The sequence below is a fragment of the Ixodes scapularis genome, unplaced genomic scaffold (genome assembly GCF_016920785.2).
Source record: "Ixodes scapularis isolate PalLabHiFi unplaced genomic scaffold, ASM1692078v2 PGA_scaffold13__105_contigs__length_92229423, whole genome shotgun sequence".
Lineage (NCBI taxonomy): Eukaryota > Metazoa > Arthropoda > Arachnida > Ixodida > Ixodidae > Ixodes > Ixodes scapularis.
The window spans coordinates 3,552,711-3,696,889 of NW_024609839.1; the positions used below are offsets into that span (position 1 = coordinate 3,552,711).

Below are 144,179 nucleotides of genomic sequence, written 5' to 3' on the forward strand. Positions count from 1 at the left end.
AGCTCACACTTAAAGGCCGACGTACGTAATTGTTTTCTGCAGGGCAGAAAACCGGTTTCCAGTTTCCTTCTCTCCCTCACCTCTTCATATAGCAGCGGGTCTACAGGTGTTAATATGATTGTGTCCATATTTGTCCCGTTTGTAGGGAGTACATACACTTATCTTGACGAGTGTTATAATGATGTTCAGGTTTAATTCAGGATGATGGGTAACTTTGTGCGAGAAGTTTTCTGTCGTGGTAAACGTAGATCGAAAGTTTATATGTTCATACTTCTTGAAAGCTCGAACTTTTATGTTGCCCGAAAAGGGGAGATGTATTAGCGTTATAGTCGAAATTGTTTCTCAGGCGAACAGCTTTCTTTTTTGCAGTGGGTGTAGCCATGATAAACTTGCTTTCGCTATCTGATCCCAGGCAAAAAGGCAATAATATACCTCGGTGTATACGAGATAATCGTAAACTTGATACTTTAGTCCCGGTAATAAAGGTTCTACAGAGTAAGGCATGCCTACGGATATAGAAATTTCTGTTTGTATTGTGCTCACACGGTGCGTCTAGTTTATCTGTTTTGCAGCGGCAGCTGTCACTAGAGTAACTGCGTAGGCGCCACCTGCGGAGCAGAGTATCAAATGAAATCAAATCATTTCTTTGCATCTGCAAGGAGAGTCGCCGGAGCTACGGACAAAAAGCCAATCTTTGCTTGCTTGACGAGGTCCGGGCCACGAGTGCTTGGCTGATGGTGAAAGAAATGCCCGAAAAAATATCTGAGTTACAGACATGCAGGAAATACGTTAGCTAAATGGTTAACATAACTTAATACATATTATACATAAAGTAGATATAGTGATTTACAATCGAAACAATAAATTTCAAGGTTATTCATGGAGTATTTATTGAGTAATGTGGGTAGGTTATAATAAAGTGACTAAGCCATAATTGTTGACTAATGCGACACCCTCCATTTCCTCCGAGCAGCCGGTGCGGATGGTGTTTACATTTCTGGTGAAATTGAATTTATGACTAAAAAAGAATCGGTTCTGGTGATTAAAAACAAAATGACCTACTCGGGAGGTATTCATAAAATTGAGATATATTGACAATTTTGCATTCTTGAAATAATGATTCAGTGTGGAGTAAACACTGAACGTTTCCAAGAAAGCAAACACTCTCTTTTGAAGCAATAGTATTTTATTTAGATTTGATTTTGTCGTCGTACTCTAAATAAGATCACAATACGTTATTTGAGATTTAAATAACGCGTGCTATATTTGTAATTTTATATTTTCGGAAATAATGAAACGACACCGGCCATTATTACCGACGATATTGCATAATTTGCAGGTAATAGGTTTTGTACGTTAATCCCAAGGTAAATTATCTGAAAATGTAACACCCAACGTTTTACTACTTTTCACTAGTTCAACTGGCTTAGAATTAAAATGGAGAGTTTTGTTCAGAGCTGCATGTTTATTGGTTGACCTAAATAATATTGCTTCGGTTTTTGTTTCATTAATATTTAGCCCTTTTGACTTTGACCACACAGCGAATCTGAAAAGCATTTATATAAATATTAAAGAGTAAGGGCCCCAATATGGCCACCTTGTGGGACACCATATCTGATCGGCATCAAATATTTTAAATGTCCATCAGTGCACACACACTGCATACCATCTTCTAGATATGAACTCAAAAGTGAAAATGAGCATCCACGAATTCCGTAGTGACATAAGTTGTCAACAAGTATTTTTTGATTAATACAATCGAAAGCTTTGCTAAAATCTATCAATATTCCTAATGTCAAAAGATTGTTTTCAATGTTATGTACAATAATTTCCTTTTGTAAGAGGAGTGCAGACTCCGTCGACTTTCCCTCTCTAAAACCGAACTGAGTCTCAGAAAGTACTGAGTGCTTTACAAAAAAAAAAAAAAAAAAAAAAAAAAAAAAAACTATATCAACGACACAAAATAATCTTCTCGAGCACTTTGGAAAGAATAGGCAGGACCGATATAGGTTTATAATTAGATTTATAATTATTTTTACCACCATTATACAGTACTGACGCTTTTTCACGTTTCGTTTTCCTAGGGAGATCTCCGCATGACAAGCATAGATTGAAGATGTGTACAAGATATGGCGTAATAATATCAAGAATATATTTAATCGGTTTATATTAGAGGCCATCAATATCACACGTTTTACTATTGTTTAAGCCCATAAATGTTTTAGACACAATCACAATGGTGCTCCCAGGGTGGCCATGTTGGATCCAAGGCCGCACTGCGGGTAGCGACCGTCGCTTCTTCAGGAGATTCGGAGGCGCGGATGGCGTGGCTGTGAGGCGGCGTGCTGGGGGCGTGCGGAGCAGAGAAGCTACAGTGCGGCGACACGCCGCGCTTCCGCCGTCATCTCGTCATTTGTCTCCCGTTTTTTTTCTCTCAACCATCGGTAGAACCATAGCCTCTTCTATACTGACAAAGCCTCGCAGATCGTCACGTGACGTGGTCGCCGAAAGTGAAACGGTACATATGTTTAACGAAAGTGAAACGGTAGAGGGCTGTACTTAGCATCCGGCTGGCGCACAAACTCTGTTTAAAATCGCGTCATTTTGAAAATTTCAAGCGCAGATGCGCAGATTTTAGTATGGCAGTTATCGTGTAATACTATGCTAGATAAAAAGACAAACAGGGTCCTATTGCGCTGTTACCTGTGTGCAAATAAAAAAACGTAATAGGGAAAACTGCGTAAGATTGGCCGGTCTCTTCGGCGATAAGTAAATCCGGTTGTGTACATTTTTTACTATGCAAAGTTTGTGCTCGCGTAGGCCTTTAGCGACCATGAGTGGTAGTCTGAAATAATAAATAAAAACGCGCTCTCCTGCCGCAATACACGCAGTAGTTGAGGGTAGTACTGCCGGCTGACTCAACTGCTATTTAAGTAACGAAAAAAAAAAAGATATGCTAGTTGATCATATACCGAAATAGAACAAAAAGAGAGGTACAGGTTGATTTTGGAGTAGCCATAACTATTCTAAAAACGCGAACCACTTCACAACGGCAGCTACGAGCGAGAGTTCGATGTTCCGTACAGCCCGCCGGTACAGCCTAAAGATGAAAAATGGCAACCTCCCGGTTTGTCGTCTGCTAGCGGAGTCGGGCGCGTGCTCTCTCTCTCGTTTTGCCCCGCCGAACCCGCTGAATTTTCCGGATGTATGGAGAGGGCGCTGCTGTCGAACAAAATGGTGCCGCCCAGAAAGAGCTCTGGAGCAAAAACAACTTGATTTTTTTGTTAGTTTTTGTTCTCGCTTTGATTTCCTTGCGATCAGACCTTACTTTTTCCAGTTTTTGTTTCTTTCCCGTTACAATTTGATTGCAATAGGGTGTTTGTATTGACGTCATGATGTCCACCGTTTTTGTTGATGTAAGCCGTCTGGCGCGGCGTGCCCGAGGCAAGCATTCCAAAGACGCATTCGACACCATCGAGTGGGTAATGCAGACGGCCTATGAATTTTATAGTGCGGACACCTAACAACGAAATAGCGGATTGGCATCACGTGAAAACACCCTGCAGGACGTTGCGTAACTGACGAAACAAGTGAAAGGTGGAAAGGAAACTCATGATCCGATTTGCTCATGAGAGCATTGACTTTCGCTCGTATTCAGCCAGATGCCAATCTTTCTTGCTTGCGATTTTCTTTATTTTGGAAAAAAAAAACACATACATATAGGAAGCCTCAAATGGTAGAGAGACGGCAAATAATTTAAAAAAATCGGAATTATTTTTGCGGGAAGGTTTCAATTAAAGCGACGGTGACAGGGTAAATATGCTTGCCAAGGTTTTCATTCGCACATGACATGTGAGAACCCAATTGCGCAGAACACAACTTACAGCTCGAAATTTGTTTGCTTTCCGCCCGAAAACCGCCGATTAGGAAATGGCTAATTTGAGTCGCGCTCACTCTCTTCTCCATGGTCAAGTGCCGTAATTTATGGTTTAGACAGACACACCAAATACAATCAAATTAGTGGGTCATCAAAAACATACTTCAATGTTTAAAAAAAATGATACCAATTGTTTGTGACTTCTAGAAACCTTGGAAACACGTTGATTGAAACAAAACATTTGCACATAAAACCAGAGAGGGAGAGGGAGAGAGAAGAGAAGCATTTATTTGAAAACTCGAGGTCATCACTCTTGCGGTCGAGGGGATGATGTCCTCATTCCAGGACTCTGCAGGCCATGGCTGCTGGTCGAACTTGCTGGACAAGCGTTTTTTGGCCGAAGCACTCTGTGCATTCTCTCCGTAATTCTGAACATGGCGTCGTAATGCGGGGGTCACGGTGTGGACGGCTGAACGAGGTGGACTAAGCGATGGCGGCGGTGGACGGGCTTGCGACCTCAACTTCAGAACTATTGTTCGCGGTACTGGCGAGTCTGTCTGGCTTTGAAAGAGAAATCGCTTACCGATCGAAACGAATAGGATTTATTTCATGCGACGACATTCCCGACCACCAAGCTGATTCGCACAAAGACATCGTGGAGTCGTCGCCCCTTCTCCTGGCTGAGGGAAACGCTGGTCTTACGAGCACAAATTATTTAGAGTTTAAAACACGCGCAAACGTCAAGCGCCACTTGCTTGACTTTTAAGTTTTTCGTGCGACGTGCGTTTTTTTCTCTCGCCTGCTTTGCAGCGACAGAAAAACCAAAAAAGGAGGAAAAAGGGTAGAAAAAAATACGCGGTCGTGTGCATTCACATGACTTCTGGCAAATATGCCCTCTCTACATTTCATAATAATTGAAAACGAGCGTGTTGGTGAATAGGTAAGAATACTTGAAATGATTAAACATCGAGGACAGGGACTTGAAGCAGGACTTTTTTTTCACTAAGCAACAATTTCATTCTTTGAAGTATTTGTACCTGCATTTCTGCTTTCTCTCTAGTTCACTTTCGGTTATGGTTTCGCGCAGTTTTTTTTTTTTTTTTTAACTTTATTAAAGCTATAACTGACGCTGTAGCAAAATATTGATTGGGTAGTTCTCCTACAGCATATTAAATCGCCCAACCAAAAATATTTTGCAGTGTCAGTTTCATTTTAAATCATCGTAGTTAAACTGGCCTAATATAAACCAGCTTGAGTTTTATTCTCCAGCCGGGTGTTAGGTATGTCATTACTATAAATAAGAACAGCAAAGGTTCCAGTATTGCACCTTGAGGAACGCCATATTTTATAAAAACGGCAAATGATTTTTGCCATTATAGACTGTGTATTGCATGCTAGATGTAAAATAAGTTGTTAAAAGTTTATGTGAAGTTCCTCATACACCATATGCTCTAATTTTTGAAAAAAGTATTCCATGTTTGATGGAATCTAAGTCTTTATGATGATCAAAAGACAAACTAATTGTGAAGAGCTTGTTGTCAATATTGTGAATTACATCTTGTCAGGATGATGAACATGTGCGAGTTCAGGCATAATAGGCATAATGGGCATAACTCTCGAATAACATCTGCGCAAAACAAGGGCTTTTTAGTTTATATTGGATGATCGTTCAGGAATACCAGTTTGATTTCAACGCCTGAGAATCCAATCGCTCTGGTGCTAATTCTCGGCTTGGGGACGCAGCAAGCAACACTTTTGTGTCTTGAACCCATCTGCAATATTGCCACGAGTGTCAGCGACGGAAAAAACCACCATCGAGACCGTCAGGACTTCTTCAGCCTATTGCGCCACCATCCGCCCCATTCCAGCAAATCGGAATGGACTTACTTGGCCCATTTCCACCATCGACGCAAGGGAACCGATGGATAATCGTCGCAACCGATTATCTCACACGGTACGCCAAGACAAAAGCGCTTCCATCAGGAACGGCTGTTGAAGTCGCCAAGTTTTTTTATCGAGTCCATTGTCCTCCGGCACGGCGCCCCCGAAGTCTTGATCTCAGACCGTGGATCCTCGTTCATGGCCCAGCTGACACAGGAAGTCCTTCGTCTCAGCCACACCAGCCATCGTCGCACCACGGCGTACCACCCGCAGACCAACGGGCTGACGGAAAGACTCAACAAGATTATCGCCTACATAGTATCCATGTACGTCGACGTGGAGCACAAGACATGGGACGAGGTGTTTCCTTTTTTTATTTTTGTGCAGAATCTCGCCCCATTAAACGTTCAGTTGAGGCGAACTTGTGCCCAAAAATAAAAAAAAAGGAAACAAAAGATAACTGCAGAGCGTCGCGGGCGTCGATGTCGGCGAAACCGCATGATCGAGCGCTGGGGCGAGACTGACCCCGCTCGCCTTGCGGAGTCCCTTATGTACCCTCCTCCGTTTCTGGATAATTCGGCGTAGGAATTTCGGCGCGTGGAATATTCGGAACTAGACCAGACGACAATGTTCTCGAACTTACGAGAAGGCCAAATTGAAAGAATGAATAAAATGAGAGTCCGCCGACTGGAATCGAACCTACACCTACCGCGCGAAAGTTCAGCGCGGTAACCACTCGGCCACGCAAGCGGTTGCTCGCCGACGCGCGTGGCAATATTATGTTCTTGTTTTCGCAAGAAGGAACAGCTCTAAGGACGTCGATGTGGGCATCTTCGAGCGGGACGTGCACGAGAGCGCCAATATACTTCTGGCGATCTCAGGAGCTTGCTAAACGCTATGTATGGGCTAGTTGGTTGATGACCATCGTGGTTTAAAATTGTGCGACAAGGACTAGGTAAAGACGAGACAAACCCCTAAACGCACAGTAGAGTACCTAAGAGAGAGAGAGAGAGGTCATTTACATTGTTGCCAGCAGACAAAAAAGGCGGAATTGTAGTGTGGAAAGTTTCAGAGTCTAATCATTCTGTCCTTGGAAAGCTGTGGCGACTTGCCGTTGGTCAATGTTAGAAAGGATATTAAAGGGCTATGTTAAAGCTTGAATCTGTAACAGATATTGGGAGCGATGGATGCAGAATAAAAATACCTGTGTTTAGATATGTTATTTTCGGCAAAAACATATAAATTAGTTTGCCCGTAACGGGTAATAGGGTCCGAAAATGAAACTTAACTGGCAGAAGTCCCTAGCGCAGTGTTTTTACAAGAAAACATGAACTTACTTAACAATGACGACCCGTTTATGGTCAGGCACTCGAAAGATGTCATAAACGTTTTAAGTGAAAATTCAAATAGGGGCCTTTAAGCATTTTCCGTCGTCATAAAAGTTCCGTACTATTCTATTCCCGAGAACGAACTAATGCACAGCGTTAATAGAGAGTTTTAGTAGGTCGTTCCGATATCCCCGATAGCCCCGATAACGATACTATGCATGCGCAAGGGAGGCGGTGGCGGAGTATCGGGATATCGTTATCGGAGTCATGGGAACGATCTACTAAAACTTTCTAATGAAGGCACTGAAAAAAGAGGGACGGTAGCATTAAAAAACGAAAGGTGTATCCCCACAGAGAGCGTTTTAGAATTACTTCAGGTCTATCTCAACTCGATTTTCGCGGATTGGGACAACGACATTTTTATTCAAAGACAAAGAGTATGCATTGGCTCCTGCATCACCCCAATGGCGAGTGACACTTTTTTAGCCAATGTTGCCAGGCTAATTGCGGATTGTCTACAAGACACCAACATAGTAAAATGTTTTTAGGTTTGTAGATGAATTTTAAGTGTTCAAATAGTGCGAGAAATTATAAGTTGGATCCGAATTCACTCGCACTTTGGCCATTTCTAAAGACTGACTTGCATCCTTGCAACTGACGCACGAATTGATTGTCGACAATTTCAAAATATTTTTAGACCTATAGTCCGCTGCAACTCAAGAAGGAAAGGGGAAAACCTCATTCTCTCCATAGCGTTGCGTCTGCTTCTTCTTCCCCGGCCCGTCTTACCCACGCCATACCTTCATGAGTTGGAACGGACTGTAGGTCTGTATTTGTCAGCCGGACATGCATGCTGGGCCTTTGATCCCAGAAGTAACAAGCCGAGCCTCTTGCTCAGCTGTGCGCATTAAAAGATTATGAAAAGAGGAATTGTGAATTCATGCTTTCTTTTCGCATATTGTAAATCGTGTCACCACCGCAGGTCGCACAGCTTCTTAAAACAAATAGGCAGACTTGCGAATGCCGGCTATCCACAGAAGCTTTTAACTTCAGTGGCCGAACAATTTCGAAGAAACTTGAAAAAAAAAAAAACGTCCAAGTAACGAATGCCCCAGAACCCTAGCAAAAAAAGTGTCTGTCATTGTGTTGTTGCACAAGATTTTCCACAATTTAAAAAGAATAGAAAAAAGAGCAGAACTTAAAGTTGTTTCTTCTGCTCCAGAGCTTTTCTCTGTCCCGTGAAGGAAAGTGAATAAAATCGGTGAAGAGAGGGAACAGCGCACAAACAAGCACCGTCTGCTTTTTTAAACTCTCAAGAATGCAGTGTATTGTATTCCTCTGTCGTTTGTCAGGTTCTACATCGGACAGACTGGACGGTGTATTAAGGACCGATTAAAGGAACGTCAGTATAATGTAATAAAACAAATCTCCGGTCATCTGGGAATTCATTGTCGTTACTGTGGATGTACTGCCGAGCACCAAAAAAGGAAAATACTAAAAAATTAACGGTGACAAACTCGGGATATAATAGAAGCTTACAAAACAAACACTCAAAGAAAATGTGTCATCATGCACTGCCTTCTGTCTGTCTGATAAAGAAATTTGTTTCCTGACTGGTGCATGGTAGGGATCGACTATGACACAGGACCGTATACACACGTTTGTAGGAAACACTCCTGCGTGCTGCCATTTTGAGCGATGCTAGCGCCGCGTAACGTTTCCACCATGTTGCAGTGCGTCAGGGGCACGCCTTTTGGGTGCGCGATGAGAAGATGGCGGTGTCTGGTGTATCGCCGACGGCCAACGTTAGCGACACACTTACTGTCTCGGAACGCAAGAGGAGGTATTACCGCATAATCGTAGAACGGAAAATCTTTAAAGGGGTACTCCGGCCGTTTGTTGAGCTACCTAAACAAATTGCATTTTCTGACTACCCGGACTTCAGTCGTCATCGTATGCTATTTATTTTCTCGAAATTCAAAACAGCAATTGAGAAAACCGTAAATTAAGATGACGCGGAAACCAGCATTCAAATTTTCGCGCGCTCTTCAGTGGTGTGACGTCACACATGGTACAGACTTTCAGGTCGTGCATGTAGTCTTAAACAGAGTATGTCGAGTGTTTTTTGCGTGCTTCTCAGTGAATCAGTTACCAAACAGTCTTTTCCCACCATCAAACGTCTTGTAATCAGTTGCGGAAATGGCTTACTGCCCACTTTGTACCATTTTGTGTCGTCACACTTCAATGTTGCCAGTAGGGGCTCCCGGATTGAGAAACACGATGAAAACGAAATTCGAAAATTCAATAACTTCGCGAATTCTTTTTTTCTTTTCACACAATACTCGGGGAACTCATAGAGCCGTGTCTATCGGTGCGTTGAGCTCATTTTGAGGCAAATCAGCGACCATGAAAAAATCGCCGGAGTCCCGCTTTAAAAGGGCGTGGAAATGAAATGTTTGACATTTTATTTCTTTGTCTAGATGCGGTTCTTGTTTTCCGACCGCCCGAAAACACTAACCTGGTCGAGTGGTTCAGGACTGCACGCAGAGAAGTCAATAAAACTAATTTAAAACGAATCAACAGATTTCAAAATTGCGTCTGGTGGTGGTCTGTGAAGCACCGTCGTAATGCCGTCACGTCATGAGTTCCTAAGAAGCAGCGGCAGTTAGCGGAATTATAACATTCTCGTGGAGTTACTTAGTACTGAATGTGACTTGGCGGAGAACACTCATAAGCTGAGACTGCAACCCAAACCACAAGCTCGAGCTAGCACGCCCTCCTGGCTTTGAGACATGTATTTCTAGGGGAAGCGCTCGATCGTTCTGGGCGGAACAAAGCTTCAAAGCAGCGACCTGAAGTTGTCGTGGTTGTGGCATTGGCTGCAGTCTCAGCTCCCAGGTGCTTCTGCAACGTGCATTCCACATCGTCGAGATCGCCGTTCTCTGCAAACGTTAGGTAGGAGCTTGATCTGAGGATGCGGGGACCTCTGTCAGTTCAACTAGCGATACTAAATAAGCTTAACGACACTTGCCCATATTTTGGCTTAAACTCGAGGTTGTCAGTTATCTGGAGCTTTATCTGAAATCACAGGAAACGCTTTGCCGCCCACCACAAATGTTTAAACAGTTCGCGACAAAGCAAAACAATATTAAATGAGCTCCCTAACACCGAAACTAATGCTGAGGAATTCGCATTTTTGAATCATGACGATCGGCAGTTGCGTCTGCTTTGCACATATCAATGCTGAATGCTGGGCTAGTTGGTATTGGTCTTGGGTAGCCAAAGGCGTGGTAGCGCTTTTTAGACAAGGACAAAAGAAAGAAAGACAAGACAGACACGAACAGAAGAAAGAACAGACAGACACGAGCTCGTGCCTGTCTTGTCTTTCTTTCTTTTGTCCTCGTCTAAAAAGCGCTACCATGCTTTTGGCAACCCAAGATGCTTTGCACAAGCACCAAAATGGCGGCGCCCACACCATTGTCGGGGAACAGAGCGCCGATGCTCTAAGCGCAGCTCATTTAGTGACTCTGAGGACAACTATACGCCATTGCTGCGTACTGACAGATATTTCTACTTATTGGTTCCCACGAGTCACAACCTCTGTGGTGTGAAATTAACACGGCGAAGCGAATGCTCGCGGCACATAAAATACTGGCGTGGCCGCAAATGATGTTACGGGCAAGCAATATACAGGCCATAGGGCGTACAGTCCTCGGATATTATCATTAGGCGAGATTTTGTCGCGTTGACGCCACCAAGCGGCCGTGCAAGAACTATTGACGTCTCGAGCGCGATACGCATTGCGCTTCTCGCTGGCCCACTTTAAAGCGAGGAGTAGCAAGGTCGCGGGCTCAAGTCAATTCGTTTCGTGCCCCTTTAAGAGTTGTAGCTCGATCGCAGCCTCTGTTCCAGCACGTCGTGGAAACCAGAGCCGCCGCAATCACAGCAGACACGGACAGCGCCTGTCCGTGTCTGTGTCTTCTAATTGTCCCCGTCTTTAGCGCTACTTATAATTTCGTAATGTATAACCCACTAGCCCATCACATGATCCTTGTATAATCGTTAATGCAATGGCCTTGCGGCTTCTGCCGCATTCTGATGAGCGCTCTGAGAAGTATTTTATTTAATTGTTTATGCTATTTCGCAGTCGAAGACAACCACCTGTATGTTTTATAACTATTTTTTCTTTCTTTCTGCGCCAAGTGTTGTATGCTCCAGCAAGAGACGCATGGCAACACTGTACAACAAGCAGCGAACGTCCTGGCCGGAGAGCGGTTCCGGCTTACCTCGGCGAACGGTTCGAGGTTAAGCCGGGATTCCACTTGCAAGGGTGTATATCCTAAGTTATAAGGTGCTGTGAGTGCGTGTCTTTTTGTGCCTTTTTTTTTCACACTGCTCATTTGGCTGTTGGTCATGCGTATATATACAGGGAGTGGTGGAAATAAACTTTCAGTTGATAGCACTGTCGTCGGTCTCGCCTTTATTTTGTCTTTGTCCTGTCGCGCTGTTTTAAGCCAAGATGTTGTGAAACGCATGGGCGCTGTTTCCTTTGGAAATCCGCTTTATCTCTGCGTTGGTCTTTCTGCTGTGCCAATCAAGGTTTTGGACTTCTTTCTAAGTGTTGAATAGCTACTCCCTTAGCCAGTGTTTTTAATTTGTTAGCTCGCCACGACATCTTGAAGGCTGTTAACATCTGTACGTAGGTGTTTTATTTCGTGAAGTGACGCCTTAAATTCACCTAGCAGTTACACAGGCGTCGACATTTAAACGAGGGGATCGTATTTTCGCTTGCACTTCTTGTTTGAAATCTCTTATGGCCTATAAAATTTCAGCTATTTCTTTACTACTGGAGACACTCAATATCACAAGCACACCTTTTGTCGGCAGGAGCAGCACGCAATGTCTGGAAGTGTGACAGGAGAAACAATAACTAAAAAGCTTAAACGGAGGTTATATGACGCGTCAGTGTGCCGATTGCTGGTAAGAGGTGGCTGGCCTTCTAACTTTGTTTAATGCATTCTGCACTTCCAAGGCCGACTTTGCTACTGCATATATTCCTATCGAGTTGGTTTTTGAAGAAGTTCGAATCACCCACTCTGATTTATTTCGGGAGGCATGCGACGTCGCCACATTATCACCTCCGCGTTTGGCGGATTTCAAGGTCGGCGACAGACATTCAGCGTTGGTCTCTTTAGCTAGTAGTAATAAGAAAGACTATTTCACTTTTTTGCATTATAAAAAGCTGCGATGAAAGGGTTTAGGTTATAGTAGCGGGGGACAAGGGCCTTCATTCTTATTTGCTGTCCCCGTAGGTGCAACGGCGTCAGAGGATAAATGTGCGGTAGTTTCAGGCTTCGTCTTGGCTCTGGGCTGGGTGATGGAGAGCTGAGGGCCTTGAAGCCACGTACCGACAGGGGGAGCTGCAGGGTCAAGGAGGTACTCGAACAGAGATCGCCAGAGCTCGATAGCAGTCGCTTTGGGGGATGAAGGGTCCAGGCAGGCCCAGGCATGCAGTGAGGTAGGACTGAAACCCTGCTGGATGGTAGCTAGGGCGCAAGTCCGTTGCTCCGAGTATAGCGGGCAATCCCAGAGCTGCTGCTCCAGATCAGCGTTTTTCTCGCACAATCCGCATGTACCAAAAAGGGCGTGGCAGCAGCACCACTCTCCCTCTCGTGGTGGCTGCTGCTGTGTTGACGGAGCCGCTGTAGCAGATAAGGGACGAGGATGGTCCCGGTCTGAATATGGCGGGGTGTGACAAGCTGCCGGCGAGAATAGAGGAGAGAGGGAGACAAAGGTGCAAGGAGGCTATTGGCGGTAGCCAAAATGTAGGCTCTGCGATAGTGCCGTGCCTTCAATATGTGTTCCCCTGGGTCGGGTGGTAGTGCGCAGGACTCTAATTATTCGCAAGGAAGGCAGATTGTATCTTGGAACCTTGCTCTGGCCTGCAAGGATAATAAAAGCGCGCGTGCAAAGAGGTGAGCTTTCTCGATCCTGGGTATTCCGGAATGTCCGAGTACCCAGTGTATTGTGAGGTCGCGCCCGAAAGCCCGTAAGCTTTGCACGGCGAGTTTGAACCGGAGAACTGCCTAACATCCGCACAAGTCCGATGTGCAGCTTGAGAATCTGTAAAAAGGTGGAAATCCGTGTTGGCGTTGCTGTTGTTGGAGGAATCGTTGGTATGTCGAACTCAATACTAGAGTGCATTTCTGCTTGTGTTATGTGGACGGGTTCCATTGTGGCGGGAAGGAGTCGCCACTGAGTTCATGTAGTGGTGTCAACCCAAGCCGTGGCAAAATCTCTTCTCTCTTGCAGACAGCTGCGTCCGTGTAAACGATGCGGATATAGTCTTCCAGGCAGGCGGTTTCGGTGCACTTGATATGTTTCTTGACGAATGTTCGTCTTGTTTATACTTGCTCGGGGGCATATACTGCGGCGGCGGTGTAGGATCGGTGAACATGATGGGCTGTCAGGGCGGCGATAGTTGTGCGGGGGCTGGAAGCTTGGTAATTTCATGTCCACGCATTCCTAGTGTGTGCCTTCCCGCGTGGCTGAATCCAAGGCAGACCTCTTCTGTGTAAATGTCTCTCTCGAGGAGCTTTGTGAGGTCATTAATTCCACTGCAAATTTTCAGAGCTGCTAGTGGTGTGTAACGAGAGATCCCAATGATTATTCGCCTTGCCTCGTGGTTGAGACCTCTAGGGCCTGAGGATGCGTCCAGGTGACGGGGGTTATGGGAAACGATAAATACTCTAGCGTAAATAAAGGACGAGACAAACTGGCGAAGTTCCCGGTCTTCTACCCTACCCCCCCCCCCCCCCCCCCCCCCCGGTACGGTTTGAAATTCTGCGCAGGACGTGTAAAATGTGTTTAGTGGTTGCGGCACTACGGTTGTACCAGGAGTTTGCTGTGCCGTTTTCGTCGATGAGCATCCCGAGCGGTCGCATGGAGTCCTAGAGAGCGGTGGGCTGCTCTCCGCTTGATAAGCTGATGCTTTCTTTGTCGGCTTCCTTGGCTTCGGTATCTCTGCTTCCATGAACCACGAAGGACTCCGTTGTGTCCGGTGTCGTAGCCAAACCCACTTCGATTAAGTATGCATGTATGGTATCAAGCGCCGCTTGGAGGGCTTTTTCCTGTTTGTCCAAGCATCCCGTGTGGGTCCACACGGAGACATCGTATTTGTATATGGTGTGTTCGATGTTCGGAATCCCTTCCGGTATTTGGGACATTGATATGTTAAACAACGGGGTGGCTATCACAGATCTCTGGGGGATCCCGACTTCGTTATGGTGAGTGTTGCTGGTTTTTTGCCCGATTTGGACTTAAAATGATATATTCTTTAGGAAGGCAACAGTGAAGTTGTCGATCTTTCCTTTCTGTCCGAGATCGCGAGCTTTGGCTATGACCGCGTCATGAGGAACACCGTCAAAGGCTCTTCCGATATCCACTCCCACCACGATCCTGGAGTGTGGGAAAGCGGTTTCCATGACAGTTTCTTTGAGACGAAGAAGGATGTCCTAAGTTGACAAACCAGAACGGAAGCCATAGTAGTAAGAGAGATGAGCTGTTTGTATTTAATAGCCTTGTTATAGTTTGTTTGGTATATTCTGTTCAGTTTCTGCAAAGTCAGCGATAACGATGCTTGTTATTTGTGTTCCTTAGATGACTTGTTTTTATATTGTATGTTGATTACAGTATGTATTCTCGTTTTTTACATTCACAATGCTTTTTCGATCATTATATATATGGTCCTTATTGTTGCATATGTGTTAAGTATATTGTCTCAGTTCTGTAAAAGTTTTATCACGTTTATTATTTTGTCAGATTGAATGCCCTTCCATGTTATTATTATATCTGGACTGTAAGAGACCGGTGCCACGTCAGGCCTTTTTAGCCTTTTTAGCGGCGCGAGGGCTTTCAAGGCGTCTGACTAAACAGGCCGACCATAGAGCATTTAAGGCTCCTGCTCTGAAGAGTATGCCGGTCGTTGTCCAGCTATAATGGTGTTCCCGCTCTTTTCAGTCGACATAACTTGGACGCAGCCACGTGCCGCGGCTTGCAGATGTCCGAATTCTTAATATCCACGCAGGATATCTGGTCCCAGGGTCCAGTAATTGGGCTTTAAACGTAAACTTTAAAAGAAGAAAAGATCGTTGTTATTCTGAGTGTGTTTTTGCCACTTACAAAGGGGATTGGACAAAAATTTGATAGGCAACATCAAGTTATTTGTTGTTGTTGTTTGGCTTGAGTATCCAAGCTGTAGGGAATAAGTGAGTTCGGACCGGTTTAACAAAGTAATCATCTGGAAGCTGTAATAAAATCTCAAAAATTTACGCCCTCTAACGGTAGATCTGAAAATAGTGCACAGTGGCGTGCGTAAAAACACTCATAGTTTCTGATTTAAGTGGGGTGAGACGAAGCGAAAGCCTGCTGCACCAGTTCTTGCCTATGAAAGTACTTAATATGCAGACCCAAGCCACCCTAAGGCTCACCCATAAATCCGCCCCTGGAGCACCCCAATGTTTGCGGAGCTTGGTTTTTAAGAACACAAATCCAATCCTAACGATATGTTTGGGTCTAACCTATGAGCCGCATTCAAATATTGTCATTTGGGAAATGGCCAACAAACCTTGCTGCTAAGAGTGCGATCTCAAAGCTACCTCATAAAGCTTTGCGAAAGAGGGATTGAAAGAAAACGCTCGCTTTTATCTTTGAAATTACACCGCAGCAAAGACGTTTCTTGGTCAGCGGCTTTACGTGCGAGCATACCTGGGTACCACTAGTGAGGGGAACAGATATTCCAAATTATTATCGTTGCATCCCCCCTTTAACTTTGTAATGCGGAAGTAGTACTGGTACCTTCAACAGTAAAACCTGTGGACAGTTACATTTGATTATGTTGGAAACTTTGTCAACTTTTAAAACGCGTTCCCTTTTCTTTATGCGGACCCCAAGTAGTTTACTCTTGTGAATTAGCCAAAAACAGTGAAGTTAAAGGACATAAAAATAATGAGTGTGGTAGGGTTACGCAGAGTGCAAGCTTAGGGACTTTTCGCAGATCGGTATGCTGAGAATTTAGAGCAGTGCAGTCACGTACTCAGTCTGCGCTCGAAGTGGCCGCACGAGCTCCCGCTAGCGAAGGTGAACGATCTATGAAGGGTCACTCTCCACATCAGCTTCGCGAGCTCCCGCTAGCGAAGGTGAACGATCTATGAAGGGTCACTCTCCACATCAGCTTCGCGAGCTCCCGCTAGCGAAGGTGAACGATCTATGAAGGGTCACTCTCCACATCAGCTTCGCGAGCTCCCGCTAGCGAAGGTGAACGATCTATGAAGGGTCACTCTCCACATCAGCTTCGCGAGCTCCCGCTAGCGAAGGTGAACGATCTATGAAGGGTCACTCTCCACATCAGCTTCGCGAGCTCCCGCTAGCGAAGGTGAACGATCTATGAAGGGTCACTCTCCACATCAGCTTCGCGAGCTCCCGCTAGCGAAGGTGAACGATCTATGAAGGGTCACTCTCCACATCAGCTTCGCGAGCTCCCGCTAGCGAAGGTGAACGATCTATGAAGGGTCACTCTCCACATCAGCTTCGCGAGCTCCCGCTAGCGAAGGTGAACGATCTATGAAGGGTCACTCTCCACATCAGCTTCGCGAGCTCCCGCTAGCGAAGGTGAACGATCTATGAAGGGTCACTCTCCACATCAGCTTCGCGAGCTCCCGCTAGCGAAGGTGAACGATCTATGAAGGGTCACTCTCCACATCAGCTTCGCGAGCTCCCGCTAGCGAAGGTGAACGATCTATGAAGGGTCACTTTCCACATCAGCTTCGCGAGCTCCCGCTAGCGAAGGTGAACGATCTATGAAGGGTCACTCTCCACATCAGCTTCGCGAGCTCCCGCTAGCGAAGGTGAACGATCTATGAAGGGTCACTCTCCACATCAGCTTCGCGAGCTCCCGCTAGCGAAGGTGAACGATCTATGAAGGGTCACTCTCCACATCAGCTTCGCGAGCTCCCGCTAGCGAAGGTGAACGATCTATGAAGGGTCACTCTCCACATCAGCTTCGCGAGCTCCCGCTAGCGAAGGTGAACGATCTATGAAGGGTCACTCTCCACATCAGCTTCGCGAGCTCCCGCTAGCGAAGGTGAACGATCTATGAAGGGTCACTCTCCACATCAGCTTCGCGAGCTTCCGCTAGCGAAGGTGAACGATCTATGAAGGGTCACTCTCCACATCAGCTTCGCGAGCTCCCGCTAGCGAAGGTGAACGATCTATGAAGGGTCACTCTCCACATCAGCTTCGCGAGCTCCCGCTAGCGAAGGTGAACGATCTACGAAGGGTCACTCTTCACATCAATCGTAGTTGAAATGTGCTTAAATAGAATTGGCATTAAAGTTTGCCGTGTGTCAAGACAATCTCCTACCGAGAGGTCAGTTTTTAGTGAAACACATTTCCGGCTAAGTTCAATAAATGTTTCCGTGTGCTACGGAACAATAGATGCAGTTGCCACACGCTAAAATAAAATGCGCTTTTCATCGACTGTTTCGCCCCAAACTTCATACTCCTGCCGTACGGCAAAGTTCAAGGGGCGATGCAACAATTTATTTTACTTTCAGTAGATACCACTTAGAATTATTCCTTGACATTCTTAACTTATGAAACACGCTTTCGTTTTTTTCTCCACGCCCTGACAGTCGCAAAACAAATTTATCCCGTAAATGATGACGTCACAACATGGTTCCGTGCTCGAAACAACCCATTGCTTGGGCTGTTGTTATGCACAAATTCATGGGTGCTCGACGGCAGGTTAGAACTTGTCTGATAATACGGTGAATAATCTTTGTAATCATTATATCTTCTCAATATCTAATTATCAAGACTTTGTCCTCTTAGTGACATATGGGGCCCGTCAAAGTTTGTAATAAACCTTTACAGCCGGTTTGGCCTTGATAGCAGATGGTACAATGGCATCGTGGGATCAGTGGTTCTTTCTTATGGAGCTGGCAGTTGTTTTGAAATAGTTTGGTGATGAACGACTAAACCTCTTTTCTCGGGATCATGCTTCCGTGAGATTTCAGAAGCTATCACCGCCCATGTACAGCATTGATCAACCCTTCAGGTGCGCAAGCACGCGAACGCCTGCCCGTAGGGGCGAGAAGGGTGAAACGTAATGCTGATATAAGTTACGACGACGACGCGGTGTGTATCATTGTCGAAGTGCAGGTCAGCACGCGTTTAAAAAAGTTATGAATGTAAAGAAGAGGCCTCAGTACTTGATAAAAAGAGCTCCGTAACAGACTAAAGGCCCGTTCACACTCTTGCGACCGAGTACGACTGAGAGAGACGAGATCTCTTAAAACTTCTTAAATTTTTTAGAATGAGGGAACACACTTAAAGCCCCTGTATACAGAAAAGTAGCGACATCCTTTGAAGAATGCCGCTTGCTATCTTGGAGCGATCCAGGTGGCGCTACCGTCGACGCGCGAGCGCGAAAGAGCAAAAGATAACAATAAAAGTGTGCATGAGGAACGAGAAGGGAGAAGGAATGCCTATTCTGTCGGAGTGCAGTGCATGCTATGAGCTCATGCCGCCAATCAAATAACGCCGACTGTGCAACGTCACGGGTTTCATTGCCTTTCTTCGAGCACATTCTTCGCGGCTGGCAGACCGTGACAGTGCGCTTTTAGCCTGTGTCCATGTATTTCCGTGTCTTCAAGCCTTTGACTGCGCTCTGACTCAAGTATAGGAAGGCCGTCTGCTATCTTGGAGCGTTCCAGGCGGCGCTACAGTCGACGCACGGGTGCGAAAAAGCAAAACATAAAGATAAAAGGTGTGCACGTCAAAGGAGGAGGGGGAAGATGTCGCTACCTTTCTTATTCAGGGGCCTTAAACACACTGGCATTGTGGCGCCATCTATGCGGTGACCCTGGAACTGCATTTCACAAGAGCGAAGGTTTTGCGGGATTTCCGAGGTCAAATGTGCGTAATACCCATAGAAAGGCTCGTTTATAACATTGACAAAAGTTTTTCGAGCCAAGAAAGAAAGGATAATGCGCGAGAAATAAAAAAAAAATATGCCGAAACGCCGAGTTTACACTGCTTCCCAATAGATGGCGCCAGTGTGTTCTCTGGTTTAAGAAGTTTTAAGGAACCCAGGTTTAAGAGGTCGCAAGTGTGTGAACGGACCTTTATACTTGATGTTTCCATCCAGTTCTTTCGCTATTTGTGGTCTTGTTGGAAATGAAAGAATCTAAGAGTTTTTATCACTGTCGTAGTTACAAGCAGGTATGAAACCCAGTCTCATATTGGAACCCCGCACCGTAAATATTTCTGAGCTTAATTTTGTTTATGGACGATTGGAGAGGGGGAAAATTGCAGGTTTGTCGATCAGTTGCCCACGAAGACCAGCAAAAGTGGCCTGCTGGAAGCAGCGTCACCTTGCACTGCAAGGCTAGATAGAAGAAAATTCTATTGAGTATCGGCAGATTGAGCGTTCCTCTCTGTAGAGGTATTGTTTAGCCGTAAAGGAAAACATGACCGGTTTCAATGTTTGAATATTTTTGCCCGCTTTATTTTATTTAGAACTAAATTTCCGATTAATTACCTAGTCTTTGCCGCTAGGGTGCTTCCGCTATCTTATCGTAATAGTGACATATGAGGCATGAAGCGCGTGACCGCCCTCAGCCACTAGGAAAGCAAGAGACCTCCTCACCTCCCCTTTTTGCCCATCATAATAAACCTAAGTTACGAAAGCACATTCGGTTAGTTGTCTGAGGACTTGGTGGTTAGAAAAATTTAAGATGCACTGCTAATCCAAACAAATGAAGCTGATGAAGCTACATGACTCCTCGAAACTTGTAGCTTGTAACCGTTATCGTGATCAAAGTAGGGTTGGGGAACTAAAACATGATACGTTGTGTCCATTTTACAGGGACTATGATTACTAACACCAATAAATACTCATACACATATATCAAATTTATCGACCAGACTCAGTACGTGAAGCAATCAGTTATCAGTAAACCGTGCGCGCATTTTGTGCTTGCCGAGCTAAAAAAGGCAACAAATTACGATGATGATGATAGAGGCTTCAGCGCCGCTCCCGACGATTTGCTGAACGTAAGGAATCGGCAGTTTGTCGGTCTCCCACCAGCTAGCGCAACAATGCATCAAAACATTTTTTTAGGTTATCTAGTCCCTATAGAATTGAATAAATGGGGTGCCAAACACAAAGGAAGTTTAATATAGAGTAAAGGCTCGTTCACGCAGTTGCGTCGACTGCGTTGCGCCGCGTTACGTCGTCCGGCACAAAGCCTTCCCATTGGCTCGTCGTAAGGGTCGCCATAGCAACAGCTCGATGCAAGCATTCTTGACGTTATCAAACACAACTGTGTGAGCGAGTCTTAATGCAAGCCTGTTTATTACAAACCGATTTATTAGGTGCCATTAATTCTATACTTTCATAAAGCAGATGCGTCTAAAACAATAAGGTATGATAGGCTGCTAAAGTATTAATCTAAAGCGGCAAGTCCACTTTAGATGAATACGTTCTCAAAAGTATTTATGTATATTTTTGCGTGTCTTCGTGATTTAACACCTTACCAAAAATTTTACTGTAGTTTAATTACCTGTTAAGCAATCTTAGAACTCCCATCTTTTGTCTAGAACATAAAATATTGCTATGTTTGGAGCAGAGTATTTAACCAACATCACGCCTGCTTTTGAACATTTTCATGAATATAAACAATTCCAATAACTGCAGGCTTAATTCATTAATACAATCGAATAGTATAATCAGGAAAATATTCGGGCTAAACATTTGTGACATAATCTTACTATTTAAGGAGCTGTACAAGAAGAACATTCAAAAAGAAGAAAAAGAAAAGAAAGAACATACATAAAAAAAGCCCTCGAGCACTATTCCTATTACATATCTTTTTAACAAGACACCATAATCAAAATACTTTTAGCTTTATAAGCATTTTCAGAAGTTGGAAAGTAGCCGAGTAAACGAGAGTTCGAGCCTCCCTATAGGGAGTATTCACTGGCGGCCATAGCTGTGTGCGCGACTGCTGGGCGAGTGCTGATGGCTAGCTTCCAGGGTTCGTTTGCAACGTGCATTTCACACCGTCAAAATGGCCGGTCTTAGCAGCCAATAAATGGGGGCTCGTTCTGAGCATGCGCTCTAAACAGCACCCACAAATATGGCGCCCAGTGAATACTCCTTATTGGTTACGCTATAGACGCTTTGCAGCAGCTGTGCATGGGTGGCGCCGTAACCGACCATCAGTTTTTTTTCTTTCCTCTTATTACATTTACTTCACCTCATCATTAGCACAGCAGGGCAGGTTATTGCCATTTCAGGTTCTGCTGTGTCGTTCTCCGCAGCACTGACCTTTGCGGAGGCTGGTCAACGCCCGCTTTAGTTGCTCGGCATCTGGGAAAGATAATTGAAGGTCAGCAAATGGCCGCTGGAATTTGGCGCGTGTGGAAAGCGGCCATAGTTCTTCACAAACAACAAAAACATGACCTAAGTTTGTGGAATTTTCGCTCACCGCTTGTCAGGAGAAAGGGGCCGAGTTATGGTTGAGATTTGACATTTCGAGCCTGAACTTCTACGGAGTGCACTGCCATGGCTGAACTGTCGTGTTTCTTCACGCGCCTCGTGCCCCGTGCCTTGCGCCGCGATCGCATCCTGCACGCCCGCCGCAACTTTGACTAAGTTATCCATACATGTCCAAATCCCCACATCTTCCCGCCTCTCGCCCCCCCCCCCCCCCAACCCCCCTTTTGTAGATTTCTCATGTTTAATCAAATCAACAGCTAGTCTTCATTACTGAAGCTGTTATCAAACTCTGCATTGGAAAATCACGGTCTTCTAAACACGATTTCCGCGTCACTGCGAAGACCTACCTCACTCAATAGGAAAATAAACTAGCATTTTAAAATCCATCGAATTAATTATCTCAGAACCACCGCCAACCATTTGTAGAGAGATATAAAACCCCATAAGTAACACTATCCTAGCCGAAGTGATAATCGGGTCTTAAAATATCCTAGAATTACAAAAAGAAGAAAAAAGAACAAAACATTTTCATGCTTTTTCACCGGTCTCTCTCTGTGACTAAGCATCGTTAATAGCGCTATTTACTTTTAAAAGTATTCCACCTTGCGCCAAGACTAGCTCGCGTGAAAATAGAAAACGATCGGAAGAGCAGTCATACTTCTGGGTTAAAATAAACAGTAATTATAAAGCTTGCAAAATGAACAGGTTTTCGCTGTACGTGACTATCTCCATCTTCATGTCCTCCAGCTGCTCTTGGCATTATCGAGACTCTTCGGTGTTCGCGTCCACCTCGACATTTTTCTTGACTGTGCTGCCCATGGCGTCCTGCTGTGGCATCGTTCTTCATATCAAGAGGACTTCATGCAGGACTATAGCAGAGGCTGCTGGTGCCACCTATACGACTTGATTTGTTGCTAGGGTGATCGTTTTAGCTCGAAGCATTGCAAACATCATGAATTTCCTCATCCGGTTAGCCCCAGTCTTCAAGGCCCGCATTCTCCACAGCTAATCTAACTTTTAAAAGACTTACAGCGGACCACATAAAGGACCAGGAAAAGACTGAGAATTACCAGATGATGGCGCACCTCGATGGTTCTGTCTTTAATCTGGGCAAAGCGTCACGGTGACATCTTTTTTTATGAATGCAAGGCACATGAAGCATCTATCCGTTTTCAGAGTCCACAACCTTGATAATATCTTGTCACGCAACGTGAGGGGGTGGACTCTCTTTAGAATTCAGGAGACCCTTTTCAAGAACCAGCCTATCTCCCTGTCTAAAGTCGAACCGATTCTACCTAAAACAATTCTACCGCAAGACGGATACGCCTGCCGCATTGCGGCAAACTATCGTCGAACTTTAGCGTGTTTGCCGCATGGGGCGGGTCGGGGATCCACTCACGATGATGTCATAGGCAGGCCTTGTCTTTTGGGTTGTAGTAGTCAAACCAGACGCTCTAATGGCGGCATCTACACAGCTTCTCTACACTGGAAAATGCGAAGGTTTTCTAAAAGCAAAGAGCTGAAAGCGAGAAATTAATTGACCGATTTCACCAGGCAGTTTGACTTCACTACCGCTACCGCAATGCATCGAGGGAGCTTTAGGCTTTCTGCACGTCCGAAAGACCCGCTGGAGCTCTGCGCGTGTGGAGCACGAGACTACAGGGTACTAGAATACTTGGGTCGTGTTGGGACCGGAGGGGCTCGCCTGAAGCGCGTGGTATTGATCGCGACAGGTGTCGACACCGGCGCGTTATCCAGAAGGTGTGCGCATGCGCGGCTGCACGCGCGAAAATATGAATTTTTTTTCCCTTTGGTGGAGTGCACATAGGATTTCTGATAGAGCTACGACCTGCCAGCGGTCATACCGCGGCATCAATTACGCTGCGGCACGATCGTTAGCAACATGATGCTTCAATGTATTGGACGGTGCAAGCTACATTACCCTTCCTTTACATAAAAGCAGTTGCGACTTCAAAGAAGCGGATTGCAAGTTGTTTCAGCGTAGAATTAGCTGCGACTTTCGGTTTGTCGGATGGTGAGCATTTTAAAAGAAATGCCCATTTCCTTGGTCGCAAAGCCCGAACATTAGATATTTGAAAGGGATACCTAAAACTCGGAAGCAGTTTTTTGTTGCCTATCTTACTTTATAATGGGACGAAACGGAACATACTAAAGTCCTAGATTGTTTTAGTATGTTTTTAATATCCCAGGTTACCTTCTCTGTCTTCTTTTCTGCCCATCTTCTTTTTCTTGACCTTAAACAGCTCGCCCCACTTCTCACTTATTTTTGTGTTTATTTATACGTCGAACCACCCAAGCGACGGTCGCAAAGGGGTGAGAATTTTTTATTTCTTCATGGCTGCCACGACCATCCGAGGACCACACGACGTTAACTTGTATGAAATGGCTTATAAGTAGGGTTCGGAGTTTTCGGTTTAAACCGATAAAAGTACGCCGAATTCATTTTCGGAAATTCGGTTTTAACCGGAAAAGGTCAGTTTTTAACTTCGGCAGTTTCGATTTAAACCGATAAAAACCGATAAAATTTCGTCGAATCCATTTTTTTAAATTTAGTTTTACCGGAAAAGGTCACTTTGACCGTCCAGTCGTACCGCAGAGCCGCGGCGAGCGTGTTTTCAAACTCGTTGTGAGGAAGTCTGACTGGATGCAAGCTCTGCATGTTGTGTCGTGCTTCAAAACGTCGCACCGTGTCTCTTTCGGGGATTTTGGCTCAGGCAGCGCGTCATCTCCTCAGCGTGCCAGCGTCCAGTGTTAGCGTTGAGAGGGTGTTCTCGAAGCTCAGGGTCATATATTAACAGGAAAGAAATAGTGTGGATCAAGAAGGAGAACCTGGGAAAGTACATGTTTGTGTGTACTATAATGAGATCACGCATTCCTGATGTACAGAAAGTGAGGTTCCATGTTTTTGGGGCATAGGCTTCATATCTGACTTGTTTGTACTTCTGCGTTTTTTTCTTGTTTCTTTTACAGTTGCACACATTTGCCAAATGAAGTGTCCATTTCTTTTTCAATGTATCTGTGCCGTTATACCTTGAGAGATCACAAATATCAGGGCTACGTACAAGGATCATCTGATCCGGTGTCCGTTGGTGTTTATTTTATATTCACCGAAAAAAGCCGATAAATTTTTTGCGGGCATAAATATACGCCGAAAAAAACCGAAAATTGAATTTTAAAATAAACACCGAAAAAAGTACGCCGAATTTTGAAAAAATAGAAACCGAAAACGCAGAACCCTACTTATAAGCCGTGACAATTTTTATCACACGTTTTAACATTCAACTGAGACAACGTGGGCTGAACAAGTAATGCTTCATAAGATTCAAAGAAATCAGGCAACTATTTCACATCATTTTGAGCAGAATACATGAGCACACGTAGATCAGGCAAGAAAAGAGTTGTAATAGTTCACAGCACGGCATTGAAATAATGGTTACAATGTGCAGCCCATCCATGGTTACAATATGCAGCGCATTATCCTCTTGAGTGTAAATCATCTGAAACCTACACGCTCACAACAATATATTTAACCGACAGTTTGCTTTCTAACAACCAGGTAAGTCTCGCCTGAGCTGGGTATTCGAAGGGAAAGACCCATGGTTTCACAGGGGGCGTATCTGGTTCACGCAGACATACAGGGTGTTTTTGTTTTATTCTTTACATAACTTTACATATTTTACAAAAAAAAAAAGGATTTTCTCAGATATGTGGATGCCGTCTTTCGTTATATCTGTAGGGGTCGGTGGACAATAAATGTGTGAATAACCGTTGCAATCTTTAATAATTAACCAAAATCGGTGAGTTAACTTGTTTATTGTCGGCTTAATTGGCCATGGTGCAATAGCAGTCTTAAAAGGAGTTATTATTAAAGGCAAACACAATTTCGGCAATTCGCGAAAAGGCAACGAGGTTCGCGATATTTATCGAAAAAGTTTGCCTTTCTTCGCTTGATTCACAAACCACGTTATGAAAATAATACGTAGAATAGCAACATAGTCGTCTTGATCTGTGGCGCCGGCGTGTCCACCGAAGATACGTTTTCGAGTAAGTGACGAGGGGACAGAGACAACTGTGTCATTCTTCTACACATCAATATCAGAACAACATATTCGCGCTTTCAGCGCGCGGTTTTTTAATTAAGCAAAGAAAGGCAAAATTTTTGCGATGAATATCTCAGGACAGGACGATCGGGTTGGTAGAGATAATTAAGCTTGAGGAGGAAAACGGGAAGGGACGGACAAACACAACAAAAACGAGCGCCTTCTTGCTTTCGCTCAAAGCTCGTTGTTTGTTCGCGAACTTTCTAAATTGAGTTGGCCTTTAATAATGGCTCCCTTCAAAGCTGCAATTGCAACACGGCCCATTAAACCGTTCATTAACCCTTTGCCCACCGCAAAAAAAAAAAAAGAAAAATATTAAAATACCGTTTTTTTGTTTTTTCTTTTATTACTCTGTTTTACCTTGTGTTGTACCGCAGGAAAGGCTACAAGCGCGAGCTCCTTGCTCTGGGGCACATCTCGGAGGCACAAGCTCTCGTGCGGTAAGAGTAGCTCCCAACGCTATGAGCCCGCGCTTCTAGCCTTCGCTGCGGTACTATAAAAGGTGAAACGGTGTGTATAAAATGCGGTACCGACACGTGCACTGCTCAAAGTAAAGAAAAAAAAAAAGGTGGGCTGCGCGAGTTTTTCTGGATAACTTGATACAAAAAAAAAAATGGGTTGTGAGTGTGTTTATACAGCCTAAAACTTGGTCTGCCTCACAGGGGCGACGAGTCTCCCAGCTGTAGATGAGCAATTTAGCCAGTGCAGTACAACCGCTAGCCTGGGGTCTTTAACGTGCATCACGCAGTAGTGATACACGACCGCACGCCGGTACGATGCTCATCCAGATCGAAATAACTTGATACAGCGGCGCCACGAACTGTCAATACAAGCGCCCTCACGAGCTCCCGTTGCCGAGCCGCTCCAGTCTCAACGCTACCCAAGTATTCTAGTACACTGTAACTAGCGTGCCTCAATGCCCTTCTCTTTAGGGTGATGCCATCGTTTGTAGTACCCGATGCCGACAGCACGCGCTCACAGGGAAAATACAAAGAAATCGCAGGAAACAAAATGTCGCCGTAACACAGTCAGCGCCACAAGCGCGTGCAGGGACACGCTCTTTCACGCGCTTCAGAACAAAAAATAAAAATAAGCGTTCGAAACAAAATGGCCAGATGTCATCACCCCAAGCAAAGCGCACATGAAGGCACCCTAACTGTAACGAGACGGTACGAGCCCTCGCATGCACGGTCGTCATGCCTCCTGTCAAAAAATGTTTTGGCGGTGTCACGCATGCACCGAACACTTAGTAAGATGGGTCTATTTTAGCAAGTTTGTCGTTGACGCCGCCTTCGAATTCATGAAATCGAGGGTGCATGATATCAGAGAGGTTGTTCTCTTTTCGCGACCATTGCGCCGTATTCACACTGGCGGTTGAACCGCGTTCGCAAAGCGGCTGCGAACGCGGTTGCTCAAAGATGCAATACGATTGCACGTTTGTTCCATGATGAAAGTGAGCGGATCCGCTTCGCGGTTGCGATTCGAGCGCCAGAGTGAATGCACTGTTAGAGCTGTAGTATTGGAGCTGATTAGATTGCCTTTCGATTCCTAATATATATAAACGATATTGTTAACGGGCCGCTTGTATCATGAGCCTACGATATTGTATGCTCATGATACTAACGTGTTCTTTTCATGAGATCGTCTACAAGAGCTTCAAGTAACTGCAAAGAGCTTGTTTGTAGAACTATATGTATGGTTAGAGTCTACTCAGCTAGTGTTAAGCACAAAGAAAAAAATATGTTATATTCAGATCAAAGAACAAACCGCTGGAGTAAAAACCACATATTCAATTTTTAAATTAGACATCAGATTTTACTACGGCACACAGATTCTTGGAGTATGGTTTGAGGAATTTTTAAGTTAGACAAAGCATGTAAATAACCTAAGATGTAACATCTCACGTTCAATTGGAATGCTGCGCAAACTAAGGGGAAACCGAAACTGGCTCAAGCTACAGTTGTACTACGCTCTTGTCAATTCTCGCTTACAATATTCTCTATCAGTGTGGGGCCGAACCACAAAAACACGCACTGAAAAAAATATTCCTTTTACAAAAGAAGGCTGCAAGAATTATTGAAAATTTAGGGTACATCGAAAAAAGCACCCTCATTCAAAAATGAAGGTTATTACAAATAAAATATGTCCTCTCACACAAATTGCCGATCCTCATTTTTGATCAGATAAAGCACGATGCGACATAGTTCTTTGATACTTATCTTTATAAACCTGCGGAATATAATTTCAGGCGCACCGCTTTTACAAAACCAAACGTTAAAACTAACTGTGGAACTCAAAAACCAGATTACCGATTTCCTAATTTACTAAATAAACACCCAAACAATGTACGAGAAGCACAGCAGTGTAGAAAAAAGCCACAAGTCCAGGAAAAAAGTAAAACATGTTTTCCTTGAAGCTAATCGCTTACCTTAGATTATTGTTAAAAAATGTAACTTTTACGTTTGCACATGGCAAATAAAATGACTTCAATATGTCTTTTTTTTTCCATGGTGTTAGGAAGTGTTATGATATGTTGATGCCAGACGGGTGTTGGATGATATTGTGGATAAGGACAATGTCAATGTAAATAAATGCAGTTTTCTCTTGTCTTTGTTTCACAATTTGCTTGTTTTGTTTGTTTCAATTTCTTGGATTTTATTGTGGCGCATTGCTTATGTTCATTTGTTTATATGAATACTATTGATCTTAATAGTTCACAGATGTCTAGGTTTATTTTAATTTTGTTCCTTAATTATTGGGGCGGGGGAGGGGGGGGGGGACACACATCAGAAGGCTTTTTGCCTTTTGTTGCTGCAGCCACCCAGACACATGTGTAACACATGTGTGCCTGAACTAAACTGTTCTATTCTATAATGTCTTTGACTTTTGAATAGGGTCAATTACTTGTGCAGAGAAAAAATAACAAAAAGTGAAAAAAATTTCCACAGAAGATGTTTTTAAAAGGTAAATCAACTGAAATACAATTGTTTTCCTAAAGACGAAAGCTCCCCGGTCAATCTCTTTCCCTCAGCCTACATCAACAAAAAAAATCATAGCGCAACTTTCGTTTTTGTTGCAGGTGCTCATTCGAATCATCCACGTGATGTCCTTCCTCCTGCTATAAATAGGAGGAGAGATAAAGAGAGAGGAGCATTTGTTACGACCTATGAGAATATTTTTACCGTCGACAAAGATCTCAAGATGTTCGTAGTATCCCTCTTCATGCCTGTTGTGGCGGGGAACGTCTTTATGGAAAGCAGTATTCGGCGTGTTCCGGAAATAACCGAAAGACAGCACACGCCGACGAAAACCTACATGATATTTGACCCCTGCAACACGAACAAACGTGAGACCACTTTTTCCATCCATCCACGTAGACCGAACAATGTTTCGGGGATATCATTATGTTCGTTAATAGCGACATATCGGGTGCAATGTACAGTGGGCCAATTTTTTAATAATATGACGCGAGCGTCGACCGCCGGGACGGCCAGCGCTGTGCCGCGGTGGGATGCGGCGACACGCGAGAGATTATGCGCGTGCGCACAAAGCCCTTTCCTGTACGAGCGTCGTCTGCTAGGCTGTTCCTTTGACCACACACAGACCCTGTTGATTATCTGCTGGCACAGTTAAAGGGGCGATGCAACAATTTTTGTACTTTGCGCAAATACCGCTTAAAACGGATCCCTGATAATAATGACCGTTTATCACCCCACACAATGCAAGTTCCAGAAAAAGAAATTAAAGAAAAACGAGCACCGGTTCACCCCCTCAACTCGCAGGCAGAACAAGCAGGAAGGAGACTGGCCGGAGTCAGGACTTTCGCAGACGCTGTCAGGAAGACCCGGACGTGCTCTAAGCGGACGCGGCCTCGTACTCTACTCCCATCTCGGGCAGGTGCATCGCGGTGTGCCGCCCGAACGGTGAGAGGCGAACAGCTGCCTCTTTGCTCGGATCACTGTCCGTCGCAGAAGCGGAGGAAGCGGCAATGGCCTTAGCTATAATTAGCACCCAACATACAAGGAGATGCGATCCAAACGAAATGGTTACCATACTCACCGACTCTCAGGCTGATTGCAGGGCCTGGGCAGGAGGACTCGTTTCTGAATGGAGTAGAAGAATCCTAGCCCACCGAACCCACGAAGAACTCCCTTTGATTCACATACTGTGGACACCCGGCCACACTCTTCTTCAGGGTAATGAGAGTGCAAACTCTCTCGCTCAAGGACAGTCCTTCCGAGCAGCCCGGCATGGGGAAGAGGAGTTGGTCGAGAGCAACTCGACTAGACCCGTCTGCAACCGTCAACAGTCAGACGACGAAACCGAAGAACGCCCCACACAAAGTCCGCAACTCGGAACCTCTTATCAGGTTACAGAATATTACCGATCTGGGCGAAGGACATATCCACCTCCACATAAAGACTTAAGCAGACGCGAAGCTACCGAATGGAGGCGCATACAAACACAGACTTTTCCAAATCTACACCATATTCATCTCTTCTTTCCTGGCAGCTATCGAGGCACATGCCCGGGCTGGAATTCCCCGACCCCCACACTCTATCACTCTACCTGGCCTTGTCCGACTCCACTCGGAGAAGAGATTCAACCCCTACCAAATCCTTCCACATCCTCCTGGGAGACTGCCCTACTCGGCTCGGGCCCTGAGCAACAGCGAGAGCTGATCGCTCGGGCCAGAAAACTAGTAGTAGCCTGCGGGGCCCTGGACGTGGGGACCATTACACTATATACCGCAGCCAATGCAACAAGCCATCAAAACCAATCCAGTGATTTCACCCTGCCGTGTGACAATCTGCTTCCACGCGCAGTTCTACCCAACGGGAAGGCCACGAGTTAACGATGGACTGGCCAAGATAACTCGTAGCGACGGCTGCTGACAACGCAACGTAAAACGGAGTATAGACAGGGTTTTCGCTTGATGTTCGGTATTATCAACTGCGTTGTTGCTCTCGTCATCTAGCCTATGTAGCCGGGTAGTCACACTTTTTTTTGACCAGCGGGCGTGCGCACTTTTTTATGGCACCTCGAGTGCCTATAGAAACACGGGAACGTGTTATGAGAGTGTCGATGGGCAGCATGACGCAAAGGGGTATCGCAATAACAGTCCGGGTTACACAGGGTAACGTCAATAGGATTTTGAACGCATTTCAAGAGGAAGGCGTTCATCGGCGATGCACTTCGACATTGCGAGCGCCCTGCTCTCCCTTGCTACGGAGCGGGGGCTGAGTGCGATCAACGGAATAGCCTAGCAGACCACGCTCGCACTCGAAAGGGCTTCGTGCGAACGCGCTTAATTTCTCCCGCATAGCCGCAAGCCTCCGCGACACGACACTGGTCGGCCCGGCGGTCGACGCTCGCTTGATATTAGAGAGTTTTAGTAGACCGTTTTCGCTTTCTCGCTCCGCTCTATGGAAAGCGGGGTCGCCATCGCGCACGCGTGACCTGCTCTGGGATTTGAGCGTGAAGCGTCAGCTCCGCTTTCCTCGCCATTTTAGTAAGCGCGTTCCACTCTCAGTAAAGCTCGCCACTTGAAAGCATGCTTGGGAGCGCGCACGACCGTTATGAACCTCGCTGCACTAAGATGGCTGCCCAGACTTTGTTTGAAACGGCGTCCTCAAGAAAAAAAATTGCGGTGGCTTAGTTCGGCTATGCCAGGATATACGTAGCGTGAGCTTATGCGCACAAAATGAGAGGTGCTACCAAGCGGCTCCGGTGCAGCGTCAGACTTGGCTACTGCGCAACGGAGGCTCACAGCTGGGCACGCGGCGCCGCCAGTGCGTCTGCCGCGGCTACGAAGCCACTCCTCTGGAATGTGCAGACCGGCCAGGCACGCGGTGGCAGCGGAGCGCGCAGCGGCGGCGGCTCCGGCGCGCCAGCTGTGCGTCGTGTGACGTCACTGCTGCTCGCGCATGCGCAGCACGGAGCACGGCTCATTATGCGAGCCACGCGAAAGTGCTCAACGTCGGAGAGTGTAGCTCACGCTACAAAACGTTTCACGGTGTTCGAGAAAAGGTGACATACTGAGCCTCCGGCTCAGCAACACTTCCTTTGATTTGATTGCTCTCAAAACTCTGACTGACTGACTGGTGTTCGAGAGCCTCTGGCTGCTTCGGGAAACCGCTGGTCACAATCTTTTTACGGACCCTGACCGGTGGAAACAGATGCTGCCTTGTCTAAGTTAGCGGGCTTGACTTGTTTAATCCGAGCAGTCGGCAAACGAGCAGATATTTTGTTAGGTTATTTTAGGCAGCAAGACAGTGCAAATTAGCTAAAGTGATTGCTCCATTTATATCCCTACTCTTCTGTTGTCCCAATGAAATTAGTTTTTTCTTCTTCGTTTTCTTCGGTTTGCGATAGGGGTACCTTGGTGTTTATGTGGACTGCGGAACACCGTTAGCGGAAACAACCAAAATATCCTGTTCTTATTTTTCACCTTAAATTCGAGGGATTGGCATCACCTATGGGTGTCGAATAAAGCGCTCGTTAGGGGCACTAATTTGAGCAAAACACTTTTAGCTCCCTCAATAACTGTCAAAGAAATAAACTGCAAATAAAAGCGATTTTGTCGTGTTCGTATTAAGAGTGGAGCGCAGTGTACGTATGTGCCTTGGGAAATGACATAAAACCACTTTGCTTCTTTTTCGTCTTTTTTTTTTCAATTGTTTTTTGAAAGTACATTTTTCGGCTCGAGCTCCTGCCTAGTTTCAGCCTCACTTGTGCTACTTTGTTTTCTAGAGGTGCAATAGAAGGCTACGCCCCCCAATGCAGGTCTACATTTACACTACTGAAGCCAACAGTAACATTGTAATTTGATTACATTCAATATTCACATTCACACCTGAGAAGTAAAATGGCAGATATTAGTAAATGTTCTTTTATGCAAATATTTCTAGATGCCTTTCAGCCTATAGTTGGACAAGTATTTCGCTAAGCACAAAATATTTGATGTCATTCACTGGGATCATTTTATGCATTCCGATATTGAGCCCCCCCCCCCCCCCCCCCCCCAAGAAAAAAAAAAGAAATATGTTAGACCATCTGCATCACGCCCATGGTCTTCGTAGGGTTTGTCCAGCTGAAAAATTTTGCCGACTCACTGTCTGGTACTTCACGACGAGCACCCTAATGTGACCAGAAAAGTATGGCTTCTGATTCTTTGATGGATGGCATATGGGCGTGCTGTGCGGTCAACGAAACCTCAACCGTTTCCAGGGGTTCTCCCTTGTCTTTGACGGCCTAATAAAAAGAACAAAAAGGCACTCTTACAACACGGCAGCATTTAAACACTACCAAAACATGTGATATGAGACTTTACTCATATAAGATAAAGCTATTTCCATGGTAGGGTTGTAAAAAATGTGTATCGTAAATTAAAAAAAAAAAAAATTTAGTTGTTCCTTAATTCCGCTAAGCTGTCAAACTGTGCATGCGAGGTCCGCTACGCCGGACTTCGAAACGAAACTTCTGAAAAGCCTTTTAATCTACTGTTATTGCTGTGAAGTCCAGCGTCGTGTTTGCTAATGCTTGCATTGTTTATGCCTGTCTGGTTTTCATCAGACAAAATCTTGACGTGGAATATTTTTTCAACCGTTCTTGGTAACTTTTTTCAAAACACCGCCGGGTAACATATTCGGCCGCCATTATTTGGGCATCGCTTTTAGTGCGAGACGCATGACTAGAACCAAGTTCACATCCAGCATCGACGCAGCATTTCCGTCTAATACATTCAGACTCGCATCCGTGACAAACAATGACGCAGCTCTCTTGGTCCCTTGACGCTTGGCCAAAAGAAGGCGTCCTCGAAGAATAGTGGCAGCACTTTTAGAAAGGCTGTATTCAAGTCCATTATTTTCTAAACTTACCAAGGAAATCCAAGGCGAACATTTTCAGACGCAAGTTAAACAATTTAAACATTTGGTGCAAATGTGAATAAATAAACTTGAGAGGAACGGTTTGTTTGGTGCGGCTTGCGAGCGCTATGCTTGTGGGTAACTTTCAGTGGCATTTTCGACAGGAGGGCGCGTGCACAGGTGTAATTGGCGTTCAAGCACGCGTTCCCGTACATCTGACTGCATAGCCATAGAAGGATCACAAAAACGCGACGACTTTACCCAAAGCCCCTTCATGTTTCAAAAGTAGTGCAATGTCCGTCCATGCTCGAGGGACGTGCAACGTGCAGCCCTTGGGGAGATCATGGCGGTACAGCGCAAGACTGAGCTAGATTTCAGACACCATTAACTTCCTGGAAGTGGCGCGCGGCACGTTCCTCTAGCATTTCTACAACAAAAAGTTATAGCCCCTCTATCCTGGGAAAAGTGGCGCCATCCATTGTTGTAGAAATACTCGAGGCACGTGGCGCGCGCCACTAAAGCTTTCGCTTTACTTGTTGATTCGGCCTCGTTCAGGCTAAGGTCATGGTGAAAAACATCGACGCGTTTTGAGTAACAGCCATCTTGAGATCTAAGCGATCACGCTAAGGACGCTGAGGGCAGTCCGCTCTGCAACTTCTGAAGCGGAGCGCACGCTCACTCCGCTAACTAATCGCTCCAACTCAGAGCGGGCCACGCATGGGCGGTGCGGACGATGCTTCTTGCAGAGCGGAAAGTAGAGCATAGAGGGCTCATAAAAGTGGCCTACTAAAACTCACCAATTACAAACGCGCTCTGTCGTGACTTGTCCTGACACTGCCCATGAATATATTGTTGTTTCCTCGTGCCGAAACAAAAGTAAAGACGTAAATTAATGGCGTATCAAAAAGAGTGACTTTTTACCAGACAGTTCAGCTGTGCTATAAACAATGGAAACGCGAAATTTACTCAAATTATGCAGGGTCTCTCCTGTGAGAACAGCTCCAGTTTTGCGAGGGCCAACCACTTATGTTTGTTCGTGTAAGCGAGCAGGTGGCCGAAGCTCTCGTTGATGTGACCCACGGTGAGGTTCACAATACTGGAGAACACCGACGAGTTCCGTCCAAACGCTCATTCAAGTTAGAACAGACGGTTGAAATAGGCCACTCGACAAAGAACCATGCAAAGCTCTTGCGAGATCGGCAGCACCCTGCGCTGATCTGTCGGGTGCTGGGATTTGGAGGCCCACTTGCAGAGTAGCCAGGTCCTTCTGGAAGCGGGATTGCTTCCTAAATGATTTGCCTTCTACGTTGGCAATGTCCAGCAGACCGCGTTCGGAAGGGAAGCTTCGGCACTTCTTGGTATGAGTATTACAAATCACAGACTCGATGTCTCGCCAGCTTAATTTCGTTAGTAGAAGTCTCCCTTCATGTGGACAGCAGGGGATTCATCGTGCAGGTGCCTTGCTAGCCTTGTGGAACACTGTATAACTCGTACTCGCAATGCGCTAACTTCGTCCTGTTCCTTCCGTTTTCTATTTCGAATACGTAACTCCGTTTCATTTTTAATTAGAGTGTAGCAGAAGCTACGAGAGCGAGTGCCGGCCTTTCAGCGTCCTTGACCAGCAAGCGCGCTCGTGCAGTGCAAGTACCGTGTAGAGCAGCATGCTTAGGGTGCCTTCATATGCGCGCTTTGTTTAGGGTGGAGACATCTGGCCATTGTCCCACACTTTTATTTTTATATTTTGTTCAGAAGCGCGGGAAAGAGCGTGTCCCTGAACGCGTTTTTGGCGCTGACTGTGCTGTGGCAACATTTTGTTTTCGTCGATTTCTTTGTATGTTACCCGTGAGCGCGTGCTGTCGGCATCAAGTACTACAAAGGGTAGCATCACCCTTAATAGAAGGACATTGAGGCACCCTAAACATGCTCATGCTTATACCTTCGGGTTCACTCGCACACAAGGTGGAACTATTATATTTATATTTTATAGCTCATTATTCTTCGGGTGTGTGCCTACTCTTTTGTGTTTATTATTAGCAACTTTTAGCGATGGTGGTACCGCGGTGTGAGAATCGCGCTCCCTAGCTCCTGGATGATTGGCCTCATATAAAATAGACTTCCGTACACCTTCCTGGCGTAAAACAATAACGTAAGGCTATAATTCTGCTCGTCTATAGCAAAACAAGAATTACATACGCGTCGCAGACCCAGCCTTGTCCCGCTGTTCTATGACAATCATCCAGATGACAGCCATTTTGACAGACACCAGTGCGCCCCCTATAGGTCGTGAAAGATGCGAATTTTCGCCTTCGTTTTTACTACCTCTACAAGTACGCTCCCTCTCATTCTCTTGGTGTTAATATTTTGTTGTTTCTGTGTTACAAGAACGTCAACTTGTGGGGCTACGCAAGCGAAGTTTTTTAACGCTCTCGAAACGTTTTTACGCTGAAAAAAAACGGTCCACTAAAACGCGTTTTAAGACCTCCCCTTTCAATTTCGCCGAAGCAGGCCGCGCATGCGCAGTTTGACAACCTCTGAGCGGAGCGGAAACTAGAAACGATCTACTAAAACCCTCTATTATTAAAACATTGGGCCACTGTACACGGGGCAACACCATGGAGTTTTCGTAGACCGTTTCAGTACTTCCGCTACGCTCTCCCGAACGGAGACGCCACTACAGCGCATGCGCGGAGCCATCCTTTCCTTTCAGAGTCCCGGACTTCGTAGCGGGTGTCGGGGAACTTTGCGGGCCAGCGGAAACGATCCACGAAAACTCCCTAGTGTTAGCGCGAACGCGAAATCTACAATTAATTTTCTTTAGTTGTATTTCTAAAGGTTACTGTCGAGCACGAAATTTAACGGGCTAGGTTACATTCCAAAGTGAGCACTTTCCGCCATCCCAGCAGTTTTTTATTACAGCCTCTAGATTTTAAGAGAAGTGGGAGAAAAAAAACGGGGATTGCTTTTAGTGCTACGCGCATTGTGCCTTGATATAACGGGTGTTTGCGAGAGATCCGAACCCAACTTTTCGCACCGCAAAAGTAAACTAGACATCTCGGGGAGCTCAAACTCATTCAGAATGTAGCCCCAGCCGTTGGAGCAACATGCCAAAGTTTCAGCACCAACCGTTATCTCATTTAAAAGTTACAAGTGATGTTTCCAAATTTCGATGAAAAGATGGGCCCATTTTCGCCCACTTTCGGTTTCTGGCGCCGTAGAGCTCCATGTATTCGAGAGCTCCGTGGGTCGCCATTTTCCTAGTGAAATTTTCATAAAATCGCTTATGATTTATGAATAATATAAGAGTTGATGCTGAAACTTTGGCATCTTGCTCGAACGGCTACGGCTACGTTCTGAAGGAGGTTGAGCTCTCCGCAAAGTCTAGTTTGTTTTTGCGGTGCGGAAATTCGTTGTGATTGCCTGAAGCTGAGCAAAGTCAAAGTCAAATTGGACGTTTGAATGATTTATACAGCGTAAGGTTGGTCTGCCAGTAGGGGCGACACTGGTTTACACTGTAGATGAGCAATTTAGCCAGTGCAGTACAACCGCTAGCCTGGGGTCTTTAACGTGCACCACGCAGTAGTGATACACGACCGCACGCCGGTACGATGCTCATCCAGATCGAAACGGGCAGGGGTGGGGCTCGAACCCAGGATCCCTGGGTTCTGCAGCGCGAGCTTTCGCTCCACGCGCGTCGAGCTGGGTGTGCGCTTCAGCCCACTCGGCCACCGATCCCCCAGTGAAGCTGAGCAGGTTGGTTATTCATGCTTATGAGATATGCCAGCTGAACGAAGGAAGAAATATACAAGACAGGAGAGAGACGCAAGGAACATACACATGCACTCCGCTGGACTAACAACCATTTACTGAATAACGTCCCCTTCGTCGACTTTCATTTAACGGATAACTTTTTTTTCGTCGACTTTAATTATTGCCTGGATGAAATAATCTCCATCGTATTCATCGCTTCAGTTTAAAAAACCTTGCTTCCCCAGAGGTAACGCCTTCTGTGGGCTCATTCAGGCTATTTTACACACGGGACTTGATTGACTGAGTGGGGGTTGATGGCGCATCAGCAACTAAGGCTATATTGCCCCAAGCTTAGACTATTGTAATTCGGGTTTAAGAAGAGGAAAGAACTATAGTAGCGAAATATATGATAAAACCATGAGCATGAGTGTGTATAAATGTAAACAATATGACAATGAATTTAGGATAGAAAGTAAAATCACAGTCGGTGTAGGAGGCCGATATCAGTGAGGAAATTAAAAAAACACAACTGTATGGAATTACACACGGGACGTTTCCTGCAAATACTTCTTTTCTTTTGTGGAGGCAGTGCTTGCACACTCGCCCTTCTTCTCCTCGATAGCTAGGGACACTTGAATTTCCCTTGCGATTTTTTTTTTTGTATCTAGCCATGATGGTGATGTTTCAGAAAAAGGGAGCACATTGGCATTGACGACAATGCGCTGGAAGATGGCCCGCTGCTGCATATGTGCGCACGGAGGCGGCGTGTTCTCTGGTGGGGTCACTGACACAGCGCCCAGTTTGTCCGATGTAACATTTCCCACATGACAGCGGAATGTTGTAAACAACAGCGCTTTCACATGGGGCGTGTTGAGTCCCGTGAGCGGTGCCGCACGTGGTCTTTTTGTTGTTGCAGGCCTCACTGATAACCTTCCGGCACATGGCATATGACTTGTTGGGAGCTGAGAAAATGACTTGTATTCCATGCTGGCCAGCGATCTTTTTCAGGCGATTTGCAACCCCGTGGAGTAGGGCAACACCACTAGAGGTGTTGCCCATGTGAAAGCGCTGTTGTTCCGCCCCCAACATTCCGCTGTCATGTGGGGAATGTTAAACCGGACAAACTGGGCGCTGTGTCAATGACCGCACCAGAGAACACGCCGCCTCCGTACGCACAATACAGCAGCAGCGGGCCATTTTCTGGCGCATTGTCGCCAATGCCAAGGTGCTCCCGTTTTCTCAAACATCACCATCATGGCTAGACACAAAAACCAGATCGCAAGGGAAATTCTATACTCTGTTTCACCTTATCTTGTACACACAGCGAAGGCTGAAAGCGCGAGCTCATAGCGTCGACAGCTGCCCTTACTGCACGAGAGCTTGTGCCGCCGAGATCCGCCCCAGAGCAAGGAGCTCGCGCTTACAGCCTTTCCTGGGGTACAAAACAAACAAACACATTTGTTGTTAGTTGTTTATACAGCAGGAGTTTAGTCTGCCAGAACATGGCGACGTTGTTACCCACTGTAGATAAGCACTTTAACCAGTGCAGTACGACTGCCTGCCAGGGGTCTTTAACGTGCGCCACGCAGTAGTGATACACGACCGCACCCCGGTACGATGCTTATCCGGATCGAAACGGGCAGAGGTGGGGATTGAGCCCAGGACCTCTCGGTTCTGCAGCGCGAGCTTTCGCTCCAGGTGCTCCGAGCTGATGTGTGCTAGACCACTCGGCCACCGATCCCACACCCCTCGGGTACAACAAAAGGTGAAACATAGTATAGCCATCGAGGAGGACGAGTGCGTAAGCACTGCCTTCATTGTACTACATACAAAAGAAAAGAAGTATTTGCAGGAAGCGCCCCCTGTGTAAAATAGCCTGAATGAGCCCACAGAAGACGTTACCTCTGGGGAAGCAAGGTTTTTCTAAACTGAAGTGATGAATATAATGAATATTTCATTTAGGCAATAATCAAAGTCGACAAAGGAAAAGAAGTTATCCATTAAATGAAAGTCAGCGAAAGAAAAGTCGTTATTCAGTAAATGGTTGTGTCCAGAGGAGTGCATGTGTATGCACCTTGTGTCTCTCTCTCTGTCATGTATATTCCTTCCTTCATTCAGCTGGCATGTCTCACAAGCGGACATCTGGGTGCGTGTTTTTCACAAACACCCGGTACATACTATATAATGTTCGATATCCTTTTTAGATATATTTCATGCTCGCTATTCTCCTTGTACATCCATGTAATTGTGCTTTCTTCTAAAACAAACGAGAGCATAGCGCGGGGTCGCTAGAATCAGCGACAACATTCCGCTGTCAGGGGGCGTCGCGGCGCTGGGCCACCGTGACACCCCCCCCCCCCCCCCCCCCACCCCATTTACTGCCCAGCTGCACCCCCTGACCGCTGCACAAGGGGCTGCTCGTCTCCCCCCCCCCCCCCCTCTTCAGTGACGCCACTGAGCGCACTAGATTAGCCCTCCCAGCTAAAAACATTTTTTTTAAGAAACACAAGAATACAAAGAAAAAGACGGACTGATTGATGCATCTTCGGGTTCCCTCCGCACAATGAATTTGTTAGAGAGTGACTAGACACGCCTCGAACATTTCAATCCTCCGATCTTTGGGATTCTGAAGTCAGAGCTCGTCGAGGTCGGTAATGCTGATCCGCTGCTCCACGGGAATGATTCCACACCTGCCAACGAACACTCCAGTGCGACCAAGAATGTTTTCCCAAGATGCCCTCAGAGGCGTCGGAACAATTCGAAAGATAACGGGGGGGGGGGGGGGGGGGGGCGTAGCCAGAGGGGAGGTTTATTGCGTTTGAGACCCTTTCCCCCTCAACCCGGAAACCAGCCGACTTTATAATTACACATGCATCTTTACTCCCTTTCTCCCCCTCCGCATACCAAGTCAAGACATCACAGTCCCCTCCGCACCCCTGTCCCCCCCTGCACCCCCCAACCCCACCCCTCCAATGGGAAAGGGGGTGTCATCTCAGACCAATTGAAGAGCTCGAAATTTCATGGCGGACGTCTCTCGCGGAGATCGGTCTCAAGTGCGCATGCGGGGCATTGACCAAAAAACGACCCAAAAACCACGTGACCCCCGTCGCGCAGTGAAACCCTCTCTGTACTACAGGCTCTGTGTTATCTCGTTACATGGGAACTCAACGCGGTCCAGCACACTCAAATGCGAGTGTGTGAAAGAGCCTTTACCCATTCAACAATAACATGTCGTGACCGAGCTCGAGACCTCGACAACCTACTCAGCCTGCGTTAAACACGCACACACACAAAAACCATAGGCTTAACAAAATCATAACACCAAATGTACTCTTAAATTTTGTAGAGCGCAGCTCTTAGGCGCCCGTTTCCGGCTTGAGCGGCGTCGCCGTCATCGTAACCGCGCGGTGCATTATGCGTAAATTTCCCCGCTAAATCTAACGGAAAGATTTTCCCGCTAAAGCTAGCGGAAAAATTTCCCCGCTAAATCTAGCGGAAAAATTTCCCCGCAAAATCTAGCGGAAAAATTTCCCTGCTAAATCTAGCGGAAAAATTTCCCCGCTAAATCTAGCGGGAAAATTTCTCTGGGGGTCACGTGACCCACAGGTAACGTGACCCCCCCCCCCCGCCCCCCGAGGTCGCGTGGGGGGGTCACGGGCCCTCGGGGGGTGTCACGTGACCCCCACGTGGACCCCCCTACCCCGAGGTCACGTGACCCCACACGTGACCCCCCCCCCCCCCCCCGAGAACAGGGGACCTTCAGTACCCTTTCCTCCTCCCCCTCAAGAGCTGCACTCTAATTCGGCGTTACAGGGCGTTAAGTTGTAAACGGCTTTCATTTTTAGAGTGCAGCTCTTAGGCGCCCGTGTCCGGCTTGAGCGGTGTCGCCGTCGGCGTAACTAAGGTCACCCCAAGGCCACGTGACCCCCAAGGTCACCCCAAGGTCACGCGACCCCTACCAAGGTCATCCACGGTCACGTGACCCCAGGTCACCCCAAGGTCACGCGACCCCGAGGTCACCTCAAGGTCACGTGACCCCAAGATGACCCCACGTGACCCCTCAAGGTCACCCCCCACGTCACGTGACCCCTCCCAAAGTCACGTGACCCCCCGAGGTCACACGACCCCTTTCAAGGTCACCTCAAGGTCACGTAACCCCCAAGGTGACCCCCCAAGGTCACGTTACCCCCCAGGTCACGTGGCCCCTCCCCGAGGTCACGTGACCCCCCTCCCTTCCCCCCCGAAGTCACGCGACACCCCCCGAGGTCACGTGACCCCCTCCCTCCTAGGTCAGGTGACCCCCCGGAGAATATTAAAGAATGAGGGGAGGAGTACCCTTCCTTCATCCTCCTCAAGAGCTGAGCTCCAATTCGGGGTTACAGGGAGTTGTAAACGGCTTTCACTTTTTTAATACTACCGTAAACAAGAGTTTATAGACAAGCAGCCCCTGAGGTCTTTATAGTTTATAGACAACTCATCTATGACCGTTTTTTATTGACAGTATAACTTACTTGCATTTAAATTTTCTGTCGTCATATTACTAGTATCTGAAATGAGTTTCATACAGGGGGTTTAGATTTAACTCCAAGAAACAAAACAAAGATCAGTGAAGTTTAAACGAGTGTCGTCTTCACTATTTATCAGGCACGGCCAGCACCTCCTAATAAGAAAGCTTAAGTGCTTTCCTGCGTCAGTAAAGGAGGCCACTTTAGGCCAGAGGTTGGACACGAGTACGGCGTCAGCAGTCATCTGGAACTCGTGTCCAATCAATGAGAACCCGACTGTAAGCCGAACGGTGACGCCGTAGTCGTGTCCGATTTCTGGCCTCTGGTGGCCTTCTTTGCTGACCCAGGAAAGCACTTAGGCTTTCTTATCTAGGAGGTGTTGTCACGGCGCACATTAGATGAGAGGATAATCGTCATGGTAAGTTGAGTGAATAGCTCAAATATGTTAGTTATATATTTGTGTTATTGGTTTGGTCATGTTGCGACTGCTGTATGGACGAGAATACAATTAGAGGTGAAACCAATTTAAAAAAATGCCAAAACGTTAATGCAGTTTCAATATTATTTAATTCATAGTTACGTTTTTACGCTGATTTAAAAATTGTGTGCAAATTTCGCACAATAAAAAAAAAATCCCGCAGTCATTTTAGACACATCGTCGCTTTTGTCGTCTGCGCACCCACACTAAGGACATGCCGCCGATATCATGGCGACATCATTGAAACGACTGCGTCACTCTTTCAAGCGCCGTTGTGGGCAGGACTTGCCGAGCGCTTTTGGCGCGCATGTTTTAAATCGTATTAGTGCACGTGAAACTTTATTGATTATCATAGTGGAGAGCATTACTTTTTTTCAGCTTTTTGTTGGATTGCCCTCTAATATTAATTGATGCCAATAATGCAGTTATAACCTGACCCGTAATAGCAAAAAATAAAAGGTTAATTAACATAGTTTAGTTCATTAGCTAACTTCCACCATGAGTATATGTTCACCTAGGCTAATAGGTCAATGGTAACGACAGCACTCGTTTAACTGTCACCCACTGTCACCTCCTGACTCTGTTCCAAGTCTCACCCAAATGGATCCGAATTACTACGGCGGGTCATGTCACGTGACAACACAGACTAAAAAAAAGCTGGTCGTGATCCTGACGGCGTCTCAGCAGCGGGGGTGTATGTGGCAGACGCCTGTTCTGCTGCTGGTGACAGACCACGGAAGCTTCGGCAGCCACGAGTTGGGACGCCGCGAAGACAGTGACACTCGCGTATGTTTGTACTTTTCGCCAGCATTTAAAAGGCCAACCGCAAGGATCGCGACCTCCGACAGCATAGCACTCCCGCTTCTCTGGAGCCATGTATTGCCATTCCAGGTCCATTTTCGATGTATGGGCAGGATAGGACGCGAAACACATCAGGCACCGTAGTAATATAGCGGGGTGCCCAGTCCAACCTGGGTCTGTGAGCTCTAATCTTGTTTTAGCGTCCAAGCAGTCACCGTAATGTACTGGTCCCATGCAGACCAGTTTACTATATTGACTGCTTGGATGCAGGGTGTGACGGAAGAGTCCCGAACATCTGTTATCGCCCAAGAGTCAATGTAAGAGAACATTCCGGAGATATATAATTCCCCCAGCATCTGCTGTACGTGTTGTGACCCTCGGATGTACGGCACGTAAAATTATCCAAGAAGCGAAGACAAAGTTTACGTTGGTTGAACAGTTCGTGATTGCAGAACGCAGAGAAGGCAGACGGAAAGCAAGACATGGTTTGGTTTGGAAAGCGTTTAATACCAAATAGAGGGTTGGGGTAAGAAAGAGTGCGCCGGTGACTCCGAGGGCTGGGCGCTGGCATGAGGATTAAAGGAGCGGTGCAACAATTTTTCTACTTTGCGCAAATACCGCTTAAAACGGATCCCTAACGTTAATGACCTATGAAACACGGATTCGTTCTTCACCCCACGCAATAGAAGTCCCAGAAAAATATTTAAGAAAAACGAGCAGCGTTCACCCCCTCAACTCGCAGCCAGAACAAGCGGCCACGTGATCTGGAGCCGATTATATGCCGCCAGTGTTGATCATAGCCACGCGCTGGGGTTGGCAAAGCGCAGGACACGCGCTGAGTTCCAGACATTGTTATGGCTCGGCTGTTGTCGTCGTTGCAGCGATTGGACACGGGTCACAACCCGAATGCTTCTCGAGCTAGCAATTGTCACGAGCCCAAGTCGAGTGCCCACGCAATGCTCGGGTCCAATCTATGAACCGCTTTCAAATATCGTCACTTGGGTGTACTGCGATCCCCGAGTTACGTCATCAAATTTTGCAAAGGAGAGATTGAATGAAAATGATCGCTTTTGCCCTTGAAATTACACCGCAACAAAGAAGTTTCTTGACCAATTGCCTTGCGTGTGAGTATCCTTGAGTCCCAGGTGTGCCAGTAAGCTCGTGTAGATTGAAAAACATTCCAATTGAATATCGTTGCATCGCTCCTTTAAGGAGTTAGGCAAGTATATGTGGATGTCCTGCTTGGCCTCGAAAACAATGTCTGGGAGGCTTCGTAACACCCGTCTTTTGTCTTGTTCCTGTCCGGGAGGGTGACCCAACCTTTAAGTGTAGCGATGTCTTGGTATCGATGTTTATTCCTTGCTTCCTCGAGTGCAGGGCGGTCCCACAGTATGTGGGCCATGTCGTGCTTCAGGCCCGTGTCGCACCTCTTGCAATGGTCGGATTTCTACCTTTTTCCCCATGTCGCAATTCTGGCCGGGTCTATTGTCGCTTTAGCCCTTATTCTTAGTAGAAGTACTCTCGCCCTTCGACCGAAATCCTTCCTGGGAAGGGGATCAGGGTCTGCAGGGATTTTAGTTTTGTTCTGTATTTTTCCCTTATTCGGATCCTGGCTTCTCTGGGATCGTACTCGCCGCGTAGTCGAATGGGGTCGGTACTGGGTCGCAAGCCGTGAATTACCCGTGGTCGTGTCGTACTGGAAGCAGCTCTACTTGCCCGGATTTAAAAAACACGGGACGGGGAATTCGATCTGCTCCTTCATTTCCTGGGATTCCGGCATGGGCCCATCCAGTTCTTGCTTGTACACCTCTATTTGCAAGTTGCGAGACAATATGCTTGATATGGCGGATAAGTCTGCAAGGACTGTTTCGGGTTCTGCACTCCTTGACGGCATCCTGTGAATCCGAGAATACCCAAAAATTCCCTGGTATGCTTTCAGAGTTAATGATGTATTTACAGGCGCCAAGTGAACAGCACGAAGTAGCATGTAGTTCTTCTTGCTTTGTAGAGGACTTGGCTGGGATATTTTGGTGATGATTTCTGTTTAAAGCAGGGAAATCGACTGCGACCGACTTTCAGGGTATCGGTCTCTCGACGCTTGCCATGTCCGTTTAGGCAGCAACAGTGTGGTTCCGGTCCTAGCTTTCAACTAGCTTGATGTGCGCCTTGGCTCGTCTTGCAACTTGCTCGGCGTCTCCCTCGCGGGGTAAGGGCTTGCTGTAGGTGACCTCCGTCAGGTCTTCCCGAGAAGGAAGACTAGCGGAGAGTTTGGAAGGTAATCAGTAGTCTTTCTTAGAAGTTCAACGATGGCCCTGCCTTGGGTTGTGAACTCAAGCCTTTCGTCCTGGTCATCCATGCGAGCCTTGACAACGTCGTACAGATCATTGATGCCGGCTAAAGTCCAGAGCTCACCTCGGGGGGTAAACTTCGGCAGACCCGTGATCTCCCGTCTTGGCTGGTTCTTAAGGGTTTCCAGTCTTTGCCACTGTCCCTTCCTGAGCCAGAAGTGCCTGGCGCCATAGCACACTCGCGATACTACAAGGGCCGTGTACATCCCTTCGGCAATGGCTACTGTTGCACCTCCTCGGGCACTGCATATTCGCCTAATGACATGAAGTGCAGAGCTGCAGTGTTTGATGGTGTATTCTAGTTAAGCGTAGGCAGATGCGTTCTCCTCGATCGTGATTCCCAATATATTGATCGGGGGAGATGGCTGGATTTTTTTCCGCGCAAGTATGAGGTTCATCTGCTCAGCGATCCTATTGTCTTGAAGTGCTTTCGATGCTATGACGATGTAGTTGGTCTTTTCTGGTGAAGCATTTATCCCCGACCCGGGCCAGATGAGCTTCAATCACGTCCAGTACGTTTTGTAAAGATTCTTGCTGCGCAGCTATGCTCATGTGATTCTTCGACAGGATGGTAACGTCGTCGGCATACACCGTGAATCCTAAATCTTTTATCTTGACGAGTTCGTGCCGCAGGGTGGCCATGACTATGTTGAATAAGGTCGGCGAGAGTGCAGAACCTTGGGGACTCCGATCCGGTTCACTCGCGTGTTAACCCTCTCGAAAAGGCCACAAACCATTGTGTATGTTCTCCCTTCTAAGAAACTTTTGATGAAATTCAAGGTTATGCTTGTTAGTCCCGGTGTCCTTGCTTCTCAATTGATCGATTCATGGGGTAAAGAGTCGAATGCTTTTGATGTCGAGCAACGATTGCGTCTGAGTGTTTGAGCTTGCTTTCTTTGCTTCGGATGATGCCGGCCGAAATGAGAATCAGGCTTTTCTGTGTGCCTAGGCTGGGGCGAAAGCCCTTCTGTGCAGGGTGGAAGGCGCTGGTAGACTCCAGAAACCATTTCATGCAAGTGAGTACCATCCTTTCCATGGTTTGGCAAACGCAGGAAGTCATCGACATGGGTCTGTAATTGCCGATATTTCCCTTGGCATTTCCTGGTTTGGGAATGGGAATTACGGAGGAATTTCCTTTAGCCTCCACCATAGCCCTCGTGATATCATGGCGAGCTGCAGGGATCTTCCGACTGTTGCGGTACTTTTGTACCGACTGAAGCCGCTTAGCCCAGATCTTGCGAAGATTAAGGTCGGGTCTAGGGCCGTCTTCTTCCACGCTGCATTCTATAATGGTTCCCTGGAGCACGCTGTGCAGGAGATCTTCAAAGCCGGAGTCTACGAAGTCATCTCCTGTAGGAATTTTTCTGAATTTATCCCAGTGCACGATATTTATCATCTTTATCGTGCCGTCCTTCAATTAACGACTTGGCGGGAACTTGATTGCTATCGTGAAGTGGCCATTACACAAGTTGTCCGGGAGGCATTTCCATTTGCGATGATGCGTGAACGTGTTCGAAGTTAAAGTCATGTCGGGCGAGGTGTCCTTTTGCCCGGCTCTCGCTGCCATCCTGGTCTTCGCGCCTTGCTTATTAACGAGATGAAGTCGAAATGTCTGCATTCCGCCCAGCAGATCGTCCCTCTTTGCGTCTGGTAATTGTAGCCCCAAGCAGTGTGTTGAAGATTAAAATCTCCGCCGTACAGCTTCTGGTCTCTCGGGTACAAATGGTGTAGGTGAGCGATCCACCCGTGGTCGACCTTCTTGATGCCCGGCCTGTAGTAGACCGATACGAATATGATGTTGTGGTGCTTATGGACCGAGGTTCGCACCGCGATGACTTCTTGATTTTCAGTGCAAAACTGCCTGGGTTCAATTTGGTGCTGAGGCCAAACGCTGCGCATGTAGGCCACTGCATAACTTGGTTTGGAGGGGGATGACAGGTCTGTCTGTCTTGTCACTGGGGTGATCGTAGGGCGTGGGTAGCATATATACTGCCAAACTTTGAATTGTATGGAGTGAGCTTCTTGAAGTAAAAGAACGTCAGGGTGCTCGTCGGGTACGTCCAGTAGTTTTAGTCGTAGCTCAGCTGCTCGCTGGCCGAGACTCCGGCAGTTCCACTTGAGAACTCTTATCATGCTAATGTGGGGACAGGCTGCAGAGTGATCTGGCCTGAGTCCAGATCGACTAGTGTTTCTTGTCTTCCTCTTGCTGTGCCTTGAGCGCCGCGTGGACGTTGTCCAGCTCAGCCTTCGGGAAGTTGAACTTGCTGCGTAGTTCTTGAATTTTGGCCGTCAAGTTGGATGGCGGTGAGGGCATTGTGCCTTGCATCGCTTTGTTGATCCACAAGGAGCCGCTTGGGGAGATCGGGACTCTGTTTGCCCTGACTTCGGCTTCGGCTTGTTGTTGCTGGGGCTGCTTCTGGTGCTGCCGCTGTTGAAGCAGTTGCTGTTGTTCCTGGAGCATGCGCTGCTCTCGGTAGCTATAAACTTCCTCTCTCATCTTCTTGTTGATTCCTTGCCCCGTCGGACATTGGCGGTTCGTCCAAAGATGGCCCTTCTTCTTGCACCTTTGGCAGAAAGGGGTAATGTCGGCTCGCAGGTTCCTGCGTAGGGCTGGTCGGGGCTGGGTTTTGAGTTCCGCAGCGCGGGCACACAGAATCGTTGGGGCAGATCTCGGCCTTGTGGCCGGTGCGGTGGCAGTTGCTGGATGTAACCGCTTTTGGCTTGAAGGGGGACAGTCGCATGAACCTCTTCCCGTAGACCACGCATCATAATAGCTTCCCACCGTCAAAGGTTAGGATTGCAGTATATGATTTTCCGAGCCGGCGAGCCGCAACTACGTGAATCTTCTCGAATTCAATCTCGATATTCAGCGTGTCATCTTGATGGTCCTCTTGGAGGGGGTAGACATCATAGATAACACCCTTGCTGTAGGTAGGGCCATAGGTTCTAAACACCTGGACGGGATTTTCTGTTCCTTGATGGTGACCACCCTAAACTTTTCAAGTCATTCGGTCGATTCTTTCGAGTCCACGCGGACCGAGATCGTGTTGGCCTTTTCGATGAGGTGCATAGAGAATGCAGTGGCTATTTCTGTGCCTTGCAGATGTATCTCCAGTTTTGGTAGGAGCGTCTTGACTGAGACTCTAGATCGCGCCAGGCGGATCTTGTACTCGTACTGCCACTTCTTCGGAGTTTTGGGTCGCGGAGGTGCTTGAAGCTGAGCTGAACCTCGGTGGAGACACTTCCTTTTCCTCTTGCTCATGATTGTCTTCCACTCGTCTTCTTTCTCTTCGGTAGGGTTCGCCAGAGCGCCACTCCCCGACTCTGCGTTCTTGAAGAGTGACGTTCTGCTTTCCGCAGCCACCACGGCGGCGCTAGAATCGCACTTCGTTTCTCTGTGCTTTTCCGGGAGATCTGTCACCATCTTGGCTTCGATTTTTTTTTTAAGTGCCTTTTACGCGGCTCGGCCCGCTTTTTTTTTTTATTTTTTTTTTTTGGGGGGGGGGGGGGGGATGGGGCACGGAATTATGCGAGTCTCCGAGGATATTTTTCAGAATTTCAATGAGATGTTATTTTGATATACTCGAGAGGATCGGCCTTTAAAACTTGCTCATCGGGGCCTGGCTGGTTTAGAGATGGTTGTGTTGACTCACTAAAAACAAAGTATTCTGGTACTTGAAACGTCGGGGGCTTGAGAATAGTGGCCATACCCACCGTTTGACTCGTCGGAATCTCCGCGGCAGTGGCGGTGAGCCCATCTTGACAACCGGCGTTCATGTCCATCTCTTTATATTGCCATGGGTTTGTCTAAAAAACGCTGGAAGTGCCGCTCACCTCATTCGGGTTCCCCGGGGTTGCCTCCCTCCCCCCCCCCCCCCCCCCGACAATCCACGTTGAGTTTAGAACTGGATTAGGCAGTCATAAACGTTCCTTGGGGCCGAGCATATCGGGAACGCCAAAAATACGTCCGTTCTCGTCGGCTGCTTTTTCTTCTTATCAAAGCAAGACAGAGTAAGTGATAACATTCTTTTCTCTTCGCTTTATTTTTTTTTGTGTGTGTTGTGAGCTTTTAATGAGAGGAAAGAATGAATAGTGCCGCCACCAGGATATGCAAAGCGTTCAGGTCTGGCACGGGCGTACGTCCGAACAGCCCCAGAATTCTCTTCGTTGCAAGGTCTCCTGGGTTCCCCTGGAAAGCTATATTGCGGCAGTGGCCGATAATAACCGGAAAGAAAGAATCACGACGCGAGTCAACATGAGCTCTTCTCTGCGGTGCTGACTGACTTCGCTGGACGACATATTTGTGTGCCATGTTAGGAGGGCATGCTGAGAACGAGCTCACAATAATAGGCTGCTAAGAACGGCAGTCTTGATGATGCAGAATTCAAGTTGCAAAAGAACTGCGGAAGCTCACCGTCAGCACGCGCTCAGCAGTCGCGCATACAACTATGGCCGCCAATGAATACCCCCTACGATCCGTTCACCCTTAAGCTTTTACTGCGGCCAATGGTAAAAGCACGAGAGCTCAAGGTCGCTGCTTTGAAGCGCTGTTCTGCAGATAGAGCTCTCGCGCTAGAAGTCCATGTCTCAAAGGATATCCTTCTCTATACTGACAAAGCCTGGCAGATAGCCACGAGAAGCGGCCGCGGAAATTGAAAAGGTAGGGCAGCAGACAGCGGATGAGAGGAAAGCCACGTGACAGGCGCCTCGCTGCGGCGAGACGCCCAAACCAGACTTGTACGTAATCCGTTACAAGTAACGAAATTACTTGTAATCCCTTATATTTGTCAGTAATTTAGTAACGGAATAATTACATATTTTCTAGAGTAATTTTAAAGTAATTCCCTTACATTTTTGACGTAACGGATTCCTTGTAATCCGTTACATTTTTTTTGTCAGAACCAACCCCCCCTCCCCTTCTAAATAAAGTGCTTCTTTTTTTTTTCATTTTTGTAAAGTCGAGCGCAGTTTCACTATCACGCGAATTGACCAGCGCAAGGGAGGCTTGGCAGTTCAGTTCCGCAAAGCCTTTTTTTTTTTTTCAACATCAAGCCCCTGAACCTATTTTTTTAGACCCTAACAACAATGTCGAAAAATCAAAATAAACATTTCTACATAAAAAAAAGGGGGGGGGGGGGGAGGGAGGGCGGAGGGGGCCAGGTATTTCCGCTTTTTTTTAGTCCCTCTGTTTTTTCTTTGCGATCGAAGACGGGGAGGGGAGGACACCAAGTGATTGTGCGCCTCTTCGAGAAGCTCGAGGTGGTAAATGCACTGAAAAGAATTAACAATGTCCTTCTACGACCATTTTCATAATGTCACAACACGAGACAACGCTCCGTCTACCCTACCCTTTCTGTGAGTCAGCTTTTTGCGAGAACTTAGAAAATGGTAATAGTCATCCCTTCTTCCTGTTTTGCCCCAGCAGGGCCCATCTTATCTCAAGCAGATATTTTTACAAAAAAAACATTATGGTGGCTGACGTAGACTTGATATTCTGGGCTTGAGGAGAGAGTGAAATTCGTGAGTGGGGCCATAGCGCGGCTTACTTCTACCCTTTGCTGCCCTTGGCATCAGCGGACGTCGATCTGGAGAACACCGGAGTGAACTGCAGTCGGTTCGTGCCCCGTGCGTTTTTGAACGGCGCCAAGAAAGGTACACACGGCAAACGTGCGTTTACAATTCCTTATTTTAACCGACGTTCTAATTAATTGTTGTTATGAGTGTCCTTTTTCTTTTATTACTTATATTTATATACTGGAAACATTCTTTTATTCACCAACGTCTCAAGTTAGGCTCGAACTGTTCAGAACCAAAGGAGAAGAATATCGAGCCAAACATTATTTATTATTTAGTTATCACCTTACTGTTACAACTATGTTTTGCTATTGATGACTTCCACAGCTTCGCGATTTAGACAATGGAGAATTTAGATCGGTCCGATGACTCCGATAACGATATCCGATACTTCGCCACCGTCTTTGCGTATGCATCATATCGTTATCGCGGGTATCGGAGGTATCGGAAGGATCTACTAAATCTCTCGAATAGCAGGCAACGCCTGCAACGACGAAGCTTTGCTCTACATTCGAGGTAAGTAGTACTTCCCTTGCTTCGCTGAAAAAGCTCAATGCAAAGCATGAAGCATTCGTGAGGAACAATATAACACTCCCATCCAGTGCCTCAGCTCAAATGGTGTTCAGCGTAGCAGTCGACATATTGAGTAAGAAATAACGCAAAATGCCTGACGAGACTTTCGAGGGCCAGCTGTTGCTCAAAATACTCAAGGTCATTAAATGGAACAGGTGGCAAGAATAAGAACTTGAATAACCCTCTTCGCTTTGTTTCTTACTTGAGGACAATAATGTTGAAAGTAACGCCACGAAAGTAACGGATTACATTTTGGGGTAACGGTCAGTTACTTTCATGGAAGGGTAATTGTAATTGTAATAAATTACAATGTAGCCTTGAGTAATTGTATATGTAATTCGTTACTATTTTTCAGTAACGTGTACAAGTCTGGCCCAAACACACTTCTCCCGAGCGATGGAATGTCCGCTCGTGCTCCTCGCTTTCCTCGAGCTGCCGCTTCTTTTCTCGCCGGGTTTGAAAACCATGTTTCGGGGCCTCGCCGCTGTAAAACGTGTGCGCTGACGTCCAAGTTTCCCGAAAAATCGGGAAAGCGACAGAATAGCACACGACAAAATAGCACGCGACAAAACAGCAAACAGCAAGGTCAAAACAGTGCGGCATCAAAAGTGCGCAGCGACAGAACAGGACGCGTCAAAACAGTACGCGACTCAACAGCACGGCGTCAGAACAAAACGGCGTTCAAACAGCACAGTGACAGAAGAGCACTTGCCAAATTAGCACAGCGTCAAAACAGCCTGCTGGTTTTCGGTGTCGTTATATTTTGCTACCTATAATATAATAACTTCCCACCCCATGCCAATGGAGTTCAATCCCTTGCCGTTTTCTTGCTATTGATTCTTAATTATGTGACGGTGAAAGTGCTAGATTTAATCTTTATTGTTTAAATAACAGAAGGTGTGACATATTTTTCCATGTTTCGCTGATTGCAGATGCTGCCCTCTATTGCCTAATGCAAAAAAAAAAAAAATAACGTATTGATGTAAAGTACTTTTTTACACTGCAACTCTTTTATACTACGGAGATAAAAAGAAGACACTGTTTTTTTTGTATATTTGACCCCGCTACAGAAAAACGTCAATGTTTTTTATTTGTTATTTATTTTCTTTTTGCCGTCAGTCTAGCACCCATTGCTCTCGCGAACAGTCTGTGAGCGAACATTGATAAGCAGAAAACAGGAGGAAACAAACCGCGAGCAGGATGACCTCTTAAAATGCCAGCAAAGCATACCCTAACGTTGAGTGCCTTTCTGTCTGAACGCAACCGACTTGAAGAAGGTGTGACCAGTGCCATGGCTATTATATGTGGGCTCTCTTTGTTTTCATTCACTCATTTCAGTATCCCGTGTTCGTTTATAGTGAACTCCCCATTTAGGGATTATGAATTGTAGTTAAAGGAACACTGACAGGGTATTTAAGGTGGCGAAGGTTTTTATTTGTTATTTTTACATGACATATAAAACCTCAATTACACAAAACACAATTTGCGGCTCGAAAGTAATTATCTTTCCACCCGAAAACCGCCGATCGAGAAGTGGCCGGTTTGATTCCCGCTCACTCTCTTCTTCGTGGACACGTGCCGTTTTCTATGGTTTAGACACAACCACCAAAGATAATCAAATTTATGGCTCATTCAAGGCACTCACTCAATACAAAGAGTTGACAAAAATATGATGCCCATTTTTTTCGTAGCTTCTAAAAGACTGTAAACAAGTTGATTGAAAAAAAAAAGTTGCACATCCACGTGCCTTTCGGTAACTTTCTCCTCTATATATCTTCTTCCTCCCAATCCAGTTTCGGTTTTGGTTTTGAGCAGTTGCGCATTTTGACTTCATTAAAAATATATGTGACGCTGTAGAAAAATATTGATTCTGTAGTTTTCTGACACTATATTAATCCCCTGGCAAACTTTTAAAAAACGTTGGGGAGTGGTAGTGTCCCCTCAAACGATGGGTCTAATGGGCGCCACAGGACGTGATATTCAGCAATGCCACTATAGCTAAAGCGACCTTTTTTTTGTCCCATAAATGTTGTGTAACTTGTATCAGTGATTTCCTGCTCCTTATAGCTGGACTGCATAGAATAGCCCTACGATTTTGTTTTGTCGTTTTGTGCTGTCGCGTGCAAATAAATCATTCTGGTAAACAAGATTTTCACAACTGTATAATTGTGTTTGTCATACACGTCGATAAAAATTACGCAACGCGGATGTATCTTCAAGTGTTTGTACTCTACTCCATATACTTTACAGTGTACGTAACTTGAGTAGTAGTTTAAATACTTTATGAAGCAGGTATTTTGTAACTTAAATACTGTTATTGAGTATTTTGTACAACTTTGTTTCAAGGGTTTAGTCTGTGTGTACGCGCGCGTTTGTTTCCTATGCGAAATAATATACAAGACCCGCGTTTTTTATGTTTGCAATTTTAGCAAAGTTCTCCTGCGTCGCTTACTTCGCATGTCTGACATTTTGTGATAAATTAACAACCGATGTACCGCACCGCTGGCCGAACCACTGGCGGATTTTTACGAAGTCCCTCTCCTTGAAACTTTGATAAGTAATGTCTGCTTTACGCACCTTTCTTTTTCAGCTGGAAATCGAACGGTAAGCTGTTCCCAGATAAAAATGAGGGAACGCAGCAGCACGAAAACAAAATATACAATTTATCCTCGCGACAAACCAGTAGACGTGGAATGTGACATGGAGACCGATGGCGGCGGATGGACAGTAAGTATCTCCTCATAGAGGAGAGAATACAAATTGCACTTTTAAAGATATCTTTGCCCTTTTTATTTTGATGAACAGGCAAGATCGTTCAAAAGGGGCAGTGCAACAATTTTAAGGGGTGTCAGTAGTTGATTGTGTTAATGCACCACAACTAAGAGCACGTGAATTGGAGGCTCCAGCTGCAGAACCCCGGGATCCTTGATTCAGCCTCCACGTCAGCCCGTTCAAACTGGATCATTATCATATATCTTTACGAGTTCGTGTATTGCTATGCACTGCGTGGCTCACCCTAAAAACCGCAGGTTAGCATTCGTACTCCACTGGAAACATTTCTCATCTACGGCGTGCAACAATTTTGCCATACTCTGGCAGACTAACCAAATACTGTTCAAACGTCGTAACGACGAATGAGCACGTTTCGCAATTATCTGCTGAGTTTAAAGCTTGAATTTGAGTAAATGTGCCAAAAACCTTTCTTCGCCATCAACATTCACTAAATGGAGCTTAATAATAATAATAATAATAGCTTTATTTCCATCATTCTTGATAGGGGAGCCCTGTTGTGCTATCGTAAACCCGACGTCAACAAAAACATCCTCTTTTTTCTGCTTTCGTAACGAACCCATAAAAGCGCGTGTTTACACCTCTCCTCGTCAGAAGTTGACTCCCGGCCGCCAACATCTTCGAGGCCGACAGATTGTGTTGTTCGAACACTACCAAACCGGAGCTTTGAAAGTGTTTTAATTCGACGCGGAAACCTCCAGACCACCAGAGAACGAAAATTAACTTTGAGCGGGTTGGTAAAGATGATTTGAAAAGCACGAAACAATAAAACATGTGGGCACGAGGACAGACAGTACAGTTATAGTGACCTGTAGTTCACCGTAGTAGAGTTGTTTCAACTAGCATCCGACATTTAATGATGCCACCGAAGCCACTTTCAATGCCTCAGCCGTTTTTTCCCTCAACCCAAAATCCCTCGGAAGAAGGAAAAAAAAAACACTTTCGGAATGAAGAAGAAACCCGGGAAAAAGAAGAGAGAGAAGAAATATAATTCCGAGGACACCTCAGCTTTCTTATGAGTTGGGAATGCGAAAGCATAAATGTTATCTTTCGTTCCCTCAGTTCATATGCAGAGTACTGGCGTGGTCGGCCACGTTTCGCAACTGCCGAGGTTGCGGTCGCTGGCGAAATATATATATATATATTTCGTCAAATACGTCTCTCATAAACACCCTCGCAAGTGGTGGAGGTGCAGACGATTCCCAACCTCTCGGTTCCTGTGCTATCGCGATCGGCCCTGGAGCTTCGCAGCGGACGTTCAACGCACAACGCAATGCCGGACGAGGCGGACCACCCGCTCCACTGCTTATCAAGAACCGCTAGCGAGATCCACCAGTTTTCAATGGAGCACCAGAGGCCGATGTCAACGACTGGCTAAGAAGTTACGACAGGGCTAGCCTACATAACAGGTGGGACGATACTCTCAAGCTCGCGAATGTTTTTTTTTTTTCATGAAGGATACCGCACTCCAGTGGTTTGATAATCACGAAGAAGAAATAAATTCCTAGGACAGATTCCCATTCGGCTTCGCGGAAATATTTGGCAAACCCGAACGCCGCAAACAACAAGCGAAAGATAAACTTGCCCGAAGGTATCAAACTACAACCGAGTCCTCCACGTCCTGCATTGAGGACGTCCCTCACCTGTGTCGGTGCGTCGACACTAACACTACCGAAGAAGACAAAATCCGGCATTTGTTCAAAGGGCTACCACACCAGCTATTCTCAATCGTAGCTCCAAAATCCCCTCCAACTGTTCAGCGCCTCATTACAGAGTGCAAGAAGTACGAGGAGTTGCAGAGCGCCCGCATAACAAAGGCACCCTTCGAACGCCTGCCCGAAGTGTCCCCACAGACCACAACGGCGTCCGACCTCCCACAATTAATTCGGCAAATCATCCGCCAGGAACTTGTGGCGTACTTCGGCACACCACGACCGTCAGATGTCGCCCCAAACCAACGGAGCGACACCGAATTTATGCGGAAGGTAGTACAGGACGAAGTACGAGCTGCTCTCCAACCACTCGCTTCGCCTACCCCTACGTACGTGCCAGCACCACCAGCACTCACACCCTGCTGCCCAATGCTGTGTGACACGCAACCCCGCTACCAGACGTCCTTCCTACACCGCCCTCAACCCCCCCGACGAATTTAAGGACAACAGCGACGCACCGATATTTGGAGAACAGACGACCAGCGCCCGGTGTGCTTCTATTGTCACACAGCTGGTCACATCGCCCGTTACTGCCGTCGACGAATTAATAATAACGCCTATTATCATGCACCTGGCAATCCGTCTCTCTATTCGAGAGATTTTGACGACAGCCGCTCCTCCGACGCACGCCGCTCTGCAATCGATTCACAAACACCTCAAGACCCCCGCGGCCGATCACCCTCGCCGTACCCCAGACGCCGCCGATCAGTGTCACCCTTCAACCACGCAGCCGCAGCGTCGACGCCGTCGTCAAACTAAGGAGGGCAGCCTGTGGTGCCACCGGTGGTCAGGCTGCACTGCCAGAAGTTGCCGAAAATCCTCCTTTTATTGGACGGACGGCACTCAACGTTCATATTGCAGGACAAACATGCGCCGCCTTGGTCAACACAGGAGCCGCCAAATCATGCATATCAGACAATGTCTGCCGCCGCTTACGTAAGGTAATTACTCCAGCCAACGGACACCTATTGCGCATGGGTAACGGCAAATTGGTGCAACCTCTCGGATCTGCATCAGTGTCCATTCTCATTGCAGACTTATCCTATATTGTGGTATTCCTCGTCGTTTCCAACTGCGTCGCTGACGTTATTTTAGGCTGGGATTTTTCGACGTCCACAGACGCCTTCATAAACTGCGCTAGAGGCGAACTAGACCTGAGCTGCATCGACCCCGTCGCTGATCACTCCCATTCGAAAAACATGACCCTTCGCACAACGACGACCTTCTTTTGCCACCACTATTTGCCGTTGCCGTAGCGCTCACAGCCGACCCGTCGTTTATAGGCACCTCTGGACTAGTGGAACCTGTTGAATCACTATTTGCGAAGGAAAGTATTGTCGCCCCATACTCCATCGTGTCCCTAGTAGAAGGCAGCGTTTGTCTTTGTCTCACCAACGCATCTACGGAGTCGCAAATACTTCCCCGGAACACTCCTGTCGCCAATATGACCATGTATCAGGAACACCACATTGCCACTCTTTCGGAACTTTTGTACCCCCCTACTTGTCTACCCGGTTCTGCACGCGAAATGAGTGACAACTTTACAAGGATGGTGGACGCTAGTTTGCCTCCCGAGGACCAACATCATTTAGTCACCCTGCTTAAAGCTTATTCTGATATATTTGACTTCAGCAGCGAAGCCCTTGCTCAAACATCCGTTGTCCATCATCACATTCACACTGGAGAGGCACGCCCACTGAAAAGCAGACCATACCGAATTTCACCCACAGAGCGCAAAGTGATCCAACAGCACGTCACCGAAATGTTGGAGAAGAAAGTCATCCAGCCTTCCTTTAGCCCTTGGTCGTCACCCGTCGTCCTCGTAAAAAAGAAGGATAGCTCCTGGAGCTTCTGCGTAGACTACCGCCGTCTGAATAAAGTAACCAGGAAAGATGTCTACCCGCTGCCCAGGATCCACGACACCCTAGAAGCATTCCAAGGGTCATCCTTCTTTTCATCGATGGATCTCCGGACTGACTACTGGCAAATACCGGTCGCTGATGCTGACAAACCTAAAACAGCGTTCGTCACACCTGACGGCCTCGACCATTTCAACGTAATGCCGTTGGGTCTGTGCAATGTCCCAGCGACCTTCGAAAGGATGATTATAAAAAAAATCGTGAGGGTGCAGGCGAGCTGGTGAATATTAATCATGTTGAATTAACCTGAGAGTGGGGTAGAGAAGAAACATCAAAACGTAGAAGGGACAGAAAACAGACAGGACGACGTCTCAAACTCAGCTAACTCATTTCTTTAGTCCACCTCCTTATGTAGTCTCAATCTCAAGGTCATCTCTACCAACACAAAAGGACAAAGTTATACAGATCAAGCGTCACAGCCTTCATCACACAATGCAAGAACGTTGACAACATTTACAGGTCGACGCGATAAGGCAACATCCACCCACCCTGAACTTGAACAAAAGGATCTCTTCCCCTATTATTCTATACACAGTTCATACTTCTGAATCGTAACATGCCCTCTTTACAAAAAAAGGGGAAAAAAAGGAACACTGAAACGATAGTAGGGCCAATACACGTGGAGATCCACAAAAAAAAAGTTTGTACGGTTTTTTGGAAAATCACAAGCACTTAAAACAACCTAAATAACAAAAAAAAATGTTTACACTTTTAGAAAGCTTTTTGAGTTCTTCCAAACTGTAGCGAAGCCTGACTTATGCAGTTGCCTAGTGACTTTGTCCGCACGGTCTCCCTTACTACTCTCTTTACATCGTTCCTCTCTTTGCGTATTATTTCCGTCTCCGACCAGAGCGCCGTGCAGTTGTTACATTCATGAATATGTTTGGCTATTTCCGAGTTTTCTGCATTGTTCTTTACATTTCTTTTATGTTAGTTTAATATTTCATTTATGCAGCGTGACTTCGGTCCTACAAACTTGAATCCACACTCTAATGGTATCTCATACTCAACCCCAGTCTTGAAACATACGGGTTTTTCCCGATGAGCCTTTTTGCAGTCGCTCACACCTGATTGAAATGGCGTCAGTTTACTTAATCTGAAATCCGAACTAAAGACAGTGTCTACTCCAAACTGCCTCGCACATGCCTCCAGGTTGTGAGAGATGTCATAAAAATAAGGGATTACAGCAAAGCGGTTCCTTGGTTTCTGTTCAGTATCTCTCCTGCCTTTAATAAACAATTCTAATTGCCGTTGCTTTTCCATTGCCTTTCTAGTGATTCAGTGATAAGATAAACACATGACCTATCTAACGCGTTCCTGACCAATGACTTTACAATCCCCGCCTTTACGGTCTTCGAATGACAACTCATTCTTGGCAAAACTGGTTTCGATTTTTCTTCCGGTTTTTCCTCAGTAAACTTAAATTCTGGAGCCGTTGACCTTATCACACCTTCTATGGTTTCTGTTATACCTTCCTTAAACGTGCATATTAAGATGTCATCTACATATATTCTTCCTATTGCCGTACCCGGAGACAACTCCTGGAGGTTATCGTGCACTGCGCGATCCAAAGGGTTTAATCATGGGAGGCGTTGTTCAGTGTTATCGATGGACACTAAGAACTTGTATTATTCCTTAGAAAATACCCGGTTAATTCAGAGAGTCAGGGAGGCATTGGAGTTGAATCTTGTTAAATTCCAATCGGGCTCAGGTATATCGGTAGAAAGTTCCTTAACAATTTTGGAGTTTTATCTGAAGTCAACGGTAGTGGAGTGCGAAGGAAGAAAGTATATACAAAAAGAGGTGTTTCTATAGGGTCATCAGTCGCACCGATTTTAGCAGAAGTTCATTTAAACTCTTTGGATCGCGCAGTGCACGATGATCTACAGGAGTTGTCCCCGGGTACGGCAATAGGAAGAAGATATGTAGATGACATCTTAATATGCGTGTTTAGGGAAGGTCTAACAGAAACCATAGAATTTGTGATAAGGTCAACGGCTCCAGAATTTAAGTTTACTTTGGAAAAATCGGAAGATAATGTTCTGCAGTTTTCTCGATTTACGTATTCACGTAAATCGAGGGTTATGTTGGGAATATGGTAAAGAAAAATCGAAACCAGTTTTGGCAAGAATGAGTTGTCATTCGAAGACCGTAAAGGCGGGGATTGTAAAGTCATTGGTCAGGAACGCGTTAGAAAGGTCATGTGTCCATCATGTCACTGAATCAGTAGAAGGGCAATGAAAAAGGTTGATAATTGTAGGTTATGACGACAGTTTTATAAAACGGCAATTAAAATTGTTTATTAAAGGCAGGAGAGACACTGAACAGAAACCAAGGAACCGCTTTGGTGTAATCCCTTATTTTTGTGACATTTCTCACAACCTGAAGTCAAGTGCGAGGCAGTTTGGAGTAGACACTGTCTTTAGTTCGGATTTCAGATTAAGTAAACTGACGCCATTTCAATCAGGTGTGAGCGAGTGCAAAAGGCTCATCGGAAAAATCCGTATGTTGCGAGACTGGGGTTGCGTATGAGACACCATTAGAGTGTGGATTTAAGTATGTAGGACCGACGTCACGCTGCATAAATGACAGATTAAACGAACATGAAAGAAATGTAAAGAACAAAGCACAAAACTCAGAAATAGCAAAACTTATTAATGAATGTAACAACTGCACGGCGCTCTGGTCGGAGACAGAAATAATACGCAAAGAGAGGAACGATGTAAAGAGAGTAGTAAGGGAGACCGTGCGGATAAACTCTCTAGGCAACTGCATAAGTCAGGCTTGGCTACGGTTTGGAAGCAACTCAAAAAGCTTTCTAAAAGTGTAATTTTTTTTTTATTATTTAGGTTGTTTTAAGTGCTTGTGATTTTCCAAAAAACCGTACAACCTTTTTTTTTGTGGGTCTCCACGTGTATTGGCCCTACTATCGTTTCCCAACAGCACAAGAAGGAGGTCAATGAGCTCTTGGAGAGCCAGCACAACACAGTGGTGTACGTCGATGGAGCAACAAAAGGGAAGGAGTATGCCGCAGGAGCAGTCTTCAACAGAGGCGAGGGGGCAACTCCCTTTGAAATTGCCACTAGCTGCGGACGAGGCACGGAGGTCACACCGGACACGGTAGAAGAAGCGGCTCTTCTGTTCACGTTGGGAGTATACGGGCACCTCCCCGGTAAGACGAGAAACCTCGTCATCTATACGGACTTCCAGGAGGCGGTACGAAATATGTACAAGATCAAGGCAACCGCAAGCCCGACGGTACACGTCTTTTTCGACACGGCGCTCAGCCTATATCGGGAGCACGGCACAAGAATCAGTGTACGATGGGTCCCGGGACACCAGGAGATCTTAGGAAACGACATGGCTCACGCAGCGGCACAGTGCGGGATGAGAAGAATTTTTTAGTTGCCATCCCAACAGGCGTCCAACTGCGAAGAGTCACTCGAACAGCCAGAAGATTCGGCATGCTACGACGCCGTCGAAGAGCTTCGTAGAAGTCGCAAGATGCGAAAGATTCAGCTAGCTGAAAAGTGGCAACCCGAGGACTACCCGCTTCCGGCGAAAACCTTCAAGCGAAAGGAAACGGTTCAACTTCGGCGCATCCGTACCGAAGGCGCGGTCACGCCAAGGCTCAAGTACCACATCAACCTCTCGCAATTACAACGGACGCAGCCGTACGCGGTCCCTCCGGACCCGCGATGTCACAGATGCAAGGATCCAGAAGCCATTCCCAGGCTCGACCATCTCCTATGAGAATGCCAAGCTCTAGCCTTGTGCAGAGTGGAAGCCATCGAGACGCTACCTGAGGAAGAAAGACCCAAGAGACTCGTGGATTGGACGGACCAGCAGGGCGAAGCCCAACGCCGGACGAGGATTCTCCAGTCGCTTCTGGACTTCGTAGCCAAGGCAGATCTGGGGGACTCCATATGAAAACACCCCTCATGACCCATCGCACAGTCATCCCTCATCACCCATAATCACGCAAGAACGAGGCTGCCAGATTCGATGATCACTGCGGCGCGGATAATCTTTTTATTCGTAGTCCTTGGTTTTCAATAAACGTTTTCTACCTACCTACCTACTATCGTTTCAGTGTTTTTGTTTTTTTTTCCTTTTTTTTGTGAAGAGGGCGTGTTATGATTCAGAAGTATGAGCTGTGTATAGAATGATAGGGGAAGAGATTCTTTTGTTCAAGCTTGGGGGTGGGTGGATGTTGCCTTATCGCGTCGATCTGTAAATGTAGTCAACGTTCTTGCATTGTGTGATGAAGGCTGTGGCGCTTGATCTGTATAACTTTGTCCTTTTGTGTTGGTGGAGATGACCTTGAGATTGAGACTACATAAGGAGGTGGACTAAATAAATGAGTTAGCTGAGTTTCAGACGTCGTCCTGTCTGTTTTCTGTCCCTTCTACGTTTTGATGTTTCTTCTCTACTCCAGTCTCAGGTTAATTCAACATGAAAGGATGATGGATACATTTCTCCGCGGCCTCACTTGGGATATATGTCTATGCTTCCTCGACGACGTAGTCGTTTTCTCAACCACACTTGATCAACATTCACACCGGCTGAGGCAAGTTCCTGGTTGTTTTCGCTCCGCACACTTATAATTAAACTCAAAGAAATGCACGTTCGCTGCTCGACAACTGAAAGTGCTCGGCCATGTAGCCAGTGCCAGTGGCATCAGCCCGGACCGCGACAAACTCAGAGCCGTTTCTGAATTTCCTGTTCCGCAACTTCAAAAAGACGTCCGTGCTTTTCTTGAACTGTGCACTTACTTCCGAAAGTTCATCCCTGGCTTTCCTCACGTCGCTAAACCTCTCAATCAACTCCTTCGCAATAACGACGCATTCAAATGGGGCCCACTTCAACGCCAATATTTTGAGTCCCTTAAATCGGCCTTGACGAACAGTCCCATTCTTGGCCGCTTTACTGAAGGAGCCAAAACCGAAATACGTACAGACGCCCGTGGACATGGTATCGGTGCCGTCTTGGCTCAAAAATTTTCAAACAGCCAACATGCTATCGCCTACGCGAGTAGCAATCCTACCCAATGTGAACGGAATTACACTATAACTGAACGCGAATGTTTGGCTGTTGTATGGGCTGTGTCAAAATTTCGCCCCTATATCTACGGCATTCAGTTCCATATAGTAACCGGCCACCACGCACTCTGCTGGCTCGCCAGTCTGAAAGACCCCCCAGGACGCCTTGGGCGATGGTCCCTCAAACTGCAAGTTTATACGCTCACCGTCCTCTATAAATCTGGAAAAAAATACCTCGATGCCGATGGCTTCGAGGTATTGTCTCGACGCCCGCTACCGTTGTCGCTCCTCAGCAAGACACAAGAAACTCGCTCACGACAGCACCTTTGACACCAGTTGACATTTCTGCAGATCAAGCGTCTGATCCTTACCTAAAACCGATAATTGATTACCGTGTTGGGGTAACCCCACATGCCTCACAGAGCACAGCACGCGCAGCGCGTTTATTTGCCCTTCACAACGGCACCCTATGCAGACGAAATTACGAACCGGAAGGACGTCCTTGGCTTTTTGTCATTCCACGAGAGCTTCAAAAAGATGTTATTCGTGCAAATCATGACGACCCAACGGCCGGACATCTAGGCTTCTCCAAAACGTACTTTCGAATCTGAACCAACTACCTCTGGACCAGAATGTACCGTGCCATCAACAAATATGTTCGTTCTTGTCACCAATGCCAAACCAAGAAGAGTCCAACGACAAAACCATTTGGTACACTGCACTCCATCTCCCCACCACATCATCCCTTTCAGAAAGTCGGAATTGAATTCTTGGGCCCATTTCCCGTCTCCACTAATAACAAGTTGAACCAGGGTTGCCAGGTGGTTTCTAGCTCAATCCGCCAAATGCCAGACGATGTAGCCTAAAACTAGCCAAATGCAAGAGATATATGTAGCCCAAAAGTAGCCATATTCTGCAGAAGCCAAAATATCGTGCGCTGGAATCTGCGAGCTCAATTCGAAAGCACTGCGTCTGTATATCTGGGGTTTAGGAGCAGCTCGCAAGATCTACGACATCTTGAAATGTATTGAACGCTTTATTTAAAGCACAACAGTACAAAAACAATTTCTACGCGCGTTTTTGCAGTCACATAGTTATGAAGCACTCGCTCGCGCCTCATATATGATTTCCGTCTTAAAACGGGCAAAAACTTCTTTAGGAGAGTTGATGTCCTACAGCACTCGTTCTTTCCATGGAAAGCAAACTTTACATAGAGGACGTTTTGAAGAGTTGGAAGGGACATGTTCTTTCTTAGGCCTGATTTCGTGAGGGATACGTGACAGAATACTTTCTCCACGGCGGCATTCGACATGGGCAGTGTTGGGAGCGCGATGGCAAGCTCGGATAGCAACGGAAACAGAGCTGCTCCTGCGCATCGATCTTGGCCTTGTTCGGAATATACATTGTCCAAAATCTGTTGTATTTTGTTATGGCTCATTGTGCTTTAAGAAGCTTTCACGTTTCGCGGAAAGGCCTCCTTTGTTATATCCTGTCCGCGTACTCTACACAACAACGCGTCCACTAAGTCACCACGACACCAAAGTATCCGCCGGAGTATAGCAGACGCTCCCGCCGGCGACCGGCGCCGCATGTGCGTCGCCGTCAATATTTTGTGCGGCGGTAATCTGGCCAATCAGAGTACGCCGCTCTGCGGCAGATCTGGAAGGGCCAGGTTTTGGAAATACGCATCCGGCGTAGCACGCGTTATCAGGCGACAACATGTTTTGAGTTGCCCTTAGTACAATTTTTCCTCGGACGAGGTGCCTCTTGTAGGAGGATTGTGGGAAACTCGAGAAAATAAGAGACGCCAGTAGGTAGCTGAAAGAACTTCGGAGCATAAAATAAGCCACAATTAATACAAAAGCGATGTCGTCGGAGCTGAATCTAGGTCACGGTAGCTCACGACCACGAATCTCCACGCAGAAAATCCCTAAAAGCGGGAATATAGAATGGGTGGACTGTCGCTTCGTGTTAACGCTGAAGCATTTTTTGTACATCTACTCTATACCAAGGGGAGAAAAAAGCGGGTTTGCGTTAGGATTTAAAATAGCCCAAAAATAGCCACATAGCCATCCGCCAAATTTCGACGCCAAATGCATGACAAAGTAGCCCAATTTGGCTATTAATAGCCCAACCTGGCAACCCTGATTAACAACCGGTGGAGCTATCGACTGCATGACCCGCTATGCAGAAACCAAATCTGTTCCTGAGGCCACCGCAAGAGAACTTGCGAACTTTTTCCTCACCTCCATACTACTACGCCATGCCGCTCCGCAGTCCATTACCAGCGACCGTGGCACCCCCTTCATCGCAAACCTTCTGCACGAGGTCCTCAGGCTCGTCAGTACGATTCATCATGTGACGCTTATCATCCGCAGGCTAACGGCCTCACCGAGCGGCTGAATCGCACACTAGCTAACATGATGTCCATGTACATTGCCGACGACCACACCAACTGGGATGAAATCCTTCCTTACGTCACCTACGCCTACAATACCGCACGTCAAACAACTGCAGGATTTTCTCCCTACTATCTCCTCTATGCTCAAGACCCTCACACTACTCTCGACACTGCTTTGCCCTATATTCACTCACCTCTGGACCGCTTCGCCTCTGAGATCATTTGTCGAGCCGAAGACGCCCGTCGACTCGCCCGGCTCCAAACTCCGCAATCGCAACAGCTACGACAACTTCGTCACGCGGATACCCACATACCAGTGTGTTATAATATTGGCGACCTTGTGTTACTCAAGACACTAATTCGCCAGTCTGGAAAATGTGAAAAACTCCTACCTAAATTCACCGGTCCACATCGCGTCCATACGTCGTCTTTCCGACATAAACTACGAGCTGGTTCCAATATCTCCGCCCTGCGACCACCGCTTCAGACCACAAGACATCGCTCACGTCTCCTGCATCAAGCCTTACTCGCGCCAACCCTAACCATTCTACAGTACCGGATGACCGGCACTACCACCACCGGGGGGAACTGTTACGAAGACGACGACGCACATCTTTGGGAAATAGGGGCGCGCGTTGCATGTTTTCGCCACGCGAGCTGAGAGCAATTCGCCTGTTCCGCCATTGATCGCCTCTGATCTTCCCACATCGCACCATCAAATACGTCTCTCATAAACACCCTCACAATATATATATATAATATATATATATATATATATATATATATATATATATATATATATATATATATATATATATATATATATATATATATATGATAAGTCAGAGATCCGCGCTTGTTGCTATGCTAGGAGTTTATTGTATGTATTACGACAGTTTGCCGAGAGTCTCGGCTTCATCACGACATGAGCCTCTCGGCGAAACTGTCGCAATAAATGCAATGAACTCCTAGCATACCAACTCCGCAAGTGCGGATCTCTGACTTATTAAATGTTCCCGTTCTATTGTTCTCAAACTACTCTGCCTCACCTATATATATATATATATATATATATTTATATTCACAAAATATTTGCCCTTATAGGAGATGGTCGTCCAAGGTCACCAAAAAAGTGATCTGCAGATATGTTTCGAGCCTGGTAGACTCTTCGCCAGTCAAAACGAGAACACTTCGTTTTCCTTTTCTTTCAATCAAAGAAAAAATGGCCGAAAAGAAGAATTGGAAAAAGCTAACCGTTTAGCGGGTATCTACTCAACTAATTTCTCGCTTCACAGTTTAATATATACCGATAAAAAAGCAGCGAATAGTATTGAAGTGATGAAATATACCATTATTAACGTCATTATTATCACAGAACCAGTTTTTGGGACATGTGGTTGGACATAAGCCAACTATACCTGGTGTCATGTTGAGCCAATGAGAGGCCAAATGTTAAGCGTTTGCTCGTGTCACATTAAACGTTGAAGCGAGAAAAAGAAAACAACAGTGCGGCACCGGTTAGAAGATCTCAATTAAATGTCCATAATAAAAGACGGCAATGGCCCTTTCGAACTGTGAATGCCCTTCGGTTCTACAGCATTAAATTTATAAATAAATTCAGATTCTTTATTTTTTTATCTCTGGTGGTTCGAAAGCCCCCTTGGAGTATAATAAAATTAAAATCCGAACGTCCGTTATGTCCTGCGGAGTTTAAGTGACGAGAAACTGGTCCGGCAACGTGTTTACGTATGTCACTTTTTTGTAAATTCATACATTTTCTTATGGTTGTTTTAGTTTCTCCTATGTACTGATTTGGGCATTTGATGCATTGAATCAAATTAATAACATTTTCCGAATTACAGTGAAAGGTATCATTTATGTTCCAGTTAAAGTTATTTGCTGTGCTACGAATAGAATTAGCTATAATTATATCAACACATAAACCGCATTGGATATTATTGCATTTTATGTAACCAAGAGGGACCAGGCTACGTCCGATGGAGTTTCGGGACTGTCTAAAAAAATCCAATAAATTACGTGGTCTCTTAAACGCTATACCAGGTGGTCGAGGGATAACAGCCTTTAAAGCAGTGTCCATGTGTAAACGAATCATGTTTCGTCTAAGAATATTTCTTTTATGTTTGGAAGTTTCAGTGGTAAGGTAAGATTAGTCGTAATTCATAGTTATTTCTTTTCGGTCGCTCTACTAAACACGCGTTTCGAGAGATTGTTCCACTTTTTGATATTGAATTATTTATTAAAGGTAAGGGGTATTTACGGTTAATGAAATCCTCTCCTAGTGTTATAGCGTTTATATCAATATCCTCATCATCTGAACATAAGCGTCTTAATCCTAGCATTTGGCTCTATGGTATACCTTTTTTGTTTTGTATTGGATGACAGCTTTTATAATGCATAAATTGTCGTCTATTTGTAGGTTTTCGATATAAGGTTGTTTTCAAACCATTTTCAGTAAGTCTTATCTTAATATCTAGAAACTCTATTTCTGTATCGGGGTATTTATATGTAAATTTAATATGTGGATTAAAATTGTTGGCAAAATTAATAAATTCAAAGAGTTTATCTTTCCCATTATTCCAAATGATAAATATGTCGTCGGGGACACGTTTATAAAAAAGGGGTTTATGCGGAAAGGAGTTAAATAGCCGCCCCTCTAAAGACATCATATATATATATTTGCATAGGAGGGACAGAAACGTGATCCCATCGCTGGGCCATGTATTTGTAGATAGTTGAGTAATGCGGATTCTTGGCCGAATTTGTACTGAAGCTTGGGGAACATAATAGCGCTTCACGACAGGGACGAAGAGTAGGAACGAGACAACACAATGCGCTAACTTCAACTGGTTTAATCGTCAGAAAATCAAGGGTATCAATACTCTGCATCATCGCGCCATTCAGCCAATCCCATGCCACGCCACTGATCGCAAGAAATGTGTTTCTTTGTCGCCCAAATCGACCGACACCACGCTGACACATCGATCCCCGTAGTTTTTTATCAGGTCTGCCTCTATAAAGAAGCACAGATCTTGCGATCAGTGGCGTAGCATGGGATTGGCTGAATGGCGCCATGATGCAGAGTATTTATACCCTTGATTTTCTGACGATTAAACCAGTTGAAGTTAGCGCATTGTGTTGTCTCGTTCCTACTCTTCGTCCCTGTCGTGAAGCGCTATTCTGTTCCCCAAGCTTCAGTACAAACTCGCCCAAGAATCCGCATTACTCAACTATGTACAAATACATGGCGCAGCGATGGGATCACGTTTCTGTCCCTCCTATGCAAATATATATATATGATGTCTTTAGAGGGGCGGCTATTTAACTCCTTTCCGCATAAACCCCTTTTTTATAAACGTGTCCCCGACGACATATTTATCATTTGGAATAATGGGAAAGATAAACTCTTTGAATTTATTAATTTTGCCAACAATTTTAATCCACATATTAAATTTACATATAAATACCCCGATACAGAAATAGAGTTTCTAGACATTAAGATAAGGCTTACTGAAAATGGTTTGAAAACAACCTTATATCGAAAACCTACAAATAGACGACAATTTATGCATTATAAAAGCTATCATCCAACACAAAACAAAAAAGGTATACCATAGAGCCAAATGCTACGATTAAGACGCTTATGTTCAGATGATGAGGATTATGATATAAACGCTATAACACTAGGAGAGGATTTCACTAACCGTAAATACCCCTTACCTTTAATAAATAATCCAATATCAAAAAGTGGAACATTCTCTCGAAACGCGTGTTTAGTAGAGCGACCGAAAAGAAATAACTATGAATTACGACTAATCTTACCTTACCACTAAAACTTCCAAACATAAAAAAAAATATTCTTAGAGGAAACATGATTCTTTTACTCATCGACACTGCTTTAAAGGCTGTTATCCCTCGACCACCTGGTATAGCGTTTAAGAAACCACGTAATTTATTGGATTTTTTTAGACAGTCCCGAAACTCTATCGGACGTAGCCTGGTCCCTCTTGGTTGCATAAAATGCAATAATAACCAATGCAGTTTATGTGTTGATATAATTATAGCTAACTCTATTCGTAGCACAGCAAATAACTTTAACTGAAAAATAAATGATACCTTTTACTGTAATTCGGAAAATGTTATTCATTTGATTCAATGCAACAAATGCCCAATTCAATACATAGGAGAAACTAAAACAACCATAAGAAAACGCATGAATTTACATAGAAGTCATATACGTAAACACATTGCCGGACCAGTTTCTCGTCACTTAAACTCCGCAGGACAGACCGGACTTTCGGATTTTAATTTTATTATACTCCAGAGGGGTTTTCGAACCACCAAGGATCGAAAAAATAAAGAATCGGAATTTATTTACAAATTTAATACTTTAGAACCGAAGGGCCTCAACAGTTCGAAAGGGTCATTGCCGTCTTTTTTTATGGACATTTAATTGAGATCTTCTAATCGGTGCCGCACTGTATTTTTTTTCTAGCTTCGTCGTTTAATCTGACACGAGCAAACGCTTAACATTGGGCCTCTCATTGGCTTCACATGACACCAGGTATAGTTGGCTTACATCCAACCACATGTCCCAAAAACTGGTTTTGTGATAATAACGGCGTTAATGATATTATATTTCATCACTTCAATGCTATTCGATGCTTTTTTATTGGTATATAGTAAACTTTTAAGAGAGAAATTAGTTGAGTAGATACCCACTAAACGGTAAGCATTTGTCCAATTACTCCTTCTTTTCGGGCATTTTTCTTTGATTGAAAGAAAAGGAAAAGGAAGTGTTCTCGTTTTGACTGACGAAGTCTACCAGGCTCGAAACATATCTGCAGATCACTTTTTTGGCGACCTTCGGCGACCATCTCCTATAAGGGCAAATATTAAAACCAGCGCAAGGGCACGGACAAGAACAAGAAGGTAGACAAACAGCGCCTTGTTTGTCTACCTTTTTAGTTCTTGTCCGTGTCCTTGCGCTGTTTTATCTTTAATCAGGAAATACCAATTAGCCCAAAGTTCTACTTTATAAGGGCAAATATTTTGTGAACAAATTTCGCTCGAGTGCCTTCTTTTTATCCCAGGTGCTGTTCCTATATATATATATGAACTGATGACGTTGCATTTCAAAGCGTTGTCGGAGTTTCAAAGCATTTAGTGAGTACACGTTACAGCCTGAGTCAGGGCTTCTTCAGTCTTGAAGAGGTCCTCACTAAGGCCGAAACGTCGAGTCGCTAAATGCTTTAAAACACGAATAACTCTTCGAAGTGCGACTTCATCCGATTATATTCTTCGGCATCATATTCTATACTTCCTTTATACATAGAGAGAGAGAGAGATCTTGACAAAGAGATCTTGTTATTGTGAATGTCCTGTTGTTTGATATCTAAGACTACTTCAAATCGTTAACTATTAAATGGATGTCTAGCATTTCTGTAAAACAAATTATTGGGGAAACCAAAAAAAAAAAACGATTTTTAGGAAGGTGTAACTGGTAACCGAACCCGTAGAAATTAAAACCGTAAAGAACCGAAACAAACCCGATATCACCAGGAAACGGTAACCATAACCGTAACCGAAACGTTACATTTTTCGGTTTGAGTCCCTGACAGCAGGGTCAGGTGGCCGGTCGGGCAGCGTTTAGCGAGGCTGGCGTGGGGCGTGTTCGTGTGACTAGTTCTTCTTGTTATGGGCTGTGTTTGAATCGATACCCTATTGTGTGTATACTAGCTCTGATGAAGAGATAGGGACTCGCAATGTTGTCAAATACTGTGAAGAAAAAGACTGACCGGTGGTGTTTTGTGCCGAGGTGCAACGTGGGTTAAAACACGTGCAAAGAAAAACACTCCTTGTTTCGGATGCCGAGCGATGCCTTTCTGTTCGCAGAACGGAATCGTTTGATTAAAAAAAAACTCACTGCGCTACGCGATTGTATTTTTATTTCTGAATGGAAAAAGCAAGACTGGTGCAGAAAAAAATAGAGATCTAAGAGGGACATGTGACTTCTGTTACATGTCATTAACAACAAATTTCTTTCAGTGGGGTCAGGCTTCAATATGACAGCACATGAAGTTGATTCCTTTATCCTATCAGCATTGGTGTTTATATTCATATGATGTATGTTCACTAGATAAAATAAATTTAGGCATTACCTGGGCTATGAGCTCACGCTGATAATGCAGAAGTCAAGAAAAGTTCGGTTTCATTAAACTATGGTACACAAAACATATGTATTGATACCAGTAGAAAAGCTAGGCATTTAAAGGTCTGCAAAATGTACAACTGCCAAACAAAAAATCATCCAATATCATAATGTAGATAGACAATTATTCTTCTATAAAAGCAAATCAAAAAAGAAATTAAAGAAGCCAGACTTTGTAAGGAATTGGCCGCTCCAAATCGGCATTTGCACTTGGAATATAGGCTTCTGCCGCTCGCGCGGGTCAATTTCTTTTTCAGAGGGGTGTGAGAGAGGGTGTAACTTGTTTCAAAGAACCGACCAATGGAAAAACAAACGAAGAATACGCCCATTTTCATCCGGAATCAAGCACCTCTCCCCATTGAAAAATCTCATTTGTATTTATTTATTTTATTTATCATTTATTAATACTACTGTCTCCTATTTCAGGAGACGTGGTAGGAGTGGTTTACAGCATATGGGTACACAAAAACAATAATAAAAAAACACCAGGTAACAAGCACAATTATATTCGTTCTAGCTGATCCAAAAACACACAAACAGCGTTGTACAAAGGCAATATTCATCGCAAAAAAATTAATAAATGAGCATCAGATACAAGGATCACAAAAATCTCGGAGTTTATTAAAGAAGGAGGACTCTGGTGATGCTGTTATTATATCGCCTGGCAGGGAGTTCCAGTCGTGAACAGTCCTTGGGAAAAAAGAGTACTTAAATGCATTAATCCGACAGTTGAATTCTTTGAGCGTTTTGCAATGACAACTTCGCATGGGATAATCTTGAGGTGCGAATGAAATATATTTAGAGATATCGATTTTGAACCGGCTGTTTAATAAATCAAATAGACACTTTATTCTCGTAAACATGCGTCTATGCTTTAGGAAGTTCACCCCAGAGAGGACGTACAGTTCAGAGACGGGATATTTTCGCTGAAATTTATTATGAATGAAGCGTAAACTTTTTCTTTGAACATTTTCGAGGACGTTTATGTTGGTACTTGTGAACGGATCCCAAACCACCGAAGCGTATTCTAGGATGGGTAATATGAAAGTGTTATAGGCTGTCAATTTAACGTCGGAAGAGGCATGTTTTAAATTTCGTCTTAAGTACCATATCTTGGATAGTGCTTTGCGCGCAGTAGACATGATATGAGTGTTCCAGCGTAGGTCATTCGATATAATGACACCCAAGCATTTATAAGAAGTAACTTCGGCTAGTGAAGTACTATTAATGGAATAATCAAAAGAAAGATGACTTAATTTATGAGTTATATGCATTCGAACACACTTATTGACATTCAATGACATCTGCCACGAGTCGCACCAGTGCGCCATCTTGGACAAGCAGGTGTTTAGTAGAATCTGGTCACTTATTTAATTGACTTCTGTAAATAAAACCACATCGTCTGCAAGCAGTCGAACACGTACTGGAATATTAGCGGCTAAATCGTTTATAAAAATTGAGAACAGTAATGGCCCCAGGACCGACCCTTGCGGAACACCCGATAAAACAGGGACTAATGATGATTCACTCGAGTTGATCTGTACATACTGCTTTCTGTCCTGTAAATATTAATTGGGTTGTGTGTGTGTTTATACAGCCTAGAACTTGGTCTGCCTCACAGGGGCGACGAGTCTCCCAGCTGTAGATGAGAAATTTAGGCAGTGCGGTACAGCCGCTAGCCTGGGGTCTTTAACGTGCATCACGCAGTAGTGATACACGACCGCACGCCGGTACGATGCTCATCCAGATCGAAACGGGCAGGGGTGGGGCTCGAACCCAGGATCCCTGGGTTCTGCAGCGCGAGCTTTCGCTCCACGTGCTCCGAGCTGGTGTGCGCTAGACCACTCGGCTTCTGTCCTGTAAGTAGTTCTGGAGCCAGCGAAAGATACCTTCGTTTTGAACAATTGATTTGAGTTTAAGGAGAAGTTCACTATGTGATACTCTATCAAAAGCTTTAGAAAGATCTAGGAATATGACGTCAATTTGTTTGGATCGATTCAGGATATTTGCGAAATCATGGACTGTGTCAAGTAACTGAGTCGTAGTAGAAAGGCCATGACGGAAACCATGTTGATTTGAAAAGAAAAAAGCATTTTTTTTCTAAGTAACTCGCGAGGTGTTTAAAAACAATATGTTCTAGCAGTTTCGAACAACGTGAGAAACATTTGTGTCCAATAAACAGATGTCAATCAAACAAGATATGTAAGAACCATATAAGAATTATATAAGGTATATACGAACATATGAAAACCATATGAGAAACTTTGAAGAAGTTTTTTATAAGTTTCTTATGTTGATCTTGTATGTCGTTATATACATTATATAGTTATTATAGGGTCCTTTTATGTTCTTATATATCTTGTGTGATTCATACGTGTTTATTGGACACAAGAAATTTCGCATACAAATGGATTTTTCACTAGGGCTGCTGTGACCGCCAGGCCTCTGTCAGTCGTCGGATGACCGCGCTCTGCCCCACAGCACCCTCACCGGCCTGCTTGCACATTGCGACACACTCACGGCCGCTGAACGGCACACCTCCCCATTCTAGTACACCATAGCCTCCTCTATACTGACAAAGCCTGGCAGATTCCCACGAGAAGCGGCCGCCGAAATGGAAAAGGTGGAGCAGCAGACAATTGGTGAGAGGAGAGCCGCGTGACTGGCGCCCGCTGCTGCGCGACGCCGAACACACACTTCTCCAGAGCAAACAAGTATGTTTCGGGTCCTCGCCGCTGCAAAAGCTGTGCGCTGACGTCCAGATTTCCCAAGAAATGACTCTGATGCTCTGTGCTACACCAGATCCTCGCGCTCCAAATTTGCGACTGGGCACTCTTTGGCTCCGTCGTCGAACTGCCGCGGTTTGTGAGTATAACCGCTCATTCACGCTGGAAGCCAATCCGCGCTCGCAAAGCAGTTGCGAACGCGGTGCTATAAAGATCCAGTGCAATTGCACGCGCACTCGATGGCATCAAGAGCGCGTGCAATTGTACTGGATCTTTATACAACCGCGTTCGCAACCGCATTGCGAACGCCGATCCGCTTCCAGTGTGAATGAGCGGTAACGGAGGCTATGAGTAGACCCTGCCTGAGGCAAGGTTCTGCCAACCTCCACGGTCGTTTCTTCCCAAACTTTTATCAAACAATTCCCTGGTTTTCCCAAGATGTTCAGGAAATGTGTTAATTTGCTTGAATGCTGAGATTATCGTTACGGAGCACCTTAAGAATAGAGTTATGTAGTTGGGTGGCCATTTAAAGGTTAAATTTGCTTCGTTAAAACCTTTTTACATAATTAAACTGCGTTACTTTGGCCTTGGGCGGTCCCCTAAATTCGCTCTTGTTCCGACTGGAGATTACCTCTGGTCCCTATAACATGCAAAGAAGCCTTTTTCCCGCTGCACTCGGCCGGCACGAGGAGGAAAAAGGGAAGGAACGTGTCTCTACAACCCACTGAGACCCAATTAAAGTCAATCCCTAGATTCGAACAAATTTCTCTTTGTCCCTAGAATATAATGCAACTCCCTAGATATAGGGAAAATCCTTAAGGTTTTCAGCACTGGCTCTGTCTCTACATGTCTTATTCTTTCGGGTTTTTCAAATTGCCGCAGAACGAAGGCGTGTTCGGGAACATAACCGGAAACTCTACGGTCTCCTTCTGCACTACACTGCGCAGGTGACAGGCAAGGCGGTGTAAAAGTTCAGAAGACGGCTACAATTTGTGTTATTTTTGATACAAAGGAGAGCTCATCTACTAAAATATTTACCAGTTCCTTCACTAGGAGTGAAAAAACTCCCGCAATTATTAGACCCAAGTCTCATAATCACCGTAACTCATGATTTACCAGACCTCTGCCCCTCTTCAAAAAGGCATTGCTTATTTTTTACTTCAAAAGATATGCATATATTACTTTGTTAAAAATTTAAATGTTTATTATATCAAACAATCTAAACACAACTCAAATTAAGCAAATATGGACTTCTAATAGATCGGTTTAGCCCACCAAGTAAGTACCCTATAACAATATGGCAAACTTCTCAGATCATTTTAGAAAGAACTTATTCCGAATTGAAACGTGATAAATAAGTTCAATTCGGGTAAGAAATCCACAGATTCTGAAATATTCTATTTTTAACAAAATATTTTCAAAATTGACTTTAACCGAAGAAGTGGAGACATAGCTATATTCCCTGTAAGTATTATAGACGGCAATCATACGGTAGTAGTCAATACTAATTAGAACCCTAGAACGTATACTTTTTAAGGCTATGCCCGACATTATTTTTTTTTTTGCATTAGGTTATATGAACCATTTTTGCAATACTTGAACTTGCAATCACCATAATATGCCGCCGTAATATTAGTCCAGAGGATGTTATAAGTGACTCGCAGCGTGCAACAAGAAGAAGCACATGCTTATTTTAAAACTTTTATATTCTTCAAGAATAAGTTGAACATCCCGCAGTCTCGCCTATGAGCGTTTTGTGCTTATGGCATGTTATACTTTCCCTATTTATAAAATTAAAACAAAGTGCTCGCATATTGTACGAATAGCCACGAAGGGGAATATAGTATTTTTCATAAAATACTGCTGCCAGAAAGTCATATAAACCCTAGTAAATTAATCTGATATGAATAAACATTTCTCTGTCAATTTAACGCATAGGATCAAATAAGATCATATAAAAGCATGAAAGAACTTTATAAGATCATATAAGGAAAATAGAATATTATCTAAGAAGTTAAAAGTAACTTCTTATCAGTTTGGTATAACTTCTTATATTATCTTATATTGCTTTTATGTACTCTCATAAGGTTCTCGTATGCTTTTCGCATCGATAACAACGACATGAAAAGATCAGTGAGAGAGACCATTAGGATAAAGACGTCTGCCGAATGCATCAGTCAAACATCCGTCCACTTAAGTTCAGACGCCGAAAATATTTTGCGGCTGACTGGTTTGAGGGAACCGGGATGACATCGGGGTGTCGCGGTGCGTGTGTGTTGACAGGAGATTTGTCGGCGGCTTTGTGACTGGTTTGGGAGCACCGGAGTGACCTCGGGATGTCGCTGTGTATGAGCGTTAACACAAGATTTGTCGGCAAATTCGAGTTGGCGACGTCTGAGCTTATTTTTGACTGGAATGTACGGGGGCCTGGGAAAAGGAAGAGTGAAGGGGTAAGGGGTTTCGGGAAGAGAAAAGAAAAAAGAGGGGGACAAAGGGTGGCGAGTGACATGTATGTTTGTCCTATGAAATAAAGTTTGTAGCTGCGTTTGAGACTTCGTCCGTGTCGTTGTGTGTTTGTCCCTGGTCCGCATCGCCAGTCTCGGGTTTACAACTCTGCTCAATTTACACCAGCTAGCCTGCACCCTCACCATTGCACCATTCTGATTCCCTTCGCGCTGACTCATCTATCAACTTCCAGGTGATTCAACGTCGGTCCAGATCTGAAGCCGAGAACAACTACTTCGAGAAAGACATCAAACATTACGAGAGTGGATTTAAAACACAGGGGGGAGCTTCGTGGATAGGCAAGTACAAATGTATAACTCCTTCTGTATTAGCATCCCAGAAAAGGCAACCCAAACCTGGAGCACAAAACAACTGCTTTTAAATGGCGACCTTAGAAATTGCAACGGTAGCGCGACAGCTTTTTGTGACAGGAATGACTGGTTCGGGGCAGTCGCTTCCGGACCAGTTTTTTTGGACCGGAGGCAGAGTCACTTGGTCCCTGAACTAGTCAGCAGCGCCTCGAACATCCGGCACTTCTGCGGCAGTTGCAACAAACATGCCTGTCATTTCGCGGCAACGTAACTAGATTTGCTATAACTAACGTTTGGTCGCTGTAAGGAGCATAAATAAAGAGCCACAGTGGTTTCTGTGGTAGCTCTGATCAGCGCTATTTAATAGTACTCATTTCTCTATAACAAGCAGCATCCATGTTTGAAGGAGCCCCCAAAAATAAACTCAATCTGACAGCCAATCCGTGGCTCATGACTTCACAGGTACGTATATTGTACCGCAAATAAAAAAAAAAAAAAGAAAAAAAACGCATCTCCACGTGGTGAATGATGTTGATTGGGGCGAAGCTTTGGTGGTGCGTGTCTGCGTAGACGCTGAGCCGCAGCATGCCGAGCCTTTCGTTCGTTTTCATCCATGTCACGCTGCGGTCAAATGCTCAAATGCGTAAATAACCACTTTCCATACCACACATTCTCTTTCTGACATGGATGAAAACGAACGAAAGGCTCGGCATGCTGCGGCTCAGCGTCTACGCAGACAAGCACCACCAGAGCTTCGCCCGAATCAACATCATCCACCACGTGGAGATGCGGTCGTTTTTTTTTTTGTCCTACACGAGCACGGGAGCACGTGCTCACGTGCTCGTGAGCACGTGAGCGCGTAAGCTCACGAGCAGGAGCACGAGCCCCCGACGCCGGACATCGGACGGACATACGGACATTTATTTTTATTTATTTATTTACATACCTCTAAAGGCTCCAAAGGAGCATTACATAGAGGGGGGTGTCGTATAAACTTTTACATAATCATACAATATTTTACAAGAAAAAATAGAAGACATCGTGTCACGCTAAACAGAACCATGAAGGGAAGACATTACATAACAAAAAAGCCACACACGCACTCATATCATTGGAGGCAGTCGACGTGCTAGAAAAAAAGCAATAGACCCAGCGAGCGAGTAACATACAGGGCAATATATGATTCATTCACCCTAAAGATTCACGCAATAACAACATAAATGTATCATGATCAGTGACCGTCGCAATTTCGCTTGCCAACTCATTCCATTCAGTCGCCGCTTGTACGAACGGGGAGTATTTGAACAGATTAGTTCTTGCAAATGGAATATGAACTTTGTAACAATGATCATGACGAGGGGAAATGCGAGCCGGTGGGAGAATGTTGTTTTGACGGAAATCTGAGGAACTATGATAGAGTTTATGAAAATGGGATAACCTTGCGAGGTATCTTCGCTGGTGGAGAGTCAATAAACCAAGTGAACTCTTAAGTTGACTGACGCTTATAGGTGAATACGTTTTTAGTATAAACCTGGTGGCCCTGTTTTGTAATGATTCTAAATTATTAATTAAATATTTTTGATGCGGGTTCCAAATTATAGCTGCATATTCCAACTTGGGCCTAATGAGGGTAGAGTATGCCAGTAGCTTCGTTTCTGCTGTTGCCATATATAAATGCCTTCTTAAGAAACCAAGTGACTGGTTAGCCCTCCTAAGGATATAATCTAGATGAGTGTTCCAGGAGAGGTTGGAAGTTAAGTGGACTCCTAAATATTTATATGTGGATACTTTATCCAATTTTGAATCTATAACTTTGTAGTCGTATTGAAAAGATGAGCGACGATTGGTAAATGTCATTATTTTTGTTTTATCTATATTTATCTGCATTTGCCACGTGTCACACCATGAAAGTATGATATCCAAATCACTTTGAAGGGCCTGGCAGTCGCTTTGACTAGATATTTGACGGTATACCACACAGTCGTCTGCAAATAGGCGAATCTGTGAAGAAATGTTGTTGAGGAGGTCATTTATATAAATTAAAAACAAAAGTGGTCCAATAACGAATCCTTGAGGGACACCAGATTTGACATGTATAGGTGGTGAGGTGATGTCATTTGCAAGTACTGATTGTTTTCTATCGTGCAAGAACTCACGAATCCATGTAATTACCTTATCATTAATTTTGAGATATTGTAGTTTTTTTTATCAGACGACTGTGTGGTACACGATCAAAGGCCTTCGAAAAGTCTATAAAAATAGCGTCGGTTTGTGAGGATGAGTGAATACAGGTATGCAAATCCGTTACCAGTTCAAACAGTTGGGTTTCACACGAAAGACCACGTTGAAAGCCGTGCTGATTGGGAAATAGCAGGTTGTTTGAGACTAAGTGTTTCATGACAGATGAATATATTATATGTTCTAAAAGTTTACAAAGAACACAGTTCAATGAAATTGGTCTATAATTTGTTGGGCAATTCCGATTACCAGATTTATAAATCTGCACGACATTTGCTGATTTCCATTCGTTCGGAATGTGGCCAGTATTAAGCGATTGCTGGAATAAGCTGGCAAGCACGGCACCTGATGCATCCTTAGTTAGTTTATGTAGCTTCGAGCATACACCATCAGGACCCGGGCTGGATTTTGTCGGCAAGCGGTTAATGGCACTGATAACACCATCAATATTGATTTGCACATCGTCCATTTCTGGAATGACGATTGTAGGTGTAACATGGCTAGCCCCTAAAGGTGTATCCACACGACGGACCAAATCGCTGTTTTGGTCCGCGGGCCGCGCATCACGTGATCTCACGTCATCGGTCTTTGAGGTCCGCCGGCGGTCCGCGGCCCGCGCTTCTGAGAAACGCCAAGCGACTTTTCTCGCCCTGACCTTGGCGGCGGACCGCAGGGTTTTTAGTATAATTGAAGCACTAAGTCTGGCAACAAGCTGACTTTTGTTGTTTGGATTGGAATCCAAACTCAAAGTCGTTTTATTTTAGCGCCAACTGTTGAAGACAAAGAAGAAAAACCTTTTGTTGTGCGGCGATGCAACTTGTTACTTCATCGCGCTCATTTAGCTGTTCCCCGCTCTGTGGGACAATAGTCGCGACGACTACTCAAATAATCATCTAAAGATGTCCCCATGCCTCTTTGGGTTCACTTAAGTCCTCCTCGTCCTCAATAGTCAACGCCAGGGCCACCGCGGTCGAACGTCTTTTTCGTTCAACCTCCATCTTGGCTCCTTACAAATAGCCTCAAAGCAGCTCGCTGCATGCGTTTGGCGGACCTGTGAGGTCGAGGGTTAGACCGGCCCGTTCACCCTGTCGTCTGCTCTTTTGGTCCGCCGTGTGGATGCTCATTGCAGCCGGGCGGCCCGCGGGCCGCGCATCACGTGATCAATCGGTCCGCGGCCCGGTCCGTCGTGTGGATACACCTTAAAGTGTATCCACACGATGGACCAGGCCGCGGACCGATTGATCACGTGACGCGAGGCCCGCGGGCCACCCGGCTGCAATGAGCATCCACACGGCGGACCAAAAGAGCAGACGACAGAGTGAACGTGCCGGTCTAACCCTCGACCTCACAGCTCTGCCAAACGCATGCAACCAGCTGCTTTGAGGCTATTTGTAAGGAACCAAAATGGAGGTTCAACGAAAAAGACTTTTGGCCGCGGTGGCCCTGGCGTTGACTATTGATGACGAGGAGGACTTAAGTGAACCGAAAAGGGCATGCATCTATTGTCCCACAGAGCGGGGAAATGCTCCACGAGCGCGATGAAGTAAAAAGTTCCATCGTCGCTCCATGCCGCCATCGTCGCACAACAAAAGGTTCGTCTTCTTCGTCTTCAACAGTTGGCGCCAAAAGAACACGACTTTGGATTTCGATTCCAATCTAAACAACAAAAGTCAGCTTGTTGCCAGACTTAGCACTTCAATTATACTAAAAACGCCGCGGTCCGCCGCCAAGGTCCGGGCGAGAAAAGCGCTTGGCATTTCTCAGAAGCGCGGGCCGCGGACCGCCGGCGGACCTCGAAAAGCGGTGACGTAAGATCACGTGATGCGCGGCCCGCGGACCAAAACAGCAATTTGGTCCGTCGTGTGGATACACCTTAACAAGAACGAGCTCCTAGCTTCGCTCGTGCGAGCTAAACCATCAATCTGGGACCAGAGATCTATGAACGCGGACCTCCGCTGGAGTGCTTGGAAGTTGGATCTCCTGGGCGGAGCCGAACGGATTGTTGTGTCGCTTGCAAGGTCGGAAGCGTGTGCGTGTGTCTCAATTCGGAGCGGCGTTCGGACTGTCGGATCGGACGATTCTGCCGTCCATTTGTCTCGCGCTTTAAAAGAACATCAGACCCCGCTTTGCGGGCATACAAATGGCATCTAAGTCAAAGGCCTTTGGGCGGTCTCACTTGTAATTTTCTCCCCATGGCCCAGAATATATTTAACATGTTGCTCGAGCAGAGTGCAGCTTTTTCGCTGAGACGTTTTTGTTTAGAAACAAAGTTGAAAAAAACCTCTTAATTTATTCAAATCATCAGCAGCGTTGATTGTGCGAGATGTAAATATACTGCAATGCTCCTGCAAGTGTGGTGGCATTTCTTCCTTTTCATATACCATCTGTGATTCATGCACTGTCTGCCCTGGAAACCATGCTCGGAATGTTGGTTGAAGTTTCGCCTGCAGCTACAGACCATACCTCAATAAGGCCGCATATAATAATACGCATTTCCTACGTAAAATGTGCACAAAAAAACAAAAAAAAAACGAAAGTAATATGCCGACAGCTAACGCCGTCTCGGCCTTTGTAGGGCGAGTGAGGGGGTAAATTTTGTCATCAGCAGGACGTCACCCCGGCTCGCTGTAAAAGGTCGCCTCCCAAACTTCTCGGTGCTAATACTCTCACCATACAATGCACCTGTTATTTGTTTGGCCCCTGGTCATGAAATCATTCTCAGTTTGCCATTCCATCTCACCGAGAGCCCGATTTTGGTCATTGAGGTCTCAACCGGCTTGCACTGAAGAAGTATTAGCGAGTTCGTTTCACGGCACCATCATGTTTAACATCATCATGTTTAACATTTACCTACTTCAGCTAACTTGCCCCGTCATATTTTGTTCGAGAAAGCTCTCGTTCTTGACGCCCTCACCAAAGCTAATATCTGATCCACCTGTAATGACGATCGAAATCGAAAAGTTTTGCTGGGTATTCCAGCAGACTAGTTTTAAGGCGTACCCTTTCAGTGGTCCACGCATAATGCCATGCTGAAATGGATCAAGCTTCTGCTCGGACAGCATCATCCATTTTCTTCAGTGTAAACGGTTATGAGAATTGAAAGATCGCAACCAGCTGCTTTGTAGACAGCTGGTTGCGGAAATTTACGGCGTCTGTAACTATCCCTATGACAGCCGAGTTGCTTGAAGTCATCGCAACTATAAACTACAAGCTGCAGCGACCAGCGTTTGTAGATAAACGTTGGTAGCGACTGTACTCTCGCATTCCCACCCATCACTCCGAACAGCAAGGCGCCAGTTTCGGTTTGAGGTCGGTATTCTTTCTACAACATAGATGGCGGCAGCATCAGTCTTCTGCACTTGGTGCATTTGGCGAATTCGTTTGAGTCCAGTTCTCAGTGCAACACTCTGCGAGTGCGATGCATTCTGGGAGAGAACTCGAACGGTGCCAGTGCGTGTGAAGCGAACTCGCTATAAAATACCGCTACCAGACGCATCGTCTGCTAACATGAGGGAATAATAATGAGTTTGTTTGCTACTAGGTAGGTATCATTCTCTGACAGAAACAAAACGACGAACAGACTGGCAAGTCTGTTCGTCGCTTGACGAACAGACGTGTTCGTCGATTGTCCCTTTTTGGCTCTGCGAACAGAGCCAAAAAGGGACAATCGTCTGCTATGAATTGTGTGCTGCGCAGAGTGAGATCAAAAACTAATTGAAATATGGAACATCGGCTATTTTACGGATGCAATTGTCCTGTGCTTCGTTTGGCTATGCTGATTTGTTTTCTGGCTGTGTGTAACTTGACACCCACTGGTGCTAAAACAAGAGCTTGGGACAAGCACCCACCTTACCACGATATCAATCTCACTATCCGAAAGAGTATTGGATTTAATTACTGAGTGCCTTTTCCATTGACAAGAAGGCCCCAACATTTTCTAAGAACTCCAGTAGGGTTTTGTTGTTGCATCTTTATACTCGCAACTCATTCACTTTGCCAATTTCGTTTTTCTAGCCTGGCTCAGCTGGCAAGCTGAGTGGCGAGTCTGAAACTGTACCAATATTGTTTCCGGTCAGACTGTCCATTATTATTTATTGTTCTTCCCTGCTATTGTGATATGTCTGCACTGTAGTCATGACAGGGGCTTGAGTGGTGGCTCCTACTTTCTACACATGGGTCCTAGGAAACATTTTGTAAGTGATGAGGTGCCCACAATCATGCGCGTCAGCAAAGTGGCGGAAAAGGGGGGGGGGGGGATTATTCTGAAGGGGTGTAGCTTTCAAACCTATAACTTTGAAAGAAAACAAGGTTTGCCCCCCTCCCCCTCCTTTTCCTGCAAAACGTACTGCAGATGCCCATGCCCGCAATCTAGGCCAACGGTTCTGGAAAGAGGGTTTGTGGAACCTCTCCGCAAAGGCATTTTAGGAGTCCGCAAAACTCTGCCGGCAATAATTTTTTTTTTTAAATATGATTTGGGGCATTGAGTTGAGCCCAGTCCGGCCATGGCAGATTCACAGCTCCGGGAGAAAGAGGAATCTACAGAAGAATACCTCCTTTCACTCTTCCCCCTTTTTATTACTGGTAAACACGTTTGCAGTCCACCCCCTTCCCCTTTTTTTACACTGCCTGGCGTCTCCCATCACTTCTGCCAGTCCAAAAAGGGTTTGCTTGCCACGATTGGCAGTTTCCTTCTTTTCTCTATAGCATCCTTTCTGCTAAAGTGGAAAGAGTGTAGACGGAGCTTCTTCCCCTCATTGTACCGTCTTAACCTGCAACATACTATACTCTCGGGAACAAGATAATAGCCTTGTATCTTTTCTGCCGCCACAAATGCTGTGCTTAGCATGTTTTTGGCAGAGCCTTTTGCTGCCACCACATGCCACGCTATGAAGTGGAGTGCCACGGTGTGTGCGTGCCACCTGTCGCAAAAGCAGTGCACTTTCGAACTGCGTGGATGCAATGACGGCAGAAAAAACACCAGCAGAGCGGACTATACAGAGCATGTTATTAACAGCACTGGTTAATTCCTAATAAATCACAATCTGGATCATTACTGTAAAACCATTTATTTTTGCAAATCGGTCACAGAGGACATAATCACAGCCACTAAATTTTGCGAATTCCAGACGCCTGCATTTAAACTCTTAAAGAGATTATAAAAGCAATTTCGAAATTTTATTTGATGTCTGAAATGGGCGTCGGGCTCATCTCAGACACTGTTGACCAAGTTCCGGCCCGAACAGAAGTTTGTGTGCCGCACCAATCAATTAAACAGTTGTGGTAATATTTGCGCGGGGACAATGCCTGAGACCCCCCCCCCCCCCCCCCCCCAAGACGGCGGCAGAAAGGTGAACTAAAGTGCGCCGTCAAAGTGTGACGACAACGGGCTCCTCGTCAGGCGATTGCTTCAAACGGTTTAAACGAATGATGCGCTCTTGGTTTAGAATTCGGTAGTGAGATGTCATACAAAAAAGTAATTTGAATGTTGGATAATTTTTTTAAAGCTGTAGTTCGGAATTAATAGGTTTCATAGTGTGTATAGGAATAGGTTCCATAGCATGTGTAGCGTGTGGGATGACAAGGAAGATGACTTGTGGAAATAAATGACAGCTGTATGCTGTGCTGGTTTTGAGACTGTGGTGTGTATGTTCCTTTTTGTTTTCCTTGTCTCAAGGAAACAAAATTTTGACAGCAAATTTTGAACCCTGCTAGTGTACACGTTTCTGATCCAAAACTGACTTCGAGACCCAGTAGGTTTCAAAGCCGGTTTCAAATAAGAAAACCAACGCAAAAGTCAACTTCGAAACCTGGGATGTTTTGAAGTGATTTTTGGCATTAGTTCCCGAAAAGATATGTCATCAGTTTGGTGGCCGGGAGCTAAAAGCATTTCATGCTTAAAATCATACTCATCAGTGCGGCCTTTATTATTCTCTGACTGAATCAATTCTGCTTTAATATGCAGGAGGGAACCATTTGGCTTTTCGAAGGCTTTACTGTGGTCATGGCGGCCTACTGGCTTTTCAGCTTCGCCCATGGCCAGAAACGTACAATACGAGCTGCCTTCTTGAGAGGCTTTGTCTTATTCTAATCTACTCACATCTACGGCCAGTTGCAATCAAGGTGACTAATACAATCAAGAAAACACCTGTAGCCTGATTGCTGATCACATAGTGCAATCGCCAAAGTCTGTGAAACTCCTGCCAGGATTGTTCCGATTTTCGAAATCATTGTTTGTTTTTCTTGAGATGGCAGCTGCAAGTTGTGTGGCTCACATACCTAAGTATGCTTCAATTCATGACCAGCTTTATTCATTTATATTCATCACATTTCTCTAGTCCTCCGTGTTGTTTCCTAGTCATCAAACTATTAGGCACCTGTATGGAGTAGTTACATTTTGTTTTTACGCTTTTATCAAAACGGTTTGTGTCACCCTGTCTGGAATTCATCACCCTTGCTACGAAATGTCAAATTAATCTCACGTTGAGATACTTTTTAAAAGTGGAGATGACCGGCATTAAATGTTGTGTTTCTTTATCACTCCTGTTCATACTTTGTATATTACTTCAGTCAAAAGACACCACCAGTGTTCAATATGCCCCGTCCGAGCACAAGCTTTTCAGCCTGGATAAGGTGAGCGTGAGTGAGCACGTACTAAGCAGTACCGAAGGTAATGAGCGTGCACTGCTGCATTTTCAAAGTTTCATAAATGCTCTTTTTTAGAAAAAAATAAAGGCCAGGCATTGTTGTGGTATATTCATAACATTGTGGCTTTCTTGAAGAATGCGGGCATTCTGAAGGTGTTGCCGAAGGCTTGCCAGGGTGACAGCGCGGTCGAAGGCGACAAGTGCGAGCTAGTACACGCCCTATCGCAAGCTCTTGTTCTGCGAAAGCGCTTCTCAAAGTCGCTCTTGCATACCTGTAGCCTTTGCTGCCCTACAGTGGTAATGGTAGGCAACTCCGGCTGACACAAGAAATCATCCAATCGCTGCCACACTCCGTTTCCCTTTAAAGGGCTGGTGAACCGAAATTTGGATTTCAGAAAACGATGCAGAAGCCGTAGGCGGGACGCTACAATCCCTAAAACACTACTCGTAGTCACAAGGCGATATCTCGAATGGACGGTCGTATTTTTGGAGAAAGAGGTTGAGATTGAACAAGGCCGATGAGGCGCGTGACGTCAAGATATCTCGTTTTCTCCTCTCTGCTTCGCCCCCTCAAGGCGGCGAGGCGGAGAAGACGCGAGGTCGTTCCCTTTCCTTCTCGGAGAAACAAGACAAACAAATCTGTCAAATGCGCCTCCTATTTTTAAAAGTAAGGTCATCCATTCGAAATATCGCTGTATGAGTGATGTTTTGGTGTTTATAGCATCTTGTTACACGCTTTTGCCGCCGTGTTTTATGGAATCCAGATTTCGGTTCAACATCCCTTTAAGTGCAAGTGAAACTGAAATGCCAAGAATGAGCACGTTGTCCTGAACGACAGTTGCACTGCATAAGCGCGCATGCTTAGCAACATTCAAAGCATGGAGCTTGCTCTTAAAGCCTCTGCATCAGGCTTCCTGTTGCAGCTCGTGGTACCGAAGCAAGCTTTTGGGCAGACACTTTTTTATAAGCAGAAACTTCACCTGGCACCGCAGAGCTCCGACCGGTACTCGGAGTACTTAGTTGCGGTACTTTAGATAAAACAGAAGGGCAACAGGTGAAGTAGAAACTTCACCTGCACCGCAGTGCTCCGACCAGTACTCGGAGCACTTAGTTGCGGTATTTTAGATAAAACAGAAGGGCATTGAGCAGTGCAAACTTTGATTATTGTCAGGTAAGAAGTATTCAGTTGCAGTAATTGTTTTGCTTTACATACAAAAAGGCTGGAGTATGCTTAAATGCTGGGCTAGCAACCGATTGCTACCAGGGGCCCTATGCTACACGACGGGACCAAGCGGAATCAAAGGACCGGGAGCCATTCAGCGACCTGGATGCAAAGATGGGTTCAGCTTTCACGGGATTGGTGCCACCTGGATCTTGTCGCAAAGGGCCAGCAGCAGCTGGATAGCCTCGCATTGCGATGCGGGGATGGGGATGCCGAGCGAGCTCGGGGCATGCCGCCCACTCAGTGTGAGGGCCAGGTGCTCCCACTGACTGGCTAGGTGCACGTTGATGAGTTCCTGGAAGGTGTTGTTTACACTTAGCAGCCGGAGCTTGGCGTTCGACGCGTACGGCGGCGCCCCCAGTGCCAGCTAGTACCCCTTGCGAATAATCACGTCCATCTTGCCCTTACCTCTCGACAGCAGGTCAGGTTGAGATACGGATTTGCGCAGGCGATGTGGCTCATGACGAGTGGTTGGGTCAGCCGGATCAGGTCCGACTCCTAGAGCCCGTGTCTGTGACTCGTTATCCTTCTCACCATGCGCATGACTTGCGTGGTTGTCTTGACGAGTCGGTCGACCGTGTACTTGCAATGGCTCCGCCGTCCCGCTGGAGGTGAAGGCCCCAGTATCCGAACCCGCTTCACCACCGGCACGGGGGTACCATCCTTTAACGTGAGGCGGATGTCCGCCTTCTTCTTCTTCGGGAATTGGCTTGCCCGCGCGGAGGAGCAACAGCTGAGACTTATCAGGGGCGCGCTGGAGGTTGCCGGCCTCGAGGTAGTTCTGCACCGTCTCAATGACTTCTTCGAGGAAGTCTTGCCTCCCGCTGTCCGATCCCGACGTAGCCCAAATCGTCAGGTCGTCCACATAGAGTGGCATATAGTGTGTGCTTCATCCGGGGAATCCGTTCCAGTAGAGGAGGCGGCTTGCACATCGCCAGGTAACAAGGTGGGTGACAGGACCGAGCCTTGCCGGTTGCCCTTGCTCGGTATCGGGATGGTGCTTGTGCGGATGGACTCGATTCCGATGGTGGCCATCCAGTTGCTCAGGAAGTCCCGCAAATAATCATACATCCGGGGCCCGCACCCAGTTGAGGCCAAGTTCTCGAACACCAGCGTGTGACTGACGTTGTCAAAGGCGCCCTTTATATCCAGGGCTAGGACCGCCCGCGTTGTCGTACAGGAGATTCTGTCAAGGATATCCTCCTTGATCTGAAGCAGGACATCCTGCGTGGAGGTGTGACCAGAACCCGAAAATGGTGTTCATGGTGGCATTGAGTTCAATACAGGATGGTCCCCTCAAATATCGCTGTAAACAGCTCATCAGGGCATGGGCATTTAAAAAACTGAAATGGAGTGTCCAGGTCTGTGACGCTCGGCGGTATACCTGATAACCTCTATTTCTTTTGGATCCTTTTCAAGGGAGTATATTTTCCACTTCGGGGCACTTTTCTTGTTTCTGGCACTTACTACTGCAGGAACTGTTTCACCCTCACTTTCTTCTTTGCTTTCACAGCACTCATTTGATGTTAATGTGGAAGGGAATTGGCCGGATTCCACTCTTCGTTCCTACGTAAAATGTGCTGGCGTCCAATACCTGCCACAAAAAGGGTACTTAAGATTCCAAAAATGACTAAGAGTGTGTAAACATATGATGCCAGCATTTCTTTTTTTTATTTCCAATGAGCAACATTATATTATGCCAAAACTCTCCCTAAATGCACACTGCATTTTACAGCGCGCTAAACTCTGCCGGAAAAATCGGCGCCTGCACGCAAAGGGGCGTCGTTTCCTCAGCAGTGTATTTTACCTTGTGAAATTTTAAGGCGCTCCTTTCTTTTGCAGCTAGAACATCCTTAAAAATACTAAAAATGCGTTCGCCACGGACGACCGAGTCTTCCGCTGGCAAACGCTGTCGTTTGCGTACGATACGCCTTGAAATTTTCACCCCATGGTCGATCAGACGCCGATTTTTCCGGTTGCTTTCCCATACCTTGAGCCACCCAGAAACACCGCGCGCCCCCGTAAATAAAAAAAAAAAAAAAAGAATGGAACGGCATTGAGTGTTTTGTTTACTTACCGACTTTGTGCGTGAACCGCGCCACGTTGCGCTGCCTGATGCACCCGCGTTTTGGAACTAATTCAGTTGACAGTTCCCTCCGAAGATGAAGCCACTGAAGCCACGGCGGTAATCGTACTGGTAGGCTGTTCCCTTTCGAACGGGCGGAAGAAGACTACGAAGAATTCGGCAGCGAACGGGCGGAAACTCGATTACGTACAGCTTCAGTACTCGACGCTTTGTTTTCTCGATTGCGTTCGCGGCGTTCACCGTGGACTCGCGCACTCGGCCGTAGCCGAACCAGCCGAACGGCCGAACCAGCTGGACGGCTGCCGGCGCGCGTACCAACAGCGTCGCCATAGCAACCACGCCGCGAGTGTGGTTGCCAGACAGAATTCACACGATTTTTTTTTCTTGTCACTCACGTTGAGTTACTAGAAGTTAGGCGCGTATCATTATAATACATTATGCTGTAAGAAGTTATTAAGGGATATGTGTACCTACCTAAGACAAATGCAGAAAAAATATTATTGAAAAATAAAATTGGCGTAATCTTTTCATATCTTGATTAAGACTAGCGTGGTCACTGGGCTAACCGATGCGCGAAATAGGAGGGCATATATACCGCTCGGGGCAGTTGTCGGTTTGTATTAGTAGGTTGTATGTACTATTTGTAGAGTGTTGTGCTATTGATCTGTGCTTGTATGCGCTTCTGTATGTACAGTGTTGTGTGTATGTCGATGTTGTGAGTGAATGTAACCGCGCGGTGGGCAGCAAAAAATATTGCTGCTTTCTTTTTTTAAATGTTTATCACTTTTTGTTTTCGTCGCTAGATGGGGGTTGTCGCCGCCCAATTTTAAAAGTGTGGCGGTTGGTGATCTATAACTATTAGAGGGCTGGATGCCATTAGTCCATCCGTCGTGTTGATCGCTCCGAGTTATTCGGTTCCGCTGGCAGCTGTGTCGCCGTGTTATGCTGCCTGATTGCAACAAAAGGAGGTTAGGCGGCTTCCCCAGCGCGTGTTCTAGGTGCTGAATGCCGCTGTTCACGCACAAACGTTCATGAGTGGATAACGCACGTAACAGAGGTGAGCACAGGCGATAGTTAATCGAGAGCCACACGGAGCGCGAGTGCGATACCTCCTAGCCGCTGTCGACAGAGGGTGTCGGAGCGATTCGTTGTCAACTTGTCCACGGCAAGTGGGCGTTTTGTTCAATAAAGCCAGCCTGTCAGTGTTTTGTAAAGCTATCCCTTCTTTATAAGCGCTTCTGATGCGATGAAAATGCGACCGGCATTGAGCAGGCCGAGCGAGACTTCGGCGACAGTCTCGGCTGTTCAGTCTCCAGCGGTTTCGGCCTTACTCGTATTATTTGCGGTGTTGGCGCTTGGACATAGAGATGTTTGGAAAGTTTTTTGCGCCTACAGATGACACCAAACGAGCGTGCGAGCCGTATGCTCTTGCTCCGGCGAGAAGCCGCGTACGGCTCGCCAGGCTCGTATCGCCTGTCGCATACTGGCCGCCATATTGTTTTTAGGGTGTTAGCAGTTAACACGATTTTCACCACCTCCGGCGGCTAACACCCTTACACGAATAAAGGCGTTAGCCAGAGGACGAGCCATTTACACGAATAAGAGTGTAAAAATTTTAAGTGTGCAGCTGCCGATGGTGACCTGGTAGCGCTCTTGCTTCTCCCTCGCCTTCTCTGGGAGCGGCTGCGACGCCCGTCCGACGCCTGCCACGTTATCTGCTGTCACGCTGGCACCCTCGGCTGCTGCAGCTACATCTCTTCTTCTCGTTGCTTACGTTCCCAACGCCGTTTACCAACGACGTATGGCGTCTTGAACCTTGCTTTACACTTCTTGTCTGTGGTGAGGTGGTTCTCCCCGCAGAGGCTGCAATTGGGGTTACTGCAGACGTGGCTTTCTTCGTGATTCTTCATTCCACGACCACGGCATATCCTGTCTTCTGGGTTTGGGCAAACGTCCATTTGGTGGCAGGGGGACCACACCGGTAGCACATATCGATCTGCTTGCGATTCAGCGAACACTCGACCCACAGGTTGCCGTATCTGTGGTTCGGGGCCTTGTCGCCGCCGAATGCGATGATCACCGTCGTCGTCTTACCGATATGGTTGACTTGCACAGTAGTCGAATTATAGTCTTGAACTAAGATTCTTCAATTTCTAGAATAGTGTCCGTCGACGGAACACCCCTGATGACGCCCTTAACGGTGCCGTGGGGAGCGGTCTCCTAGGCGCTGACGTCGTGTGCAATGCCGTTGATAGTGAGGTTTCTGACTGCCGGGTAGCGGTCTGCTTTCTCTCGTTTATACGTACTAAAACGACTATGTTTTGCTGTTTGTCCGGGCAGATGACGTTTGCGTTACCTCCTCGCCACTCACGTTCGCAGCTGGGGCGATGGCTCGGCTGATCTCGAATCTAGAAATTTCTCCAAGGTTCAGGCCTCCCCTGGGACGCATGACGATCTTCATATCTTGCCTTGGCAACGCAGGCATCCTCGCTGTCTTGAGTAGCTTGCTCTTGAAATTTTTCCGCTGCGAGTGACGATGCCAGGCAGCCGCCGGTCCACCGTTGACCGTCGTTAGGCAACTCTCGAAAGCGGCTCGCCATTTGCCTGCAGTGTGAACGTCACTTCTCGCTTGTCCCGTGTCACTAGTTGTCGCGCGAATGGCAGTGGGAGGTATAAACGCTCATGCGGGCGTTCGGACTCGTTTCTCCACCTCCTTGCTCGCCCTCTTGCGGCGGGAACGCGAAGCGCTCTAGCGATCACGCTATACTCCGTTCACCCTTAAGTAGATTCACCCGCTCGTCACTAAGTGGGCGAATTTCGCTACACAAACCTGAGTTTCAGGAATGCACGAGAGTGTTGATTCTTTCGGAGGTTCATTACGAAGACGTCATGAAGGTCGTACGACCCTTAGGTTTTCCCCTGAAAGGGCTGTAGATTCTTAATAAATTTTAAACATATGGGTGTTTTCACCGTTTTGAGCGCATTTTCAAACAATTTTAAGATTTACATTACCTAGAAGAAAAATCTGGAAGAGCGTATGGTAGTACATACAAGAGGTTTCTCCAACCTCCATTTTAATACCATGGAGAGAACATTATACATTGTAGTATACAGGGTGTTTCAAGAAATGTGGACGAATTCGATACTGCGAAAACTACGCATCGCACCAAAAAAAAAAAAAAAGGTTGTGTCGTTTTGATTCTAAGCCAAGGGCCTATTAGGGAAAATTAATAAAGTTCAGGATAATTAAGTTGCTAATCATTTTCGTGTAATTATTTTTAAGCATTGAGTTTAAGGGCACGGTTTCATTTGGAAACTTGCTGAGCATCATCAGAAATACTAAATGAAAAAGTTGGAGTGCGATAGAGAGCACGTGCTAGATTTTACACCTTTCTCAAAAACCATACAACTTCGACTGGTTTTTAAGTTTCGGTTTACAATCGAAGCGCTCCTCGGCACCGACGGCACCGCGCCCTGTGGAGAAATAGTGCAAGCTGCCTCTGCTGCATTGAGCGAGCACAGCGAAGCAAAATGTTGGTTGCACTATTTCTCCTAAGGGTGCGGTGCCGTAGGTACCCAGAAGCGCTCCGATTGCAAACCAAAACTTAGAAACCCGTCGAAGTTCTGCTGTTTTTAAGAAGCTGTAAAATGCAGCGCGTCTATCGAAAAAATCACCAGGAAAAATCCTCATGGTCCATCAGGCTGATTGTCTCATGTGTTTTGGGACATTGCTGTTCTGATTACCTGATCGTAACCTGATGGTGTGATGGTTTGGTGGCTTGATGGCTTGATGGCATGATGGTTTGATGATCTGTAGTATTTTGGGACACTGATGGTGTGATCGTTTGATGGTGCGAACGTCTGTTGGTCGGTATGAATTTCTAATTACACATATGTACCGGCAGAAGACAGATTCCATTACAGTCAATTGTGGACTTTATTTTGTGCCAATTATTATTTCAAAAAAGAACATCCGAAGTGTTAGGGTACCTTCCGAAATCCTCGTAGAGACTTGCAAACAATGTTTGTATTTAGGTTATGGCATGTTAATATTTCTATCTGGAAATGATTGGACGTTGAATTATCAAACAGCAAAAACAAAATAGCAGAGAAAATGCGTTTAATCTACTCACTACTTTCAAGACTCCACGATCCGCAGAAACTTCCTCGGTGTCTGTTGCGGGGCTATCTACACTCTGTCCCCATCATCTATGCTGGGCATGACGGCGTCGTGCGACAGCGTGCAATACACTAAGCCTCGTCGGCCCGAGAATGCAGCAGGCCTCGTACTAGCGCATTCGCGGCTTCGTAAACGTTTTCTTTTTTTTCTCGCAAATATTTAGTTTATAGTATACGTGCACCTGGTAAATAAATTTCCTATGAAGCAAAGTGCGTTTTTCGACGCATTCTCTGCCACTTGGATTGTAAACATGATTTTCTTGACATAGAAAGCAGATCAACAAATTTTTTCAGCAACGGACAATAAAACAGTTTAAAACAAAACTATGGTTGCAAAAACGTACCTGAGTTTATAAGAAGGTGCCTTCGTTACCTTTCGAGTATGCCAGGACAATTGTTGAGGCGGATTAATAGAAATTGAACACCCTGTTATCGAGCCACGCCGCTGTTAGCTTTATGCACCGAATGTAATTCACGAATGCGCAGCGACGCGAGATCATTGGCGCCTTCTCTCGGCCACTCCTGAAACCTCCTGAATGTGGTCACATTATTTCCACCACCGAAAGATGACATGAGAAGCGCCATCAGCCTTTTTTTCGTTCTGATGGTCTATCGAGATATCCTGATGCTCTCACCCGGGCAACATCAAAACGTTTCGACGGTCCGTCAGTCGCAGCAAGAAACGTTTTGAAGGTCCGACCTTTAAGCAGAAGCCTTTAATGGTCCATCAGCCACCATCAGGAAATATTTGATTGTCTCTCAGGCACCATCAAGTAGGCCTGTCGTACAATCGACAGTTAATTCTGATGGTGTGAGCGGGTTTAAAAATGTTCTGTTATTGTATTCATATATATATATACTAGTAAACGACGTATTTTTCGCGGCTCAATACTTCGCGATTTAGGTCAAATCTGAAGTTTTGTAATAACTCGCGGGTTCTAATTTTTGCGACGCGGTATAATCTCAATATAGATTTTCATGTGTTCAAATTTTACCGGAATTGTTCGCGGGAACTATTTTTCGCGATTTGCCGGCGATTTGCGAAATTCGCGAAAATTAGGTTCTCGCGAAACTTAAGTCGTTCACAGTATATATGCGATTGGTTTAAGCATGCATGCGATCGAGTTCAGAGGAATACGCACTCGCTCAGAACCACTGCAACAACGCGCGCCCAAGACTGATGGAATATTGTCGTCACATATAACAGCCACCGCAGAATATAAATCGTGGAAATGCCTATACTTTGTCAAAGCAACACAATTTTTTTTGCGAACTTGTTTTTTTTTTTTTTTGTATGTTTCTGTATCTGACGACCGTAATTCTTGTGCAAATGGATTCTCACACCTACACCCCCCTCCCCTGAAATAATTCCTCTTGGCACTGCGGGGCAACATGCAATAAATAAATAAATGCGATTTGATGGTACAAAACACTTTTGATGGTCCATCGCCTGATGGTCTGACGACCCATCAAATGCAGTTATGAGCTTCTGGCCGACCGTCAAACGCTTGTGATGGTCCACCAGGGAGGTTTGATGGACCATTAGCTGCCACTAAAGTACCTGACAGACCATCTAACGCTCTGGATGGTCCATCAAGGAAGTCTGGTGGACCATCAGGTGCCATTGGAGCAACTGACGAACCAAGAAGACGTTTTCAATGGTCCATCAGACGCCGTCAAGGAAGTATGATGGACCATCGAAATTTCTTTGATGGTCTATTTGGAGGGTCTGATAGACCATCAAGAGCCATCAAGAAGGTCTGGTGAACCATCAAGGAAGCCTGGTGGGCCATCAGGGAAGTTTGATGGGCCATCAGAGAAGTTTGACGAACCATCAAGAAAGTTTGATGGACCATGATATTTTATTTATGGTCTTTTCTATCGGGGTGTCTTCTATCGCACTTCAATTCTCTTATTTAGTGTGTTTCAATGATGCTCAGCAAGTTTCGAAATTAAACCATGTCCTTAAGCTCAATATTTATAAGATTAATTACTCGAAAATAATTAACAACTTAGTTATCTCAAACTTTAATCATTTGCCTAAGTGGGCCCCTGGCCTAAAAACAAAACGACACAAGCCATTTTTTTTTTGTGCAACGCGTAGTTTTCGCAATATCGAATTTGTCCACCTTCAGTGAAACACCCTGCGTATTGTAGTATATGTGTAAATAAATTGGACGGGACAGACTCTTTTTCCTTAAGTTCGACGAGATGGCGACAGCAGAATCAAGCTGCAAGAGCATTTGCTGTTGTTTTCTTCTCTCGAGCTCGTACGAAAGGTGGCTCGCGGCACGCGTTTGCTGCTAGGATCGGTTTTGCCTAGCGTGCCTTTATGAGCACTTTGCTTCGGGGCTCGGTGGCTTGGGGTGATGACACCTTACCAATTTTTTTTTAACTCTTATATTTATTTCTTTGCTCTGAAGCGCGTGAAAAAGCATGTCCCTGCACGCGTTCGTGGCGCTGACTGTGCTAGGGCGACATTTTGTTTCCTGCAACTTTTCTATTTTCCATGTGAGCGCGTGCTGTCGTCATCAGGTTCTACGAACGATGGCCTCACCCTCAACAGAAGGACATTGAGGTACTCTAGTTTTGCATGTCGGCTAGATTTTCCCGTCGTGTGATTTATGTCGGCAACGACGCACAATAAATGGGATCAATGAGAGGCAACGGATGTACGACGTAGTGATGCCATGGCAACGTCCAAATTGCATTGTTTACCGCCGTGCCCATCGCCTTTACTTTCAAATAGACCGCGGCCGATCTCATCAGCTATGCCAACCAATCCAGTCATAAAAACATGCACACGACACCGTGGTTTTTGATCCCCGAGACCAAGCGGAAAAGGCATATACTTTCAGCAAAGTCCCTTGGTGTGCTTGTGTTTGCCTTGCAAGCAACGTCAAATGCGCCAGTACACAATGCCTGTGCCACACGAGGCTCTTGGAAGCCAATGGCAGTGCAGCAATCTTTCGTGGCCGTGTCTCTAATGTTCGCACAACAGTGGTTGTCCGTACTTGGAAACGTCGGGCGTGAATTTTAACCAGAGTCTTTAGGCTCTCAGCGCTGGTTTGGCTTCGTTGGCTTGTATAACCCATTCCAGATCTTGGTCATTTTCTTGGTCGTCTTGTGTGCTGCGGCATATATCAGCAGTAGAGTTAGAGCTCAATTTATCCAACATTTCAATTTTTAAAAATTTACAGCCCAGCGTGCGATCTCCACAGCCCAGGACGCGCATGTTTGTTGCTTCTGAAGGCAAACACATCACGTGCATGCCATACGCACGAACACTAAAAATGGCCCCGGCCAGAAGCCCGTGTCGAAAGGCCGTACTGTTTTTCGCATTCGTTGCGTGAACAAATTAGAGCGTCGATAGTGATTCCATAACAACAAAGAATGTCTAAGGCGTCGCCATGGCCTCAAAAGACAATGATACGCGTGTTCGGCCGAGTTTCCAATATACATGGCTTGGAAGTAACGTCATTGCATCATTCTGGTGTTCATCTCAAGTTCTTTTTGACATGAGAAAGAAATTTAGTGGTAAGTAACTAAGTAGCGCCTCCACGGTGGTAGACAAAAGGGACCGTCCGCGATCTTTTATGAGAGTACGTGGAGCTCCGTGGCGGAGAATCACCTGGTTCAGCGGGAACGCAGCAATTTAGGGTGCTGTAGCGTTGGGAAGGACCGCTGTTTCTACGTAACATGTTAGATGGTCGATATACACAATTATCCAGTTCTGGGAAGGGTCCGAATAGGTCAACTCACACAACGACGAACGGTAAATGAGGGGGAGCTATGGGTTCGAGAAGTCCTGGGGGAGTTGATGTGGGACACTCTCGACGCTGGCACAGCTGGAAACTCCTGACGCACTTGAATACAGCACTATACACTCCGGGCCAAAAGAACCCATGGATGACAAACTCTTGTGTAGGTTTTAGGAATCCGAGATGGCGGGCAGGGGGCTCATCTTGCAGATTTTGTAATATCTCTTGTCAGAGGTGTTGAGGTATGACAAGGAGCCAACGCTTACCCTGTGGATCATAATTTTGACAAAACAATATCCCGTCAATATAAACAATTGTTGAGCTTTGTTAGTAAAACGTCAACTTTTGGACGGATTGCTGCCTCTCAAGTGGGAGAGTATCTGAATTATTCACACGATCTGCACGCTGCTCGGAAGGCAAAGTCTCACAGGAAATAGGAGTGATTGAAGCTGTTGTATTTGTGTATAGTGCAAGTGTAGTAATGGTGTTAAAGTGCCCCTGGAAAGAAAAAAAAAAGTTTTTTAACAGTGTTGTTGGGACATCCGTGTCAAAAAATTAATAATACGCAAAAGAAAACATTTTTAGAGAAATATTCACTACCCGAGACGCGATTTAGTTGCTAGTCACCTCATTTCTACTTGTTTTTCATCTCGGCATGCCGAGCGCCTGGAGGAGAAGTGGACCGGTTTCGCCTTCGCGTCGAGGTGGAAAGAGCGAATTACCATCGCATTGAGCGAATGACCACTTCGTGACGTCATGGACTTTGCGTGCAGAATTTCAAATAAATTTATCGCCGTGAATACCGCTCTAAACATTTTTTTTTTCGCGTAAAATTTGTTTAGTGCCACGCGTGTCCCAACAGACTGTTAAAAAAAAAAGTTCTTTTTTTCCTTTCAGAGGCCCTTTAAGGGTAAGCGTACATCGGCAGAGGCCATCAGCGTCTTGATGTTTTTGACCACTTCTGTTGACGATATTGTCACGGGTGGTGAGTCGTGACCAATAAACAAGAAATAAACAGAAATAAATAAACGTTTAATGTGGCGAACTTGTGCCAAAAATAAAGAAGGAAACAGAAGAAAGCAGAGCGTCGCGGGCGTCGAAGTCGGCGTGTCAGCAGAATCGAGCGCTGGGGCGAGACTGACTCGACAAGGTCGCGGGCGGCCTCTTATCTAGAGTGCGCCGCTATCTCGAAGATTCGGCGAAAGCGGTTCGAGCGTCGCGTGATCGGGGCGAGAATGAACACGCACTTTCTAGAAAACAAAAGCAGGGATAAATGATAGAAGTTACGTGCGGTACATGAATAAACGGGAACTTTCTGGAGGACCGTGACCGAGCGTTGCTTTCTCAGCCTTGCGCGCGGCATTACTCCCCCCTTTAAAAGTGCATCGCCCCGATGCAGTGTAAAACAAATCAAAATAAAAAAGAACGATAAACTAAAGAGTCTCTTGGAGCACAAAAGGTCCACAGTCCTATCGAGCGTAGTACGGCTTCAGGCGCACGACGTGGACGACCTCAGGTCGTGGTGGGCGGCGTGACGATGTTCGTGTTCCGTCGGGCATCACCTCGTAGTTCAGCTCGCCGAGGCGACGAAGTACCTTGTATGGTCCAAAGTACCGTTTCAGCAGTTTCTCACTGAGGCCGCGGCGACGGATGGGCGTCCATACCCACACCCTATCTCCGGGCTGGAAGTGGACGTCCCTGCGACGAAGGTTGTAGCGGCCGGCGTCGACGCGTTGCTGGTCTTGAATCAGGAGTCGGGCGAGCTGGCGAACTTCTTCGGCGCGTTGAGCAACCGCCTGGGCGTCGTCGCTCTCGTTGTCAGATGGCTCATGGGGCAGCATGGCGTCCAGCATGGTCGTTACCTTCCGACCATGTACCAGCTGGAAAGGAGTGAATCCAGTGGTCTCTTGAACCGCCGTATTGTAGGCGAACGTGACGTAGGGCAGCACCTCGTCCCACGTCTTGTGCTCTACGTCGACGTACATAGAGATCATATCGGCGATTGTCTTGTTGAGTCGCTCCGTCAGCCCGTTGGTCTGCGGGTGGTATGCCGTTGTTCGACGGTGTTCGGTGTGGCTTAGACGCAGGATCTCTTGGGTCAACTGTGCCATAAACGATGACCCTCGGTCTGTGATCAGTACTTCGGGGGCGCCATGGCGGAGGACGATGGACTCGATGAAGAACCTGGCAACTTCCACAGCAGTCCCCGAAGGAAGAGCTTTCGTTTCGGCGTACCGCGTGAGATAATCTGTGGCGACGATGATCCAGCGGTTCCCCGACGTCGAAGGCGGAAAAGGACCAAGTAGATCCATTCCGATCTGTTGGAAGGGTGCAGTTGGAGGAGAAATAGGCTGCAGGAGTCCGGCCGGCCTCGTCGGAGGTTTCTTGCGTCGCTGGCACTCGTGGCATGATCGTGTGTACAGGTGGACGGTCTTGGGGAGCTTGGGCCAGTAATACTTTTCACGAATACGGGCCAGTGTCCGGCTGTATCCAAGGTGTCCGGACGTCGGGTCGTCGTGACATGCTTGAAAGATCTCCCCTCGAAGGTCGGTCGGGATTACCAGCAGCCACGGCGAGTTGTTGTTCCCGAAGTTCTCTTTGTAGAGTACACCTTGTCGGATGGCGAAGGTCGGCAGTACTCGTGAGAAGACACGTGGCACGGTACTCCTGCCCCCTTCCAGGTGCTCGATTAATGCGCGCAGCTCAGGATCGTCCCGTTGACGTCGTGCCATATCGTCGGTGTTCACTGCTCCTAGGAAGCACTCGTCGTCATTGTCGTCGCTGCAGCCGGAAGGGGTTTCGACGGGGGCTCTGGACAGGCAGTCGGCGTCGCTGTGCTTGCGGCCTGACTTATAGACCACTGTCATGTTGAACTCTTGTAGTCGAAGACTCCATCGAGCGAGGCGTCCTGACGGGTCCTTCAGGTTCGCAAGCCAGCAGAGCGAGTGGTGGTCCGTGACTACACGAAACGGGCTCCCGTACAAGTACGGACGAAACTTCGTTATTGCCCAGACAACCGCAAGGCATTCTTTCTCAGTCGTGGAGTAATTTTTCTCCGCCTTGGACAATGTCCGACTTGCGTAGGCGATGACTCGCTCGATGCCTTCTTGCACTTGGACTAGTACTGCGCCCAGTCCCGCGTTACTTGCGTCCGTGTGAATTTCTGTTTCCGCATCCTGGTCGAAATGTCCAAGCACAGGAGGAGTCTGGAGTCGTTGTTTCAGTTCGTCGAATGCCTGCTGTTGCTCCTCGGCCCATTCGAACTTCTCGGCGTCCTTCGTGAGATTCGTAAGTGGTGCGGAAATCCTTGCGAAATCCCGAACGAAGCGTCGATAATAGGCACAAAGTCCAAGGAATCTTCGCACGGCCTTCTTGTCTGTCGGCGCTGGAAATGCCGCGACGGCGCGCGTCTTCTCGGGGTCTGGGCGGACGCCTTCGTTACTAACCACGTGGCCAAGGAACTTCAGTTCGTCATAGGCGAACCGGCACTTTGACGGCTTGAGTGTGAGTCCGGCGGTCTGAATGGTTTGAAGAACAGCTCGGAGTCGTCTCAAGTGCTCGTCGAAGTCAGCTGAAAATACTACGACGTCGTCAAGGTAGATGAGACAACTCTGCCACTTCAGCCCTGCCAGCACGGTGTCCATGACACGCTGGAAAGTTGCTGGCGCCGTGCATAGTCCGAAGGGCATCACCTTGAACTCGTACAGTCCATCCGGCGTGACGAAGGCTGTCTTCTCTCGGTCCCGTTCGTCGACCTCGATTTGCCAGTATCCGCTCTTCAGATCCATCGATGAAAAGTATCGAGAGTGGCGCAGCCGGTCTAGAGTGTCGTCGATGCGGGGGAGTGGGTAGACGTCTTTCTTCGTAACCGTGTTGAGCTGCCGGTAGTCCACGCAGAACCGAAGAGTTCCGTCCTTCTTCTTAACCAGCACGACTGGAGAGGCCCATGGACTGCTTGAAGGTTGGATTATGTCGTCATTCAGCATCTCTTGAACTTGCTGATGGATCACCTCCCTTTCCTTAGCGGAGACTCTGTACGGCGATCGATGCACAGGGCGCGCGTCGTCCTCGGTAACGATGCGGTGCTTGGCAACCGCGGTCTGGCGCATCTTCGACGACGTCGCAAAGCAGTCGCGGTATTCGGCGAGGAGGTTAGCCAGCTGACGCCGTTTAGGGTCCGGAAGCTTAGGGTCAATGTCGAGCTGCGCTGGCGACGTACTGTCTTGCTGGGGCGGCGAGGATTCGTCAGTAATCGCGGTGATTTCGGTGGGGTTTCGGAGTTTCTCGATGTGGCCCACGGCTGCACCTTTTGTGAGGTGTTGCGTTTCGTTTCGGAAGTTCGTCACGAGGGCCACAGTCCGCCCGTCCTGAAGTTCAGCTACTCCCCTTGCGACGCCTATGCCTCTTCCCAGGAGCAACTGGAGGCTTCCCTCGAGAAGAACTTCGCCACAGGAAGCTTCATCGATCCCGACAAGTACGAAAACACTCGACCGCGGTGGTAGGTTTACGTGGTTTGCGAGGACTCGGACCGTGGGTGACGTCGCTTGGGGTCCCTCCGCTGGTGGAGCAGGTTTTCGTAGCGTCAGCCGGTTTGTTCCGAGATCGATGACGGCGCCATACTCGCAGAGAAAGTCCATTCCGAGGATAACGTCCCTCGAACAGTCTTGCAGAACGACGAACTTGACAGGGCACGTTTCACCGTGGATGTCGACGCGAGCAGTGCATCTCCCGACTGGTGTGATGAGATGTCCTCCGGCGGTTCGTATTTGGGGTCCTTCCCACGGCGTCATGACTTTTCGAAGGCGGCGGGAGAGCCTCCCACTCAAGACTGAGTAGTCTGCTCCGGTGTCCACGAGTGCCGATGCGTCGAGGCCGTCGATCACAACGTTCAGGTTGTTAGACACCGATGCAGGAGCGTCGTTGTGATGCTTGGGGTCGGGAGAGTGGGAGCGCTCCGTCGTTCTTGGAGGCTCTTTACGTCGGTTGTCTTCGGCAACTCCACCTCCAGGGGTTGCCGCGCCTAGTTTCCCCGGTGAGGAGCGAGGGGTGACAGGCTTTCACGTCGGGGTCGGTGCATCGGCGAAGCTGGACGTCGGGGCGATGGCGACCGGAACTCTCGGCGGGACGCAGGCTCGGGGGACTGGGGTCGTCGCAGGTACTCGTCGATCTCCCGAGGGCGTTCACCACACCGGGGGCGCGGGTCGTTTGGGTGGAATCCGCGCAGCCCGAGTCGTCGGTATGGGCATCGGCGGTACACATGGTCGGCTTCCCCGCAGTGGTAGCAGAGCGGGCGTCGGTCGGCCGTTCGCCACACATCGGTCTTCCGGGGTACACGGGGCTCCTGGCTGGCGTACTGGGGCTGCTCGTCGCGGCGTCGGTCGTGCTGCGGCGCAGGAGACTGGCGTCGGGGCGGCGCGACATAGGCGCGAGGAGGAGGCGGTGGCCGTCGGGCCACTGCGGCGTAGGTCACGGTGGGCTCCTCGGGTGCAGCTACGTTGGCAGGAGCCTCCAGTTGAATTGCCCGCTGAACCTCGTCGCGGACAACTTCGACTATTGACACCGAAGCCGGCTGGTGGGTAGCAGGCAGGAGCTTCTTAATTTCCTCCCGGACGACGTCCCGGATGATCTGGCGAATGCTGGAGATGCTGGAGCCAAGGTCGCAAGCGGACGGCGGAACCGCGCTGACGCCGTGTAGCCTCTGGTAGTGGCTGGCTCGGGATTGCAGTGCACGCTCAATGTTCGTCGCCTCGGTTACAAATTCTTGAATCGTCGTCGGTGGGTTGCGTACGAGGCCACCGAAAATGTCGTCCTTCACGCCGCGCATCAGGATACGCAGGAGGTACGGGGATCGTTACGCCGCGCATCAGGATATGCTTCACGCCGCGCATCAGGATATGCGAGAGGTACGGGGATCGTTACCCCGCACCTCCACCAGAATGTCACGGGTGGTGAGTCGTGACCAATAAACAAGAAATAAACAGAAATAAATAAACGTTTAATGTGGCGAACTTGTGCCAAAAATAAAGAAGGAAACAGAAGAAAGCAGAGCGTCGCGGGCGTCGAAGTCGGCGTGTCAGCAGAATCGAGCGCTGGGGCGAGACTGACTCGACAAGGTCGCGGGCGGCCTCTTATCTAGAGTGCGCCGCTATCTCGAAGATTCGGCGAAAGCGGTTCGAGCGTCGCGTGATCGGGGCGAGAATGAACACGCACTTTCTAGAAAACAAAAGCAGGGATAAATGATAGAAGTTACGTGCGGTACATGAATAAACGGGAACTTTCTGGAGGACCGTGACCGAGCGTTGCTTTCTCAGCCTTGCGCGCGGCAATATTAAAATCATACTCCTGCAGTTTTAGCGCCCACCGACCGAGGAGTCCGGTTAGGTCCTTAAGGGAAGCAAGCCAGCACAAAGAGTGGTGGTCGGTGACCACTTCAATGTGTCTTGCATAAAGCTATGGTCGGACTTTTCCAAGAGCACAAGATTGAGATTTAGACGCTTCGTAAACAACACTTTAATAATATTTTAGACAGCATTCGTAAAACATGTTTTTAGGCGAAAGGCTTACTTGTCCCGATGAGCGAAAAAGCGTCGTATAAACCGATAAATGTATATACGATTGAGCGGCTCGCTCCGCTCATCGAGCGATATTACTTGTCCCATTGCCTTGGCGTCATCCTTGCGGTCATCCTAGAAGTCGTCCTATACCTCTAGGACGACTTCACTTTTCACAATACTTAAGAAACAAGCGGCGTCGGCGGCGTTGTGCTGTGCCCGAAGGATGATCATAAAATACGTCATCAGGTAACAGCAGCGTGATGCCAAGTGAATAACTTCTGCAAACATGAAATCCAGATAGAATCCATGTAGATGTCTAGTTTTATAATCCAGATAGAGAAACGTTATACTGGGTTTTTCGGTAGGGATGGATCTCTAAAAATCGCAAAACTCGATGTGTAACATACGAGTGTTCGATTTAAAGAATGATCTACCCGTTTAACACATCTAAAGTGGAATGACTTTTAAGATCACATCTTTAAGTGCCTCAAAATATTATTTAACTCACTAACTACGTTCTGAGACACATTTGTCGGTAGGTGTGAAACCGACATTAACGTCTATACCGAGGCGTTGACTTCAAAACAGTATTTTTGGTACACACCATACTAAACCAGAAACTAACGGACGACAAGGGCGCAAACACACACGTCTCAATCTTTATGAGTGAAGCAAAGTGATGAGGTGGAAAATGTGTGTGTTTTTCCCTTTGTCGTCCGTTCCTCGCCGGTTTAGAATCCTGTGGAACGTTAAGGAGCTCGCCTGCTTTATACATTTGGTTTCTGTTTTGCTCGTGACTTTATGTTTAAAAAAAATGGGGCCGCATCTCCACGTGGTGAATGATGTTCATTGCGGCGAAGCTGTGGTGGTGCTGATGATACTGATTTTATTGTTCATAGGTGGTGCGGAGTTCCGGATTGCGTTTCAACTTCATTATTACTGCTTAATGGTGGGTGAAATGCAGAGCCAGTGGTTCTTCTAGCGGATCAGCTTGGATCCGCTAGAAGCGGGGGGAACGCATCTCCACCGCTTAAGTCAACGGTCCATGTCAGAAAGAGAATGTGTTGTATGGATCGTGGTTATATACGCAGTTGAGCATTTGACCGCAGCGCCATCTCCTGTATAGACGTTGAGCGACTACATGCAACGTTGAAGTGTAGCGTAGTGTGCAATAAAGAAAAAAAAAGTGTAGCGTAGTGGTTAAGACGTCTGCCTCGTAAGCAAGCGGTTCCCAATTCGAGCCCCTAAACAAACGTACTTTTTTTTTTTTTTATATGGGCCGATTTCGGAGGCAGTGCAATTGATGTGAGCACGGACGCCGGACAAGGCTAGACCCTAAGGAGCTTCGCCCCTAAGAAAAAAAAACTGTACCGTGGAGTCAATATTACGCTACGCATATTTGTTGCTTTCGGGAGAAAAATGCGACCTGCCTGCGCACTACTCCAGCTTCCTCGCCAAAGCGGGAATAATTCGTGTCGCTCAGTAATGTCAGCACACCACGAGACAGGCCTAGAAAATGGTATACCATCACGTATCTCCGATCCTCACTATTACCGCCATTTTGATAAACGAGTGGCGCCACATATAGACAGTTGGAGTCGTGGGTGTAACGTGACACCTTCGCGTCACGTCACGGGGTAAACTTTCCCGCGGACTTTAGTGGGCTAAATGCCCCGTGGCCCACATCACATCTGTCAGCCACGTTAACTCTCCTTTGAGAATCTCCCCCAAACCAACAAAAAGAAACAAGAATATTGCGTTAAACAGAAATCACCAGTAGTATTAATATTAATTTTGGTTCACATGTAAAACAAAACCAGTCAATAAAGATACCCTCGGGTGACGTAGCCTATCTGTGTTTATTTGCTTTGCAACTAACATTGATACTCACCATTCAAAACAAGCTCTCACAAATAAGTTTATTCTGCCAGCATTTTAGCTTGCTAATGAATACCAACAATTATCTTTATATAATTCAATGCATATTTTTCTGCTATTGAAGCATATGATTATATAGCATCGTGAAACGAAAAATGTGAGTCGCTACTCTTGTAGGTGTTTCTTGTTTCAATTTACTATCGTTAGCTTGGTTTGATCTATGGTTTTAGTCAGCGCCATGCACATTCCTGCAGCTCATGTTAGGAGTGAGACCTCACGTCATGGAGGGTTTATGAGTCAGTCTTACCATTTGGAGAGGGTGTTCGTGTTTATTTCTAAGCGCATTTTTTTCCTTCCGTCAAAGGTCTTGATAATCTTCATGCACTTACGAGTTTTCCGAACAACCAACAAGCTCTCAGAATCGAACTGACAAAAATAGGACAAAGGGAACCGACAGTATTGCTCTATCACAAATTCGTCGTCGGCTCCAAACAGGAGGGTTACAAGCTGACCGTTGCCGACTACGAGGGTCCTCATCAAGGTAGGTATCGGTTCTGCCGCAGTGCCTTTCGCAACAAATGCGAAGAATGTGGAATGGCGCGTGTTATTGAGCGCTTTGTCAGCAGGGAGCAGGACCTCTGCGGCTCTGCCGATAGAAAACCGAAAATTGAAAACAAGCCCAAACTGTTTTTGAAAGGCTGTAAATGCTTGGGGTGCTTTCTGTCTTTCTACGTGCGCTGATTTTGTGATTCTAGACGGTTGTTAGCTATTTTCTAGCTGAAACATCGTTTAAATTTGTTAATTTAGAAATTCAAATTCCCAAACCTAATTCAGAACTTCGTTATCGCAGACGGTAATGATTGTTCTGAATGTACCCTTTTAAGAAACTAGAACGAAATTAAAATCTTCTGTGTGACGTGTAGTTTCGCACGAACAATTCGGCTCATGTTCCGCGAAACAGGCCGGCATGATCCACCTTTTATGAGATGGTAAAAATGATGTGCTATAACAGGGGTGGCCAGAGTGACATGGGGTTAGAGATGCAAACAAAACTATAAACGTTCTGAGAGCCGCAGGACAAAAGGAAGTAGTAATTCAAGTACACTAATTGAATTAATGTAATTTAATTACTTTCTTCTAAATTTGTAATTGCGTTTAATTACTTTGGGCTATAAGGAATTGTAATAGTAATTTAATTACTTTCTAGCTTCAGTAAGTGCAAAATTTCGGGCACAATTACAAATTACTTTTGCAAGACTGCGGCTCTGGCGGAATGCCTCTGAAAGCCTCAGTGCCCGCACCAGCGGCCTAGCTCTCGGTGACACACTCGCAGTTCCAAGTTTATTTTCTGTTGGCTTTACTTCGTATCATATTGGATTCAGCGTTTTGGAGACTGACTTCTCACCTGGGAATATTGTCACCATTGATTCAGGAGCCCCGATTCGGTTCTTACATAATTCTGAACCATCATAGTTCCAACTCAATGTAAATAAATCAATGAATCAATGAATCAATCAATCCTTTATTTCACATCAGAAACTGATGTAGGCTGCAGGGGCAAAAAGTCAAAAGTTTGACTTGACAAGGCCTCTGCAGCCTTACAATTGGCACACGGCGACATACTACACATGAAGTAATAACATTAAGTTTTCAGCTTTTAACATTAAGCAAATAAATAAATAAATAAAAAAGAACCAGAAGAACAGCATAAGTTAAACACGCTGTTAAAGATAACAAAAAAATCATATACATATATACACATACACATATACATATGTATATACATACATGTATATACACGCATACATACACACACATACATACATACGCATCATACAGACGCGCATATACACACATATATATAAGGCACATAGCATATTTAGGTACATGACAGGACAATACCATAAAACGTCTGTGTGTAAATGCGTTCCTATTAGCACGTGTGGATTATAATAACACTATTAAAATATTCTGAGAAGACTAATTGTCGTATATTTATTTGCCTGGCTAGCGAAATTGTGTCAACCTGATTTTACTTTACCGATCTGGCTCCTTCGAGCATATGAGCTAATTTAATATTATTTCTTGAAAATAAAAGAATGTAAGACTTCATTGCCCCAGACTGTCCAGTAGTATTAATAATTTAACATAATTCACACGAGTAACGTACAATACATGACATTTACACAGCGATGCCTAAGCCTCCTCCTAAGTGGGGCAAGCAAAGAACAAATGCGTTGCATTCTTAACTACTCGCTTAAAGTCATATGGCCCAAGTCGAATCGCTCGCATAGATAAGTAATTGTATTACATTTTAAAAGTAATTTGTAGTCGTAATGAATTACTTTCACTTACTAGTAATTGTAATTGTAATTAAACTACTTTTAAAACAAAGTAATTGTAAATGTAATTAAATTACATTTTGAGAGTAATTTACCCATGTATGGGGCATCTTTATGCCGAAAAGCAATATGGTTTTATGTACGTTGTCTAGTACAAGACTGCCAAGACTATGAGCTTTTTTATTTTTTTTTTATTGTAGAATATTGTTTTGTCTTGGTGACACGGGAGGAGAAAGGGGGCAGACTTACCAAGGAGCCGTGAGCCGCACTTGGACCCGTGAACAGCCGCACGCGGCTCGAGAGCCGCGGTTTGGCCCTTTGCTATCATGTTAACTTTTGACTGCTGTTTCTTACCAGGTTTTGTTTACCATTCAGTTCAACTGCATACATCCGTAGTGACTGGTACAGCTGAAGCCCCAGCACGATTCCGGACATTAATTATTGACACTTTAAGTGGGTTGTCGAACTAGTCAGACTAAATGCATTTTCGGAAAACCCAGGCTTTAGTCTTCCCAACTTGCTATTTATTATCTCTCCATTCAGATTAGCAATTGAGAAAGCAGCAAATGAAGGTTCTGCCAAAATCAACATTCAAATTTTCCCGCGTTCTCCAGCAGTGTGATGTCACACGCTGTATAACTTGGAAGTCGAGCAGACAGTTTAAAACGACACTGTACTTTAAGCGTTTTTTTTTTTTTTTTTGGCGTGAGCTAGCTTAGAATTTATTGCACGCCACCAAACAAGTACAAACTGTGCTGTCCCCATATAGTAATCCTATATAGGAATCAATAAATGGATTGAAGAATGATAACGGCCGTACCTTTGTAGCGGGCGGTAGCTTGCTCCACTTAGCGTCACGTTTTTGGCGTCGCGTTTTCAGTGTTGTCAATGTTACCATGGAGCCTTTCGGACCAGATTTTAAAATGCATTAACTTCAGAAAAAAAGTACTGTGATTTGTAATTTAAGTTACTAGTTCAGTTGTGTCAATCAATGCGTCTAAACAATTTGTATGCAAATCAGTTTGGAAGTAACGAAAATCATTTTGTGTTCACTGACGCAGTAAAATGATTCTAGATGTTTGCCTATAACAGAACATATTATATCACAGAACATAATATTTTATATTTGCTGCTTGTTAGAATATCATAATGCAAGAGCCGTCAACACCCTCGCTTGGCTGACACTGGTGTTTTGGCATGCACAGATTACGACGCGTTGTCCTACCACAACGGACAGAAGTTCACCGTCAAGAAGAGCATGACGCAGCCACCCGACGGAGACAGATGCTCCGCAAGACTAAGTGGTGGCTGGTGGTTCAAGGATTGCAACGAGGCAAATCTTAACGGACGTAAATTCACCTACACTTCGCCAACAAAGGCCCTCGGTGTTACCTGGCACATCAAAGGCCAAGAAGAATCCTACTATTATCCCTACGACAGTGTGGAGATGAAGATCAAGGACTACGACTATGGTTTCTGCACGGGCGCTTTTAGATCCAAACGTATCTAATTTCTAATTTCTGCTTCGGTGCAAAAAAAAAAAAAAGCACTAAATTGAGCGGAAGTTGCCATTTACGATATGCTCCGTTAATTTCTCGCTTTTTGACTTTTTTTCTGCAAGCTTTGGAAATAAAATATCACTGCTAGAGAAAACAGCATGAATTGTCTTGGCTCTCCCGGCTACCGCCAACGTCCAACGCTAAAGCGGCGGTCCCACTGCTTATGCATTTTACAAAAGAGACGCTGCAAACACTGTCTGAGGCCTTCCTTGAAGATGAGGGTCCCGTCACACTGGTCATATCAAAACCCATTTTAGACATGTTAAAAGCATACATATGCACGAAGCACACACGCTTGAAACCTGATTGAGGCGTGAAAGCAGTGAAATCATGACTGCAGCCCGTGTCGTTTCTATGACGTACGAGCAGTGTGTGAGCGGCTTAAATTCACCAACTGCGCACCATTAGCGCCGACTAAAGCGCGGACCACATGGCGCGTTTTTCTGCACGCGAAAACGCGACGCGCTATGAACGCTCGCGCGGAAGCTGGCGCGGCACCAAGCACCGCCGGCCGCGCGTTATCAGCGTTGCCAGATAACAGAATTCTCAACACGCGATGTAAATCTTGACGCAAATATTAAAAATGAGAACTAAAGGAACAAATAAGTAAATAAAACTGGTTTGTGTGTCAAAAGACACACCTTTTAATTTTATATGGGAAATAAAAATGCTTTTGAACACTTCGAAATGGGCTGAATACGAAAGAGCGTACTGTGCAGGATCACGTGATAGTTCGACCGACCCTCATTGGGCGAGACCCGCTTCGACGCCTCGGCACGCGTGTCTTGTTCTGGGTCGGCTGGAAACCAACGCTCCCGCGAAAACGCGCGCCCGCGCGCAGGAAATGACGTCAGTTTTACACTGACGCGCCTGAGTCGCGAGCAACGAGGTAGAGGGGCTTAGAGCGATAAACCGGGGTTCCGGTCTGCACTCGAAAGTGACCCCCATAAGGCGGCTGCCATTGTACGCAAATTTGACCACACGTCACATGACCAAACCAAATACGTGACGTCGCAGGAAAGATGGCAGCGCCCTTGCAGCGGCTGGCCCCAGCTGGGCCGGAGCTTGTCGGATGCTTTTTTGGTTGTCGTTCGTCTCGGCGAGTTGATTTCAGACGCGGAAGCCGTCATATGAGGCCGGTCGAAAGCGAGTTCAGAGTTCAGCGTGGTGTTTGACGTAGGTATAACGTGAAAATACGGAGAAACGGTGTGCATTTCGCTGGTGACCGTCTGCATTTCGCTGGTGACCGACCGGGATATTGCCACGGAAGAGACAATCTGACCTACGTTGCTCGGACCTCGGATTGATTCGGATACCGCTAGGATAAAATTTAAGGCGACGTTTCTGTGCTCTCATTGACCATCGGAATCTTCGAGGTTTGCAGTGAAGCGTGGGCAATATATTTGGATACACAGTTTAACGACGGAAATTGCATGAGTCGTGCTTGGCGGTGTGCAATCGCGGTGCAGCTTCGGTCAAATGACCGAGGGCTCACTTCGGTTGTGCGGCGCACCGGAAGGCTGCCTTGAAGCTGGTAGTTCCCGTGCCGTGCTGAATGATGCTGTGCTGCTTACAAATTGTTCCGGCGTAGAAGTGCACTTTCACGGAGCACAGGTGTGCGGCGCACCGAAGAGCTGCCTTCAAGCTGGTAGTTCCTGTGCCATTCTTTAGGTGATGCTGTGCTGCTTCCGAAATTGTTCCGGCGTAGACGTGCACTTTCACAGAGCACAGGTGTTGCAGTTGGTATTGATCCCGCTGGTCTGTCGCACGTTTCGTCAACACAAACGTTCATCCACACTCGTTACGCGAATTACAAGCTGTCCGGACATTTCATCGAGCGTGTTACGTACCCAACTCACGCCGCTTTGTGGCAACAGTCTGCAATGGCTCATTGCCAGAAAAGTGGTCCCACATCCATTTCAGTTCAGTACGTCCACGGCAGTCGCCAAACCCCGAAGGAGAGGATTTATTCGGACAAAATGCCACTAAAGCAATGCAGCTTCTTCAGTGTTCAGGATAGATTCTCTTCTGCGAGTTTTGTTATACTGTCACGGATCCTTGTTCCAGTACTCTCTTCTATCAATATTCACTATTTTGGGACACTGCAGGTCATGCTCAGCTCTAATCGTATGTTCAGGTGGAGGTGCTGGGCACTTTACCCATAGCCCTTCACTCTGTGTGAACCCGGCGGCTCTTCAGCCGAGTTACCCGATAATGGGACACGGCTGGCGGACTATCCTGCGTCTTATGCCCCTGTCGAGCCATAAGCAAAGTCCTGACCCGAGCCTGGCAGAACAACCGCAAGACGACCGAGTACCACAAGGAGTAACCTCGGAAATACACCACGAAGCACCTGAAATCCGAGCCAGTTGCTGCTACCAGGAAAAACCACCGGAATTCGGTCTCCTGTCAGAAAATCCGAAGCTGACTAAGCCAACAATGACAAGCCTGTAGCAGCAAACCGTGTCCCCTCCCACCATTGTTTGCATGCCCGTCGCAAATCCCACTCCGACGCTTTTTCACGCAAGCTGTATGAAGACGTCAAGGACTGGATTGAACAATATGACAGTGTCGCCCGTCACATTGGGTGGACAGACAACCAGCTCCTGCAGAACCTATACTTCTCGTGGAGGAAACTGCCGGCGCTGGTCTGAGAACCATGGATCCTCCTTAACGTCATGGGAAGTTTGCAAGATCGAGCTGAAGCGCGCATTCGTCAGCCAACATCAACGAGAGAGAGCCGCATTCTTGATTCTGTCCAGGGCACTGTCCCAATGAGAGCGCCACCGCACTCGTGGAGGATGTTTTGCGCTTGATCGAGCGCCCACGCCCACGCCCACGCCGACCTTGACGCTGCAGAAGACAAGAACCTAAGAATCCCATGCCCCTCACGTGAGGGACAACACCTTTGGCAGCCTTGTCCGCAACCCCCCAACAACAGTCGAAGTGTTCATATCACTGAGGCTTCCAACATGGAATGTGCACTGCATGCCCGAGCCTGCCACTATGAACAACTTCCCGGCGTCTCGACACTCGAGTTGTCCAGCTACTACTTCGACGCCAGCCTCCCAGGCATCCACGACGTTGTCTGGGAGGAGATCAGGAAGCTACTTCCTGCCATCAGTTGCCCGGCTTTTATTTTGATTGCCGAGACTGTTTCGGAACAAGTTTGACAGGTATTTCAACCGAGACTTCTGCGAGCGAAGCGGCACTTGACAAACCAAGGGCAACTTACGCCACAATGGCACGACGACCGCCACCGGCTGCCCCTTTGTATTCAATGCCAATTCAATGAGACACTCTAACGCCGAAGCATTCCCGGCATCGTGTGTAGGTCTGTGCTCAACAAAGTACACCGAGGAAAACGTAGGTGATGCGAATGTGCGACCGAAAACCACTTTGCTACCACTGCGTGAAGCCGACCATGTCTACCAAAGTAGCCCGTACCAATGAATTGGTCGGCGAGGGTTCGTGCCAAACGACCCTCGATTACGTCTCGAGGAGCGACCACGGGAGATTAAGGATTACCTTCGGCGACCTTTTGTCCCTGATGCCGAAGGTGCTGAAACGAAGATTCTGAATCCCTGATTACCCCAAAGCTCCTCATGTCCATCACCTCAACAAGAGGTAAGCACGACAAAGCAGGTGAACGGCGATGCAGTGACAGTGGATTTGGTGTCGGTTGTCGTCCAAGGACAATACCTAAAAATTTGCTGACACCAATTTTCTGTGTCCACTCCACGAAGTACACAATTTCCAACTTTGAGGGAGAATGCCCCTGAGTGACTTGAAGGAATAGAATGGTTGGTTGCTCTCAAAAGTGAACTGCAAGCATCACCAGACTTGGATAGCAAACAAAAATTGTTGCCAGCTTTCAAGTCAACGGTACAGCAAAAGGCACAGCCACGTAAGCAATACATGCCCGAGCTTGCTACATTGATGCCGAAAACTACCAGGAAAATTTTCGGATTAGAAGCCAGCCCTGCAGCTTTAGTGCATCAGACGTCAGTGGCCGCACATGACGTATGATTACAAGACAGCATCAGTCGGTCAAAGTTGCCACTCGACCAAACTGAACACCGACGTGCCAGGAGCGTTATCCGACAACAAGGTCCACAGGTACTACGACTGAACGCCTGACACGAGACTGTCGCAGAAAGAACTCGTTATGGAACCATTTACTAAGAATCAATAATTATGTAATCAAGTGGAAATAAACATATTTGATACACTAACCCGATAAACATATTTCCCCTTGCCTTCATGCCTTGAGAGTCTACACACCGAGAATTGTGTCCACTGCACGCTCTGGACCTTACGAGGACACTCGCTTCTCTGACCCTTCAATATTAATTAAGGGGTCATACCAGACTCGCAGACTTCTAGCAAGGGGCTGCACTCGTTCAACCTTTCCTGAACATGTGGTGCATCCGAAAACCAACTCCAGTGATGTGAAAATGTTATTTATTAATTTATTCCTTCCAGGGGCCTTCGTAGGCATTGCAGAGAGGATACTTAAAACTACACACATGATAATAGCATTAAAGCACACTGCTGTAACTTGTTAATTGGAAAAACAAACACACCTCTGAGCATATAGTTTAATAGTATGTGTTGATGCATTGTTATATAGCATGACACTTCCTATATGTATGACACACTAGACCCTTTGCAGAACCTTATCAAGCAACACAACCGTCACCATGTTTTTCGGCGTAAAGCACACGAATGGGCCCCAGTTCACGTCGAACGCTAATGCAGCATTCGAGTCCAATAGGTGCTGAGCCGAATTCACAGGGATGGCGGACATAACATTCTTGTCGAACAAATGCCCAAACTCTGAAAGCCTGGGGTAATTACAGTAGTAGCTGCTGTAATTTGTTTCATCAGAATTTGGCAGACGGCAAAGGCTACAGTCTCGGTGAGTCAATACACACATTGGAGAGAGGCACATGACAGCATATCACCAGAGTGCTCGTCTGCACAGATTTGTCACACACCTTCGCTCCGTCTCTCTGATTGGCTCGAGGGGACTGTGGCGGTTGGCCTTTTCCAAGTTACGGTGATGCGAAGTATAGACAGCCCACACTTTTAAAAAGAGTCTATTGAAGAGACCGAAAGGAATGGTAGTCAACATTTTTCAACAAGACTGCTCTCCAGGCAAGGGATGAACACAAATATGAATCATCTTATCCAGGAAATTAGAACAATTAAATAATTGACCGACTAATACAATGGACTCTTGATGGAAAAGGGTATAGCTGCAATAAATCCTACAAAACAGAAAAAAATGCGCAGTTAATGCATGCACCAAAACAGTTGTTCTTATAGCAAGTCGAATTGCTTTGAAGCAGGTGCCTGCAACGATTTATTCTTCCCCATACTTAATAAAACGCCAACCTCGTAGCTGAAAATAAGGGTGCACGTCGCACTCACACACAAAAGAAAAAAGGAAGAAAAGCGATCGAATGTAGAATCGTGGATTAGCACAAAATGTTAAAATCGCAGGAGCTTCCTCGCTAAAAGTTGCTATGGTTGTTCGGTGACGGAGGGCTGAAACAACTTCCCTTAGGCCCTAACGCGACGTATACATTTCGCGTAGATTCTCAGATATTTCAACGTTCAAACAAAGCTAAGAGAATGCGAAAATTTTATGTTAAAAGCACTCAAAGTTCTATCGATCCTCGGACACATCCCGGAATCCGAGCACCGGTACGGCGATGCAGAGCTGATGCTGTCTCACAGGCGTTAATATCGATATGATCCAGAGCGATCTTGCGCAAAAACGGTATAAAGTCTCATTCCTTCATATTTTCACATTATACCTGCGTCAGCGAGCACGAAGAAGCCCGAAGTCGTCGGAAAGCAGCTGCACATCACGGCTACCGCGCACCGAACAAACTCGCATCCGCCAGCTCTGGGCGCTGCCATCTTACCTGTGACGTCACGGCTCTTGGGAGGTCACGTGACGAGTGGTCACATTTGCGTAAAATATGGCGGCAACCGGGGGGGGGTGCCACTTCCGAACTTCCGGTTTATCACTCTAAGCCCCTCTACCTCGTTGGTCGCGAGCAAAAACGCGCCATGCGGTCTGCGCTTTAGTCGAAACCGAACTAGCATAGTTCCAAATTGCACAAATAACGTTGTATTTAGGAAGCGGTTTCCAGAGCCGTATGTGTCTGCGCTGTAAAGGAACAACTTGGTCCTCGCTGCACCACTTACGAGGAGTGGTTGTTAAACAACACGTGGCTGAACACTCATTCTCCGCTCGCATGTAACCCTAGCGGTCCGAACCAACAGATGGACACGACAGGCGTCCCCTAATTTTACCTGTCCTTCGTCGCTTTTTTTTTTTTTTTTGCGCTGGGTTTTGTTAGCAACGTAACTTTTGTTCTGAAACGCTGGCATCTCGCTCGAACCAGTTCATACCCCTGGCGCTACATCTGGGCGTAGAACAGCTCATTTCTGCTCATAATTTGTTTTCAGGGTTACAAAAATCAGAAATCTGTGTGTGTGTGGGAGGAAGGGTGTTGCGCATGATACATAAAATGTTTTCTCGTTAGAAACAATGCTGCAGCTCCGGCACAGCCCTTCAGCAGCGCCGCCCTTTTCCTCTTTTGTCTCGTTCACAGTTCCTTGTCTGGCCATTTTAATTGTCGGCGATGCGGGACTTTTTCACAGCATCGATTGTAGCTTTGTTTCACGTCGTACTATAAAATGTCCGCCTCCTCACATGTGATAATATTTTCCAGCGAGTCCGTTTCTGCTGCGAGTTGTTCCATGAAATCAGAAACGTTTCCTCCCGACGTAACATGACGTTGCTTAAATTAGGTTAATTGGTTGCAAAGATCGGCGATTGATTGATTTATTCTGTTATCTACATCGCCCTTACCCGGGCATTATTGTAGGGCGAAGACAATACCAAAAGGCGAATAAAATATAAAACACACATCGAAAATATGCGTACGATTCGAAAACAGTTCAAATGATATCAGGTATAAAAATAATGACACAATATAAAATTTGCGACAAAACAGCAAATTGGCAAGCACACAACCAAACGAATCCACAAATAGACAGTAAGCGAAAAAAAAAAAGTTCTGCAGAACCGAAAAAAAAAATGAGGAAGCTGCAGCCGAGGAGACAATTTTATCTGGTATGCTATTTCGTTCGTTTACAACATGGAGATATTACAATGATCACTATAGGTTCAGGTATCGCTAGTGTGCTATTGCATATTAAAGCAGACAGCAACCAGTCTAAGCTTACCTTCCGGTAATGCATTCCCATGGAAAACGCTGATGCGTTTTTTCTTGGCGATCGATTATAAGAGCAGAGTCTGCTTAGTGCTGTGACAGAATAAAAAGATTGGAACGTTTTACAATCGGACGTACAAAAATATGTGCCTGTTAGAGCGTTTTCCTTTAGAATTCATGGTGGTGAACACTGCGCTCAACTACCCCAACATGTATAATACGCGTTTACGTTCCAGACTGCTACTATAGGGCACGTATTTACGCATAAAATCAATGTTATGAAGCCCATAAAGTGAATCAGCTTGATGAAATGCCAGAAGGATGCTAATATAGGCAAAATCAAACAATCTAAACACACAACAAGAACAAAGCATGGAGTTATGGGACGGAGAACACGTACTGGATTAGTAACAAACTGTGCATAAGTAACATGCTGCGTGTCCGTTATCTCAAAGCGATTACAGCTTGAATCAACCCTATGCACTTTTTATTTGTTCTTTTTTCTTCAGTTGATAGTTTGGCTTGACATATCATGCTGTACAACGTAGACCTGAGTCTAAATTTTTGCTGACTTAAATATCGCTCAGTAATAATAGAAAAACCAATTAATTAAATAAATTAATCTTCTATAATGTGAAGGAAGCTACATAGTACCCGTAACGAGTAAAGAAACTACGCTGAATTCTAATATTCCCTGGAGAAGAGAAAAATATCCCGTACGTTTTCTCATAGGAATACGCAGAAGACTGGAAACGTAGACTGTTTGCTGTTTCCTTCAATTCGCAACTGGAAGTCCCGTAGACACTAGCGCCAGCTGAGCCTCTAGCGTTTATTGTAATAACTCTATGGTTTACGGTTCTCGGGGGAAAAAAGACTCCGGTCTTATGGCGACCATCATGAATTGGTACAAATTGTTTTTAATTCACACGAAGAAATCTAAAACTACATACTCGAATACAAGCTAATATAATCATGGCTTAATTATTTAATGACCGAGTAAATATTGTCACGTGTATCTTATTTTTCCTTCCTATATTAACGTGAAAATTTTGCACTGGTAGTATAATATTAAAATAAAATTTCGACCAGAACTTTCATTAATTTTCATTTTACTCTGTATTAACAAATAAGAAATTTGTAAAAATTATGAAAAACGTAAAACAAAAATATAAAAAAAATCCTTGTCCACTTGTATTATAACACTTAGCGAGTGGTGTAACATTATCAGCCAGTTACGCAAACATCCGATAAAAAAGTGTAAGCACCTGGCAATAATTACTCTTTATTTATCCAATAAAATAATTAAAACATAACTACATTAGCCTGCCCTAGAACCCACACGAACGTAGAGAATATTGTTCAAGAACAAAAATAAATAATATACGAATGTGAAATTAAATTACATTTTTGAATGAGGCGTGTGCGCATGCTCAGTGCCGACAGCAGCGCCACCATAATGGCGTGACGTCACAAAATAGGGTTGGTCTATACACGAGGTAGGCTCGGTAATGTACCAAACCACAACACTCGCTCACATGCTGCACATTAATCGCAATCTGACAGGAAATCAAAACCAACAAACAATTCCAAATTTAGAGATTTTTCTTATCACCGTAAAATGCTGTATTTGTCTTACATATTTCTAAAATTAGTTGATTTAGTGGTTTTCTATAATTCTCGGAAATTTTCGAATTAAAACAATGTGTTTATTTTCACTACTTAAAAGTTAATGCGTGAAATTTTGCTCAATTGGCGGAGAGATGTTTTGGTGGCGCCCTCCTGTTTCCCTCTCGCGACGTCATTACCCTCCCAGCAACAAGTTCGATGGTGCTTGTAATTAGCATGGTGGAAGCTTGAAATCATTGCGTCCTCAAAGCAACACTGCCAACACCGCCGAAACTAAAGTTCTAACATTCCTCTTGTTTGCGTCGATGAGAAATCCTTTGTTGACGTCATAGTCAGCATTCGGCCAACCGCGAAGGGCGCTGTGAGGAACAGGATCACTGAATCGGGGGCGGTAGTGTTTCAGAATTCTGCAGGTATCAGTAGTGAGCATTTTTTAGAGCTTTTAGAATTTTATCTGGGTTCTACTGCTGTTAACGTCAGTGGGCAGTTTTTTATACAAAAATCTGGTGTTTGTATTGGTTCGTCCGTTGCCCCTGTTTTATGTGACATTTTTTTAGCATCGTTGGACAAACGCATCTTTGAAGGTCTCGCGCAATTAGATATAGTAAAGGCGTTTACGTATGTTGACAATTTCCTTGTAATTTTAAATACTGCTACTAATTTGGATGAAGTTGTGAAAGTTGTCAGAGCCTTCACAGAGGCATCAGGAGGTCTGAACTTCACTTGGGAGATGCCAGATGACAAGCGCATCCAATTCTTAGATCTTACGATACATTTTTCTGGAGACCATTTTTGTTGGATGTATAAACCGCGGTCAAAGAAAAGCCTAGTGTCATTTGACAGTGCTCAGTCTAAGATTATTAAGAAGGAATTCGCTATAACCTGCCTCCAGGCAGCTTTTTCAAAAAGTTGTAATCACCAAAAGTCGACTAGCTTTGATATACAGATTAAACGGTTACGGAATGCAGGGTTCCCTTCATGGCTGATTGCTAGTGTCTGTGAAAGCCTGCTTCAAAAAATCAAACAAAAGAACCAAAAGAATGGAAGTATCACAAAAAAAGACAAAAAAGTGTGCATGTCATTCCACACATGCACAAAGTTTCACACAACATAAAAAAGATTGCCAGCAGATACAATGTTAACATTGTTTTTTCTGCGTCCTGCAAACTGGCTAAGATTTGTCCGATGATGACTAGAAAAAAGAAAGTTTTGTGCTCCAAGAAGCATGCAAGCCAATATACAGACTGTGTCACTAACGTCATCTATGAAATACCGCTTAGTTTCGGGAAAGTTTATATAGGTCAAACAGGACGCTGTTTCAATGACAGGGCAAGAGAGCACAAACTATCTGTACGCAACAAATCGGGGGGTCATCTGTCGGAGCATGGCAAGCGTTGTGGTTGCGAGCCGATTGTGGAGTCAACAATGTTCTTGAAAAAAGCGAAAGAAAAAACAGAGCGGGAGACTATAGAGGCTTTTTTATTAAAAAGAAGTTTTCGTTTTTTTATCGTTCCCCATCTCAGGGTTTACAAGATGACGATTGATTACCAGCTCGCCTGCACTCTCTCACTGCTAAGAATGACACGTGCATCAGTGCGCCATCTGTTATCCTACTAGATAAAGAAGTGACCTATCTCGATGGGTGTTTGTAAGGTGTTTTATTGGCTGTTGGCGTTGTTTGAAATGTAAACGGTGGATGAGTTGTCTATAAAAGCGATGAACGGTCTTGCAATAAAATCAGTTGAGAGTCGCGCCTCGTCCCTGTCGTTTGTGTTATTTCCTATTGTCCCTGTCTCTTTGCGTTTTTAAACCTTATACCAATCAAGGGGTTCGTGCCAATAGTTCTACTTTTCTCATGGCGATACTTTCTTATTCTAGTTACGCTGAAACTGCTTAGTGTAGTTTTTGTAGGCCAATTCGACCACGTTTTATTTCAGCATGGCAACCGTCACCCAGAAACGGTCTATACGGGATGTGTGGAGTACGTGGCTGGAGACGAGAGTGAACGGCTGTCTGTTGACAATAGGCATCCGGCCTGATTGAGCGGATTGTAAACGAATCGTTGGGTAGAGACCGTTTGTTTCTCGTGGTGGCTGCCATGTTGAATTCTGATGTAGCTGAGTTGGGAAGGAACCACACATCACTTTATTCGTCGACTGGAAGATGCTATACTTCGTTTCACCTCAAAAGGGTACGGAAACAAAAATTGAAATATTCAGATTTCGTTCGGAAATAAGTAAAGCGTGACGGATAATAACCGTAACTGATAATCGCACGTTTGTATTTTGAACGACTGGCTATATTTGTCGGTCCAAACGGTGCGCTCGAGCAAGCACTCGAAGCGAACGGAGAGCGCGATGCGTCATGGGGATGTCCGGCGCAAACAAAAACAGAAGGAAAAGATTTCCCGCCTTCGTGGAGTAGCAAGGCAGGTGCGGTTATGAGCTTTGTCCTTGGTGGCGTTGTCAGCGTTGTGGTGGTGTCAATAGCGTCAGCGCGTTACAACCGAGCCGTTCGAAGTGCCCGTGCGGTGACGAGCGTGTGGCTGGCCCGAGGAGCACGTAGCTTCCACAACACTGTCAGCTTAGGGCTGAACGAGGTGGGGAAAGCAATTTTGCTCGAGGTTTGAGCGACGGGCTAATCTTCTAGGGGGAGAGTGGCTGTTTCCGGTTGCACAAACGAGGGTCTGAGAAAGAGGGGAGTCCTTCCTTTCAGTCTTCTTGGACCGTTTGGTACAATGCGCGACTTGTGAGTTGAGGAGGAAAGCTAAGAGGGAAAAGGTTGAAATGCCAAAGAGCGGCGCTGCTCCGAAAGAATCTGCTGCGTCACGATTACGTAGCAGATTCCACAACGTTTCTAGACTACCTCCCAAATATAGGCTCCGCATGCATCCACCAGGTGCACATTGCAAGATCGTTTATTTAGCTTTAAAATTAGCTTTCTTGTGCCTTTCAGCGGAAGACTGGTGTTTTTGAGGTTAGGGTGGAACATACAATACATTCAAGCTAGAAAATGAGCTCTGGAATTTCGTTTCCCTACCCCTTTAAGTCCAGACAGCGCGGACGCTATAGAGCACATGAGACCAACCAGACAGCGTGAAAAGGGCACCATCATGGTAGTCGTTTTTTTTTCTGAACGTGTTCTATCATCTCTGAACCAATCATAAACAAACATTAGGTACAGAGACTTGCGCTTTTGGCACTGTTTGGTTGGTCCCATTAGCTCGTAGCGTCGGCTGCGCCTGGACTTAAGCTAAACAAAGTAAGCACCTTTTCCACAAGGGCGCAGCCACCTTGAATGTCGTCACTTCTGGTATGCGGTAAAACATCGTTTTGATTTCTCCACGACGCTGGAAGGTGTTTACGAGAAATGCGTGAATGTCACACATTGCTGTTTCGGCTCACCTCTATTTTCTCGCCTATTCCACGTTGAAATGTTTTATTACTTTTTCGTCCCGTATACGAGATATGGAACCACGTGATTGAGAACGAGAGGAAACAGAAAACATCTATAGAATTCAAGGGGCTCTTTTCCAGTAGTTCTACCTCTTTCTTGGCTATATCTTTTATTGCAGTTATGATCAAACTAGGTATTTACTTTAGTTGCCGTCGCTCAACCCTTTACGTCATATTTTAAGGTGGCAACCGTAATACAAAAACGGTCTATAAAGCAACTGAAGTGACGTGGCTGAGTAGGGCTATTTGGTATACGTTAATAATAATGTAAAAAAAAGGCCCGAAACTACTGACGGAACAGAAGAAATACGCAAACAAAACGAACGCAGACTCGCAGCTGAAGTTTTTATTACTTGCAACAGGAAGCACGAAAATGAAAAGAAGAAACCAAACATGCACCCTCAGTCGCACACGAGTCAAACCCCTCGCCCTATCACCCGCATAGCCGCCACATCACCACGTGGCCACCTCTGACTTTCGCAAGCAAAAATTCGATTTTATTGTTTTCCAAAGTGCTATTGACGCTTCTCTCGCACACTAGTCTCCCGGAGTGACAATGTCAAACGTGTTGAGTACTTCTTTCGTCGTTGTATCTTTGTCTCTTCCTCTAATTGTAGCGTCACCAAAGGGCGGTTTACAGCTGCACCCTCAGCACTGTAACGGGAGGTGGGCTCCCGTTACACGGCCAGGATTAAAGTGCATGACTACCCTCTTGTTGCTATGGTCGGAGGGCACCTCCTATGGCAGGAACCGAATTCGCGTGATGTGGAGCGTCTGCCCATGCGCCGACAGCAGCGCCACCGCAGCGGTGTGACGTCAGAGTGCCGAGCTCTGGTTGGAACGATTAGAGGGTAGACCCGAAGCTTGTCTCCACTGCACTCGTCGAACGCGTTCGAAGGCGAAAGCCGAAAGACTGACACCGGCGTTTCGCGTTCTAACGCGCTCGTCGAGCGCAGTGGTGACCTAATCTTACCGAGTCCTAAGCGTAGTCATTCCGACCAGAGCTCTGCAATCTGACGTCCCCGTGCGCTCTTGTCTCCTCCTTTCCGTCAGTTTTCTCGGCGTATGGCTTGAAGTTCCGGCAGCAGGGTTGAGAGTGCCTCGAACGGCAGGCTGCTGCCACAAATTGCTCCTTTCAATGCGTCATTCGTCGTTCGGATCACTCGTTCCCGCAAGCCTCCCCACCGGGGCGCGTTTTACTCAATGAACTTCCACTCTACGAGGGAGTTCGTCACAACAGTCACGAACTTCGGATATTGACAAGGTGGCCAGCACTCGTACACATTATTTAAAGTATTTATTTGTTATTAGAAGATTACACACAGCGCACAAGAAGCGAACACGAAGTAGAAGGTGTACACGGGACAAGCGCTTACTCTCAACTGAAGTTTTTATTAAAAGGAATCATCGAAGAAAACAACAGCATTCCACACCATCATGACCAATTCAGCACGTGTCGAGATAACAGATCTTTTTTGCTATGTTGAAAGACCAGTGTTTGGTTTACACATTGCCCAGTGCCTTCTTTTTTGATCGCGTAGGCCTCTAAAATTTCCCTATTCATTTGATCTCCCTTCTTCCAGAAATTATGACGTGCTGGAAGTCTGGCTGGCATCCACAGTATGCACAAAGGAGCGGCAAATGATCCCAGCTGTCGACCGCAGAGACCAAGTACGCTAACGGGGAGATCAGATGACCAGGGAATTGTTAATGGCCTACATGATCAAAAAGAAGGTACTGAGCACTGTGAAGGCTAAACGTCGGTGCTTCTACATATCAAAGAGATATGTTATCTGGACACGTGGTGAATTGGCCATGATGGTGTGGAATGCTGTTGTTTTCTTCGGTGATTCTTTTTAATAAAAACTTCAGATGAGAGTAAGCGCTTGTCCCGTGTACGCCTTCTACATCGTCTGCGTTTCTTGTGCGCTGTCGAATCTTCTAAGCATGAAACAACTAGAGCGCATCGCCACCCTAATTTAATTATCATAATATAAGGGTTTCCCAAAACAAAGAACTCGAAAGAGTACAATAAAATAGTGTACTTAATCACCGAGCTAATTAAAATGTTCCGCTTTCATATTCCAGCGTCCGCAATGGCCACCAACTTAACTCCAGAACTAAAAAAATCTTTTTTTTTAGTGTGGACTAAATGATATAATAATAATAATAATAAAAAAAAACTTCGTAGGGTTTTTTAAGCACGAACACGCCCGCGTTTTCCCACAGCAGCTGTGGGCACTGCGCTTGCGCCGAAATCTGATTTGCGTGTAGTGAAGTGTCTGTGCATGAGCCGTACCGACAGCAGCGCCACCGCTGCGACGAGGCGTCAAAGCCGTGAGTTAAAGTATACAGAGAAGTGCGCGCAATAAAATTACATTCTATGATAATGTATTCATTTTTCAAGCAAGTAGGCTACGACGCGTCGCAGCACAGGATAGCTCCGATTAGAAAAAACACTTCCAGCCTTTCCACTGTGGTGAAGTACGAAGACCAGCGAAGCTGTACTATGGTCAGACGACCTCAAGTACGACTTCTAAGACGACCTCGAGGACGACGCCTAGAGGACGACCTCAGGGACGTCATCTAGACACCTCAAGGAGGATGCCTAGGACGATTTCGAAGACAACGTCTAGGACGGCCTCAAGGAAGACTTCTAGGACGACCTCGAGGACGACATCTAGGACGACGCTTACAGAAATTCAGCCACTCCACTCTGGTGAAAACCAGAGTGGAAAGGCTGGAAAGGTGTTCGCCATCTATAAGCGAGGCCGGCAAGCCGATTGTCTGGTTGCTGCCGTTGCTGATAGAAGGCGCTAGCTGTCCAGAGTTTTGTGTCGACATTTCTTTTGGGGGGGGGGGGGGGGTGGAAACGACCCTGGGGAAACTAGCCCTTAACAGCTCTCCTGTAAAAAAAAGAACACTGTTTCAAGAGAAATACAGATATGAGTTCACCGTCACGCCGCTGATCGGTCAGCGAGCTCATTTTGAGTATTCGCATTCTCAAAACACCGCGGAACGCAGCAACATATAAGACTAGCACCACGTGTCTTTTGACAAACATTCTTCAACCTTTTATTTGATGTTATCGAAGTAGCTGTGTGACGCTTTAGACAAAATAAAGAGTTTCCGCTGAAGCTCACTCTTCATGTTGTTTTCTAGAGGCACGAGGCAGGGTTCTGTGTACAGTACGGCAATGACATCGTTTCAAACAGCTGCAATGAGCCAAGAGTTCCCTGGAACACGCCGCCTAGAGGTAACTACATCGTACGTCATGTAACATGTTGCTGCCTAACGGCACCGTTTTTTCGACGCGAAAAAATTACAGATTAAAAAAAAAAAAAGAAAAAAAGAAGCAGCTTCATTTTTTTATACCGCTGCTCAACTGACGGGAAGTTCGTCTACCCTAAAGTGTAAACAGGATACAAGTGATTTTCCGAACGACGAGACAAGCGGCGGCGACGAGGATCCGCTGTCGCTCGGTCCTATTGGATACGTATCCAAGTGTGAGCCCTAGTGGCACCAACCTTGTGACCGTTGCGCGTCAGAAGCGTACGATGAGCTAAGAAAGCACGACCTGTCACGTGACAGGTTGAGACTAGTCGCGTGATGTTCACAATGTCAAACAAAAGACGTGTGCTTTATGCTGCGGCGACCACGCTTCCTTGCGCCCCAGAGACCTCTGACCTGCCCACTCCTTTTTGTTACCAGCAGATGCGTAAAGAGTATTTTTCAAGGATTGAAAAATATTCTCCCTAGTGAAAAAGCTATTTTTATAACAAATATCTTGTGTCCAATATACATATGAATCATACAAGAGATATAAGAACATATAACCACCATATAACAGCTATGCAAGAACTGTATATGATATATAAGAACATATAAGAACCATATAAAAACTATGCAAGAAATGTCTAAGATATATAAGAGCATATAAGAATCATATAATAAACTTATAAGAAACTTCTCTCAAGCTTGTTATATGTACGCATAGCAGAACGCGTTGGATAGAGTACAGTTAACACTGAAAAAATAAAAACACAGAAAGTACACGAGGGACAGACACACACAGTTCTTTAAACGAGCAACTACATTTAAATGATGCCCATTACACTATGATGAACCACCTTGGATACGGAGAAAATTAAGTGAAGACGAAAATACTAGAAGGTACTAGAAAACGATAAAGAAAAAGTTAAAGATGGCGGAATTTTAACTTCCTGAAAAGGAAGAAGAAAAAACGGGAGATCTTTTCTATGACAATTCCGGCGGTAGGAAATCCATCTCTGCTGTCGATAACAACAGTGAGGGCTCGGAAACATTGTCTGTGGCAGTTTTGATCTTAAAGGCTTCGATGATCTCTCGCCCATACTTGTCTTTGTGTGAGCCTAGCTCAGTAGTGTTTGCATAGCAAGAAGAGCAATCTTGGCAGGTGCGGGCGTGGACAACAATCGGATGGTAGGAGTCGGATGACGCCTTGTTGGTTTCGAGAAAGTGTTCTCTAAGGCGAACGTTCAGGCATCGTCCCGCCTGGCCAATGTATTGACGGCCACAACTGAGCGGAATAGAATAAATTGGCCTCTCTTGGCATTTGACGTATTTGTTGACGTGTTTGATGGTGCATTCTGGTGGACGACTTTCTTTATTTACCCTTTGGCACATTTGTTTTAGCTTCATCCGACATGTGAATACTACCTTCGTGTCGAAGCGGGCAGCGAGACTCTTCAGGCGGTGGGAAGTATTATGCACATATGGAATACAAGCCGGGCGTGTGTGGCTGCGTCCATTGTTGTTAGATGATCGGCGGTTGGGCCCTGTAATGAGATGCTGAATGGTAGTACGGAGGAGGTCTGCTGGATACCCGGCTCGGAGAAGCCGGTCATGCTGACGTTGGACGCTTGTTGATGAGAGATGGGGACAGGATTTTGAACAAGAAGAGGCAAACAGGGTTCCAATAATTCCAAGCTTTACCAATTTAGAGTGGTTTCTGCAGAAAGGGAGGACCGGTTTTTAGAGCGCAGCTCTTATGGCGCATTCACACTGGAAGCGGATCCGCGTTCGCGAAGCGGTCGCGGATGCGGTTCGCGAGCGACCCCGTTCAGACTCACCAAGAGGCGGTTGGCGGTTTCTCGGCGATCACGCGTGATCTTTTGAGACTTGCGTTTGGCAACCCTGTTTTACAATCCAAAATCCACTGTAATTCAAGATCCAAAGCCAAAGTTTTGCTATTTTGGCACTCGGAATATTTTTCTCCGGGATGTTCGCACGCATTACAACTCCGAGTTCAGGCAGCGAAAAAAAAAAAAGAAAAAAGCATGGATCCGCCAAACTCGCCTGCGATTCCCTCGACTTCGCCCACAAGCAAAGCCCAGCTAGGCGCGCCTTGCTGACTCAAAACAGGATGCCCCCGATCTTTTCTTCGAAGTGGACCCTTCCCGCATGAATAGCTGACCTTGTTTTCGGGATAGAGGGCGAGTTTTCCCCCCTCGTTTTTGAACTTGTTGTTCGCTCTTATCATTTTCGAAGTTGTGAGCGGTGGGGTGGACCGTGGTGCGGGGAAATGTGTTCGGTGCTAGCCGGTCGGGGCTTCGTTGGTGGCGGACTCTTCTCTCGTCACTTGCTCGTCGATCGAGTCTAGGGTTTGTTTGACATTAAGCTCAAATAAACGCCGTATGGATTACCTCTGCATTGTCTGGTACGTACACTTTATTTCTTGAGTACGTTCCCTTTATTTATTTTATTTATTCCTTGAGTACGTTCCCTTTATTTACTTAGTAGTAAACACTACAGGTCGAGCTAGCGCAGGTACCCTGCCCCCTCCGCGGTAGTGCGTTGGCTACGCAATCGAGTTCACGACGTCTCTATCGGTCTTCGTGGTGGTCATGCACGATGTCGAAAGCTTTCAATAGTTCACGCGACTATCTTAGTGGGTAGAAAGGCTGACATTTCGGTCGATCAGGGGCGGGTTCCGACGTTCTACTGGCAGAGATTAACAAGGCAGCGAGCTTGGGCTGTGGCACTCGGAATAATGAACAAACTCTTACCCGAACCAAATCACCGGTGCGAAGCCCGTTAAAATTACGATTCAAATCGTATTCAAATGACGGACGTGAATATCAAGTTTCTCCGTTCATTTGTCGAAAGCTAGGACTACAGCGCCTTGGACGCCTCTCCAGCGACAGGTGCCATCTTGTTTCGAAAGTCACTGACGTCACGTCAGCGTCGCGTTGTGGTTGGTTGCCGCTTTGCGGTTCGTGAAAGCGGTTGGGAGAAATCGGTCCCGAAGCGGTTGGTCAAAACCCGCTCCAACCGCTCGATCCTAGCGGCTTTGCGGTTGAGAACGCGCAGATCCGCTTCGCGAACGCGGATCCGCTTCCAGTGTGAACACGCCATTAGGGGCCCGTTTCCGGCTTGAGCGGCGTCGGCGTCGGCGTCGCCGTCGCCGTCGGCGTAACCGCGAGGTCACGTGACCCCCTGAGGTCACGTGACCCCTGAGGTCACGTGACCCCCTGGTCACGTGACCTCAAGGAGTCACCTATCCCTCAGTACGCATCCATCTTCCTCCTCAAGAGCTGCGCTCTAACCGGCGTTACAGGGAATTGTAAACGGCTTTCATATTTTTTTTTTGAACGTTGCTGGAAACTCCAGCATATGCCTTGTGGATGAAGATAAAGCCTTAAATCCAGATACTGGAGTCCCTCTTCTGTTGGTTCTTCACTTGTAAACCTAAGACCCGACGAGCAGGAATCGAACGCTTCACAAATGGCCCGTGAGGAGATGGAGGTCGGATGAATAACAAGATAGTCATCTACGTATCGAAACACTCGGTATTCGGGGGCGAAAACATCCAGTCGGGACTTAATTGATTGGTCTACGTACATGAGAAAGACTTGACTGAGTATTGGGGCTAGGCAGGAGCCTATACAAACACCCTTCTTTTGTCTTAATATGTTGCCGTTGTATTCAACGAGAGTTGGCTGAAGGTATAAGGCAAGGAGATCTGTGAAATCCTTAACTGTGATCCCTGAGGTATTTTGAAATATACAGAGACCATGTTCATGGATCCAGACACGGAATTCAAGAGAATACGGGGGTCTAGGCTGTAGTAAAGCTCTTCTATGTCTAAAGAAAACATGGAGAGTGGCTGGGTGGTGGAGTGTAGGGGGGAAAGGTGCGAGATAAGATCTGTGGAGTTTGAAATTCTAAAGCGCAGGAGGAGCGTCACCGTGGAGAGATGTTTTTGTAGAAATAAGGCCAAGGGTTTCTGCCAGCAGCCTCTTTCAGATACGATGCTTCTGAGCGGCACGCCTTCCTTATGCGTCTTGGCTGTGAAAAATACGGAAAAATACTGTTTTGCAGGTGAACCGAGTGTTTTCTTGAGAGCGGGCAGATTCATCAAAGTGCGACAGTCTTTTTCCCTCTGCGCGCAAAGATCCAGATGGCCTCTTCTTTAGTTGATCAAAGTTCTTTTCCAGTGCATTCGTGACCTTCTCTTCATAGGTTCTTTGATTCGACCACGAAAACACTGGTCTTGTCTGATTCGAGCAATTTGAGTTGCCCCCGCCGCAACTCTTCAACTGCTTTCCGAATCGGGAACTTGCCTGCTTTCGGAGGGGGGTGGTAGCAGATAGTGGAACACAGGGCGAGGCGACTTGATGTACCGAAGTTAATTGGTGAACTTTTGAGGTTTCCATCCAAAAATATGGATGGAAATCAGGCTGGAAAGCATTAGAAGTTGTCACAGGCACTTATTTAGCCAGTCTGCCTGTGAACGTCGATTTCGTCACTATTCTTGCCCTGGACTAGCACCGTAATCACAAAGTCACTAAACGCTTGTGCTTGATTGAGAGAGACTGCATTCGGTGCAGAGCGCAGTTTTCTTACTGCTCTGGACAGTGACAATAAATTTGAGGGATGTATTTTCGCCCACAAAATTGTATTTAATTACAATTGTATTTGAAATACCCACGTTTTAGTATTTAAATACAGACGTCAAATACATTACCCAATTTGTAAATAAATACAAATGCAGAATACACAAAGCATTTGAAATACGTATTTCAAATACTTGTATTTGAAATACTGCCCATCCCTGGTTTTTATACTGTACTATTCTCATATGGTTCATACATATCTTGTATCATTCATATGTGTTTATTGGACACAGAAATTTCTCATACCAATTAGATTTTTCGATAGGGCTTTGCACTCTACACGTTAATTGTACGGCGCACCAGGGGTTTGGGGATTCGTATTAGGGTTCAACGAAAAGCCAAATATAACGAAACAAACCAATCAACGCACCTCTTCATGACACCCCTCCTGTTAATTCCCGGGGTCAGTCGTAAGGCTGTTTGGAAAGGCACTGCGTTGATTTTCGGATTTGCACACTAAATACATAACACCCTTAGGCTATTGATGTAACACACTGCATGTGTTGGTTTAACACCAAAACAACATTGGTGTAAGTCTTCGGAACAGTGTTAGGGTGCTTGCGTACGCCCTACGAATAGGGAGGATAGCTTGCGATGTTAGCAGCATCCTAGGGATATTCTTGCGGGCAACAAGTTTGCAAAGAACAAACCCCACATACAGTCCTCACACACGCAGAGAAACAGCAAGTACGGGCGTAATAGATCACGCACGAAAGCGGAGCCATTACCCTGCTGACTGGTTCACCCCCTTATATATACTCAACTATTCAAAGACACACATTCAGAGTTGCCTTTGTTTTTTCTTCGGTTTTTTTGTTTTCGTCAACATTTCGCTTAATGCATAATATATCTAAGTTCAGAAATGTTTCTTCAGTAAAGAGCATTGGTAGAGGCTTGCGTTAGTCGAGATCGTCACTAAAACAACCTCGCTAAAACGGATGTCATTGCGGCGAAAGTGTTGTTCGCCTCACCATATATCTTCTTGCAACCTTTTTTTTTACACCGTTTAAGATAAAGGGTGTTAAATGCAACATAACCCTATTCTATGATCGAAAAGGGCGTATTATGGTGCAGTAACGGTACTGAAAGGGTTTAGTAATGGTGGAAAGTCACTGGAACAGCGTTTTTACACCCCAAAGCGTGTAAAATATTTTAGCGTATGGGCGGAATAGTGTCTCTCACTTCTAGCATTAAAGAAAGAAACTATTTTTGTTTTGGCGCGTTACGTTTTTGGGTAAAAAAAATGAAACACAATAATCTTTGTGGTATTCCGAACTCTTATACCTTCTCTCTCGCGTAACCTGCATCGTGACGTCATTAAGGGTACATCAAGTTTGCGATTGAGTTTTGTCTTCAACGCTTTCTGCGATTCTTGACTTTTCAAGCTACGGTTCGGTCACAACAGCACACCGCACCCGGCCAGCATCGCCGGTAGTGGCCGATAGTAGAGGAGAGATGGTCTTGTTTATTTGGGGTGAATAGGCCCATAGAAATTTAGTAAGTGTTGGGTGGCAATAGTAACAAGCTTTCAACACATTTAATATTAAGCTAAAAGATACTTTAAAACGTATTCATCAACTGAGTAAAACATTCCACTGCTCACTAAGCTACCCCTTGATGACGTCAGATTGTGGTTCCCATGACCGCGATGACAGCCGCCGATCGAGAAATAGTCTGTTTTTTTTCCTTTGGAAATACAAAGTAAAATTGGGATATTAAGGCAAGGTGGCGTGTTTTCTCTTCTTGCCAAGACAGGCAATATATAGCGTCCAAACTGCAAACGTTTCCGACGTTAAAACCGTCTCACACAGCGTTCTTAAAGCAACCGTTGAACAGTCGTATTTTTTTATTTTTTGTTAAAATTACTACCATCGGTGAAGAAGGATTTCTCTTACTTTACCGGTTATGTGGCTGTACCTGTTGAGGTACGTTGAAATCTTCAAAATTAAAAATCTCAGTTTACTAAAAAAAAAAAAAAAGAATGCTGCTGTTCCTGAGGCTGCTTCAGTCCAATACACGTGCTAGTGGGACCCTCTGAGACCTCAACGAATCATCAAAGGCAGAAATAAAAAAGTAATAAAATTAATGGTTAGATTCCACTTTCATAGATTTCACAAGGTAGGAAAGGCATTTCATCAACGTATTTTTCTCGTCATGCCTACACTTTAGTTTTTATCACCGCGTTTTTGTTTGATTGCTCGCTTTGAAAACCACGAGAGCTGTAGTCTGTAGCAGGCTATAGCAACAGCGGAACAGATGCTCCGACAAAACCCTCTTCCTTTCGAATCGCATTGAACGGTTCGCAGAGCGAACCTTGCAGAGAAGGAGAGTGCGGAGGGGGAAACCACCAATCATGGCGAGCAGGGAGCTGTCCTGCTGTTGTAAAGCTGCTACAGACTATAAAGGGTCGGAGCCCCGACTGCATGCTACCAGCTGACGAGAAGAGCGTCTTCTGGGGTAAATATTGTGCAGGCACTTAATCGAAATCTTCCAAAGTAAGTTGGTACTTTCACTCACTCAAATGACAGGGGCATAGCAATACCGAGGCGGCCGTTGTCACTGACAGCTCAATAAATGCAGGGCGTGCCTTACTTCTCAGGCATCTTTGCTTCAGCCTCCTTATTAAGCAATATCTCGTTCGCTGGGGAGCGACGGTAAGATCCTCGACATACCCTTGAACTGTCGACAGCTCAATGGAGGCCGGAGAGTCATTTAATGATTCGTCGCTGTTTGGTGTTGTTTTTGTTGAAACGCCAGGAAAACTGTCGAGGAACTCTCGTCCTTCTGAAATTAAATTATTGCTGGAGCTAATTTTTTTTTTCTGCACGAGGAGCAGTGTTTTTTTTTAACTCTTGCCTATTTTTTTAACCAAAATGTGAAGTTCTAAGCAGACACCTTTGTTAACCTAACAAATGAAGGAATACAAAAAAAAAAGTTACGCAGACAGGTTTTATACTACGAAGAAAAATATTTCACCTATGTATTTTGTCTCCCTTTCGGGACTCGCTTTATCGCCAGGCGAGCACGTGGTAAGATATCTTGAGGTTAATCTATTGTCGCTCGACACAACCTCATAAATATTTCATATGTTGCAGATCATGACACCGAGGAGAGTTATAGCTGGTGTGCTCTTTGCCATTATCGGTACGTGCCACATGATATCTCTTTAAAAACTAGAAACGCCGTACGCCGAGTTTAGATTCCCAATACGTATCTCAGGTCGCACTTTGACAGCTCCACTAATACCGAACCTTGAGCAGCGAAGGGCAATAAAGAATTTTAGTATGTCGTTTCAATACCTCTGATAACGATACTCTTTGAGTATGCCTCGCATCGCTATCAGGTATCGTTATCGGAGGCATAGAAACTATCTGCTCGAACTCCCTGGTGTCAGCGCAGAACGTGTTTTCAAAATTATTAAGATCTACATTTGAAAAGGGTGTCAGTGGTGTATACAAACCATTCCAACTAAGACATCCCCCCCTTTTTTTTGTTTTAATCACACCCAAACGTCATAGCGTGCGTGACAATACTCTGTTTCATGATAACTTTTCAAACTGTGGAGGCTACGGCTCTGCGGTCCAATGAGAACGTTAGAGAGATGCACGTGACTAGACGAAAGGGGAGAATGTGTGTCACTACACCAAATGCGAGGCGCGTGGCCCGGAGGAACCGCCTGTCGTCTGCTAGCCAAGAGTCGCCTGCTCCGAAACCAACTAACTTCGGATGAACGTCCACAGCAGCAACATTTCCGTCCGCTAGAATAGCGAGCACTTCGGGAACAGTTCATGAGACAACCATACGCTCAATTTAGCCGCGAATTGGTGTCAGGTGCTAATGCCAGGGCGCAATGCGATGTTTTGAGTGGAAACGGCCGATTGCATGGCTGCGGTCAGCAACGGCCACGGCGCAACAAGTAGAAAAAAAAAAAATCGAGAGTGGATACAGATGTGGCGTCACTTTTTTGCTTCAAGTATAATTAAAACACATTAATTTGTGATTGTTTATTCTTTATTCTTCGTATCTTTTAGTTAGAGATGGAATCGCGCGAGTTCCATTGCTGTTTAAAAAAAAAGAAGCCTAGAACTACTTTTCGTCGCGGACGGCGCTATGGCCGTGGCGGTAACGAGGCCCCCGTGGCCTCGACCATGGAGTGTTATGACGTGCCTTGCTCCGGCGCTCTTATTGGACCGCGGAAGCCGCAGCTTCCACAGTTCGCCAAGTTATCGTGAAACGGTGTATAATGGTGTAGCGCCATGATCGGGAGGGAGGGTGTTAACCAATACAACCTAGAAGACAAGACCTTTTCCACCCCAAACGTCATCACTAGTTGATACACGCAGCGCCACCTAACCTTCGCCAGCCTCGCCCCCAGCGTGACTCGCAGCGTTTCCCACCGAGCGCCACGGAGCTCTCGTATACATGGAGCTCTATGGCCCCCGTAACCGAAAACGGGCAAAAGTGGGCCCCATTTTACCATTAAAATTAAAAGAAAAATCACTTATAACTTCTGAGTAAGATCACGGTTGGTGCTGAAACCTTGGCATCTTGCTCGAAAGGTTGGGGCTACGTTCTGACGGAGTTCGAGCTCTCCGCGGTGTCCAGTTTCTTTTGCGGTGCGAAAAGCCGGGTTCGGATCTCTCACAAACACCCCATACATTCCAAATCTCTTCGCCGCATGTCACATTGCATAGCATTCTTATATAAAAACGCTGCTCATTGGAAACCCCACCATGTGCTTTCGCATACATAAGCAGTAAGCTAGAGAAACAAACGCCTCACTTGACCCACGTTTTGCAACAACCAGAACTAACTCTGGCTCCTGATAGGCGATTTTGAGCAAAACCCAGACTGGGCCGAAAAGGTCACTTTTGGTTCTACCTTGGCTTCTTCGGGCATTTTAAGGCACTAAATGCGCAGGCAAAAAGCACATTTTTGTCCCAAAGAACTGCGATGCCCAAGTGTTCATGGCATTAATATCTGTTTTAGGCGATATTTTTTAATTTGTTCAATATAGCAAACAGCGTCTAGTATCAGCAGCCAAGATACGTGGCTGATACTGAAATAAAACTTGTCCCGACAGCCCTGAGCCAACTTCGCCCCGGTGGCGGAGCATGCCCTGGCACCGAAACGCAGTGCAATGCCGGCTGCTGTCCCCTGAAGAATGCAGTCTGTTGCTCGGACAATCAGCACTGCTGCCTCACTGGCTACGTATGTGACCCCCCTTACTGTATCGGCGACGCCGACAGCTCACCCGTTCCGGCGGAAGACATTGAATAAGCTCATATTCGACGTAAGTTCACAACAACCCCCCTTCCTTTTGGGTGACCTGTGCCATGGCAATGTTCTACCCTGTTAGCAAAAATAACACGCCCAGACGTGTAAACCGTTGAACCATAGCGGACACGTCGAAACGTGTTCGTTTTACACGGAGCCATCTGTGTTTTTCGTCTACACATGAGGTGCTGTGTAAAGTTAACACGCTACACCGTGTTTGCCTTCCGAGAAGCACGGTTCAACGTGTACCTTGTGAAACATGGAGGCCAGCAGCCGAGAACAGGCGAGGGACGAGCCCAGCCAGCCGCGCCTTTCAGCCGAACTGAAAGCATACAGGACGCGTTCGTTCTCGTTCGATGTCTTTTATGCACAGTAAACAGTCTCCGAGCGGCGGACGTAGCTACGTGCAAAGGTACACATCGCGACACTGTTAGCGCGAACACGACGTCGGCGCATTTTCGCATTTTACTTTTAAATAGTATTATTGCGCACGAAATTTTATCGCTTACATTATAGAACTAAATGAGCTCTTTCCGTAGCAATAATAACTTGGATGACATCCCTTGGTTACAAAGAGAGAAACTGGAAAAACCGGCGATCGCTTGTTCGCGATAACAGTGTCGCGCTCTGTACGTACGTGCATCGTCGGCGGTCGGTGGTGTCGGCAGCTACGACAAAACCGCTAGACAAAAAAAAAAAAAAAAAAAAACGAATATTGAATTTACATGGATAAATAGCTCAAGCAAACTCTTGTAATCGGGCGGTAACTTGCGCCACCTAGTGCGATTTCTAGCAACCAATGAAAAAAAAAAGCAGGAGTGGGTTAATACGCTGGGAACTATCACGAGTAGACTGCTACTCTACATACCTCACAGACAAGACGAGCACCACGTAGGACACAGCAGCGACACATACACAAACACAACACCGACACTACGCCCGACACTTCCTACTAACAACGGACTCTCCCCGCGGCGTATATATGCTTGACATGTACGGGTGAGCTCTTTGGTCGCTGACCGTTACCGATTTATAGAAGAAGACACAGAACACGGCACAATGGACAGCAGTATGTAAGAACTGTTTGCATTTAAAAAGTATGGAGGCAAAATCTGTAAAATTAGTCCTTTGCGAAAAACAACGATGTACTAACAATAAATCTTAAACCGGCCATGAAAAAGTTCAAATTTTTGTTATTTTCATGGTCGACCAGTGTTATGAGCAGTCCGACTCGCTTGAATCAGATAGAAAAACAAATGATTGGGATTTTATCAGTACGTATTCAATAATCAATGGAAATTATACTTGCGCAAGGCATTTTTTATATATATTATTGTGAAGGACATCCGCCCAACACTTCAATTCCGCTAGTTGTAGTACGCGTACGGGAGCAGACGCCTTCACTTTTGGGGCGTTTTGATGCAGATTGTTGTCGTCTGTCGTGTTGGTGTCGAGCGAAGCGGTGAGGCTTGGGAGTTTGTGACCGGTGTTATTCGTGATCATTAATGTGGCGCTGATGCGTTTTTTTTTTGTTTTTTTTTTAATATTTTTATGTAGCCACATTGAAAATTCACGAGCCCGTGGCACTGCATTATGCTAAAATCGCGAGCTCCTTCTCTGTTGACGTCGTTTTTCTGGTAGCACTCGTGGATACTGCAAGCGTTTAAACAGTGCACAGTCTCGCCTACATCCGCGGTGACGTACTCGACCTGTTGAAACATATTGCTTGCGTCATTTTGGAGTACGCAAGGCAATTATCTCGCTGCTCTGGTTTCGGTTATAAAAGCAAGGCAAAACGCTCGTAGTTCCCGCCCTCAGTACACGTTGGACATCTTCCACACTTTGACACTGGATAACTGGATGAACGAGGATTTACATTTACTTCAGAGGTCACACTCGCCGCTTCCTCACCGTCGAGCAGCAGGATCAGCTGGCGACAAGCCGCGTATGAAAGGCTCGAGCATCAACAGCCCAAGTGCACTCGGTGCCGATGCGGGCGATGCGGGTTTCTGTCAACCGCTAGCCCAGCACAGACCGTGACCGTTCCAGCTCTTCGTCATGACGCGGTGTTGCAGAAAGCAGCGTATAATACCACTACACGGACCACCGAAGCGAACGCACTGTTATCGTAAATCTTGGCTTGTGATTGCGCCTAAATTTGTAAATAATCTTATTTTTTTTTCTGGAGACGCAAACGAAGGGCATAACAAAATCGTTTGCATATTCCGCATACCTCGCAAAAGCGTCAGTCACCTTGCGAGAAGCGCAAAACACGGTGTCCGCACCGTCCTGACTTTCCAGTCTTTTACCTGCTTTAGAGCAGTTTGTACCTGTTAGTAGGTATGTCTACTGAAACTGCAACTTGAAACTTGGGGCAGTGCCAGAGGGAAAAGAGACATATTCGGGCCTTTTCCCAATGTAAAGGAAAACCACTATGTTCTCTACGTAAAAAATTGGTCTCAGTTCATGGATCTGTGGGCAGGTAGAAAATCTTGCCCTATAGTTTATTCACACCGCATGATGAGCGCAACAAACTCACACGAGTCACACGAGATTTACAGGAAAACATCGGTGGTGTCTTAAGTTTCCCTGAAATTCTGTATAACCGGTCGTTTGCGGGACCGAATCATCTACTCGAGCGGTGTGCGTCGCTGTGCGAACACGTCGCTGTGCAAATGCAGTCTAACGACACGAAGCATAGAAACGGCAGATTTAGGGAAACTATCCGAAGTCCCTTGTTCAATTAAAACGACGTAATTTTGTTGAAAACGGCCGCAGCATTTTACTCACGGTATGCGTCGGGAATCTTCCACATTTTGAAACGGAACAAAGGAAGATTTACTTTTAAGAACGCTCGCTGCGTCCTCCCCGACCAGCTGGACCGGATCAGCTGACGACGACGGGGCTAAACCCGCCAAACGCAACCCCACAACAACCAATATGAGCTCCGCGTTAGTGCGGGTTTCTACCTACAAGCACCGCACCACACACCACGAACGTTTCGGCCCTTTCTCGCATCGCCGTGTTGCCCCAAAGAGAACGAGATCGCCGAAGAACGCAGCGCTGTCGTGAACCTTGGCTTGTGGTTGCGCACTCGTGGACCCGTGACTCCCCTCGCTTTCAAAGCACACACGACGAATGGTACTTTCCGTCTTCCGGGAACGTCACAGGGGCACTTCTCCGGTCACGTCTTCACTATGTGCTCGCAAACTGCGAAGCTCTATGCGAAGCTTCTCGCGTCCCGTCAAACCAAAACAATAGCGACTGCCAGAAATTTCTCCAGTCAAACAAAAAGAACGAAAGCCAACCGGCGCTTGCTTCCAGCGTACATCGGCGTTGCACTTGCGCCGTGGCCAGATCGCTTGCAGTTGAAGGTTGAAGCAAAAACGAAACCAACTGCAATGTCACGTGTTCACATCGAGGACACGCTTTTTATATCCATTTTAACTGTTTGGAACGAATAATTGGACCCATGACTTTATTTGTGGTGTGTAAGAAACTATTATCAAGAGCCCTAAACTAAATGCAAACATGGGCGACATGAGGGAAGCCGCATTGCCATCGACCAGAAAATGGCGGCGAGCCACGGTAAGCGCGGGTTTCGCCAACGTCCCGCGACATGGCGTAATTGCTTTTGGTGCATATCTGTTTCCGAGACATGTTTCTTTCGGCGGCATTTGTCTCGACGGTCCTTTCTAAGTGTGTCCCCAAGCATTCCGGTGCTTCGATAGCCGGCAATGCCGCGGTCGTCGCCGGAGGCGATGCGTGTTATCGAGGTCGGCTACACGGTTATGCGTGTATGACCGAACCAAAACACGTTTTTTACAACCTCGCATGATATCTGAACGTATTATCCGTTACTCATCGTGTAAATTTATGGTAATTTGTGTAAATAGCGTGTTTTTCACCCCAAATATTCACCAAATACACGGCACTTGCTAACAGTGTAGCAAAAAGATCTGAGGTCCGCAAGCCACCAACACGCGTCTCTGACGGCTCACCCCTGGTGTGGCGCTGTGTCGGAACAGCGCACGCGACGGTTCACTTCACTGGATTCTGGTTTCTGCGCACCCGAAGCGGACTTGTTTGGAAGCAGCGCGTTGGTGTATATACTGGGCCTGGAGTCACGAGCGAAGCTATACGGGTCAGCGTAACGGCACTTCTACCCTCTCGGTACTACGAATCATTGTTGCCAGTTAAAAAAGAAAAAAAATCTTTTAGGCGAAATCGCGGAAAACGCTGTCCGGTCCCCCGGAAGTGTTAAACCAGTCTGACGCGCCAAGCGAAACGGCATTACTTAAACTTCCTGACACCATGCTCAAAGCCGAGGGATCCGGAGTTTCGAAGGCTAGCTATCGCCAATAACGCAGTCTTTCTAGGAAAAAAAAAATGGCTGCGCCCACAAGAAAATCAGGGACCAAAGGGACGATACAGTGATGTCTCGTTATTATGGACACCTCCGTTCCCGTAAAACAAAAATGGTCCATAATGTAAGTTGTCCATAATAACGAAACAAAAATGCATGTATTTTCCCAGTCTGTCCACGAAAGTGGCGTCCTCATAGGGGGGCATCAATATTAACGGGGCCCATATTAACGAGACATGCGTGCTTCCTTCGACTTACCCGGGGCTCCTGCACCACACACACACAGTGATTCCCCCAAACCAACCAAACGTATCACTGTGTTGATGTCGCAGTTCAAAAGCATTGTACTTTTTTGTGACCTCTAGCTGTTTAGGTTTTTTGTCTAAACCGAAAGGTGGTTGTGTTTTGTACCAGCCATCACTTAGTTCGTTTTATAACGTGGGTGAGTGTTCTGCGCGCGACCTTGAAAAACAGGATTTTCGGTGGTTTGGTTGCGGTTGTAGTTTTGTGTATAAGGAGGTTGATTGATTAAAATTATTTGCGGAGTTTGAGACGCTATCTGTCCCCTGTTACTTTCTTTTCCACTGTCAAAAAAGGAACTTCTCCTTCGGTTCCAGTTTTGGGTTAAAATCATCCTGGCAAACTTCCACCAGCTCACCTGCGGACTGACCGTAATCTCGCTACTCTTGGCATAGGTATTATTTTGTGGCTTTAGGCAAAGTACACCTGACCGACTTCTGGATGGCAGCTTTGCGTTCCATCGCGTTTTATTTCAAAGGGAAGCTCAAGCACTCTAAGTAATCTGGTGATCGCACTTATCTTCGGGAGAAGAAAACGCAAACGGTATTTATTTTGAAATATGCGTGCAGCAATCGCCTCCGGGCATACGACAATCCCCTCTGTCGCCTGCAACCTATCCAGAGTGTTGTGACGTCATTGACGTCATCCGAGGGTCAGCTTAGTGACGAGAAAGGATCATCTGACCCCATTGGCGACGCCACTTTTCCTAGCTTTTACTCCGCTATACTATTTCTTCAAATTCAAGAACCTTTTCAGCTTCTCTTTAAAGCATGAAATCAGGGTGAAGAATATAAATCAATATAATTTAAATTGTGATTTAAATCAGCTTAGTTTTACAATAATGGTTTAAATCAAACCTTTCCAGCAAAAAATAATTAAAACAATGCATTGTTTGTTTAATATTTGATTTATTATATGCAGCCACATTTTGTATTTCATTCGAAAAAAAATCATTAAGCAAGCAAGAGCTGTATAGGGCTTTCGTTCTACCTTACCATAAGTTCATCGGCTGCATGACGGCCTAGACCAACAAGATCCAAACGCGAAAACAAAAAGTTGAAACTAGAAAAGGATGTCCTTCGACAAGAACGACACGTCAAGCGAAGCTTTTCTGACCCTCTAAAAGAAGATCAAGTTTCTTTAGACGTCACCATGTCTATTTTCGATCTCTTCTACTTTTTGATGTTTCTTCTATACTCCAGTGTCAGGTTAATTCAGAACAGTTAAGATCAAGCTCTTTTCGGTCAAATATGGCGGGGATTACAGAAATAAATGTTGTTAATAGATCGATCTAACTAAGCGTTTCATGCATGCGTGACGCCTTCATAACTGTAGTTCACAGGAGACAGGCGTCATGGCACAAGATGGCTCCGGCCGTCTCGTGCTGGGCTCTCTGAGAGCTCCAGCGGGGTTATAGTTTTCCCAATCTCTGCCTGCAGTTGTGGAGTAACGAACTTGACTCTCGAGGTCGGTCTAATAAATTGAACTTTAGATTTCCAGTAACGCTTTCGTCCGCATAGTTTTTAGTTATCAGACGAATGTACCAGTCAATCTGCCAAGTTGAAAAATACAGGTAGTCATAGGAAATCACCATGTCTAGTTACAGTGATTCGAAGAGAAAGAAACGCGTAGCAATCAAAATTTATTTTTTTATTCTTCACCGGGCTATTGAATATGGTGTCAAGAGACTACCCAATCTATATTTTGCTATAGAGTCAGGTATACTTTTAATAAAGATAAAAACTGAAGTGCTCGAAAATGAAACCGAAACATGAGCACTGAAGCTCATGGCCGAGACCCGTGGACGATGTGTATTAAGGAGGAGGGAGAAATGTAGACGAGGAAATGCCAGAAGTCACGTGGCTCCCGCCGACCGCGTTTTTTTTCTCTGCTTCTTGGGCGAGTGCAGCAGACAACAACGACGACGAACTTGCGTGCACCCATTATCGTGCGATTGTTTCGCACTCATGTCCCTTCGGCTCGACGTTCTGCGCTTGAAGATCGATTCGCCGGAACTACGAACAACATGAACTGAAGAGCGTTTTGGCAACATTGACTGGCAAAAGAACGAATAAAACAAACTCGGGACGAGGGAAGACGAACATTTCCCAAGTAGCGGCCCCACGTCCATTGCAGTGTTGGTTCGTCGTGCAGCGTCGTATAGCGTCGTCCAGCTACGACGCTATATTGAGAATAACCACTGATCACTATGACTCTTTGCTGGATTCACTCGCGTTCGCCCGCTCCGCGAGTGCGGCCAATGCCACCACGATCGCCCATATTTTTGGTAGTGTTATATTATCTCTAGCCACACCATAATAGTAGGGTGGCGCAATCTACCGCCCGTTAGATAGGGTACACATTTTCCACCCGCAGCTGGCTGAAGGGTGGCAGGGCGACTTCGTGGAAACCTTGGGAACAAATAAATAATTTTTACCCCAGCGTATCACTACGCGCCAGGATAGTCACAAAAACACTGAATGCTTGCCGATGGTAAGTTCTTGTCTTTTCGCGATCTGGGCGATTTAAACAGCGCGCCGCACAACATGACGGCATAATCGACCTTCCTCTGTCGCATCCACTGAGTTTCAAGAATCTGCTTGGTTCGACGAGCGATTTACATTAAGCACGAAATATCACCCATGGTACAATCTGCTAGACCCACGGCTATCTTTATGGCAGCCTGCCTGCCGCCACAGCGTTGTCTGCCATATTATTATCATGGCTAGAGATGGCCGACCGTGGCCACATTTCTGCGCATAGGCGTATCTGTGCAAACGCGATACAGCAAGTATTCTTAGTATGTTTATACGGCCTGAACTTACTCTGCGTCAACGGGCGACTTGTCTCTCAGCGCTAGATGAGCAATTTAACTAAGTTCAGTACTACCCCTATAGCCTGGTGTCTTTAACGTACACCAGGCAGTAGTAATGCAGTAGTAATCTGTATGAGCATCGTACCTCACGCCGGTACGATGCTCATACAGATTGAGAAGAGCAGGGGTGGGGAAGAATGAGGTGTACATGTAGTACAGAGAGTTTCCGAGGAACGCGAGCCATGTTTTTTCGGCCAGGGCAGCCATAGTATGCATCCCAGGAAGTCTAACATTCTGTGGAAATGTGACGCTGGCAGTTGAGATAGAAAGGAAAAGTTTTATAACAAGGCATTATCTCGATCAGAAGATAATAAAAAAAAGCAAATGTTCGATATGAGCCGACGTCTACCTATGCCTAATATCGTTAAAACAAGAAATGACACGGTGAGAGCATATCGCATTTATTTCAGTGAAAGGTAAACGGAAGAAATGTTTTCAGCCAGAAAGAGGATGTTGTTTTCTTCGCTGCTGACAATTTGTGTTTCCATTGAATTAGATACTACAAGCGCCTACAGTGTGGTTTCTTGTTTTGACGATATTAGGCTTAACTGGACGTCGGCTCATAGAGAAGATTCATCTTTCTTAATTATCTTTTGAACTACGTGACGTCATGTTCTCGAACTTTCGAGTTCTATTCGAACCGCTAGCGTCACATTCTCACGAAGTTAGAGCTTTCTGCGATGCTTTGTTTATTTACCGGAGCTGAAAAACACAGTTCTCGTTCCTCAGGAACTCCAACCACTTCCTGTTATCTGCTCATATTTTTTTTTTTTTTGTTATCAACGCATTTCCAGTTTTTTGGAGGCCAAGAAAAAGGAGTTCACGTACTTTTTCATTCTTAATATTGAATGTCTGCCTTAGATGACCCTCGACTTTGAACATATTTGGTGCACATAGTTTTACCGCCACGTGACCATAGAAAAGAGAGTGAGCGCGACTGAAACCTGCCAATTCTCGAGCGACTGCTTCCGGGCGGAAAGAAAAACAATTTTGAACCACAAATCGTGTTCTGGGTAGGTGGGCTCCCAGGCCATGTTCAAATAAAAACCTCGGCAGGTATTAACATCCTGTCCAAATTATCTGATGTAAATCAAGTAAATCTGAATTACCTAAATATTTCCACCCTGCATGAAATGTATTTTGACGAAATCCTCAATCCAAACGTTTTTTCCGTCCGTCCGTACCTTTCCCATTGAATTTAACAGGAAATTTATGTCGCGTCGCCCAGAAATCAATTTAATGTTCCTATTATAATTTGAAAAAAAAAAATTTGTTGTCACGTGACCCGACGTCACGAAACCGACACAGAAATTAATTTACTCCGC

At 46.0% G+C, this 144,179-nt stretch overlaps 2 protein-coding genes and 1 long non-coding RNA gene across 3 annotated transcripts in view; 2 read left to right on the forward strand and 1 right to left on the reverse strand.

The window, feature by feature from the left end:
• The first annotated feature begins 28,956 nt into the window (after window positions 1-28,956).
• Window positions 28,957-109,761, forward strand: LOC115309252 (ficolin-1-like). Its single transcript, XM_040211858.1, has 5 exons — window positions 28,957-29,116; window positions 54,255-54,391; window positions 77,182-77,287; window positions 106,226-106,402; window positions 109,409-109,761. The coding sequence occupies exons 1-5, from the start codon at window positions 28,972-28,974 to the stop codon at window positions 109,711-109,713; spliced, it is 870 nt and encodes a 289-aa protein (XP_040067792.1). The 5' UTR covers window positions 28,957-28,971; the 3' UTR covers window positions 109,714-109,761.
• On the reverse strand, window positions 78,473-79,228 carry LOC121046820. Its single transcript, XM_040501493.2, has one exon. It carries the CDS (start codon window positions 79,184-79,186, stop codon window positions 78,488-78,490), a length of 699 nt encoding a protein of 232 aa, XP_040357427.1. The 5' UTR covers window positions 79,187-79,228; the 3' UTR covers window positions 78,473-78,487.
• Window positions 109,762-132,473: 22,712 nt separating the features above from the next.
• LOC120841066 overlaps window positions 132,474-144,179 on the forward strand; it is a 14,223-nt gene continuing 2,517 nt past the window's right edge. Inside the window, exons 1-3 of the long non-coding RNA XR_005715689.3 lie at window positions 132,474-132,531; window positions 133,132-133,180; window positions 135,120-135,329. This is a non-coding gene — a long non-coding RNA (uncharacterized LOC120841066). The remainder of the gene's footprint in view (window positions 132,532-133,131; window positions 133,181-135,119; window positions 135,330-144,179) is intronic.

Excerpts from the sequence above, each read along its gene's own strand:
- LOC115309252 (XM_040211858.1), top strand. The coding sequence starts at position 28,972 with ATGTTCGTAGTATCCCTCTTCATGCCTGTTGTGGCGGGGAACGTCTTT. Across the intron at positions 54,392-77,181 it reads CCGATGGCGGCGGATGGACA|GTGATTCAACGTCGGTCCAG; the intron begins GTAAGTATCTCC and ends ATCAACTTCCAG. Across the intron at positions 77,288-106,225 it reads GGGGGGAGCTTCGTGGATAG|GTCTTGATAATCTTCATGCA; the intron begins GCAAGTACAAAT and ends CTTCCGTCAAAG.
- LOC121046820 (XM_040501493.2), bottom strand. The coding sequence starts at position 79,186 with ATGCAGATAAATATAGATAAAACAAAAATAATGACATTTACCAATCGT.